This window comes from Corvus hawaiiensis, chromosome 9 (genome assembly GCF_020740725.1).
Source record: "Corvus hawaiiensis isolate bCorHaw1 chromosome 9, bCorHaw1.pri.cur, whole genome shotgun sequence".
NCBI classification, from domain to species: Eukaryota; Metazoa; Chordata; class Aves; order Passeriformes; family Corvidae; genus Corvus; species Corvus hawaiiensis.
The window spans coordinates 31,145,206-31,267,101 of NC_063221.1; the positions used below are offsets into that span (position 1 = coordinate 31,145,206).

At 44.4% G+C, this 121,896-nt stretch overlaps 4 protein-coding genes across 7 annotated transcripts; 3 read left to right on the forward strand and 1 right to left on the reverse strand.

The window, feature by feature from the left end:
- Window positions 1-56,919: 56,919 nt before the first annotated feature.
- On the forward strand, window positions 56,920-58,648 carry FOXD3 (forkhead box D3). The gene has a single exon (XM_048312896.1). It carries the CDS (start codon window positions 56,945-56,947, stop codon window positions 58,151-58,153), a length of 1,209 nt encoding a protein of 402 aa, XP_048168853.1. The 5' UTR covers window positions 56,920-56,944; the 3' UTR covers window positions 58,154-58,648.
- A 7,702-nt stretch (window positions 58,649-66,350) lies between these two features.
- On the forward strand, window positions 66,351-84,141 carry ALG6 (ALG6 alpha-1,3-glucosyltransferase). Of its 4 annotated transcripts, none has more exons than XM_048312303.1 (15): window positions 66,351-66,437; window positions 68,316-68,424; window positions 71,308-71,392; window positions 73,181-73,270; window positions 73,951-74,039; window positions 75,721-75,803; window positions 76,448-76,512; window positions 78,351-78,536; window positions 78,742-78,877; window positions 80,842-80,927; window positions 81,297-81,381; window positions 82,428-82,498; window positions 82,788-82,856; window positions 83,300-83,498; window positions 83,667-84,141. In XM_048312303.1, exons 2-15 carry the CDS (start codon window positions 68,343-68,345, stop codon window positions 83,859-83,861), a joined length of 1,521 nt encoding a protein of 506 aa, XP_048168260.1. In that variant the 5' UTR covers window positions 66,351-66,437; window positions 68,316-68,342; the 3' UTR covers window positions 83,862-84,141. The 4 variants fall into 4 exon arrangements, with proteins under 4 accessions (XP_048168260.1, XP_048168264.1, XP_048168263.1 ...); XM_048312307.1 differs by having other exon boundaries at window positions 83,692-83,811; XM_048312306.1 differs by having other exon boundaries at window positions 66,357-66,378.
- Window positions 84,142-87,106: 2,965 nt separating this feature from the next.
- On the reverse strand, window positions 87,107-106,046 carry LOC125329875 (integrin subunit beta 3 binding protein). Its single transcript, XM_048312309.1, has 8 exons — window positions 105,948-106,046; window positions 101,922-101,964; window positions 99,052-99,190; window positions 96,339-96,408; window positions 95,522-95,600; window positions 94,743-94,836; window positions 93,588-93,647; window positions 87,107-87,407 (listed from the first exon to the last, which is right to left on the reverse strand). Exons 1-8 carry the CDS (start codon window positions 105,950-105,952, stop codon window positions 87,295-87,297), a joined length of 603 nt encoding a protein of 200 aa, XP_048168266.1. The 5' UTR covers window positions 105,953-106,046; the 3' UTR covers window positions 87,107-87,294.
- Window positions 106,047-111,617: 5,571 nt separating this feature from the next.
- Window positions 111,618-121,652, forward strand: EFCAB7 (EF-hand calcium binding domain 7). Its single transcript, XM_048312308.1, is given in 9 exon segments — window positions 111,618-111,682; window positions 112,991-113,121; window positions 116,035-116,176; window positions 116,677-116,786; window positions 117,321-117,376; window positions 117,378-117,476; window positions 117,676-117,809; window positions 119,249-119,397; window positions 121,129-121,652. Coding segments are annotated over 8 exon segments (984 nt in total). The 5' UTR covers window positions 111,618-111,682; window positions 112,991-113,115; the 3' UTR covers window positions 121,417-121,652.
- The last annotated feature ends 244 nt before the right edge of the window (window positions 121,653-121,896 follow it).

The following is a 121,896-nucleotide window of genomic DNA, read 5'->3' on the forward strand; positions in this document are numbered from 1 at the left end:
GGTACAAGAGAAATAAACTCAAGTAGAACCTGAGTAAAACCAGACAGAATCAGGTGGGAAGTGGAGTTCAGCTGCTGCAGTCACCAGCACAGAGAGGGTCCTACGTGGACAAGTTTGGCTCCTCAGCCCAGAGCTCAGGTTGGACGTGGATCAGTGACAAACAGGGGCATCCAGAAGGAGGTCCAGCCGTGGGAAGAGACCATAATTGATTTGTCAGTGCACCCAGCTTAAGACAGGGAAGAAGCCAATGAAAATTAATGAATTAACTCAAATGACATTGCAGACTTTGATGGGAAGTATCCCCAGGAGAAAATGATGGAAGAAGTAGAGGAGTTTCAATACTAAATCAGACCAATGGTCCATCTAGTGCTAGATATAAAACCCCTATAACGGACAGTTATGCAATAAGACACCCATTGGGGATGCTCCTGATACCAGCTGATTTTACTCTGAACTGAGAGGGTTTATGTATTTCTTACTCGCCTAATGTATCCACAGATGTTCTTTTCTTCACACTATGGCCTAAACCTTTATTTTTGTCCTGTTTCTGCCTCACTGTCTAGTGACAGGGAACTCCATAACCTAATATATTGTATTTTTCAAAACATTACATCCAGGCAGTGGTTCCTTCCCTCGTTTGGGTACTGGGACAAAAGTTAACCCAGCCATGTCTCCTGCATTTCACACAACAAATAACATCAACCTTCTTGGTGAACTGAGCACAGAAACCACAGTTTGGCTCCTACAATATACGAGTTTTTCAAGCTTCCAACAGTATTTATTGCTCTTTTGGAGCTCTTTGATATTTCTGCTATATCTTTTTCAAAATGCAGCAACTAGAACTGACCAGAAGGTCAAAGACAAGAATAGCTCCCAGCATTGATAGAAAGTTGAGGATGATTCTCCATCCCCTTCTAGATATTTTTTGACCAATCTTAGGCAGTAAGCAAATATTTTTACTACAGCATGTCCACACTATTAATTAGGTCTTCTTTGTGAGCACTTTTTTCCATTAGATAAGAGAAGGCCGTCAGGTACTTTACAAAGAATAGTCTCTGACCCTAAAAGTTTAAAGGATGGAAGGGGCAGATTTCTTCATGGATGATCATCTTATGGAATGGGGAGATTCCTTTGCAATCATTTCAGCAATAAGGAAATGGGGTGTCTGCTTTACTAAATTATCTGTAATGCCATTCATCTCCTAGTTATAGACACTAAGACACTCATATGTTGATCATCTATAACGGAGCAGAAGTTTAAATTGTTAATTTGTTTAAGTGAGCATCATACAAATATCGTCCACAGCAAACAGAAAGGAGCGCTAGGGAGCTGATTGCCACATAAGGTCTCCAAAATTAATTAATGGTGGAAAGATTCTGTAAGGCACAGTAAGGGTCCTCTCATCTCTACACACACACATATTTTAGGGTCAAAGGGGACCGTCCTCTTGCATAACAATGGCCACAGGACCTCCCCACTGATTTCTCTAACAAGCATACCTTACTGTGTGAGCTGTAATCCATCTTTGAGGGAAATATTCAACCCCAACTCATGGATCATTTTTACAGTTTAATGAACTCAGACTTATCAGCAATGACAACAAACTCTAGCGGAAGGAGAAAAACAGAATCCCAACTACCCCGTGTGACCGAGATGCCACAAAAAGCACCTTGAAAGAAAAGACAGTGTTAGAAAATTAGACCCTATTTTTTAATCTTACAATTTAATCTTGTTGCTTCAAATCCTGATTTTAGCAAACTGAGTACTGTGACTTAGTACTTTCTTACTAAGTCATATTAAGAAAACATGAAGATGCTCTGAAATAATTCTAAGTCTGTAAATAACAGAAAAGTCAGTATCAGGATTTTCACTTTTCTTAAGCACTATGTCCTAGGGGCAGTACAGGAGCCCAGACACTTCACTCCAGTAAAGTTGAGTGTATTGCAGTAACTCTGGGTCCTCACAGTCTGTTACAGGGCTGGCTCTTAATACTTCATGTCTGCAAGATACACATACACTGACAGCATGTGACAAGAGAAAACAAGAAATTAATGCAGATAAGAATTTACATGTATCATTCCAGCTAAAGGTCATCACTAAAATCAATCTTGTATGGGAAGCAGATTTCCCATTACTGAAATATCCCTGGTATCTCGTGACTGCAAGATTGCTCAGTACATCTCTAGTAATAAGGTTAACTCTGGCCAGTATGACTTATCATATCAAGAGTTATATAAGAATTATGTTCAGAGAGCAAAAGGTGCTGGAATATGCAGAAGATGCTTCCTGCAGCAAGGAATATTAATTGGAGCTGGTGGAAAGGAGAGCAGGTGAAAGGAACTTGGAATGGCAGAGTCTCATCTGACAAAATCAGGTCTGTGGGTAGTGAAAAACAAGGGTGATTCAAAGACAGCATCTAGGTGTACAAGGCAGGGCAGATCCTGAGGGGATGGTGGGGAACAGAGTATGTAAATACTTACATTATTTTTAAGTGTAAATAAGTAATTTTGGGTCAAGACAGCAAGACAGAAACAAGGAAAAGGAGGCATAGAATAAAACTGAATTTCACAAGTATCAAATTATTTTCCAGAGGAGAAAAACCTTCTTAACATAAAGAAGGATGGACACAAACCCATCATTTTTCTGCATTGCTGTGTTCTGCCTGTAATTAAGGAAAAACAGTCTTGCAAAGACACAAAAAGATGAATCCTGCATTATATGGCAGTAAACAAGGAATGTGGGGGGAAAGAAAGATCTAAAAGTAGATCCTGTGTGCAACCACCAGGTGGTTGAGAAGTGTATGACATATGAGGAGCTTAGGAGATCAGCTGGCACAGGGGATGATTGAGTGGATGCCAGCAGGGAAGAGGCCACATGAAAGACCAAATCCAAGAAATTGGGTCTATGTATCCAAAGCTCTGGGTGACAGCTCTAAAGCAATGAGATAAATGAATCAGCTCTCAAGGCAGCAATGATGATGGATAAGGTGGGATAGGATCAGCTGCCAAAGGAGTGTGAAAAGGTTCTAGAAATATTCAGAAATGCATCATGGAGGGGAGGGGGGGAAAGGGTAGAGGAAGGAGTTGTTGGTTTCCTTGGAAGGTATTATGGAACACAGGAGAATGGATTTTATTTGCTGTCTCACCACTGATCTAGCTTTTTGGAGCTTACTAATGACTTTCAGAGCGTGGGAATGCTGGGAGAATATTGAGGGCTCCATCCCAGATGAGGTGCATTGCCTCTGGATATGTACATGCAGTTCTTGCAAGGTGCTGAGCTCCAAAACAGGCCAAACTTGGAAGCCTGAGTTACTTCATGGGCTGCAAGTGAGGCTGGGTGCCACTGAAACCCAGAGGAACTGAGCTGTGGAGGAGATGGCATGGAAGCCACTGTGTCAGCACTTCACTTAGCAGGTGTGTGGAGAGCAAGGAAGTTCAGTGTCTCTCAGGATGATGTTTCAAATGAGAGCAGAAGAAATTTGCTAGTTCCAGCTTCACAGGATCGGCTGGTTTATTTCAGAAGCACCTTCACCTTTGTGTGTGAGCTCAGAGCAACACAGTAAGAGGAGGTCCCAAATCATTCTGGCAGAGCAGTTCTGTTGAAGGTGTGGTGGTGATTTTGAAAGAGATTCTTTCCCACCAGCTTCTCAAGCACAGCTTGAAAGTAAACATGCAAATCCATCTCAGATCTGCAGAGTCCAGATCACTTGTGCTCTGAGCTTTCTTTCTAAATCAAAGGGCAATTGTTCAGGCTCTCTGCTGAGGGAGGATAAAATCCCTGGGTTTTTTTTTTTTCATAACAATGTCAGCCTTCCCTTCTGACTGAGGACTGCAGTTGTTTCAAAACTAAAATCAAATATTGCAGTCCCATTTGAAAACAATTATTCTGGGCCAAATCCCAGAAGGTGCTGAGTGCCTTCAACTCCCACTGCATTCATGAGGAACTAAATGTGCTCAATGCTGTGCATGGTCTTAGAGATTTTCCTAAAGTGTGGGAGCCAGATCCCCCATATCTTTTAACCTGAGGCACTGCTTACTCCTGCAAATAGAGCACAGCTTGACCCTGCAAGCCCTTAGCATGAAAGGTTGCACTTACTTCTGTGCCCAGTATCACTGACAATAATCTCTACCATCCATAATAAAGTTTTGCAGGACGAAGCCTTAAATAAAATTTATGTCACTGACCTACAACCAACAGCTGCAAGAAAAAAGTAAAACTGTGATGAAAATTCCCAGCCCATTAACGTGGATATTGCACTCCTTCAGCCTCAGACAAAAGCTGTATTAACTCTATCCTTCAAAATGATGCAGTCCAAACAGCTCATCCAGAGCCATTAAATATTGTGGTGGGTTCTCTGTACAACCTAAAGCCTCAAACTTTAAGCATTCTTCAAATATGATTCATTAAAATTGCATTTAAAAGACCATCAAGCAGGGTGAAATAATTCCCCTTTGCAGCCATGCAGAGGAACCGACAGATGTTTGCCAAACGCGAGTGCCTGGATTTCTGTCTTGCAAATGCCCACAGATTTACAAACAAATGACCAAAAGGGTGAGTTAAGGCAGTGAACAGCGGCTCACTATAACTTAAAGAGGAGAGAGACTTGGTCTGACCACAATGCCCCTGTTTGTGCAAGTGTCTGAGAGCAGCTCCAGAGAGGACTCAGGATTTACTCCCTGCATGTGGCACAGTGTAGAATGTGCCTGCATTTGTGTGTGTGAACCTGTCGTCTGTGAAATGGTTAAAACTTAAGGTTACCCATCCAAGGAGTAGAAAATGAAGGTTCTCAGTTTGATGGACAACAGCTCAGAGATCCCTGATGTCCCAAAATATTAGGTTTCTCTTCTAATAATGTTGGAAATATTGCCTACTGTCATGATTAATCTCAGCAGCATCTCCGGCTGATTGCAGGTGACGCAGTCACAGCGCAGTGCCTGTGTTGGTTTCCACACACCGTCAAATCTGCTACAAATGCAGGGGTGAAGGGGAAAGAACTGTGATACCAGGTATCCCAGTGGCTAATAGATTGTGACATGAAAGAAGGAAACCTTTATTTTAATTCAAAAAACAAAAGCCAAATAGCAAAACTTATGTACGTGCCTAACTTTTTTTTTCCTTCCTCGAGTGGAAAACATTCGCCTGCTAACAACTCTTGGCTGGCATCAAGGGAAAGTGGAGGTATTTGCAGATGTGGAGGAAGACATACAAAACATTTTTCAAATCAAAGGCTTGAATTATTGCACTGGGTTCATGAAGTTTCACAGGCATGTAGACACACCATTGTCTGCACCCTGGAACAAGCTGCCCTTTCTTCAGAAAGGAAAAACAACCCAATGTTTCTTACAATCCGATCTGTATGTATCAGGGAGCTATCTATATTTTGAAATTCTTTGCATTGTCTGTGGTAAGGGTGTGCTGTTTTGGCCCAACAATGGCAACATTGATTTTAGAATTTCAGAATTTTGGTGCATAGAACAAACTGTGAAACAAAACCGGCCTGCTCTCAATAGTACAACAACAGTGCTCTTATATAAACTTGCCTTTCCTCGCCATTTTACATACTCAAAGATCAATACTGTTCATTCAGCCAACATTATTAAAGCCATTTATCAGGGACTTTTTTCTCTTGTTGCTAATAAAAAGGATTTTGCCGACAAAGTTATGTCATCTTCCGCTCCCTCGGCAGCAGCGCAGATAATTGGCTTTGTTGTGTCCCCAACAATCGGGCCTTGTTTATGAACTTACATTTATTAAGTGAAAGTATTTGGAAACTGATGGTACATTGAAGTTTGGTTGCCATGGGCAATAATCATCCCAAAAAAGTCATGACCTCCCTGTTATGCAGCTAGTAACTAATTGAAATGATACAAATTACTCTGATTCTCTGTCTGCCAATTTAGAGGCTGCTCGTGGTCAAGGGTCAAACGAGCCCCTATTCATGAAGCCATGTTTGAAGTGGCTGCTGCCATCGCACGGGGTCGGTGCGGCCGCCGCGGCTCCACCAGACACCGCCCCACACCGGGAGGGGAGCGGTGCTCAGGGAACCCCACCACGGCCACCTTGGGCTGACACATCAAAAGCTTCTTCTCCCTGTCAGTCAGTCAGCGGTTGTTGCCAAGCAGGACATGGTTTGCTGGGTAGGAATAAGTGCTGTATTCATCCCCAAGGGCTACCTTGCACATTTAACTGACGCTGTGATGCCTCCTGAGGTACTGCCACTAAATCAAAGAATCGTTCTGCCTGCACTCAGCTCACCAGAAAAAACAAAGGCCTCCTTTTCTGTGAAACATCACAAGAGAAATTAAAATCCAATGAATTATCTGGGGTGTCATCCTTTAAAAACATTTACGGCAATTCAACTGTGTGTTAAAAGAATACAATATGTTTATCTCAGTGAATATGAGGACCTCAGCACAAAAAAATTAGTAGTATAATGAGATTTTTGTCCTATAGGAAATTCTTAGTGATTTCAGGGCATGTTGACCAAAGGCTTATTAAATATGTGCCAAAAGTACTGGTTTAGTGGGTGAGTATTTGCAATGCCACCAAAGAGATTTCTTTCTTTGTGTAAGCTCCTACAGCTTTAACATGTCTAAATGTATTAAAACTGTGAGACAAGAAACCATGTTACAGGGCCAGGCCACACTCCTTGGATAATGAAGATTAACATTTTCTCTGTTTCAACATTATTTGAAAGCTTTACCACATAGTTTGAGTCTGGTATGTTCCAACAAATCTTTTCATAAATATCAAATCTGTGCATCACCTACTAGGGAGAGATGTCATTCTAATGGCTCTGGTTTTCCGTTTTCTAACAAACGTTCTCTCTTCAGGAGGTACCAAAAATACTTAATACAGGCTTTCAGTCCTGTTTGGTACCTTTATCGATGAGGGGATCGAGTGGACCCTCAGTAAGTTCACAGAAGACACTAACTTGGGCCTGAGTGTTGATCTGCAGGAGGGTAGCACTACCTGTTCTTAATAATATACTTTTTTCCCACAGGCTCCCTAAAATTGGCATAGTTTAAAAATTGTTATCACTGATGTCTAGGATCTAAGTAGGTCCCTACAGGTGCAGGTATAAGGCAGAGTGAGACAGAAAACAGTAATCTGTTTCCTAAGAAAATTATGTCTTTTTTTCCTATCTACATCAATGTCTTCTCACGGCAAAATTCCTTCTTCTTGTCAGGTAACAAAAAATGAAAAACATTCCTTTTCAAATTAAATACATCACTTTGGAAGTGTTGTGTTTTAACAAGACACTGTCATGCTTAGGGGAAAGTGGGCACCTGTCATGAAAAATATTCATAGTAGAAAACCTCATTTTCCTTTAAACACAGAAAAAAATTGACCAGCCCTAATACAGAAGTCTTTCAGTGCCACTCCATGTCAGCACTGTCATTATATCTCCTATTGTGAAGACAGCCAAGAACATGTCTTTGGAAATTTATTCTGGGGCTGCCCTTGTGGCCTATTGATTGTGCTCCCTTCATGTGAGAGCCTCGTGTTGAAGGGGGGCTGGCAGCTGCTCGGAGGGGACGGAGCGGTCCCCATGTGCTGCCACACAAACCAGCCCGGCCATTTGAAGGTTTCCAAGAGTATTTTGATCTCATCTTCTACAAAACTTCCTGGGATGATGGGGGTGAAAGGTTTAAAGAGAGAAAAAAATCATTTTAAGAATTCAGAAAGGTACTGAGCACGATCCTTGGAAAGAGGATCTTCCAGGAAGCAGTACTGACAGAAGTTGTGGAATGATGTGAGGAAGGCACAGCACTTCTGATTCCCCTAAACTGGGGGGTTTAAGAGGAATATTTGGACCTGATTCTTCAGCCTACAGACTGCTGGAGTCATCTTCATTATTTAGTAACTGACTTGCAAAGAACAAATTATCTATTTCCTTACTTAAAAACCTCTTCTAACTCCTCACAGCTAATTTCTGTCCTTCAGGACAATAATTGCCCAGAGAAGCTGAGGCTTCCCCATCCCTGGAAGTGTCCCAGCCCAGTTTGGACATGGCTTGGAGCAACCTGGGATAGTGGAAGGTGTCCCTGCCCATGGCAGGGAGTGAAACATCATGGTCCCTTCCAACCCACACCACTCTGCGATTCTGTGATTTGGAAAATGGCAGTACTGGGTTTTTTTCCCCCACTAATACAGGTGTGGAGTGTCTCTCCATCCAATCCCTAGAGTGGAGTCATTTTTGATTTTCACCACCCTGAGAGGTGATTGGAGCCAGCCTGTCCATGCTATAAGGTAATCACAGGGGTAATGAAGAAACAGAGGCAGTTTTTCTTCATTGAACCTGCCATGAGTCAGCAGGAAAAGCCGGAGCAGATAGATTGCAGGGTTGGAAGCAGAACAGGATGTGTAAAAGACTCTCTCAAGCAAAACCTCATTCTGCTAAAGCTACTTGGTCCCACTAAAGTCAGTGAACTTGCACAGACAAAATCTAACCCCCAGTTTGGAAGGCAGCACTTGCTATTTAACAGTGGATTGGTTTCCAGCTCAAAGGCGGCGCACTCATTCCCATCCTGAAACCAGTGCACAGCAATAAGGGCGATTTTGGGGTCTATATCCTCACGGACACTGCCCAGGTGCTGTTCGTCCTGTATCTCCCCTGATGCCTCAGCTCTGCCAACAGCATCGCTAACTACTTGGTTATGCAATACACACATTAAACACTGCCCAAAAACGTTTTGGCACGAGGGAACTCATCAGCTCAAAAGAAGGGGCAGTGGTTTGTTGAGTCAATGAGGTGTTTTCTTCCCCAAGTCCAAATGCAGTGCTAGGTGTTTAATCTGCATTTTAAAAAAGCTGATAAACATGCATTTACACAATAAAACATAACCATCTGAAAGAGCCATCACAGCCAATTGTCGTTTGTGTCAACTAATTCCTTCCATTCCCACCCAAAAGGGCTAAGCTGAGTCCCCTTTGGAGACCTTACTTCCAATGACAACAATTCCCTTCCTCCCCAAGCCATCGTGCCCACACCATATGGGCAGCTTTCCTGGCCAGCTCACTCCCATCCCGATCAAACCTTCAGCCTTCCTCCTCTGAGGCACACAGGGGGGTGGGTGTACGGCCCCAAGGTAAAAAGCTCCTAAATTTAAGTGTGCTGAGAGCTTTTGCCATCACTGTTCTGCTCTGTAACTACTGTGGGTGGAGAGCTTTAAGGTGATTTTTTTATCTCGTGTTTTGGTTGAGAAACCTGAACTTCCTGAAGTGCCAGGAGTCTCAAATCTACTGGATTTTCTCCCATCTCTTCTACAGACAATATAAATCATTTAAAACACAAACCCGGGGGTTGTGCTTGCTGGCTCCTTGGTTTTTTTGGACTCCTATCATAAGAAAGAAGGTGATAAAATTCGAAGTACTATGGACCAGATTTTTCTGGACTGATATTAAACACTGCCTTACTTTCCAAAAAGCCCTTTGCAATCAATGAGTTGTTTATATTATAAGGTAAATCTCATCATGGATAAAGGCAATATGATTCTCGTGGTTATCTTTTTCCACATAAGCAGGTTGTCCACATATGACTTGAAATTTCAGTGAATAAAAACAACCAAAGTAGGTGAAAAAAAAAAAACCAGGAAAACTGTCATGAAGAAAATGAACATGTAGCTCTCCTCTGGAATACACCCTTTAATTTTGCAGGGCTATATTGCTGCTTTTCTTCCTCAAATCATTACCCTTTTAATAAGCAGCGTTGGCAATGAAATAACCAAAATTATAAAAGTTAAACAACTTCTAGGATTGTTCGAAGGCTAACAAACATGATTTTGGGTGATCAATAAAATACATGTACGTATTTTATATGTAGATATGTATATAGATATATACACCTATAGACATAATCAGCATACACACATATAGATATAGAAAGACATTTCCAGAACAATCTGCTCTTCTCCAGCAGTGGATTTTGGCACAACACAATCACTGCAATTCTAAAGGGAGCTCATTCTACCAATACTTGTACAGGTTTGACAGATTTTGGATTAGAAACCCTTCCTCAAGGAGAACTGGAAAGTGTCCCCAGCATTCCTGCCCTGGCATGCAATCCATGGGGCAAAGAGCCTGGGCAAGGCACGGATCCTTTCTGTCCCTTCCCAACTCCAGTGCATCAGCTGGGAATTATGGACTTCAGGTTCACCTTCAGATTGCTCCAGCCACCCACAAGGCCAATTCCTGATCCCAGCCCAAGGACAGGGAAGGTGACAGAAGACTGATTAATGTTTATATTCCTCAGCTTTTTGCTTTTCAAGAATTTTCCCTTTTTAAAATCTGTGTTTAGAAAGGCTTAAGATTGAGCACTAGTTCACAGAAGGTTACTTAAACTACCAGATACTGAGGTGAAATTAATTAATGCACTTGTCTAAAATTCAATGAGAACTGAAAACAGATACAAAATTAGAAAAATGGTATGAACTGATACCAAATCCCATATCTCAACAAATAACAATGGACTGTTTATGCTGCATTACTCTTTTCTAATCTCCACATATTACTATAATTATTAACTGCTAGTCCTAAAATCTATAGAGTTATCATTATTGTTATTATTATGAAACTCAATCTCATTTTCATGTCATAAAGATAAACCAAATCTCATTTCAATTAGTTGCAGCAGGAGGGAATGAACTTTAAACAGACATTTAATTTCTGAAAAAAAAATTAGGAAGTTCTTCATGGAAATGTTATGGCATTTTGAAACAGATTAATAGTTCAGTATGAACACATCCACCCTGCAGCTAAATGATGGCTGTACTGCGATCAGGAGACAGGTTAAATGAGCAAAATCAGTTGATACCACTGGTTTGGATCTAATCAAATAGTCTTCATTTTTATGACTTTTTAGCTACATTATTTTTTCATCCCATGTGTTCTCTGAATTGTTACTGGGGGTTAGCTGCTTTGGAATTGGGTTATATTTGGCTCTAATGTATCTGATTGGTAAAGAAGTCCAAGGAGCAAGGGGGTACAAGGCATTCTGGTTGCTGTCTGAATGGTTCCAATCACTCTGTCTCTGTGGAGCACATCCCTGGACACACCAGCCACCTCCAGCATATTTTATCATTGCTCCAGGGCAGGATGTAACACCAGGGCAGGCTGCCTCTCCAGCACGCCCAGCCTCAGCCCTTCTGAGCTTTTCCAGTTTTCCAGCGCTCAGCTGGTTAAGGGTTAGCCCATGAGGGTGCTCAGCGATGTTTGATCCACAAATCCATGGAATCATAGAATATTAAGGGATTGGGATAGACCTTAAATATCATCTAGTCCCAACCCCCCCTGCTATGAGCAGGGACACCTCTCACTAGACCAGGTTGCTCAAGGCCTTATCCAGCCTGGCCAGGGATGGGGAAAACACAACCTCCCTGGGCAACCTGTGTCTCACCACTCTCACAGTAAAAAATTTCCTTCTAATATCTAACCGAATTTTCCTCTTCTTCAATTTGTACCCTGTCACTACAGTTCCTGGTGAGAATCCCTCTCTGGCTTCCCAGTAGGTTCCCTTTGAGGCTGAAAGAGGGCACATCATGAAGGTGCACTTCTGGATCCATGCAGCTGGAAAAAGGGAATCGAATGCACTGATTTAACCCACAGCTATGGATGTGGCTCTCCAGAAAGGCTCAGCACCATTGCAGGCATTGCAATGGTGAGAGAAGCCCTCAAGCCTTGCAAAATCCTGGTCCTGGTGGCATTGCCAACTCCTATAGACCTCAGTGTCCTTTTTTATAGACGCTTTTGCAAAACTACAAAATTACTTAATTATCCATTGCCTGGCACTCACAAGTTTTAAGCTAGAAACTGAAAAAAAAAAAAAGACGTGTGAACAGACTGGGGATCTTCTCGCCTTGCTGCCTACTCTGGCCTCTGTCTTCCCCCCTTCCCCAGTTCCTCGATGAAGCCCCGCAGCAGCAGCAGCGCGGAGCAGGGTCCCTGCGCAGATTCCCTGCTCCATCCTCCCATGGAATATCCCCACCTCCTGGTTAGCGCCCAGAACACAGCTCCGGGCCGGGGGAGGCATCGCCCCACTCGCCGTTTACACGGTGGCGTTTTTACCCTCTTCTAAAGCGTGTTTAGGGTTCAGAAACATTAAATGTTTGATGCCAGGCCAACATTAAAACACAGAAATAAAAAGACACCCTGTAGATACGAGCTGAAATTCAGTTTCATGAAGTCCGTTCCATGAAGTTTCACTCTCTCCTTCCACTACCATCAGTTATTTGCTTCCCAGCACCCAGGCAGCAAAAGCAGGGATACACCCAGGAGACAAAAGCCGTGGCTGGCAGAGAGGGGCACCATCGAGCAGTATAGACCAGGACACAGAGCTGGTGAAAGGATTGGCCCAGCGAATGCAGGACTGGAAGAAACTAACAGGTGGGAAATGAGGGGGCGACTGATAAATGATGAGGAACTTTATTAGCTGAGATGATGAGGTTAAGAGAGAAACTGAGCTTAAATTAGAGGAGATTTCCATGTGAGGACAAAGAGCTGGGACAAAGCAGAGCTGGGAAGGAGGGAGTAGTGGATTAGAAGCAAGAAGTATTTGGGAGAGATTGATCCAAGAAGAAAACCGAAAGTAGAGAAGTGGTCAGGACTGGAATGAGAAAACTGGGGAGAAGACTGACCATAGTTTTAAACACGAGGGATTCCAGACTTCTTGAATTTCACAATTCCTCTACTCACAAGAAGAGTCTGCAAAATCCGGTGGCAAAGTGTGACTCATGTCCATGAACTCAAATTCCAAGTCACTGTGGTGAACCTAGAGGTACCAGCTCTTCAGACAAACAAGTTGTAGTTATACAGTGTTTCCTACAAGATTTTTCCAGTCAGACCCAGTTTGTCTGTTTAACAGCCCAGGAAATCACACAGATAAAATCAGCTTTAAAATCATCAACTCCAACATTCCCACTCAGGAATACCAGAATTAAGTTTGCATCAAACAACTCTAATTTAGCTCCATTTTATATAACAGCACAGCACTTAGAGATAACATAATTGAAATCATTATCTCCTTTTTTTTTTTTTTTTTTTTTTTTCCGCAGGACTCTCTCACTGCAATATCCTTTGAACGTAGGGTTGGGGGTTATTTTCCTGTAATATAAAATCAAGTGGCTTGTTTCTTTAAAGTAGATTAAAGCTGAATTATGGCTGTATAACATCATTTTAGGTCTCTGGTTTCTCAAGCAATACTCACAGAGTTGGCAGCAGAACTCTGTTGGCCAGACAACAGGATTTCCACTTGCCCTTCCTTTGGCTTGTATATATATTAATACAATAGATATTTAACAAAAATTAAGTTACAATAAAAATTAGCTACATAAATCCACCATATTATCTCTTTAAAAACTGCAGATATGATCTAAGAACAAAACATACAGCCTGGGTGACTTCTGTGATCACAAAGCAAAAATTACTCCAAATTTCTCTTTCTGCTTCATGCACTGATCACATCTCATGCAGCAGTAACCCATAAAGAGCTTGGAAAACTTATTTTAGAGAAGAATAAAAAGTAGTAGCCAGTTTGGCTAACAGCCAAATCACAGCATCCCCCATGCACCACTAAAATTTACTTTCAGAAAAAGGGAACTTGGCACTTTGTGAAAAAAATCAGGGTCTTCTTTGGACTTCTGCATCTGGGCATCCAAATTCCCTATCGATTTTCGTAACTCTGACCCACATCTCCTAACAGTCCTGCTGCAGTTATGAGCATCCCTTGTAACACTTAAAATGAATAAAGAGAAGTGATTTTCTGCAAGCTTTTGCTCCAACTCAGTGAGATAATAGCAAGTCTATAACTAAGGGAAATGTTTTTTTAGCAGATGAATCAGGTGGATCACCCAAGTAACTCAAAATCATCAAGGCTTATTTGTTTGCTGTAATTCCTAATTGTTTCTGGAATCAGTTGAGTGCCTTCCCTCAACAACAAGTTTGCCTTATTAAGCTTATCCATGCAAGAGAGAGAGGGATTCTTGACATGCTCTGGATTGCTTCTGCTTCCATCTGTGCTAAGCAGCAGTGAAGAAAGCTTTGCTGTGCTTACAAACCCCACAGCTGTAACACTCCCCAGTCACAACAGACCATGATTTACTGGAGTTGTTAACATAAAGTGGAAGAAGAAATTGTTATAGGCCTTGGAAACGACAGAAAGTTGCCATTTAGACCACACTCAAATCTCAGAGGAAATAGGATCCACTTGAGAACAACAAAATACTGTGGGATATGGTTCTCTGTCCACAGCCAGTTCATGTGCCAGAGAATGATTTCCCTTCATGAAAGGATTTGTTTTATACTTTAAAGGATCTTGGGCATATTATTGATGTTTTATGATACTGTTAATGGACTCTCCAGATCTGTATTCCTAATGATGATTTGACATTAGACAGCATTCTCTAAAAGAAGATATATTTGGGATTCCTGAGAAATACAGCCCCATACAGAGAGCAGGAATCAGCTATTCAGCAGCATACTGTGATACCACAATAGTGTCAGCTATTCCAAAGGGAAAGTGAAAAATGTGTTTCACAGAGACCTCAAAGAGAATGCAGGAAGAGTGAAAGTAATAATCCAGTGGCAGCCAAGACGCCAGGGCTATCTAAAACAGAAGCAAAAGGTAGTCCCCCAGGTTTTCAAGACCTTGTTTTCACACTTCAAGCTCTCACATGCCACCTGTACAGTGTTTATTTGCATAACTGCAGGACATCAGGGCATGAGAGCTACAGAAAGGAAGGTACTGACTACCCTGAGCCAGCAACATCCTTTCTCCAATCACAATCAGAGCTGCAGGTTGTCAGCTCTATCTGAAATGCTTTTTTATTAAGTTAAAAAAATATATTTTATACTAAGTAACTATTAACAATGTCTAGATTTCAATGACATTTCAGTAATTTCCTTCTGAAAAGTGATTCTGCCAATACCGAATGTTCACTGGATGTTGGGGGTTCTCAAGACAAAGGCTTAGATATAAAAACACTCAACCTAACAGCCCAATTTCTTTTTATGGAGTTTCAACTTCATGTGCATCCTTTGATGCTCTTCTTGAGCCTGTACTGGTTTTCCATACGAAGCTGAGGAGTCTTGGTGGGCCAGAGGAACCCCTCTCAAGGCAGAACTTCACCTTGAGCTGTGAGGTTTTGCTCTGGAAACCTTTGCCTTTTTTGCTGTGTGACAACAGAGTTTTGTGAGGCTGCAGAACCAAACAAAACGTTCTGAGCAGGGTCATAGCAAAAAACAATCCACGAATGGGAATGTTCTTGGCAGTCTTTTATTACTTCTCTGCAGTTCAGGGAGGGGGTTGCTATTAATATCTTTCGTCCTGATCTCTTTCCAGGCTGGTCTTCATATTTTTGACCTCCATTCTTTTTATTTTAGGGCCCTCTTCAGCAGTTTATAAATGTCACTATTTGTCATGTATAAATTCATTTTCAAAACGGGCTAAAACCTTCCAAATTTTCCCTGCTGCATTTCAGCAACCCTCCCAATTTTAGAACAACAAATACTTTGTTGCCTCTAATATTGCCTTCTCATAATTTCTAACAGAGTGCCTTACAGGACATGAGTTATCCCTTCACTTCAAGAACAGCCTGGCACATGGAATCCCAACACATTTGGGTTGGGATAAATACAGCCTTCAGGCAGCAGTGTATGAGCAGGATGAACACCAACCAGCCAGGCCCTGTGACATCCTGAGAGCAGGATATTTGCTCTGTGCTGTGCAGAAGGAAGGAGTAAGGATGCTGTTGGAAGGGTGACTTGGCACAGGACCATGCTGCTGCACTTCTCTGTTCCCACAACACCCACTGGAGATTGGGGCCCCCTTGGAGCAGCCAACACAACTGTCCAGGTAGCCACTGGTTAGTGCAGACCTGGCCAATGATTTGATTAGCCTAACAGTTTTAGTAGCAGGTTCTCTGAAGCAGGCTCTTCTGGCTGAGCTGGTTAATGACTCATTGCAGCAGCAGTTGTGCTCTCGGAGCTGAAGGCTGAGAGCTGAACCTGCCGAGGAAGCAGCGACCACAACCCAGACCTGCTCTGTTTGGAGCAGCCCTTCTGATCCTGAGATGACTTACACAGATTCACAGGAATTCAGATCCAGGGATTCTTAAAAACATCCCAATGCTTTGACCCAATGCCAAGAGATTCTAACACAAATTGCTGGCTGCAAGGTTAAGCTATATTAGAAGGACAAGCACGCACAATTAGTCATTCACACCTATTCTGGCTTGGGGAGGTTTATGCTGTATAGAAACCTCACAGGAAGATACTACACCTGTAACAACAGGAGGTTGGCGCAATGTACCTGCGCATGGATTTAAACTCACAGGGAATACTTAAGCATGGAGGATGGGAGGATAGAAGGCTAAGAGGAGGTTTTTCTTCAGACTATAATAACATTCTCAGTTTTCAGATATCCTTGGTTGTCTTTTGTGATCCTTTGGCTGGCTGAGAAATTCTGCTCCGTACCTTCAAGCTGCCCCTCACAAATACATCAATTGCTCCCTAAAAACTGGGCCCAACCTTCAAATTCTTAACTGTAGCGGGACTTTGCTCATGGACTTTAGGTTTGGAGCTACAGACAGTTTACAAGCTGATATTTGGTATCCAAACCCTTCATGGAAAAAAATAATACCATTATTGTAATTTATTTGCATTATAAAGCCATTAAAGGACATGGCGAGCAGAAAATTAAACATGTGAAGTGCTGATCACAGATGTAGCAAATCCCGTCTGTTCCCCAGAATATGTTGGCAAGACAAATTGCTGTCCTACAGTAATAGATATTTTAGTATCTCTTTGATTCAGTTTAAATTATATCTGAATCAGATTTAATGAAAGTTTCACAAAAATGCTGTGTGATTAAATGTCAATTGATTATTAAGAGTGTGTTTATCAGTGTGTGGTACTGCTGCAAAATTTAAAAGCATTCTTAATAGTCCTTTGGTATCTAATTATTCTATAATAACTCTTATTAAATTTAAATGAAATCAGCAGCTGAGATGCACAATTTAAACCAACTTCAGTTAAAAAAACCCCAGCCAAACTACTCCCCCGAAAAAATAAACAACACCAAATAAAATCTAAACCCAAATAATTTTGAATTAAAAGCTGTTCATTAAGATTTAAACTGAAATAAAATGATCTTAGTTGCTCAATTTTTACAGTTACACCTGCACGTTGCAGGTGCCTGATTCAGATGCCCTTTGGTGGGTAAGTCACTGTGTCCTGATTTTCTTCAAAAGTCACCTCTGATGGGTTATTTGTTGGCAATAAAGATATTAACTCGTTTCTTCAGCTTCATCTGAGGCTGGAAAACTCCACAGATGAAAAGGAGGCAGTGTTTAGCAGCTTCAGGAAAAGAATATTCACAGAATATTCTGAGCTGGAAGGAGCCCACAAGGATCTTGAGTCCAAGGCTGAAGTGAATGGCCCATACAGGGACTGATCCCACAACCTTGGCATTAGTGGCACCATGCTCAAACCAATTGAGATTATGCCCCATTTGATACATTATAATAAGCTCAGAAAGTCTTTTTCCATCTCTTCTTTTTCTTCCACCTACCTTCCCAATCTTTTCCTAGAGTCCTGCAAAAACAGGACAATCTGACACCCAGAAAAACGTTCATCTATTTATGTGTCTAGATTACCCACAGAAGTCTCTCTGAAGCAATCCTGGAGGGAAAAGTGCACTCAGAGTACACTCAGGTGATAGGGACCCTTCCACGAGCAGGGTCCAGTAACACAGTGCTGAGCAACAGGACCTCCCTCTACCCTTTGTCCTGTGCCAGCCAGGCTGGTGCTGCCACAACAGCACTCAACTCTTAGACACACCAAATCTTAAAACACGAGGCCACCCATAGCCAAATTCAGCATAAAATCCACTCAGTGCACAAACCCCAAGCAGAAGAGTGGCTGTGCAGCTCTCAGGTGAGAAATCGTTCCACCCAAATGGACCATGAACGTAAACACTGACTAACGAGAGCGGTACAGATTGGGCCATTAAAAGCAAGGCAGAGATGAATGGAAATGTCTGAGCAGCAACATAAAACAGACCAATTTCTGCCACTAAGTAGGAGTGGGAGTATAACAGTCCTTGTTATAGAGTTGCTGGCAGTGATGTTATTGTTAAGGCTGAAAAAGACCTGACATTCCAAATCTCTTTTCCCTTGTAAAACAGTAAGATTTGGAGCTTGATCCTTCACTTCAAAGGTGAAATACGGCATGGAGGAGAAGGAAAAAAAGCCTAATGGATTACAAATTTTTGACTGCAGCCCCAGACGAAGGCGAGATTTCAGTCCCACTGAAGTTCAGAGTTGGGGTCTTTTGCAGATTTGCCCCACCACAAAAAGCCAAGACAGAAATAACCAGACAATAATCCAATTACAGCAAAGATCAGAGCCAGGAAAATCCACATTTCATGAGAGAGGACAGGTGAGATGACAGCCAATTCCAGACAAAATGGAAAGGAGGTACAACCTAGCCCCAGGTAGGAACTGATGTCTGTAATCTCAAGACTGGAAATGGAAGCCTGGAAACTAGAGTAGAGCAGAAACTGACCTTTAGAAAACAAACATACACAAATACATCTATAAAGATCCTTGACTCCTAATTTTTTTTTGTTCTATACAGAAAAAAACTTGAGGAAAAGTGGGGACTGGTTTGGTTTTTTTCTTTCCTGTCTGACTTGATGAAGCTTAGGATTTATTTGTTATTTTATCCATCAACAAAAAGTTTTAATTCATCGATTCTGATTGTGAATTCCAAAAACATAATTCATGGCTTGGTTTAAGAATATTTTTTGGTTCCTAAAAATTCCTGGCTGATTCCACTGGGCTTCTCACAACTCAGATTGAGAACCACTCCAAGGGACGAGAGAGAAGAGCTGAGCAGACGATTTTGAAGTTTGAACATTTGTCTTTGTTACGATCAGAAATGAAACCTGAAATTTTCAATGAAGGAAAATTTGTACAACATGGGAAATAGTTTCAGTGCAAAATTGAAACAATAATTCTACCATGGCCTTTTAGAATTTGACCTTTTTATCTCTTAACAACATTCAAATATAATACAGAATTTGAATATTTGAAATGAAAAGTAATTTCAACATTTGAAATTTCCACTTTTTGCTCTGAAAATGTCAAACCAGGATATTTCAACTTTCTGGGAACTTTTTCCCCTCCCACTGTCATTTGAAAATGAGAACTTTCAGCTCGGGCTGCTCATTTATAGGAATCACCAGGACAACTGGCTGTCAGCAGAAAGGGGAAAGCTGATGGACTGCTCCATGATCAAGCTCAGCCATTAATTTCTTATTCCACTACCCAATACCATTTATTTTTGATAGGCTCTGGATACTCTAAAATATTTTTGTTATTCACATGATATTGCAAATATTTTAGGCTGAAAATTGTCTGTCACCTTTTTATGGGGGAGAAACAATGGTGATAACCTTTTCAACTGCTTTGACTAAATCCAGATTGGACTGTGAACCAGAAGTTCACAGTTACCAAGCCCTTCAGTTACCTTGATGCAAAACTGGAGTGAGAGAAATCAATTTATCCCCCACTCACAGATGTTTTGTCCAGTTCTGCACTAGAACTCTGAGATCCTACATTTGCACCTCAACCCAGCCATTCCTCATGGACAGCTGCTGGCCAGCCTCTAAATGGAGCTAATAATTCTACCTACATTTACAGATCATTTTGAGATGTCTGAGTGGAGAGAATTACAGAACGACTAAAAGTTATTATGTATCATGCATGTGTTTGCCCATAAATAATAAATTCCTGAAGCAGACCTAAGAAGTTCCCACTGTTGTCTACCTTTATAACAAATTCATAAGCAATAGCTCTGTACATGATTACTCACTCAGCTGTTCCATTTCCAATGATAGGTTTCCCTCTAGATCCATATACACCTCTCTCCTTATCTAAGTTGCATGGATTTTGTTATTTTTAATATTTCAGAATGGAAACACCCATTTGTGAAGCAAAAGTGTTTAAAAAAAACTGTTGTCTTGTTTGTTTCTAATTCTTTACACTATTTTTCCCCTAATGCTCCTTATTTAGAGCTCTTCCCCTGTTTACAGCCCAGGAAATTGCCAAACCTGATCAATATTTTTCCCTGATGGTCTGTCAGGATTGCCACAATCAAGTTGCCAGAGTCTGGTGGTGGTGGGTCTGTGGTGCCCATCCCCAGCTCTGGCCAGCTGAAATGGCTGCTCAGGCTAGTTTCCCTGTCTCTCTGCATCCTACCAGGGTTTTACACTAGAAATAAATTGTCACAGGGAGAATATTTAAATTCAGGAAACAAAATGTTCCCACTAATTCAATGTAGCCATCTCCTGCCTACTAAAAGTTATGAGTTATGTGTGAAGTAAAAAACCTCTCTGCTGCATGAGATAATGAGAAAACGGGGATTCTTTATTCATTGTACTTGTCCCTCTGCACATAACATTTGTATATCATGCCAGGACTAACCTGTGTCACTGCACTTATAGCCACAGACCAGACTAAATGCCTGCCCTTCACTGTTTTTACGTCATGATTCATATACTCTCCCTGCTCTTTCTGACTGCCTGCAATTACTTGTGACAAATGATTCTTCAGTGTACTGTCTGCTTTACCTTTTCAAAATGTTTCCATGGTTCACAGATAAGTCAGCTAGTGTACACTGTACTGTCTTGTGGGAAGTAAATCCCAGGACAAGCACAGGCACAGGTTCCACACCATTTTGCTGGCAGAACTGCAGACATCCGCCTCACTCAGCTGCAGCACAAGGAGCCTGGACCAGCCATGCCGGCAGGGCTGGAGCTCCTCCGCTACAGCACCGTGGAGATCCCAAAGGAACAGATTGTTCCCTACAGCTGGACTCTCCTAGGAACATGAATCCTTGCTCCACAAGGAGCTTGATGTCATCCAGAACAAAACATCTGGTCCAAAAAAATTGTTATTTTGATATCTGCCATGAAAGAACATCCCACTGAATGACCCCTGTTGGCCGGTTTGTTGAGCACATCTGTATCCAGATGTGAATTCTGCCTGAACTGAAACCTCTGAAAATCTGAGGGGGCTGATTCTGCCTTCAGCGGTAGCAGTATCAGGGCAGCTCCACTGACCTCAGGGGGTGTAAGTGCCAGGAGACCCAATCCATTGCCTCCTCCTGGCAGCAAAGACAGTTAACTCCCCTCTCAGCTGGATCTGCTCTTGTCCCCCTGCGCTGAAGGTGTTCGGAGTGAAGGCTGTGCCACTCCTGGCTGCTCAGACTGCCCACCTCCAACACACTCCCTGCCCACACGTGGTCCATAGCCTGCCTGCGCCTGTGCCCATCTGGCTGGGAGGCACTGAGCCTGTGCAGGGCGGTCGGGTCTTTGGGCAGGCACGGAGGGGTTACCTGGGCAGGCAGCAGAAGGCTGCCGGTAACATCTGCTCTGCAGGGACCGTCCCTGTGGGAGCCGTGCTGGTCACACCCCATCAGCCTGAGTGCGCCTGTTGATCGCCACGTGCCGAGGAAGGGGAGCAAAGCGGAGCAGGGCAGGAGGTGGCTGTTCCCGGGCAGTTGTGCCAGCCCCTGGGAGAAGCTTGTGGGATTCCATGCTGTCATCACAAAACCTGGCACTGAAAAGGATTACTCTTCTTGTGCTCCATTTACAGAATTTTCAGGGCTTCTTCTTGCAAAACAGATGCAAAACGCTGCCATCTGTTCATCGTGCCCGTGACTGTGCAGGATGAAGAATTTTTAAAAGTGGCTGTATGGGAAAGCTGTCGTCATCCAACCCAAAAGGAGACACAGGGCTGTACTGTGCAAGGGAAGGGCTGTTGCCATGGGGGTCTGATTTGTAGCACAGTCATTTTCAGTTCTGAAATATTCACTCACTCCCCGGCACCTTAACCAAATAAATTCAGTGAACCCCGGTAAGCACAGAGTTTATGGATGTGGCAGGTCCTGGAAGAGAGCAAGGATCCACTGCCTGGCCTCAGAATTACTTATACAGAGGGAAGAGAGACAAAACATAAAACACTCAGTAGCCGTGCTGATAGTGTATCAGGCTTGTGCCTGGGCACTGGACCCAAGCACCAGCCAGCCAGCAGCTCTGTGCTGTGATTGCTACATATGGTCAAACCTGGGTCATCTTCCCTTCACCGATTTTGTTGGCAAGATAACAACCAGCGTGGGCAGGTCCTCCCAGGTCCCAGATGCACCCTGAGTTGGCTGTTCAGATGTACCCAGCAGGGCCACCAAGCTCCACAGCCACATCTCCAAAATTGTGCCTCTGGCTGGAGAGGGAAAAAAGGAGCTTCTGTGGGACAAGAGCCCTACAGAGAGAATCCACGGCACAAAATGTGGGAAACTAAGGTTGTCCTAAATGTTTTCTGCTCTGGTCACTGGTATCCCTGCTCCTTGTTGCCCACGGTGAATGCCAGCTCAGGCAATTGCTGTGGTCACAGCTGACTGTGCTGCCTCCAACACAAATCCCAACCAGGGACAGAGGCACTGGCATGGCAATTCCACACAGGACACAGCACGGCTCAACTTATTTGTTTTTGTGGACAGGGACCCTGAACCCAGACACTGAATTGTCAAGTGCCTCTTAGAATGCAGAATGCCACGCTACAAAAAGGCAAAGGGAAAGCAATTCAGAGAGAAGAAAAGGATGGAAATATCTATCATTCAACAACACTGACAAAAAACAAACCCTGGCAGCAGGCTCCTATGCACTGCCTTGTTTATGCCAATGTTGGTTGCAGCTCCTGTTGGGATCAGAAGCACAACAAATTGTCTGTTTCCCTGAATCCAGTGGGCTCTGATAGCTACTGACCATGCTGACAGAGTCTATTGCCTGCATTTGAATGGGAACGATGGATAGGAGAAACAGCCACGCTTGAACACATACAAGATTGTTTTTATAAATCCAAGACTGTATTTACAAGTTCTAGCTTTTAAGGCCAGGGTATTTTATTTGCTTTGCTGGTTTTTTAATAGTGAAAAAGGAGGAGAGCAATCCATCTGCCTGAACTGGAAGCTTCTTATAAATAAACAGCAATAAAAAGCAACACTTGAAATTCATTTTGCCCACTTGTGTTTTGTCTGAGTCCCCCCCAGAATCTAAATCAACAAGAGATCAGACTGTAGTTTGTGAGCAAATTTCCTTCAACAGAAACAAACAAAAATAGACAAAGATACCCATCCTCCTCATACTTTATGCACAGTAATGCAAGTTATTTTCCACTCCATTTAGACTTTTCACCTTCCTTTCATTTACCCTGTTTTTTACAGTTCAATAAATATTTTTCCAAGCTCCACTTGCCAAACAAAAGAGTTTAGCTTCAGTGTTACTCCTCTGACAAATATCCTTATGGTGTTGCACATGTGAGCCATTGATAAACAAATTAAAATTCTGTCCCAGCTCAGAGCTCAGCTGGCCCATTTCATCTTGCGGTATGGGTTTGTAAAGGTCTGGGTGTCTGTCATCCTCCCCTAACCTTGTCTTTGTCAAAGGGATACAAAAGCCTGCACGCTCGGGGCCTTACGATACTGATTAGTGTGAGTGACAAAGTGGAGTAGCAAGTCCACTCAGCCCTTCATAATAAATCTATCAAAGAGTAATAGAATTCCATCAATTCTGCATCATCCCCGAGGGTCGCTGTGCTGGGATGGAGAGTGTGTTCCGCTGGGATTGTACAACTGTTATTATTCAATTACACTCTTTTCTTCCTAGTTAAAGACCATGATATCATTATCACTTAATGAATACATATAATTGGATCTGGACTCTATGTTTGGCTGATGAATACCACTCACTATTCATTCAGTCTCAGCTCATCTTCTGACCATTTATTATAGACTTTTGGCTGAAAACCATGATGACAAAGGGAATTTGAAATTAGCTGAGAATTCATTCAATGCTCAGTTAGACACAAAGGCAAAATACAATTCTGACGCGTAAATGAGGCTGAGACCACACAGAGAAGTTTTGCCTAAAAGTTAATAGCTGTTGATTTCTACACAAACACATGGAGGTAAGTGCAAAGATATTTTTTAAGACCGTCTCACAACTTTGCAAGCAAGCAGAGATTTCCTCCCTCTCTTCCCCAAACTGAAAAAAAAATAATTGTCTCAAAGGTAAATACTAGATCTTTTAAGTTGGTACTTTATTTCCCAACTTAGGCAAAATATTAGCTTTAAAGATGTCATCCGAGGCCATTATGAGCTTTAACTCAGCCCTGCTAAGCCAAACACCATTTTATGATTAAATAACATTTAAATCTGACAAAGCAAAAGTGCTTTCTATACAGTATATTTATTACACCTAATATCGAGACCATCATTAAGTTTCATCAAACAGTGTGCCCCCAAAGGAAACTGGCCCTCCTATTCATATTGTTGGGAGTAAATGTAGCATACCTCCTTTGGATCACTGGTGAACAGGCCACCTCATTAATCCTAGTTAGTAGATGCTGCTGGGCATGTGGAGCAGCCAAATCCAGATGCTACCCACAGAGCCTCTCCAGGCAGTTAGGGAATCACAGAGTACCACCTCAAGCCCTCCATACATCACTTCAAATTAAATTTACATTAAGTGCTACTCCATCAGAGCCGAGAGAAGCTGACATCTTTGGAAAATGCAGATGATAATCCATTAAATCCTATTATATACATGTCTTCTAATTTTACTTAAGCTCATGCATACCAAAGTGTGAGTTTGTGTTAAAAATTAAAGACCCTTTTACTAGAACAAAAGACTTTATGAACTGTTGACTTTGGGAGGGTTTATTACAGGATCAGGCTATTCTGTCAAGACAAGTAGACTTTTTTTTTCCTGTAAAATTTCTGGTTAATCATTTGTTCCTGGGATCTTTTTTCAAACACACAATGTGTCTTTGCTATTTCCATCTCCAACTCTTTGTTCTCCCAAATAGGAGCGCAGCCTCTTTAACTTAATCAAATGTTACGAATGAAACAGTGGGACACATATTGTCTCCTTTTGCAATTAAGAAAATATTTGCTGGCAGCTTCCAAACTGGCAACAGTAAGAAGATGCTATAAAATCATCACAGTGAAAAAGCTAAGGATTTAATTGCCCTATTACCACATATGTCAATCCCTTTATATTTTCATAGTCCTTAGTCACAGTTACTTTTACTTTGATGAATCTCTTCTAATTTCAGAGCAATGATCTTACTATTTTTGATTCAAGGTACCTAATTTTTTACATGTAACCACTGTATTTTATGTTTATGTTTCTGTCTGATTTACTTTCCTGCAAAAATTGAAAATAAACAGATTTCAGAGAAAGGCAATAATTATTTCAGATATTAGGCAAAGGTATTATAAAAAAACACATCAAGAAATAAAAGACACACATATGCATATACACGCACAATCAAATTAAAAGTTATTTATCTAACCTTTTAACATTTAATCAGAGTTTGGATTTCAAGCTTACATTGGCTTTAACTTTCAAACCAGTTCTTTCCGAGTGTTTGACTGTATGTTTCCTTTACAGAGCATGTAACACACACACACACACACACATATATATATATATACATCGATGTAATAAAAATATGTTAGCTTTTAAATATTGTCAGTCTTTGGCAATGGGAAAAGTGATGGGGCAGACTGTCATCTGGCAGAAATAAGTGTAGCACCATAAAATTCAAGTGAATTAATAAGCTGACTGAAGTTTTTCAATGGGATGTTTCTGATTTATGTCAGCTGAGGATGTTTCCCTACATTATTTTCCAGAAATATAGAACTAGCCTGGTTTACAGACTGGGTTGGTCCTTTTTTCTCAGTGCAGTGTGGACAATGCCTTTGTGAGCTGGTGGTACCTCATGGAGGACTCCAGGTGCTGCAGCAATTGACAGGGCAGCTCACTACAGCCACAGTCCAATATTGCAGTATTTTTAAAGTATTACAAATATAGGCTCTGAACAAGGCTCGTGGAGGATGGATAATAAAATGAACACACACAATTTAGAGGTGGTTCTCCAAAAAGGAGAGGCATTGGCTGCTCTCACAAACCTTTGCTCTCCAGTCAGTCTGAGGAGTGGGCCAGCAGTTGTACTGAGGCTGCCTTACCAAGTAGGACACATGACAAATAAAAAGTGATGTCACCAATAATTAAAACTGCAGAGTTTAGTTTAATCTTCTTGCACAGGGATTTATGGTTGTTACTCCCATTAAAACTAGTAGTATCTGCTTCCATAAATTCCCATTCAGCAGGTTTATAGCATTACCCAAATTATTGGTCTATAATATACTTACACCCTATGATTTCAGAAGATTCCTTTACCTCTGAACATCTCTAGCTCCAATTTGAATAAATCGTCCTATCAGGAAAATATCAAACAACATCTATCATTTCAATTTTCTTTTTTCATTTTTAACCAAGGGACAAAATTTCGGGGGGTTTTTTGCATCTGATGGGTCAAATTTTATTTTCAGAATCACAAGTAAATGGTAACTGAATTGGATGATCCAAAAACCAAAAATGACTTTAAGAATTAGGTTACACTTTAGAATTAATAGTGAAAGATGATGTTGAATTACATAAACACAGCAACATGCTGAATTTCCTATTAAAAGCTATGGAGAAAAATGCAGGATCATGCCCATCTTTTCATATTTTAGACTGCCTTTTCCAGGGACTAGAAAGGCATGAATGAGTAGCAAAGACAATCCCAGGCTCTACTATGGGACTCACAACCCATCTCCATTGCTGATATCCACCAGAACAGAGCAGAATAGAGACCCTTTCAGAGAGTTGCAGAATCTGGTATTTGAAATAGCTCAGAAAAAGCATCAGGCCTATCAAAAATAAAGCCATATATTAAAAAAATTATCAAGTTTTGAACAGTATCCATGAGGAATATTCTACTAAGGGAATGCCAAGTACAACCAAAACTTACCTTATGCTGCTGTCACTCCTGAACGTAGAAGAGGGGCTTCAAAACCAAAATGATGGTTCAAAGGACCCTTGGGGTAAGGGAATATTGCCACTGATGACAAACATCTCTGGCATAGCCCTGGTGACAGGTATGAATCTTGCCATTGCACAGAGTTCCCAAAACCCAAAAGAATTTTCAACCTGATTCTTCTGGGAATTACAGCCATTATCTGAGGGCTCAGTTAAACAACCCAAGGCTGGGCTGCCACAGTTTTCCACCTGGCCTGCAGGAGTTCCTTGTTCACAGCAGATGCAACGAAACACCATGTAATTTGGGCTAATACGGGCTGATTTTGGACCAAGTAAGTCACTTTCCATTTGCCACACGGCATGGATCTGCCTCGTGACTGTGTACAGCTGATGTTTGGGAAGTGTCCCTAAGTCAAGAATCCCAGCAGTGAAGGCTCAGGGCAGCTTGTGGTGGCCAAAGTGATCTCACATCACGATCTGTGGGGCAGGGAGCACCTTTCTGCTCTGCGCCTGTTTAGCACCCAGCAAAACAGCTCATGGCAGAAGCTCTTCCTCATGTCCTTTTAGTGTGCCACCAGTTTATACAACTGCCAACTCCTCCTCTTTCTGTGACCTCCAGAAGAGGAGCTGAATGTTGTTATTTACATGCAGCACCACTTGGAGATGGAGCCTCGCAGAGGTCCCAGAGCACCAGACATGGTCCGTACACACAAACAGCAAGAGGCAGCCCTTGCCCTCAATAACTTACAGTCCAAATAAACAAGACAGGCAGAAGGTCAGAGAGGAAACAGAGGCACAAAAGAAGTGATGTGATTCGCCTGCAGTCACCCAGTAGATGATTGGCAGAGTCAGGAATAGACTAATAGATCACTGAATCAATCCACTGGCTAAACATACTGCTTCTCATTATTTCTTGGGAGGCAAACCAGGAAGAATGATCTCACTCGGCTAAGAGCCATAATAAAAATAACAGCAGCACTGAGGGCAAGTTCAGAGCTTTCTACATGATGTGCTGCGGATCCGCTGGTGGAGAGGTTGCTCTCTCCACCACCATATTTTGAATTGTCTTCACGGCAGGAATGATGGAAGACAGAGGAATGGCTGACAGTACTGAATAAAACTCCATGTAAATTCCCCTTATGAACACCTGATAAGTATTTATATGGGCATAAAGGGTTATTTATTTCCCCGTCCCCATGAATGATTTACATGCTACTCTCCATTTTTATAACGCATTCACTCGGGCTTGAGCAGCAATGTACTCGGACTGGCTCTTTTTCCAAAGAAATGACTCGACACAGAACCGGAGCCAGGATGCTGGGTGGGGGTGGAAACACTTCCAGTGATTTTTTCTGTCTTTCACAGTAGCCGTTTTCCTCCCTCCTTTCCACTTTTGACCTTTTATTTTCCCCTCCTGTCAATGAGTTCCATCTTCCCTCAAGTCTCTGCAGTCTCCAAACTCCTTTGCTCATTCTGTAGGTAGAATAACCCTTTTTTATGTGACATCTTTTAAGGATGAGACTCAGGAAAGAGACTGCAGAAGTTTAAACTACAATCACTCAGTGAATGTGACTGCAGTGCTTGGGAGGTTCCTCTGGTTCTTTCGCTCTCATTCTAATTCAAGCTGTGCCAGGATCACCTCCAAGGGTTTTCCAACCTGAGGGGCTGGGTAGGATTTTTGAGAACTCTGCAGTTCCACACCAAGCTGAGCCTCAGAGTTTGAAAATCTAGGTCCAGTTTTGTGGTTTAAAAAGGGCAAAATCAAAGTTTGGACCAATTCCCAATACAGAGTTTACAGTTCAGCCAAATCTTAATATTTTTCCCTGAGTTCATTTCCTTCTCCCTGCCAAATGTGCATCTTAATAGTATGAAAAGTACTTAAATGGATGCAGTGAGAAATATTACAGATAGATTTTACATGGGACTTATAAGGCACTTGGCCTTCAAATTCCAGGCAGATGAGTGGGAGTTCAGCTTGAGGAAGCACATTTTTCTCCTGGATGCAGTCAAATGAAGCACCAAATACCTCACTTCCCTTAACACCAAATATAATGGATGCAATCCCACTCAACTGTATTTGATAGCTGGAAGGAACACGGTAAATAAGTTTACAATGTGTTAAACAAGGATTTATCACTTAAATTTCAAAGAAAAGCTTTTTAAAGAGTTCAAATGTATGAATTTGTGGCTCTGCAACTTATTCTCTGACCCTTCATGTTCAACCCCCAATATCTTAAGAAAATAGGACTACTTTGTCTTCATTAGAAATACTATTGGAATCATCCAGAATGGAGTTTGGTAACATTTTCTATTCCTTTATCTGTGTAGCAGTACTAAATTATTTCCATAAGCAAGAGAGTCACATTTGTAAAATGCATTCAGTTATTTAAAAAACAAGGAAATTAAAACATAGAGCTCCATATCAGATAGGAATCTGATAGGAATTGTGCACACTACCTGTGCCAGCTTTCCTCGGTCTGCCATTCAAACAGAGAGGAAGACATTGGGCTGAGCTCTGGAGCAAAAACAGCAGCACAATTCTGAGGTTGTGCACAACCTGAAAAAAGGAAAAGAGAATTAAGGTTTTGTTACATGGATCTCTCATTTTGCAAACTTTAGTCCAGGTTTCTGTGAAGTCAGAATAGCCCCAGAGGCTACTCCTGTTCATAGCAGCCTCTTCCATGGTTTTTAAAGTTATTCCACAGCCATGACTCTTCACCAAACTGACTGCAATAGCTTCCCACAGGTTAAAACCCTATGTGAGAGTTTGAAGTGGTGGACAGCAGTTGTTAGTCCTTATTACTTCTGTTTGTAGCTTTGTGCCACTTCTGAGGAGGTGAATCCCCCCTCACACCCCTCACTCTGCGGGACCCCACAGTCAGCTCCCCATGTTGGAATGTCAGAACATCTCCCAGCTCAGGGCAGTCATCTCCCTGAGGGCACCTCTACCAGTCATGGCACCAACCTCCACATCCAGCCAGGCTCCATGAGAAAGACATTAAACCATTTGAGAGCATCCAAAAGAGGGCAACAAAGATGGCGAAGGGCCGTGAGGGGAAGAATAGTGAGGAGAAGCTGAGGGCGTTTGGTCTCTTCAGCTGGAGAGCAGGAGACTGAGGGGAGACTCATTGCACTTACAGCTTCTCGTGAGGGGGAGACGGTGTGACCAGGGACGGGACATGAGGGAATAACCTGAAGTGGTGTCAGGGAGGTTTAAGTTGGACATTAGGAGAAGGTTCTTCTCCCAGAGGGTGGTCGGGAACTGAACAGGCTCCCCAGGGAATGGGCACAGCTCCAAGGCTGCCAGAGCTCCAGGAGCATTTGGACAGTGCTCTCAGGCACAGGGTGGGATTGTTGCGTTGTCTGTGAAGGGCCAGAAGATGGACTAGATGATCCTTGAGGGTCCCTTCCCACCCAGCAGATTCTGTGATTCTTTGATCCAGCCCTGCCCGACACAGGGTGGGCAAACCCACCTGGAACAGCCATGGCCGGTTGTCTCTTCACGAGCCCTCATGCACCCAACAGGGCACCTGCCTCTCCTCAGCTCTCCTCAGCTTCTTCAGGGCAGCCAGGCTGCGTGAGAATCACATTCTCCCGCGGGATTGCTCAGCAAAGACTCAGGGCAGCCTAAGAGTGCGTGTGAAGGAAGTGGTTTCCCGCCTCTCCGTTTTCCCGCCTCTCCGTTTTCCCACCTCCGCACTTTCCCGCCTCCCCACAGCCTCACAGCGTGAGGGACCTGGGGCTGCAGATGGTGAAGGGTTTATCCAGCAGCTACTCCTTCACTGGTTTCTTTGCCATCCCTACTCTGGGACCAGAGTTCCGGCAGGCAGGCAGTCACGATGTCCCACCTCCTCTGTGCCCACACCGTCTCCTCAGCGTTTAACCCCATTAAAATTCAGTGGATTCTCCACAGAGGGCCCGGGTTCAGCAGCGGCAGCAGCAATGCTCCAGGCTGCCCGGATCAGCTGCTCTGGTTCCGAGGTTGTTGGCAGCCACAATAAAGGGGCCAAACCCATGAGCAGTCCCGTGCTCTTCATTTCCCAATGGAGCAAGGCCGTGCAGGTCCATGGATTAGAACCCTAGAACCACAGAATATCCTGAGTTGGAAGGGATCCACAAGGATCATTGACCCCAACTCCTGACCCTGCACAGACACCCCAACAATCCCACCCGGTGCCTGAGAGTGTTGTCCAAACACTCCTTGAGCTCTGCAAGCCTTGGGGTTGTGCCCATTCCCTGGGGAGCCTGTTCCACTCTCTTGGGCAGAAACAGAGCTGTTTGTGTCACTGCAAAAAGCCATCAGTGATAATTTTGGTCTCGTTACCACCAGAATTTTCAAATTAAAAAAATTAAGAGGCTGCAAGCGGAAAAAATTGCAAATAGTCCCCCCTGTTGGTACAGGGAGTCTGTTGCGCTGCTGCTGCTGCTATGAGATTTTATTGTGAGCTTAATGTCAACAGCATCAATTACCATAACAAAAGTAAGGCCAGATTTCATGCTGGCAAAGTGAGTGACCTTCTCTGAAATCTTTCTCATCAGTACAACATCTCCACCTTCCCAGGGCTTCCCCAGTGTGTGTTTGGTCGGTCATCTTCCCTCAGTGACCCACTTTGACTAACATTTCCTCACAAAACAAAGAAGAAATTATCATAAACAAAGATTACATTTATTTTAACACTCAGCTTTTCATCAACATTTAACCTTTATGGGGAATCAAATTATTTTTCTCCATGACTAAGAAAAATCTAGTGATACATAATTAAAATAACAAAGACGAGGCCCGTTCTATACAAGTGTAATTATGTTCATGTGGTACCACTGTAATTGAAACACAGAAGATGTTTCAGTCTGTATTAAAAGAGAATTTCTTTCAGTGGGTTTCCTGAAGCTCATTAGATATTCCCTGGCCTATTCTCCTAAGTAATTAGATTTTAACAGGATTTTCAACAGATCAGAGCAATCTCTGTGGGTGCCAATAGGAGACTCTCCCTCTGGCCTTACCAGCAGGGCAGCATGGATAACATCCAGGCTGGGAGTTAATAGGACAATTACTGGCCTCTTTTAAATGAGTTACATTAATGCACTTAAGCTAAATGGCTCTGCATATGATTAAATATTAACATCTGCAAAATATGAAATCATGATATGCAATCAAGTTTTGTTGTTTTAATTTCCCAAATGCCGGATTTCAGTGGTGTATGTAAATGTGCACTGGATAGTGTATGTTAAACTTTCAAAACACAGATCAACTCTATTTGTGAATGGTTCTTCTGGAGCTACTAAGTTAAGCATCTTAAAATAGCACAAGGCAAGAGGAAATTATCGAAAATTATATAAAAACAAGAAAAAAAAAAAAACAACCTTCATATTGAATGCCTCCAAGTGAGCCAGGTCACAATTTCCAATGCAAACAATAAAATTCAAAATTTTATATTAAGTACCTCAATACCTAACAGTTACCCAGCAGGAAGGGGTAAAAGACATAGTTACAAAGGCTGAGGAAAAGGCTGAGGTACTCAATGGCTTCTTTGCCTCAGCTGTTCGTGGCAAGACCAGTAGTTCTCCAGACACCCAGCCCCCCTGTGTTGGAAGACAGGAACGAGGAGCAGAATGAAGCCCCCATAATCCAGGGCACACCTTCCACTATCCCAGGTTGCTCCAAGCCCCAATGTCCAGCCTGGCCTTGGACACTGCCAAGGATCCAGGGGCAGCCCCAGCTGCTCTGGGCACCCTGTGCCAGGGCCTGCCCACCCTCCCAGGGAACAATTCCTTCCCAATATCCCATCCAGCCCTGCCCTCTGGCACTGGGAAGCCATTCCCTGTGTCCTGTCCCTCCATGCCTTGTCCCCAGTCCCTCTCCAGCTCTCCTGGAGCCCCTTTACACTCTCAAAGAGGCTCTAAGGTCTCCCTGGAGCCTTCTCTTATCCAGGTGAGCACCCCTAGCTCTCCCAGCCTGGCTCCAGAGCAGAGGGGCTCCAGCCCTTGGAGCACCTTTGTGGTCTTCTCTGGACTCTCTCCAGCAGGTCCCAATCGCTCCTATGTTGGGGCCCCAAGAGCTGGAGTCAGTGCTCCAGGTGGGGTCTCACCAGAGCAGAGAGAGGGGAAGAACCACCTCCCTTGACCTGCTGATCACACTTCCTTTGATGCAGCCAAGGACATGGCTGGATTTCTGTCCTCCGGGACATTTGTTTGTTGTTCTGGATCTCTCATCCACTCACCAGACCCTGTGCCCTGTCTCTGCTAACCCTGACCTCTGCTTGCATGTCTGCTGCCTCAGTAAGTCCTTTCTGTAAGTTGACTCTGTCACCCCGATATTCTCCAGCCCTCTGCAACACTCTCACAAAATCATCTGACAGGAGAGGTAAACAGCTTTGATGTGGGCTGGAAACACACTCACTTTGCAACAAGAGGCTGGCCTGTGTACTGATGCTTCTACATTATTTCCCCAAATCCTTGCTGTGTAAAAGGATTTCTTTTTGTTGCTGAGAGTTTCTCCTGTCAAAACTTCTAGATATTCCTTGGATTTCAAGATTATCAGGTCTGAACAGCACAGAGGCACTTGACTGTTCCATCTTGGGCTCCAGAAGTTAATAATATCAGCAATATGGAGCACATTCTTCCCAAAGTACTCTACAAATATGAAATAATTACTCACTGTGAGTCCGCTGTATGGCAGAGAAATATTACTACTGTCTTTCAGCTGGGAAACTAGAGCAGAGGTTAAGACCCAAATCCTTCAATGTCTAAATCCCCATGAAGTCAAATGTAAGGATCTGTGAGGTCCAAAGGTAAGGATCTGAAGTCCAGTGCCCCAAAAATTGATATAGAGGTGGGATAAACATTAATTTCTGGGGTTTAGCTATGATTTCGGTCCAGCAAAAACTGTCTTGTGCTTGACCAAGTCCATGAAGTCTAAAGCAGGACTAACAGTGCAGTAGCAAACTCTCTTGTTTCCTTCCATGGCTCAAATTTACCCTTTGTCATAACTACCAAGCACGGTGTGATGGAACTTAATTTGGGGTGGTGCAGCGATGCCTTTAGATAATAGAAATGGCTTTTCCTGCTGGGTGGTGAGGGCTGACAGCAGCATTTTATCAGTTGCCTCAATTTGAAATAATTCAAAACTACTTATCTTTGGATAAAATACAGAATTTCCTCTTTCTTTGCCCAAATTCCCCAGACTTTGTGATCAGTTCCAGCCATGCCATGGTCACAGTCCATGCTTCCAAGAGAGGGAGCTCACCCCAGCTGCCTCGGGTGACAGCGCTGAGCTGTCACCATCTGCTCTCAGGAAACACTGCCATGAGAGCTGGCCATGCCATAGCAGCCTCCTCACAAATCTGATGGAGAGACACAAATGTTCACGTGGTGCAGCAGCTAATGGTGGCAGCCCTTGGAACCAAGATGGAAAATATTAGTGTAACAGCATGACGGGAATGGAAAACAAAAGAGAACAAGCAGGACAAAACAGAGACAAAAAATTGGAATATGAAACTCAGTAAACATGGAGATATTTTAGCCAATCATGCTATTATTAGCAACACGTAGGCTTGTGGTCACCCAGGAGTTAACCCAGAGGCAGGCTCCCATGAAAAGCATTATTATGATTCCATGAGAAGTGGGGCAGAGCAGTGCCTACAGTTCAGCTTTTCTGACACTCCCCATTGTATAAATCTGCCTTCAGTTGCCCGTACCTTTGCCAGCCTTTACCCATTTGAGATGAAATGTCCCATGATGACTGCCAATGGATTCTCTTGCTACATTTCAGAAGAGAAAAAAAGAAGGAATAAAAAAAAACAAAAGAGGGGATTCACATCTTTCTTCAAACAAGAACAAGTCAAAATATTTTCTTTTGCCCACATTAAAAAGAATCTCACAACAATCTCATTGAGAAGATCTCACTTCAGGATGGTTTGTACTTAAAATTTGGCTGGGAGACTTCCGTTGCCTTTGGGAATGAATTATTGACTCTGTCTGGATTTGGTGAAGTTTATAAAAAAATTAGAGGTTTCAGGGTTTGTCCACAACATCCTCCAAAGCCTCTGTCTTCTGTGCACAGAACACTTCTCCTCACAGCTCCCATCAACCAGGCAACCATGATCCCATTGGAGCAAGCCAAAGAAGAGCAGCCCACAGCTTTGGCACTTGAGCAGGCCTTCCCAGGCTCCCAGCTCTTCCTCACAACATCCTAGCAGCACAGACCATGGAAATGTAACCCTGCTGCAGAGGACACAAGAGCCAGACAGGCAGTAACGAGGCAAAGGCAGGAACCTGCATCCAGGAGGCAGATATCAGAGACTAGGATTGGGAGAGAAGGGGATTTTCAAGCGGGAAAAAAGGGACAACTGCAGCTAGAGAAGGCAAAGAGGAGCTTGGACACTCAGAAAGTATCAGAATGTGCACATATGTTCACATGGGCTTCAGGGGCAGCCACACACAGTTTGCCTCAGTGTGCTCTGCACAGAGGGGTTGTTTTCTCTAAGTTTGTACTTTTTTCTGGCAGCAGCTGGAATCTTGCGGTTGGAGACTGACTCTCTATTCAGGCATACGACAGAGACAAATTAAAGTGACCAGAATAGCCCTAAATCAGGCTTTTTCTAACTTTGGCATACTTGGATTGGCACTTCCCTCAAGTAATTTTTGGGTGCATTCATCTACCCTGTAAAGCTCAGTGCTTCTCCAGGCTCAGATCACCACAAGGTCTCACTCAGCAGAGCCCACATCCAGTAGGCATGGTGGGAGGGATGGGGTTTAGGCAGGAGAAAATACCAGCAGTGTTTACAAAGACACTGAAATTAAAAGGTTTTGCTAAAACAGAAAGAGTTTGGGGGTGAGGGGGTCACAAAAAAGCTCCCCATTTACACCTTGGGTCAGTACATTGGACCCAGCCCACCACATCTCTTCAGTTTGTCTCTAATTTCCAGATAGAAATATCTGACTCAGTGTTTTCCATCTTGGGGAAAAACTTGCCATGGGATGCAGTTCTTGAAGGGTCAACTCTCAAACCTGGGAGGGCGTTTGCTGTATCATACATTTGTACATTTGTGTCACCTACTGTGGGGCTCGGAGCTGTGCCACATCTGGATGTGGCAGGCGAAGGAAGAGGGTCCTTGCACCCTGGGGGCATCTCTTTGCCCCCCAAAGCCAGCTGTCATGAGGGAACACATCTGGGTGCACATCACAGCTTCCCAATAAATATTTCTGTGTTTCCTTTTGTGGTCTGGCCCAGCATGGCTTTTACAGTACTATCAGGGTGCTTTTATGAGATTCACCCCTTGCAATGGGAAGGTTTTTATTAGAAACACGCCTTCCTCTCTGTCATTTATGATAAATAATGTTTATTGATGTTCACTTCCTTCAGTGAAATAAAGTGTCAAACAGCACGTTGGTATTTGCCAATTTTCTTTTCACATTTCATGTTATGTGCTTTTTATGTTACATGCCTGATTAAAAATTTAAACATTGTCACCGTCAGTGCTAAAATACGTTGCCAGAGCATCTCTAATTATGCTTCCTTGTCTGCTCTGAGCGGGGACTGACATTTCTGGGTCAAGATCTGGTTGTTGATATGCAGCACGGGAGGTATCCGATAGCCACTTGCTGAAAAATAGCTCCTTCTCTCACACAATTATGGTGCACAATGCAGAGCAGGTACCCGGGGCAGGCTGCTCCTGCCATGCCAATTCCTGGCTCAGGAGGTGTTACCCACTCTCTGCACAGCATTTGGGATCGCACTTGATTAACCCAAAATAAAAAGTGCTAGAGAAGGAATTCCTCTCATGGAGCTGTGCCACCTGGGAAGGTGGGCAGGGGTCCCATCCTGCTCCTGGCACTGCCCTCGCTGAAGCCTCTCAGGACGGTGATGATGAGGGAGCTGAAGCCCAAACGTTGTCCATCATCCTGCAACACCATCCATAGGTGTTGGCTATGTGCTCAGGCTCCCAGCAGCAGGAGATGCCAAGAGTACCTGCTTTAGTAAGGTCATGGGAAGCATTATCCCCTCGCTGTTTGTGCACTTTCCTTCAGCAGATCGTTATTTTTTCAAGAGAAAGTGAAAATAAAAAGTCACCCTCAAGTTTTTCTCCCTCTATAGACACATCCAAACCAACAGACACACTCCTATTAGGTTAGGAAACATTTTGGAATGAGCTTTACAGCAAGAAATTTTTCACCATGCCACATGTGTTTGTATTTTTAGCAGTTTGTTTTATAAGTATATTTTCTGGCACAGGCAGGAACTAAGGCTGGTCTGCAAAAACCCACCTGAGTGTGGAGCAGGGCATCTGACAACACAGCTGACCTCCAGGAGGAGCCTTTGCACATATAAAAATGCCACCAGACCTATGCACTGGTGGAAATACGGCTATTAAAAAAAAAGCCCTTACAATATTTGCTACGTTTGTTTGCAATGATAACACATATCACATAGTTAAAACCAGCCAGGGTTTCCAAGACAGTCCATGTTCAGAAAACTCAGCTGTTCTCCTTGGGAGCTGATGGTTGATGAACAGTTATGAAATGCAGCCATGATTTATTGTGGATGTTCAAATTAGTTAAAAGGTGGTATTATATATGGCTCAATGTTTCATCAAGAGTGTCCTTATTTGACCCATTAAATGCACACTGAATGAAGACTGATATGTTCTAAGATATTGTAAAAATCCTTCCCTGTTGTTCCCAGAATTTTCTTGCATTGTTATTTGCTCTCAGAAATTACTGACATTTTCTCTTTGGAAAGGAGTAGTAAATAGGAAAAATCTGAAATGAGGCTCCAAACTTAGAAGTAGCCATTGAAATTCTAGAGGCTTTACTCAATTTCCCATCATTTTCTGAAAACAGTAGAACTATTTTTATATATCATTTTACGTATAACACTCTTAATTTCTGACCAGTATCTATGTGTGCCTGACTGGCCCAGAGGCATTAAAGAAAAAAAGGTGTCTGGCTAAAGGGAATTTGCAGAGTTTCAGGATTTAGCTCTGATGAACCCGGCTTTAAGTGCAAAGAAATCCCCCAATACCAGCAAAACAGAGTCAAATTTGTGGCCTTAAGAACAGAGAAATCCAAGTATACAAAGGGTTTCATCAACAGGAGCATAACACAGGTTGCATGGCATGGCTGGAAATGGAGCTGGGCACTGGCTGCCTCTGCAGCATCAGGCTCAAGGCATTTCTGGGAATCACGTCCAAGACCCTGAGATCCAGCTCTGAACTCAGAAACCTGTTATCACTAATGAGGACAGGAGTCATTTTGCAAGAGCTGTAATAAACATTTGTTCAAACAAAAAGAAAAGTGAGATTAGAAAACATGCAGTATGTCACGGCATTAACGGAAAACCTATTTGTGCCATCTATTTTGGAAAAATTATTGAAGAACAGTTCATCCATGTGAAAATATTAGCACTGTAATTCTGTCAAGGTCAGTGAGACCTAGAGGTTTGCTGAGAAATCACCTTCATTTCACCAGGTAAATAAAGAACTCGTTTTTCAAAGGAGCCTATTGAAGAAGGCACTCCATAGCAACAGTTAAATTATGAATACAGCACATATGTTCCATATCATATCATTTACAGCACACTTTAGCATAGACATAATGCTTAGTAACAAACTACAATACCATTCACAAAATGCATTTAAATAGCATAATTTAGTTCATTAAATTCAGTCATTTACAGTAAATCAAAATTATCACAGGAATTGAAGAGAGTACACAGTTGTTTGTTTGAATAGTTAAGCTAGGGAAGTCAATTCCTTTTTGAAGGTCAAGGACACAGTTGTTTCCATTTTCTGTTGTAAAAAAGATACAGCCTGTGTCATAAGATAGTTTAGTATCATCTGAATGTGATCAAGTCCTTTCCCCCCGCTTGTTCTGTGTTATATAACTGGCATGCCTAAAATATATCTAAGTCAAGAAAACACTTTATGTATAATGTTATCAAATTAGACTTCTTTTTCTTTTACGGGCTGAATGGATGTGATTCTGGGCTTTTAAAAGGATTTAGTCTTGCAAAACTGCAGCCTATTACTTGGAAGCAAAGAGGCATGTTTTCCCCTAGTCCAGCCATCAATTCCTTGGCCTGTGGAAATATTATTATAAAAGAAAAGTGGGTTTTTTGGAGCCTTTCTAAGTGATACATTCTGGCTTTTGCCATCAGAGGTGCGTTGTGTGTCTCTGTGTGTGTGGTTGCTGCCAAGGCAGTGGGTGCAGAAATGACTTTGCAGCACAGCCCAACTGCGCAGGGAGCTCAGGATGAACCACCAAATCCCCCTGGGAATTCCTGAGGTTTAAATTTCCTAATTTAAATTTCTAAAATTTCTTGGGCATCAGAGAGAGGAAGGTGAATTGAATGACTCCCTACATTTAAAAAATGTGCTCTGTTCTTCACTCTGAATTTGCCAAGCATCTTCTTGCCCTTCCCTGTTGTGTTCCCTGGTTGCTACAGGTTGAAAAGCCTGTGACAAAAGTTCTCTCTTCCTTGTTGAAGCTTCTGGGTTGTCATCAAGCCTTCCTAACCTGCTCTGAGTTTTGCTCAATAGAGGCATGCTTTTCTCTCCCTTTAAATAATTCCTGCCATCAGAATCACTTCCAGGAAGTGAGAGCCCTCTGCTAGGTCTTTTATCCCTTGCAAAATTTTAGATGCAATGGCGATGCCTCTGTTGCATCTATGAGAACGAAATGCCGACTCTTTTCTGACCACCTGGAGGGGAAAATGAGTAAGTTATGATTTCCCACCAATGGACTATCTAAGCACCTTAAAGTGCTAATTAATTGAGTCTCCTGTCACCCTGGTGAAAGAGGGGAGGGTTTTTGTTGGGTGTTTTATTAATGATTGCACAGTCTGTGTATAACTATGTGAGTTTAGCCATAACTGAGCTTTTTTTGGGTCTTGATGGCTGCCTGGCTGGAGCAGCACAAAGGATGGTCTCCACTTCCAACCCCATGTCTTTGTCAGAGCTGCCTTCTTCTCAACAGGACTTCACAGGAGGGCTGGGAATTGGGCAGTAGCAGCTGCACCTTAAACTGCCCCAGAGTGTTTATTTGGAGCTCTCCCTACTCGCACTCTCATAGAATACCATGGGATGCCCTCGGAGCAGCAGCTTCCACTTGGCAGACGAGGGCTGACCCTGCCCCGATGGAGCTCTGGGAAACACCCGGGGAGAGCCTGGGAATGGCGAGGCAAGCAGCCAGCTCCGGACAGGGAGGGACAATTAGGGCCCAAACAAGAATGAATTATGGTGCAAATTGCTCGTTGACACTGGTGCAAAACAAAAGAGAGAGAAGGAGAAAATGTTCTTAAGACAAATAACCTTCTCCTTCTTGCCGGGCACGGGGGAGGGAGGGAAATGCCGTGAGCAGGCACAAAGGACACAGATGGCAGCGCAAATCCTTTGTATCCCACACTGCCAGCACAGCTGTCTTGGGACTGCGAGGGAACCGACCTCTTACGGATTACCCTGGGCACTGAGGAAGCACCAAGAGGGCTCACTAGAGTAAAAGTGCCCAAGTTTTCAAAGGGCAGAGCTGTGAGCCAAGGGACAGTGCTGCAAAAATGTGTCTGGACACAGCTGGAGCCTTCTCTCTTTGTCAGAGTCCCAGAGCACTGTGAGGACCAGCCTTGCCAGTCTGGTGCCCAGGGAGGGGGGTACAAGGGGCCAGAGCTCCAGCGAGGAGGGATGGACTCTGGAGTCACTGAGGATCTTTCATAATGTTTTAGCTTTCCAACCAACATCTGGATGGCCAGGCTGTTATCAGGTTCTTACAGGCTGGGAAATTAAGCTTCAGACCTCTACAAAGGAGAATGCCCCATCCCTGGAAGTCTCCAAGTCCAGGTTGGACAGGGCTTAGAGCAACCTGGGATAGTGGAAGGTGTCCCTGCCCATGGCAGAGGGTGGAACAAGATGGGATTTAAGGTGCTTTCCAACTCAAACCATTCTGTGATCCTGGAATTCTTTGAAACCAACTCGGTGGAGAAAGGGAAGGAAATTAAGCCAGTGCAGGGATTTGTGGAGTTGATGTTTGTAATGGCTTTCACCACAGCAGGGCAGAGCTCAGCTGGGAAGATGCAAGACTTTTTCACATGCACAAAACCCATGGACACAACAGCAGGCTCCAGCTGGAGACAAGCACATACAAAAGGAGTTTCCAATATTTCCCACCTCCACCTGCACAGATACCAGACACTAAAGTCACTGGCAAAGACAGACACATTCCCTGTCTTAGCCTGTGCACTTACTTCAGGAAAACATGGGATATAACTCTTCAGAAAAAACGAAAGTGTTAACTCAGGACTAATTTTAGCCCTGATTTTGGTGCAAGAAAAGTTGGTTAAAGCCCACCTTCCCTGCTCTGGAGTATTTCCTATACAGCACTTTTCTGAAATAGATTTAAATGATTTCACAGAAAAGGCAGGATCTTTACTCGTTTTGTAGAAGTGGAAACTGAGGCACGAGGAGAAAGCAGTTACTTGTTCCTGGTGAGCTGCAGCCCAGGGGAACTCCAGCTTGCAGGCTTCAGCTAACTGGTCTGGAAATTGCACAAAATCATTAACTCATCCTTGAAAATGTTTCATGATAGATTGTAACTATTCAGTCTGTCATCTCCAGAGCCTGCCTCTCGCAGGAATTATAACTATGTACCTGAGGGCTGACACTATGGAATAGCAGAGGGATACATCACACCTGCTGCCAGGCGATCCTTAATGCGGCTGTGTTTGAGTGCTGCTGGCTGTTATTGGTACTGGTACTTCCACTGCTCTTACTTGAACACTACAGTGTTAATTTGGCACCAAAACTGCATTCAAGGCTTCACAGTGGGACTGGAAAGCAGCGAGCTCAGGAGGAAACTTCCAGCCTCACTTTGAGGTGATTTTAAATCTTTTCTCTCCCGTTCAGACACTATATTAAGGCTGCTGCATTGGACCAGAATTTTATCTTTCATTTCCACTTTTCTTCTTTGGATGGGCTTCAGCCAGGCTTTGAGAGGAGGGGGATCAGAGCCGAGCACTGACAAAGAGCCTTATTCACAAACCACCAGCAGCCCCATTTGCAGCTTCCCTTGGCACCCCGGAAGCAACTACGCTGTGATAGGAGAAACTTGGACATCAGACAAACTCCAGATGTCCCCTGCAGCGATTATTTCCGGATAACTCCATGTCTGCACTCCCAGGCACCGCGGTGTCTCTGACATGGACTTCCAGACTCCTCTCGTTGAGCTCAGAGACCTCAGGCAGAAGCTATCACGAGCCATCTGCCAGCACCACGCCGGCTAAGGTGTTATTATTTATTAAAAAGACTTTGCTTCCTTCCAAAAAACTGTCTCCGATGAAGTTAAGGACTCTGAGCCAACCTCACCAGTGTTTCTTGGTCTGTATCAGGTGGGATGTTGAGCTCTACTTGGGAGTTGAACACAAGAATGGATTGCATGTGCCTGGCACAGTAGAATATTACATGCCAGAGGCTGGGAAGGGCTTGGGAGCGACGAACAGCTGGTGAGTGCCCTTGCCCCCATAGCCATGCCCCTATAGAGTCCCTGTCAGTGCCCACATTACTGGGGACAGCCCAATCCCACCCTTCTTCAAGTCCCTTGTGGGAAGCACCCGGAAGGACCATCGCGGCCAAGGAACCTGTGTTTCCAAAGCTGACAATAATTTGCCATCACATGTGGCCAAAGGAGTTTCAGCCAGCCAGCACAGGGGTGGTTTTCAGCAGCTGGCAGCAAGTCCAGACCCCTGAAGAGAGGTGGCACCGGTGACAGTGAAATATTTCTAACACAGAGACCAACAGCAGCATGAGAAGAGGTCTCTGGGCCAAGGCAAGACCACCCAAATCCCAGCCTGCAACAAACACCACCACCTTCTCCTTGGAGAAGCATGGATACTTACCCAGGGTGGGGTATGTATAGTTAAGAGCTTTCAGCAACAGCTCAAGCTCCCCAAATCCTTACAGCAAGAGGAAACCTCTCTCCCATGGAAATTCAAGACACCAAAGGCAGGCTCACACTTTTAATTTCTCCCTGGTGGTGTTTTTCTTCCTCCCATGCACAGATGGAAACCCTGGAGCAGCTGGAGAAAGCAGCCAGGCGATGGGAAGTGAGGAGCCAAAGCAACGTAGGCACCACCGTGGTGGTGTCCCCACCAAAACGTGGGGACAAGGTGGCCGTGGGTGGCACAGGCAGCCCTGCTTGGGCAGGCACAGGTGGGCTGGCACAAAGCTCTCTGCTCTCAGCCTGCCACAAATCAGCACCCAAACAAATGTTTCATGCAGCAATAAACCTGTTGAAGGAATAAATTAACTGCACAGCAAGGTTATGCTTTGGGAATGGCTCCACCACGGCAAAAGGATCCACTGTACCCAGTGATTAGGTTTATATTACAATGTGGCTTTTAAGGCTCTCTGTGCTGAATAAAAATTTAGGCAATTAGTGCTCTTATTTCTTAGGAAGAACTGCTTGCTATCGTATATTAATACAGCTTTTGCTCAATTAAAATTGTTCGCAGTCAGCAAAAACAATTTCTGCACTGTAATGAAATAATGAAATAATTATATGCAAGGGAGGACTTCTGATCTTTTTAATTATTCTATTCTTCATTTTTAAAAGGGCTATTTCAAAACGCACTCTTATAATTGATTGCTATAAATCAGTCAGGAGCATTCTAAGGATCATAAATATTCTAACTTTTAAAAGACAAAGAAATGCTAAATATTCAATGAAATCCTCCAATATTCAGAAAATTTAATCTAGGGTAAAAGGATAGACTGCTCTTTTGAAAATAAAAAGTAAATTTGTTGTCCTGTGAAAAATGAAATATCTTGAATGTCAGTAACAGAAATGGAATTAACAAGAGATCTTTTTATTGTTTTTTAAGGTCATTAGGCTGTGAATTCTATAATTATGGAAATTGTCAGTCCAGTTCTGTGGAGTGTTTGCTCCCATCCATAAGGTATTGGAATGTTCAATCAGTCTCTCTCGTGGGAAAGTTAGGTCATAACTGTAAGTGTACCAGCAAAATTGAATTAAGCAAAGAGATTTCATTAGTATTTATAGCCAGAAGGCATCTGTAAAAGTACAGGGCAAAGAAGTTATGTGGAAGTCAAAGGAGAAAAAAAAATGGGTTTCTGGTGACAAAGGCGAATCTGAAAGAGAGATAAGTGTATAATGAATAAGAGCTATTGAGCGCTGCTCCAAGGAGGGAGTTGCAAAGATGTCAAATATTGATTTTCTTGTGTATGCCTTTGGACTACATATGTAATTGTTTGGATTTGCTGTCTTCATGATACAACAATATTTGTTGTTGAAGGTTAAAAAGCAGAGTGTGAAACAACCCAAAAAAGTCTGAAACGTGTTGGAGAATTATAATAATTCCACCAGCAGGATTGCAGGAGCAGAAGCTGTACCTCTGAGCAAATAAACACTTTTATGACAGGCAGTTGTGTATTGGGAGCGTCGCTCCTGGAGCTGCAGAAAGACACACCAAGTGCAGGGCCATGAAACCATATTGCATTTATTCATTGAAAATATACCATTTGCTTCTAATGAGTGTCTCCAACTTTTTATACCGTGAAAATATTCTGAGGTCTGGTTTAGATGTGCAGAGTGTTGCATGTGCTTTTGTACAGACAAATATAATCCTCATTTGTGAGTTGTTTACTGAGGAATGACACTGCCTCTCTGGGTCTTATTGCAGAACTGAGAATGTGTTTCCTGATGCTGATTAACATCTTAATGCAATAAACCTCTTGAACTGTTTTCATGCTAAAGAAACAGGTGCACAAATCACCTTTGGAATTATTCTCCTTTTTAATAGTGCTGACATGGAAATTCCTGATATTTCTGCACAAGAGGGATTTGTGACTGTTTGGAGTGACATTTTCTACATGTGATATTTACATTGGCATGCAAGCAATCAAATCTTTACTGGAGCTGGTGAGAACTTTTTCCTTGATTCCAGAGGGATGTGGATTTCCACAAGAGAGTCTCTTGGAGATCCTGGAGAACTAAAAGCAAAGGGTGTCCCTGGGAAGCTGGAGACAACCCAAATGTCAGAGCCCACCTACATTATTCAATCTCATTTTAGGTGCTCAGGCTGGGAAGCGGGGTCTTTATTTTCAGAACCTGACAGAGTCTGACAATCAGGTTATAACAAAGAATTCCCAGTGAGGAGCAGTTTGGAAAAAGCCCAAAACCCAGCTGTAAATAAGATCAAGTGAACCATGGCCCTGATGAATTTGGTGTCAGAACCCCCTTTGCGCCCTGTGGGGCTGCAAGTTCACCCTCACCTGTACAAGTTGGGAAGGAGAAAATCCTAAGGGACCAAGGGATATTTGCAGTTCTCCTTAACTTGTCTAAACATACAGCTCCCTTGAGGATGAAAACCACATCTTTTCGTAGTCCAGGAGTGTGACTTACTGGTTCCTTCCTCACTTCTGCTCACCTAAGGGTACCAAGGCGCCTCATCTTTCATCCAAGCCCTTGCTGCAGAGCTCTCCACAGTCACAGCAGCAGCTCTGCGTGCTGAAAGTGTGGGGTATCAGGAATTCGACTTCCTCCTGTGCAGTAAGGAAAGAAATCTGGAATGTTTTGGCTCAACTGTCTCTCATCTGGAGCAGTTTTAGTCTGCCCCTCACATGGTGTAATTCTATTTATTCCATTACACATAACCATCAGAGAGATGGGATTACAGCACAGAGAGATGAAGTGATTTTCCCAGGGCCATAGGAAAACCAGGAATTGGAGTCAACAACTCTGATATCCAAACCTATACAAACTTCTCCAGGCTATGCTGTAGTGTATTTCCCTAAATTCAACAAATCATCCATAAGAACTCATCTTGAGAACATCCCTTTCCTCCCTAGGAAACACTAAACACAAATTAAATGTACATTTGTCAATCATAGGTGAAAATACTTTCTAATAAGGCACGTTTAACACCAATTTCCTTGAAAATAACATTTCCAAACCTGCTAAACTGTATGAAAATGAAAAAAATGAAACTGCTTCATTTTGCGAACACTCCCAAGGGTGGAGGGCAGGACAGTGCCATCCCTTCTCCAGCCCCAAATCCTGCTACCTGCTCTGCCAGGGAGTGAAGGGGCTGGAAGTTTTTAGAGCCCTGCTGTCAGAGTACAATGTTGCCTAAGCAAGCATTAAGAGATTATGTAATAATAGGTGTGCTTACTGCAAATAAAAGGTTTCATTAATCAAGCCATACCGAGATAAACCTGTCAGTGGACAGAGGAAACTAGAAATCAAACGCTGTGAAAGTTCTGACAGATTGTTAAATAGAAACCCTTTAAAACTGAATTTAATTTACTGTGATATTACAGATATTTATGCATCAATAGGCAAGTGCAGATTGAGTTCGGAGGTCAGCTCTGGTGCTTGAAAAATAAACGCGCAGAATGAAACAGAAGGTGACAGTTACCTTTGTCAGAAATTACAGTTTATTAAACTAAATATGAAGCTCTCTCATCTGATTCATGTTAAACACCAAGGCATGGGGCTGAGGGGTGATTTACTGCAGTAGATTGGTGAGGGGATAATTATGGAAATGCTCCCCCTTTTTTTAAAGTTGGATCTATACACTTTAGCAGAAGAATCCAGGAACAAACATTGCAGCATAGAAGCACAGTCAGGTACCAAAGGGCAGCAAGCACAAAGACCTTTCGGCAAGATTATTCACAAATTATGCCATTAAAACACTGTTCTCCTCTCAGGCAGTGGGGCTTTTTACTTCTATATTAGCATTTATTTAATTAATTTCTCCTCTTGAATTTTTTTTAAGTTCTCCGTTTTCACATTCGTACCTTCCTCAGAATTGGGACACTCCTCTTCCTCCCTCTTCTTCCTCAGCTTCAGGAAATCAGATGAGCAATGTGGAAGAAATGTGAATTTAAGGATATTTCTGTCCAGGTGATTCTGCAGCGAGTTGCACAAAGTTGTTTTTGAAAGGAGGTGCCATTCACCTGGGCAAGAGTTGCAGCTCAGCCTGTTCCACGCCACTCTTTGAAGGAATAAAACCCCAGAGATGGGTCGCTGAAGTGTTGTGGGCAGATAGAAAATAAAACATCATTCCTGTTCCCAGCAATTATTAAATCCCATACAGACAGGCATCAATCTTTCCACCACTGGATCTACAACTAACATTAGTATTTAACTTAAACACAGTGGTTACGTTGCTTACGTGGTTTTATTTCAGATGACTGAAGGGAAAATTTGGACCTAATAATGATCCAGCTGAGCCAATAACAAGGCTGCTTGACCCTACCAAGCATGGAAAGAAGTCCTTGAGTAAAAGCAGTCCTTAGTGAAAATAAGTATGCCAGTGCTATATGAGATGAACTTATTTATCTGCCAGACTTACGTGAGATCATATCTAAATACACGACTCCAAAACATAGAAGTATATTACATTTCACACACATAAGAAACATGTAAATCATGCGGGACATGTTAGCTGTAGCTATGCTGGACATATGTCCTTCCCAGAATGACAGCCTGAAAAATCCTTACCGACTCAGGGGAAAACTCCTGCAAATAGTTACTGCAATGGAAGCAATGCCATGAGTGAAGTTGTTCAGGATCCGGCACAGCTTTGTGAGAAAATGCCCTTTTTTGCATGCATAAGGAGTGCAGGACTGGACCATTAGTTATTAGAAGACAAATTAATTAGTTAATAAAAGCCAAAGCAGCAGGATAGTGTGACAAAGTCTCAGCCATGAGTCTGCTCTGGTCATCCTCACTCCGTGAGCAGCGTTTGTTAGACACCCACCAGCCCCGTTTCCAGCAAGCCCCTGAAGCCACTCAGGAGCTGCCTTTAGGAACAGCTTCAATACAGGAATGACCATTGCTCCAGGTCGAGGTTCACTAAGAAATGAAAATAAAACGGTAAAATCTATCAGGAGGAAGGCAGGAAGGAAGATATTTCATATATATGAAGATGAAAATTTACCTTACAAATTTGAACAAGGCCTATCTGGAAAATGAAGCTCTAGTTCAGTGTTAGAATATTGTTAACCTGAAGCACATATTTAAGTCTCATTAATTTACATGGTTTAAATGCTATGCACCTTTAGGCACTGGAAGGGGCTCTAAAGTCTCCCTGGAGCCTTCCCTTCTCCAGATGAACATTCCCAGCTCTCCCAGCCTGGCTCTCAAGCAGAGGGGCTCCAGCCCTGGAGCACCTCCATGGACTCCTCTGGACTTTATCCTCCAGCTCCACATCCTGATGCTGGGACCCAGAGCTGGAGGCAGCTCTGCAGGTGGGGTCTCAGCACAGAGGAGTAGAGAGGGACAATCACCTTTGTCACAAGAACCATGAGAATGCACCCCAAGCAATGATCTCATCTGGATTTTGGGGAGGAAAGCCACAAATTGGAAAGTTTTAAATAAACCCAAGGAGCCAGAAGGAGCCCTCTCACACCTGTGGTGTGCAAGCCCTCAAAGTGAATGATCTGTGAGTGTCACGGAGCCTTTTGCACCAGGAAAAACGCAAGGAGCTGTAAAAATAAAAAGTAAAGAGGAGCCACAACGGGTGTGAGTTTCCAGCAGAGCTAAAAGATGCCCAAGTGGCTCCTGCCCATGGCCAAAGGCTGGGGCAGGGATCACTCCCCACCTCCAGGACCTGCTCCAAGCCCTGTGACAACATCCTGAACTCCTGCACCAGGGGCAGGCAGTCCCAAACTGGGAACAAGCCCAGCCCTGGGCAGGATTAAGACTTTTATCCCCAGGCAATACTCGCTGCTCCTTAGCAGAGAGCAGAGACAGACCTCCACGTTTTATTTATTTAGATGAGTTTACAAAGCAATTAAGACATTTTGGCAAATGCTGAGGTGCAGATTTCCTCCCTTATGATAGATCATTCCTGGTTTTTTTTTTCCCCCTGTCTCCTTCTGGACAGATAAATGTTTCATGGTCCCATAGACATATTTTCTCTCTGCCCAGTTGCTCAGAATCCATTTAAAAATGCCTGTTGAACTCTTCTATCATGGAATATTGTAACAAGAGCCCCTAAATAAGCTTTTTTTACAGACTGCAAATACTGCCTGACCAGCTCAACATGTTTCATCACCTCCTTAACTGGAATTCCTCTTGGAAATTTTTCTTACCTGAGCATAAGCAAGAAACCCAACAAAAAATAAAAATAACTGTGTGTTTTAAGGAAGAAATACTTCTTCTTCACATCCTCCCCTTTCAATTGGAAATACCACCCTTTAATGATTTTGGTCAAAGTTAAAACCCTCCCTGGTTTTATCTGTCCTGTCCAACACAGGAGCTAAGTTGCCAACGTGGGGTCTCAACATGGAAATGCTGGAAAAGTTCATCCAGGCTCTGCACTGCCTGTGATCCCTCAAAGAAGCTTCTGAAATCAGTAGGGTTTTACAACATGCCCTGGAAGGCATTAAAAGACTTTAATAAAATGTTTAATAAAATACCTCTATTAAGGTGAAGGATCTAAATGGAATTTGCAGAAATGCCCTGATGAATGAAGTTGATGAAGCTTTGTGGGGGAAGGAAGCTGCAGCTCTCCTGGAAATGTGCTGCCCCAAAAAATTAAAAATATGTAATTTTTGACTCAAAAAATAGATTTGGGGGGAAAAAAGAAGGATTTTTACTTCCTAAAGCTGGCACTTCTGTGTTTGTGGAGGTCACCAAGTTTTCATAGAAAAATTGTGATCATTTAATTCTGTGTTTGAAGGTGGAGGAGGAAAACATTGGGCTGGCACAGTCATGTGGCAGGTGAGGATGGCCCTTTGGTGACTCCCCATGCTCTGCCCTAAGCCAGGACTCACAGGGGCTCAGCAATGAATATTTTCTTTACCAAAAATACACAAGGAGTCCCCTAGAATATGTTACAGCACTCTCCAGATAAGGAGCTACCTGGTTTAGCAGGTGAAGAGGTGCTTGGGGAGTTTTTGATAGAGAGATTATGGACCTGATTACATTAATACCTAACATGGGTTTTAACCTGCATTTTGGGTAAAATTCACCGTTCTGCAGAAGGCCCATAAAAGGCCTGTGCACCACTTACGCTCCACCAAGGCCCCATTTGGACGGTGCACGTGGAGCTGGGGTGATGCATGGGCCCTGTGCCTCGGGATGGGCCCCATCCCTGATCCATCAATAATATTCCATGTGTTGGGGAAAAATATTAGCAGAGTAATTTTATTAACAACAGCCATAACTCACCGCTTGTCTTGCCGTGCTTAATAAAGGGAATCGAGGGTGTTGTACACGAGCCAGAGGAGCGGCTCACAAAACTATCCTGCTGAAAACAAACAAATGAAGCCCTGGGAAGCAGGAGAGCACGTGGAGGGGGAGCTGGCTCCCACCACTGTCCTGGCTGTGCTGAGGAATAAGATGAAATCGCGGATCAGCTCACGGATCTCACGATGTGGGAAATCTCACAGGAGTGTCAGTGAGTTAAGTGCGTGTTTGCTTCATGCTGCGAGGAGGACTGGGCCAGCCCATGGAGAGCTCCCAGCTTTCAGCAAAGGGATTTCCTCACAGCCCTGGAAATCCTCTTAGCGTCTTCATTTGAATCTCACTGGCCAGGGGAATAACTGAGAAAACAGCCCTGCTGTGTCCTCCTCACACCTCCTGCCTACCTGCGAAGTCGGTGTAAAAACACACAGGGACAGCGGTTTGAAAGGAGCTGCTGCTGCTGCCTCTCTGTGGATCCTCATTTTGAGTTGTGTCCTTTCTTTTCGTGCTGCATTCCCCCTTTTTGAGGCATGTCCCCATATTTGCTGCCAAACTGGCACCACTTGCACCATCCCTTTGGGCCACACAGAGGTGAAAGAAAAAATACTCTGTCGTGTCGATTTATTCAGACAAATAGGGGCATTTTCACATGAAATTCATCTTCCCTTCTGAGGCTATCCAGAGCTCCCTCTCCATCCATAAATGGAGGAACCCCCAGTTTTGAAGGAGCAAGGATGGCCTAAGCACATCCCTTCCCCGAGTGGCCATTCCCGGGGGATGAGCTGGGGGGTGTCTGTGTCTCGACCCGATATTGCTGCTGTGCATGGAGCAGGGCTGGGGGCTGCCCTGTGCAGCACCCCGGGAGCTGGGACAGGGTCACCTCTTCCCACCCATCCCTTCCCTCCATGAATTCAAATAAATCAAATTTAAAGGACTTTTTTGCCACTGATTTTTGTTCCTTTGTATTTATTACACCTCACGGTACAGGAGCTTCCTCCAGGGGCAGGGATGTGACAGGGTGTTTAGGGGATGAGTTTCAGCCATTTTTTGGAGATGGGTGGGGACATGAGCAGGGCCCTTCCAGGAATCAGCACTGCTGGATGCCAGGGCTGAGTGGGACTGAAGAGTGGGTGCAGGTGCTTGCAGCCAAAATTGGAGACAAATATCCATTTGTTTAGAGTGGGGATTTGCAAAATGAACATCTGAAGAACAAACGAATTTTGATTGAACGACTGCCAAATGTTTGGGTGTTTTTTGTTTTTTGTTTTTCAAATCAGGTCTCAGCTAACTTTGCAGCCCTCTTGCCCAAAAGGCGGCAGAGCTCCTCTGCTCACATAGCCCAATTTGCCTAACAATAATTCTGTATCTTAACTTATTTGATTAATTTTGCTCTCTCCCTGCTTTGTAAAGCACCCAGACCTCTATGCTGTACCAGGCTCCACTCCTCTGACCCTTTTAATTTTATTTAGTGGGTCCCAAGAGGATACATCATGGGGACACCTGAGCGCTGCTGCCTGTTTTTCCCAGCTCCCCGGGATGTTTTCCTGCCTGTGTCCAGCTCGGGGATGTCTCCCTGCGAGGCGAGCTGAGCCAGCACGGCTGGGTGCCCCTCCATCTGCACCCTGCCAGCTCCCCGGGGACGGGAGGCAGAGAAGAGGCAATGACCAGCGCCAAGACGCACCTACAGGAAAACGAACCCCAAATTCAAGGCGATTCGCGGTTCTACACAAACACGGCGTTTGGCTGGTGTTTAGATCCGGAGCCGGGAGAAGCTCCGGGTGAAACCGCAGGGGCGGTGGGAGGATGGACACGGTGCGGAGCTAAGCCGCTCCCCGGCCCCGACGGCGGGGGCTGCCCGGGGGAAGCATGTGAGGGCACGTAAATCCCCGCGTACGTACCCGCACATACAACCGCATCCCTCCGAGGGGCCGGACGGGGGGTTGGTGCCTCCCCCGCCCGCCCGCGGTCCCCCGGGGCCGGGCGGGGAGCGGGGCCGGGCCCGCGGGGCAGCCGCGGTACCTCGGCCCCTCTCGGAGGGGCGGGGAGGGGGGGCGTGTGTGTATTTGGGGGTGTCTCCCAAAGGGGAAAAGGCTGCAGAAAATGGAAAAATGTGCGCCTGGTGAAACCCAAGCTGAGCGGGAAAGGCAGCGCGCAAACAGCGCGGGGGGCCGCGGGCCAGCCGGGGGAGGCGCAGATTCCTCGGGGCGCGGCCCCCCGACCCTCCGGCAGCTCCGAGGGTGGGAGGGGGGATCCCCAAAGTTGCCTTCCCTGCGCGGCCGCGCACCTCGTACGGGGGAAAGTCCCGCGGCCGCGGATCGCCGGCCGCCCCCAGCTTGGGTTTCCCTAAAGGCGAACTGGGGCTAAATAATGGATCAATCTAAAATTAACCGGAGGAATGGAAATGCTCTAAAAATAAGCCAGCAGCTGCCGTGGTCGCAGCCCCCCGCTCCCGTGGGGAAGGGGGAGCGGGGCCGGCCGGAGGAGGGGGCGCGGGCAGAGCCGGGCGGGCTGCGCGGGGCTGCGCGGAGCGATGGCCGCGGCTCTCCGCGGGCGCGGGGCCGGGGAGCGGGGCCGCCGGCGCGGCGGGGGCCGCTCCGCACCTCGGCGTGGACGGAGCCCCCCAAAACTCCGCCGCCCGCCTGGCTGCCGGCTGCTGGCAAACCGGCGGGTTTTAATTTTTCTTTGTATTTCTCTATTTTTAAATCTTTTTATTTTTGCACGGAAGCGCCGAAAGCCTTTGGGGAAGCAGCGGGTCGCCTCCCCCGGCAGCAGCGCCCCGGCGGGGGGGGCGGCCCCGGGGGCTGCGGAGCGTGTGCGGGAGCCGCGGCGGCGGAGCTGCGGGGCAGCGCCGGGCACGGAGCCGGGCACGGAGCCGGGCACGGAGCCGGGCACGGAGCCGGCCCCGGGCCGCTGCGAGCCCCACCGCGCACACACACACACACACGCACTCACACTCGCACACACCTCCTCCTCTTTCCTCCTTTTTGATCCATGCAGCGATCCCATATCCTCCCGGCTTGTCTCTTTTATTCTTTTGTACTGAAGCGCGTTGTCCTGGCCAGCAGTGTGAACGGGGGCTTTGTAAAACGGGACAGATAAAAATGAGCAACATCATATTGTTTGACAGAATGATCCAAAATGATAAAATGCCTTCTCCGGAGGGGGTGAAAATGGTGAATTCCTAAAAAACAAGAGCGTCGCTTCTCTCCTCAGCCTCCCTGCGCTGCTCGCTGTAGCCTAAAGGGATCTGCCGCCTGCACCAGCCCGGATCACGTCCAGCCACTCTTTTCATTGGGAAGTCTCTTTTTTAAAGCCTTCATTTATTTATTTTTAAATAAATAAAGAAGGGGGGAAGCGGCTTCGGCTCGGGACCCCCTGTTCTCCTCGCGGCGAATGAAAAGCACAATTTTCGAGAGAAAGGCTCGTTTTGATTAAATCTGACATGCTGCTGATAACTCCATGCTAATGTGAAATAATTAACATAATAGCCATAATTAAAAGCACGCTAACAATGCCATAAATTTATCACACAATTTTACTAGCTTTCTGCCCCTAACTGCTCTCTCATCGTTAATTAAACGTGTTGCCTTTTACAGAATGGATGTTTATACATTTCCAATACAAATAAATCCGAAACCGTTTTGGAAACATGACCAATTTCGTTTTACACTGAGGTCTGCCGGGTTTACGGACGATTTATTACAATTAAAAAAAAAAAAAGAAGAAGAAGAAGAAAGAAAGAAAAAGAAAAAAAAAAGAAACCAAACACGTGCAAATGGAGGCCTAAAAATAGAGGGGGAAATTATATATATTTAATAAACTACATCTTTAGTGAAAAGCCCGGCTGAAGGGGGGGTCCAGGCCCCGCCGCTCGCCCCGCTTCGGCCCCAGCCCCGGTCGGGGGATGTCTGTGTGTCCCTGTCGTGTCCCCTCCCTTGGACGTGTTTATTTTATAGGGATTTCTCACCCGCAGCCCCTTTCCTGCGAGCCCCTTTACCCCCGCACGTCTGTACCGCACGACAATGCTGGTTTAATCCAGGTCAGGTCAACGATTTATATAACTCATTAGTGAAAGTAATAGGCTTAAGGAGCTGCAAGGGGACACCTTTGGTTTCTCCTTCCTTTAAAACGATTACAGAAGCAGAAATTGCCCCAGCCCTGTCTTTCCTCCACAATCCCCCCCACCGCCGAGGCTCAGCCTCCGGATTTATTTTTAACTCGCTTCGCAGCCAGGATCTTGCTTTCCCATATTAGAACCAAATTGAGTTGTAATTAATTTCTCCCTCTCTATCATAACTTACTCCATCCTCCCTTTTCCCGTTGCACTGCCGTGTCTCTATTTGACTCCGTATCGATCCAGACGATACAGTTTGTTTTTCTCCTGTTGCTAAATCTATCTGTCTATATGGGCACCCACTTTCTATTTCTGGCCATGTCATTATTGTGGGTTTCCACCTCCACAGGAGCTGCATTAATTGTTTTATCGCTTTGCAGTACGTAGCTCCTGCTCGCGCTCACCTTCAGCCCTTGAACTTCGATGGGCTCCGGGGCTCCTGGGCTATTTGGGGGAAACTTTCCTGATTTTTAGAAAAGCTTTTCTCCTCCCGGGTGAGCTCCTAAATACTTTCTAACGGGATGGGCTTCGAGATGCTGCCCTAAACTTCAGCAGATGAAGGCCTGGGAGCCGCCGCAGCGCCCGCGGAGGGGTGCGGAGAGGCGCGGAGCGGGGCCGCCCCGCTCAGCCGGCAGCCGTGAATGAACACGGGATTAGCACAATAGAGCCCTAATCGAGGGGAAACGTTTCTTTTCACGCTAAGCACCGTAATTAATAGTACGAATCAATTAATTTGACTTTTATTGTGCCTAAGAAAAGCGCAACAAATGGAACAGGGGGCTGCCGAGTTGGGGTTTTTCCTCCTTTTTGCCTGGGAGAGCCTTTGCGGTGCGCCAGGGGGACACGCAAGACGAGTGCGTGTGTGTGGGTGTGCCTGTGGGTATGTGACTCTGTGTGTGCGTGTGAGAGCGGGCGGTGCGCGGGTGCGGAGGTCACGGGCAGCGAAGATCCGCTGGGAGATGCGGAAAAACGGAGCGCAGAGGGAAAACGGCTCCGCGCCCCGCGGGAAGGTTCCCCCCATCCTCCCCGCGGGTCCCTCCGTGGGGCCGGGCCCGTCCCGGCAGGAGCGGCCCGGCAGAGGCTCTGCGACAGGCCGGGCCAGCGACCCTTTCCAGCTCCGGTGGATTTTGGGGGGAAGGATGGGAATTGCCTTCCTTAAACCAGCGCCGCTCATAGGAAATCGTTGGCTCCTGGGGCGTTTTCCTCATTTAATTGTATTTACCGAAATCGGACAACACGTGCGGGAAGTACAAGAGCAAAGGGCTCGGCAGGACGGATTAAAAAGCCAAACCGCGGGAGCCACCCGCGGCCGAGGGCCCAGGCGGGGGGTTCCGCACCGGGACAGGGGTGGGCGGCCGGGCCCCCTCCCGCCCCGCCGGGCGCCTTTCCCCGGGCCGGGGCTTACCTGGGGCCGCGGCAATACGGTCCTCACATTCACACACACTCCCTCATTTCCTACTTTTTCATATGCTAACGCCCGCAATGATTAAGTCGTTAACACCTCCGGAAAGAAAGGAAAAAAAAAAAAAAAGAGAAAAAGAAAAAAAAAAAGAAAAAAAAAAAAAGAAAAAAAAAGAAAAGGAAAAAAAAGCGGAAAAAAAAAGTAACCGGCTAAAAGGTTCTTTATTTATAGTTTCCCTTTGTTATTTTAAGTCATTTTTATTTCTCTCTGCAACTAACCTAATAGATTAATCGATAGCTATTCTCTGATCTTCCGTTCCCAGCTGATGCTGCTGCCGCTGGAAAAAAAAATTAAAAAAAAAAAAAAAAAAAAAAAAAAAAAAGAAGAAACCCAAGGAAAAGTGGTTTCAAAGCCCAAACTTGGTGCTTTTAAGCGCTCTCGCGGCGGCGCATCCGCTGAGCCTGCGCTGCCGAGCACCCGGAGAGCGGCGGCTCCAGGCCCGGCGCACCGAGAGCGGCGGCGGCGGCGAGCCCCGGTGCGGCAACTTTTCCGCGGGGGCCGGAGGGTGCCGGTGCCGTCGGGCCCCGTCGGGGCGGGCGGAGCGGAGCCGCCGCCGGTCTTTGTTGACAGTCCATGAAACAACTCGAGTTTTGCATGACTTCACAGCGGGGCGCCTGACGTCAGGCGGTCACGTGGAGCCGCCTCCGAGTATATCTTTAACGGGAAAGTAATCTATCAGGCAGTCGGGACCGCCGCGCTGCCAAAGTGGCGAGCGAGGCCCCGCGACCCCCGGCCTCCTGCCCCCGCCCCGCCCGGCCGCCGGCAGCTCCGTCCCCTCCCTCCGCCGAGGGGGGCAAAAAACAGCAGCCAAAAAAAAGCCAGATCAGAGGAGGAAAGAGGGAAGAGGAGGAAAAAAAAAAAAAAAAAAAGCCGGCGCGGAGGGCGGCGGAGCGGTGCGCGGCGCGGCCGCGGAGCGGAGCGGTGGAGCGGCGGCGGCCCGCGGAGCGGCCCCATGCGCGGCGCCCGCGGGCGCGCATCGAGGCGGGCGGGATCCGGCGGCGCCGCCTGAGCCCCGATGCCCGGCGGCGGGAGGTGACCGGGCGGCCAGGGCAGCCCCGCGGACGGGAGAGCAGCGGGCGCGGCCGCCCCATGCCCCGCGGGGACGGCGCCGCGGGGCGCAGCCGGGCCGCTCGGGTGTAGCCCCCGGGGCCGGTCGGAGGAGCGGCGGGAGCGGGGCGCGGGGGGAGCCCGGTGCGGGCGGGAGGCCCCGCCGCCGCCGCCGCGCCCCGTCCGCCGAGCGGGGATGACCCTGTCGGGCGGCGGCAGCGCCAGCGACATGTCCGGCCCCGCCGTCCCGGCGGCCGAGGATGTGGATATCGACGTGGTGGGCGAGGGCGACGACGGGCCGGGCAAGGACAGCGAGGGCGAGGCCGGCAGCCCCGCCGCCCTGCCGCGCCTGCCGCTGGACGAGGCGGCGGAGCTGGCGCTGCCCGCGGAGGCGGGCGCGGAGAGCGGCAGCAGCGGCAGCGGGAGCCCGGCCGGGGCGGCCCCCGGCGGCGCGGCCGAGGGCGGCAAGGGGGGCGGCGAGGAGGGGGCGAGCGGCGGCGGCGGCAGCGGGGCGGCGGGGCAGAGCAAGCCCAAGAGCAGCCTGGTGAAGCCGCCCTACTCGTACATCGCCCTCATCACCATGGCCATCCTGCAGAGCCCGCAGAAGAAGCTGACGCTCAGCGGCATCTGCGAGTTCATCAGCAACCGCTTCCCCTATTACCGGGAGAAGTTCCCCGCCTGGCAGAACAGCATCCGCCACAACCTCTCCCTCAACGACTGCTTCGTCAAGATCCCCCGGGAGCCCGGCAACCCGGGCAAGGGCAACTACTGGACGCTGGACCCGCAGTCCGAGGACATGTTCGACAACGGCAGCTTCCTCCGCCGCAGGAAGCGGTTCAAGCGGCACCAGCAGGAGCACCTGCGGGACCAGACGGCGCTGATGATGCAGGGCTTCGGCGCCTACGGCCTGGCCGGACCCTACGGCCGCCCCTACGGGCTGCACCCCGGTGCCTACACGCACCCCGCGGCGGCCGCGGCCGCGCTGCAGTACCCCTACATCCCCCCGGTGGGGCCCATGCTGCCGCCCGCCGTGCCGCTGCTGCCGTCCAGCGAGCTCAGCCGCAAAGCCTTCAACTCCCAGCTCAGCCCCAGCCTCCAGCTGCAGCTCAACAGCCTGGGCGCCGCAGGCTCCATCGTCAAGTCGGAGCCCAGCAGCCGCCCGTCCTTCAGCATCGAGAACATCATCGGCGTCCCTGCCGCCAGCTCGGCCGCCAGCGCGCAGACTTTCCTGCGGCCGCCGGTCACCGTGCAGTCGGCCCTCATGGCCCACCAGCCGCTGGCGCTGGCCAGGACCACCGCGGCCATCGCCCCCATCCTCAGCGTGCCTACCAACATCATCGCGGGGCAGTTCCTGCAGCCCGCAGCCCCCGCCGCCGCCGTGCAGGCCAAGTGGCCGGCGCAGTAGCCCCGGGCGGTAGCCCCGAGCAGCGCCCCGGGGAGCTCCGGCCGCCCCCTCGGGGCTCCGCGGCCGCCCGGACTCGGAGCAGCAGCGGGCACCGGCCGCCGCCACCGCCGCTTGTACATATTTGTATCAAAAATCACTGACGTTGCTTTCGGGGTTTTTATTTTTCTAAAGAGGCGAAATGACGGTCGCGATTAGGAGCTGCGAACTTTCACTTTTTTTGAAGGTTCCGGCGCTCCGAGCGGTTTTATCCGAAATAAACGAACAAACGAGAAAAAAAAAATTGTATAAAAAAGAAATAAGCGGGGGAAATTTTAAATATTAAACGAACGAACAGGGAAAGAAAGAGAGAGTTTTGGAGAGAAAAAAAAGGAGGAAAAACGCTGTCATTCTATTATAGAAGTCTGTTTATATATGAATGAATATATGTATTCTAAATGTTATCCCTTCGTGTTGTACACAACTTTGTAAATAAATTTTTAAAATGCTCTGCCCGTCTCTGTGTGAGCGGTGTCTTTGTGACCCCCGCCCGCAGGACGGGCTGCGCGGCCGCGGAGGCTGGAGACGGGCGCGGGGCGCGGCCACGGAGCGCCGGTTCTCCGATGCCGCGGAGGTTCGGGTTCCGCCGGTCGCGGTGCGGGTGGGTTTCCCACGGTGCCTCCCGCCGGTCCGGGGTGCGCCGTGCGCGGCCGCGCAGCGACAGCTCCCGGCCCTGCTCGTTCGTGGAGCGGCCGCCGCGGCGGGGCTGGCATCATCCCGATTCCTTCCAAATCCGACCTTCCTCGGCAGATCCGAGACTCCCGCGAGCGCGCCGTGATGTTTCCCTAAATATATTAATTTTTCTCGGCCTGACTTCGACTTCACATCCCGGCGCTGCGGCATTCCCGGCCGGAATAGGTATGCTTTGGGTCTGCGGTCGGGGCTAATTATAAGGGAAATTATCTAAAATAAAACCTGTTGGGTCGATTTAATCAATGTTTACTATTTATTTTAGAGGGAAAAATATATATATATGTTCAGGCCGTGGCCGTGCGGTGTCCGAGAGCGGATCTTTCGTTTAGATCAGGGAAATAATCGGGGTTAAAGCAGCGGTTCTTCCCGCGGGAAGGGACCGGCCTTTCCCAGCTAATTCCCAATAACTCAGCTTTAATGGCAGCTGCGAAAATTAGAAATAATAATATATATATATATGTATTTTCGGGGCTAAAATAAAGAGACAGTCAAAATAAAAAAAATTAATTAATATATAGCGTTATAATATTTAAAGCGGCGCGTCGGGGGGCTGAGCCTGGCGACATCTCGGTGTCTCCTGTGCACTGACAGTGTTTGGTGCTTTATTATCTTCCTCTTACGAAGTTGAATTTTTGTCACCTTGGAAAACCTTCGTGAATTTTGCTTTTCCGCCCAAAAAATTCGTTGTCTTTGTTAGGAAAATCGGCGGCGTAAAATGCAGGCGGGATGCGGGATGCGGCAGGCTCGGCTGCGGGAGGAGCTGAACCAGGCGCTTATTTCCCCTCCAACAACCCTCTGGCAGCCGTGGATTTAAAATAAATATATAAATAAAAGTGTCCTTGCTTTCCTGGTAAGCAGTAAATATTATTTCTTCCTAAGTAAATATTTATACCTCTGCATACATAGACTAAAATAAACCGAGCAGCCCCGGTGATGAGATCGTTTGAACTTTATAAATAAGGACTCGCTAATTATCTGCCAGGGACAGGGAGAACCTGGAGGGAGCGGGGACACGCGGGGCCCTCCACGGGCACCCACGGCCCCGCGGAACCCCGCGGAACGGAATGTGGCGGTGCGTGGTGGTGTCAGAGGAAGGAGTTGTTTCACAGTTGTGTCTGGCTAATCGGTTTTACACAAACAGCAAATGGTGGGTGATTCGTGCGATCGAGGGGGTTTCTATATTTAGCCGATCCCCTGGGAAAAAAGAAAGGAGCCTCTGCCCGGAGTCGCTGCGAGGCTCAAGAAGCTGCTGATCCAGGACTTCCAGAGGACACCGGATAACAGGGGCTCATTCCATTCCCCAGCCTTTGTTACTTATAAAATTACTCGCTCATATTTCCCCACATAGCAGCGATGCCTCGGCTCGGCATCTGCGCGCCGGCGGCGGCGGCACCGGCAACTTTCCTGCCCGCCGCCTCCCGCCGGGAACCGCTTCTCCCTCCGTAACCTTCGGCCTCTCTTTCTCTCCCCCGCTTTCCCCTCGATCGCCGAGGACAGCGGCCGGCAGGAGAAGCCTTTCCCGGGAAAGGGGCGGCAGCGGCTCCCGGGGCCGGGCAGCACCGGGAAGGCGCGGGGCTCGGGAAGGACCCCGGGATGAGCCCCCCATCCGGCCGCCACCTCCCCGCGGGAGCCGCCGGCTGCCCGCAGCCGCGGGACCGTGAGCGGCAGCGGGGCCGTGCGGGCAGGTGGGGGCTCCCGGTGGCGGCGGGGCTGCAGTGGCGCACCGGGGCCTGCGGGGGGCGCGGCAGCTCCCGCTGCACCCGCGGGGAACGGGCGCGCCCCCCCGGGGCCGGGAGCACCCCCGGGACCAGGAGCATCCCCGCAGAACCCGGATCCGGGAACACCCCCGGAGCATCCATGGGGACGGAGATCGCCCTCACGGCCCGCGGGGTCGGGAGCTCCTCCGAAGCCGGGAGCACCCCTGGGGCTGGGAGTCCCCCGGGAATCCGGGAGCAATTCGGGCGATCTGGAGCACCCCCGGTGCCCGCAACCGCCCGGGACGACACCGACCCGGGCGCGCTCTTGCAGCGGGCAGCACAACGGGGTGTTCCGGCGGGCCCCGCAAAGCTGCCGGCGGAGGTCGGGGCTCCAGGGGATGTCAGAAGTCGGTCTCCAAATAGGGGAGAGTTTGCAGCCGGGACAGGAGCGGCCTTCCCAGCACCCAGCGGAGGGGGCGCAGCCCCCAGAGCCGGACCGGGACCGGCGGACCGGGGACAGCCGGGAGCAGCAAATCCCGGCGTAGCTCCCTCCGCCACAGGCCACATCCAGACAACAGAAACTCTTTCCCTTGTTCTTTCTCTTGTTTTCCCTTCCACAAACTTGTCCGCCGCATATGGCAAAACTTGACACGGCCGGTGACAGATGCCCATTAGTGTAAGTCGTGTCACGTCGGTCCCTGGGGTGTGTTGGAAGTAACTAGATCCGAAACACCGGGAAAATGACCCTCCCGCAGCCTGGAGAGTTTACCCAGAACCACCACCCCCTGCACCCTCCCCGACCCCGCTCCTTATTTATTCCAATTACGGCCCCGCCGCTCCCTCCGCCCGGGGAAGGAATTTATAATAGGATCTGGCGATAGGATCTGACCCTAATCCTCTAAACCATCACGGTGGTTGAAAAAGGGACGAGATGGGGCTCATCAGGGCCGTTTCCTCGGCTGATGCGGGGCTCCCAGGGAACCCTCTCGTTTTCGCTGCGCTGCCGCGGGAGTTGCGCCCCCCTTTCCCCCCTCTCCGCGCTACCCGCTCCCAACGCCGCCTATTTATAGCATCACTGGTCTCTCGCGGGCACAGCGCGGGGCTGAAAGTTTCGGGCTAATGGGTGTTGAAAGGCTGCGGCGAGCGTTGGAAAAGGCAGGAAAAGACCTTTTGCGGTTATTTATAAATAACGTGTCTTTACCGCGCGTGGGTATTTATCTCAGTAAGCAGCCCCAGCGTTCGGGGTGTCCCCTCCGCCTGCCCCCAGCCGAGACCCGCGGGGCCGCAGCAGTGTCCCCGGAGGGGGGTAGCGCTCAGAGATCCCGCTCCGGAGCTGCGAGAGGGCAGAACTGAGGCCGGGTGTACCTGAGGGGACAGCGCCGGGAGCGCTCCGGGGGGGCCGGGGGAGCGATGTCCGTCGGAGACTTTTCCTCCTCGGTCTGTCGCACTGAGAGGTGGCCGGAGGAAATCAACCGCCGGCGACATCAGCCCCCTTTGGGACACGGGCAGCGTTTGAGGACGGCTCCGGCTTCCCCGGGGGTTACGGGCTCGGGTCGGCGCCGGCGGTACCGGGGGGATTTAACCCGCACCGGCCGCACCTCCAGCACTGCCCGAGCCGGCTCGGGGTCCGTGTCCTGGGCCAGACACAAAGGAAGGAGCGCAAACATTTCTGTTTGGGATGAGCCACCCCCCGTCCTTCGCGGGGCCCTCGGGAGTCTCCCACACGGGAAAGATACAGCAAGGATTTCTTTAGGGGAAAGTGGGGATTTTCCCTCACCCATGCGGGTGCGGGTCAGGGCCGCGGTTCCCGGGGGATGGGGGAATTCGATGGGATTTTGCCTCCCGGGGCACCTCGGGCAGTTCTGTGGTCGCTCCCTCGTGTCCGAGGCGCGCTCGGGGCCTGTCCCCGCCTGCTCCGGGGAGGCGGAAAAACAGCCTGGCCATTCCCAGGGGCATTTTATTGGCGTTGAAAGGCAGCGACTGAGGAATCACAGCGAGCTCCGCGCGCAAGTTACGCTGCCCATCCCCGCGGCTGCGGACAGTCTGGGCTCGGGCGTCCCCCGGGGCGGCGACTGATGCGCTTCAGCCTCCGCCCGGAGCCGGGAGCATCCGTGTCATCCATCCCCGCAGCCTCCCTTGGCACCGCCGCGCCTCTTCCCCGAGCCGGGAATCGCTGCAACTAGGCAAACACCCGCGATAGAGCTTTCTTGAGAGGCAACACTTCAATTCCGGGGACTTTCATTGAATTAACTGTGTTACCAGTCCTAAACCATTACGCGTTATGTACTTAAAAGATACAGAGCATAGGTATTACATCCACAGGAAGTATTTTAGTCAGTGAATGTTCAATGTAGCAGGTAGAGATGAACTTAGCACGTCTTCCAGACTGAACTGGGAACAGACTCTTCAGCCATAAAATGCACTTAACAGTCTATTTAATAGTGGCGAGGTCCTTGAAAATGCAATATCCATGCTAATCTTGCCTTTTTCTAAATCAGAAATGAAAAATAGGTCAGGAAGGTAGAACCTTCCCCTTCCATTTGAAATGTGACATTTAATCTATTTAAATAACTAAGTAAACTTTATTAATCCAGGATTTGGTAAGCAAGATGAGGAAGCAGGAACCGCGCGACTTTATTAAGACGGCAAAATGTGAGAGGGAGCGTCCTTGAACTCCAGGTGCAATAAAATCCTGGTTTTCTTGAGGTTCAGCAAAGTGGGAAAAGCCGGGACACACGAAAACCGCCCAACCTCTCCTCTCCAAGAAAGAATGGAATGTCTCGCTCTGCTTTACCCAGCACTCGGAGCATCCCCCGGGCTGGGATCCCTGGATCGGACAAGGCAAGCTCCGTGTCCCCCAGCGCCCAGAGAATCACAGGGAGTCAAGTCCCCGACCCTCCATAATTTCTAATTACTTTATTAAGTGCCAGTATTTCATGGGGAAAAATAAAAATAAATCCATCTCCCTGCGGGCTAAGGTAGTGGTTTCAGACACGTTTAATCTTGATTTTGCTCGGGAAAGGAGAATGCGAAAGAGCCGAGGCTCCTGAGGGTTCAGAGAGAGGCTCGCAGCGCCCGGCTCTGTGCCCGCTAAATCCCGGGAGATGTCCCGGTGGCGGGATAAAAGGTCAGACTGGGAATCTGCAATTGCAAACGTCTCCAGAGTTTGTTTCCCCGCTCGCTCCGGCACCACGGCTCCGCTCAGAAACGAAATCCTGGATGAGCTGGAACTTTTTACGGCCGCAGGCTCTTCCCCCCGCCCGCCCCAGGAAAGACTTTCTCATTATTCTGGCCGCATTTCAGTCCAAATTTATGGAATACCCGCGACGTATTTGCCTTGCCACCGCTCGGCTGACATCAAGCCAAAGAGCCGGGGTAGAGGAGAGGAGGCAGCGGAGCTCTAAAGCCTCCCGAGAACGCCAAGGGTTAAGAAAAGCCGTTTATCTGCTCATTATCGGCTTCTCTTTACTCCTGAGCACCAAAGCCCGCTCGTCTCCTACCCCGCGGTATCAATGTGTCCTGAATGCCTTTTCCAGTCATTGATCTGGTCAAAGTCACCGCAGAAATACAAGTGACAGAGACTCAATTCCAGGCGACGTGCCCGATGCGAGTATTTAGAAAGCATTCAATAAAAAAGCTTTCCCGGGGAGTGAATGATTTCACCTTGCAACAAAGAGCGCTCGGCTAATTGAAATAATGCACTTGAATGTGCGGCCGTGGGCTCCTGCTCGCCCATCCCGGCTCCAGCACCGAATTAGCAACAATCTCCAAGGTAAAACCCAAAAACTCCTTTTCTTTTTCTTTTTTTTTTTTTTTGTTTCGGTAGGAGCCCACAGGCAACGCGCACGGCCTTGGGGGTGGCTGAGCATCACAGTGCTCCCCGGCCTTGCTGCTTGGGGAATTCTGGGCATGGAAAATCCTGGAGGGGAGAGTAGAAGGAGAGGAGAGAGGGGCTGGGAGAGAGGTGCTGAAACAGGAATCTGCCCTGGTGATTCTCCCCCGGGGTTAGGCTGGGAATTCACTTTGCATCGCGTGTTTGCAGTGCCACAAACCAGCCCCAGCTGCCGTGGGTTCAGGAGGTGTAACTCTGTCTTCTAAGTTACTTTGTAATGGATGAATTTCTAGGATTATCCTTATTTTACAGACTTGTCATTTCCAGACATCCTGTCAAAAACCCTGAAATGGACTCACTCTACCTAGCAGAAATATGAATGACTGAGTATAACAAATTAGGCAAACTGTGAAAAATTCCATGGTCATAATCTGCTGTTTCCCACAGGATTATGGCTCCAAACACCTTGGCAAGCCAGCTCGGTGTGATTTTTTTACCTTTATCTGTTTAAGACAGCTTTCAGTCTCTTCACACCATCCCACATGAGGCAACACCACAAGAGACTGAAATTATGGCTGGTGTAAGAGGGACCAGGATGTCCAAAGAATTTGCACTCAAAAATGGTTGGGATAGTGGGAATCAGCATCCTGCATTGGAAAAACATCAAGGAAGAAAAGCCATCTCTGGTGTTACGCAGAACTATATTTATAGTGCTTATATATTTTAAAAATAATCTGCACATCTGAGAAAAATAATTTATCAATCACTTTGTTTTCCAGTAATGTCTGGTTACTTTAATGTTTCTGTTGTAAGTGATCAGACATTCGCTTTTTGCAGCAGTTGTGTTTAAATCCATCACAACTTTCAGCCCTGGGATTCCAGTCCAAGGAGAGCACTGCTACCAGCTCACCTGGCAGGTGTGGCCATGAGAACCTCAGTATCTGGTGTTAGCTTTAAGAATGATCAGTTTTCTATTCAGTTTCATGTCCTGACCTCAGTCAGGAGAAAAGGCCAGGTTGGATGGGGTTTGGAGCAACCTGGGATAGTGGAAGGTGTCCCTGCCCGTGGCAGGGGTGGAATGGGATGATCTTTGAGGTTTCTTTCAACCCAGACCATCCTGTGATTCTCTGATTGCTGTTATGCTCCGTACTTTGTCGAGACCTTCAAGAGAATGAAAGGGGGTGAGACTGAAAGGTTGTAAAAGTGAGGCCATCATGGAGAGGTTCTGGAGTCTTCCTCACTGGAGATACTCAAGGCTGTCTGGACACACCTGTGTGCCCTGTGCTCTGGGATGGCCCTGCCTGAGCAGGGAGCTGGCACCAGATGACCCCGCTGTGGTCCCTTCCAGCCTGACCTATCCTGGGATTCTGTGCTATCAGCTTTATGCACCAATAGCTTCCCAGATATTGTCTCAAAGTTGTAAAAGCTGAGGAGCTGCTTCCCAGCTACCTGGCATGGTAGATGAACATGAATCCCAGAATGGTTTGGGTGGGAAGGGACCTTAAAGCCCACCCAGTGCCACCCCTGCCATGGCCAGGGACACCTTCCACCGTCTCAGGATGCTCCAAGCCCCAATGTCCAGCCTGGCCTTGGGCACTGCCAGGGATCCAGGGGCAGCCCCAGCTGCTCTGGGCACCCTGTGCCAGGGCCTGCCCACCCTCCCAGGGAACAATTCCTTCCCGATATCCCATCTCTCCCTGCCCTCTGGCACTGGGAACCATTCCCCCTTCTCCTGTCACTTGTCCCCAGTCCCTCTCCATCTCTCCCGGAGCCCCTTTAGGCCCTGCACGGGGCTCTGAGGTCCCTCCGGAGCGCTCCCCTCTCCCGGAGCAGACCGCAGCTCTCCCCTCCCGGCCCCATCCATGGCGGAGCGTCCCTGAGGCGCTCCCGGCTCCCGCCCCGCGCACGCGCAGAGCCCGCCCGGAAGGCGCCGCGCAGGCGGAAGCGCGCGCGCCGGCCCGAGCCCGGTGAGAGCCCGCGGGCGGGACGGGCTGAGGGCGGCAGCGGGGCCGAGCGGCTGAGGGAGGTGAGGGCTGCTAGCGGGCTGTGGGGGCTGAGGACTCTGAGGGGTGAGGGAGCTGAGGGAGAGCGGGCTGAGGAGACTGAGGGGGCCGAGGAGGCTGAGGGAGAGCGGGCTGAGGGGCAGCAGGGTCCGCTGGTGGCCGGGGGCAGCCCGGCTGGGCTCGCAGCTCGGCCCCGGTGTGAGCCCCGCAGCGCCAGCCCGTCCTGGGGGCTCTGAGGAGGCCGGGGCAGAGCAGCCGGGTGAGCGAGGTATTGCGAGTGGGGGGTGATACGAGGAATAAAGGCATCTCCTGACAGGGATTAGAGGAACAGTAGAGTTATAGACAGGTATTGCTGCAACAAATTAAATTCTTCGTTCAGTGTGTGCGTTTTTCAGCTGCTGAAATGTGTGCTGACATCTCAGTTATATTCAGGGCCGTGCATCTATGGCTGAGTTCTGTCAGTCTCCCTGGGCCAGGAGTGGGTGGTTTGTATTGATGTTACTTATTTGAATCTTCATCGTAGGCAGTGTGGAAGGATAGTGGTTTTTTTGGAGTTTTTTTAGCTGTGATTTTCACCTCCTGCTTACAGGTGGGATCTTGAGAGACCATCAGGTGTTGCACGTCCAGAGGCAGAAGGTGAAAAGTTTGGGATTGACCAAACCAGCTTTATCATCCCCTAAAAATTATTCCTTGTCTAACATTGTTCCCCACACGATACCAAGAATTAAGAGTTCTGTGCTTTCTAATCTCATGAAAGCATGGCTTTTTGTTATAGGTAGTATGGGATAGTTATTAAAGGTGAAAAACAAGTAGGAAAGAATATTTTAAGAGGCACTTGTGAGAGCTGAGAAAGAGACTCAATATCCCAGAAAACAACTGTTATTCCAAACGTAGGGAATGGCAGAAGTAAACGAGGTGGGGGAGTCTGTAGGTGAGGCTGGTGTAATGTAATAATTAAGAAGGTATAATTAATTAATGTTGTGGCAAGATAGAAAAGAAGGACAGATGTATCTTTTATTTGGATAAAAGTGGCTCCCCTGTGACTCAGGCACAGGTGAAAACATGCAAATATCAGTGTTCACCTTTCTACCTATAGATGGAGATCTGCTGCCACAGATTTATGATATTAATTAACTTCTTTTTTCCCCTTGGCGGTGGTGTTGGATCATACCTTTGTGTGAATAGTAAATAAATACGGGTGGAACTGGAGTAGAATAACCTAAACATGCCTTAGGTGTTGCTTGTATGTTGCTAAAACTGCAGCTTGGTGCTTCTGTTGGGTGGGATTTTTATTTTTGGTCAGTTACAAGCGTATTAAAGTCACTTGAATTCAATATTGCCTTTTCTTTGAGGAAAGTCTGTGACAGTTGTACCCTTTAAGACTGGAGTAGTTTCTTCCTCACTTTTTTCCTAGTTCAGACTGAAATATTTTTGATTCTTTGGATCAAAGTTTGCATATTCTATAGTTAGCGGTTTGGTTTTTAATTTTTTTTTTTTTTTTTTTTTTTTTTTTTTTTTTTGCATAGAGCAACATAATAATTTTCCTGTTTCTCGATTTCTGAGTTTGATGCATGTGGCCTTCAATTTGACAGATTTGGCAATATTTCTTACTTGTAGTGGATCCTTAGTGTGGTGAAATAAGCTTGGTGGGACATCTGCTGCTTTTTTGGGGCAGAAGGATGGGGAATGTCTCCTGACACTAACTAACTTCTAAATAACTTCTGTTTTGTTTAACTGAGGAAACAAGTGGCATAACTTGGTGCTGGGACATTTACTCACTTTTTAAACCCCTGTGCTTGTTAATAATACAGTGAGTTATTAGTGTAGGAATTGCATAGCAGGAACGCCTGAGGGACAGAAGCCTGGATGGGGCTGTAGCAGTGTTCCTGGTGTGTTTGCAGGTCCCTGGTGTGTCCCAAAGCACAGCCATGGAGAAGTGGAGCCTGATGACAATCACGGTGTTGCTGGCACTCACCGTGCGCTGGGCTGTGTCCCTGGGGTCCTACTCAGGTAAGGCACCTGCACAGGCTGCAGCAGCCTCAGGGAGGGGGATTATGGGGCTGGTGATAAATGAAAAGAAATGTTATTTGTTGCTTAATTTTTTGCTTTTATTTATATAAAATCATAAATAGGAAGCAATGTGTTATTTCAACTGTTGTTATCTTTTAGTTCCTCTTGATTTCACCCAGGATTCCTTTTTCTTATTTTTTGAAGTGTGCAATGATTAACATGACTGTTTGGAGCAAAACACTGAAAAAAACCACCTTAACTTTTTTTTTTGGGTGATGCTGGGGATGGTCAGTTATATTTTAGGTTGACTATCTGGCTGTTTTCCCCTGTGCCTTTATTTGCAGAATATTGCAGTCTAATCGTACATTTTTTTAATATTATGCTTTAAATTCTGTAGCAGACATAACCTTAACTTATATTTAGCTAATCCTAGTGCTAATGAAGACAGTGTAGAGGTGACAAGGAGTGAACAATTACTCTGCTTGTAGGTGTACCTCCTTAAACTTGTTTACAGCAGGAGCCAGAGCTACATTCTGTTAATGGATGAGTTTTTCTCCTCCCTGTGTCAGAAGGCTTGCAAAGAATTAGCAAGTTCCTTTCCAAGCCTCCCAGTTCCATTCCTACACTTGGAATAAGCTTGCACAAGGCTTGGCCTCTGCAAATTTAAAAAAAGATAAAAAATGAGCCATTACTTTCAGTCCTCATCAGCCCAAGGAATCAGAACCTCAGTTAAATTCTACTCTGTTTTTTTGAGGCAATGGGGACCCTCATCCCCCGAGTAGCTGGAGCTGCTCAGGAGTATTCTGGTGATTTTAAACTGGGAATTCTGGGTTTCATTTACTTGAAGAATTTGCTTGAAGCTGAACTGCATTCCCAATTGTTTTGAGTTTGCTTTCTCAAAATGCCATTTCTGAGAGATCTGTAGGTAACTGAGGGTTTTACCCATCTCTAGGCATGAAACACCCTGTCTTTAGGCATACACTGAATTTCTCTTGCACTGCAAGAGGATTTATTTAGAATTCCGTTGCTAACTAGATTTTTGTAAGTTGATTTAATTTCAAACCAATCAAGATTGTGGAAGAGAGTCTAAAATAAAGCCTGAGCTAAAATAACAAGTTTTAAATCTTATTTCCTCCACAGTGCTCATATAACTGCTTTTGGAATAGGAAAAGCTGAATCTGATCCAGTCCAGCAAATTATTAAAGCTTAACTTCAAGCATTGGCTAGCTGTAAAAAGACAAACCCCAATGTTAGAGCTGTCAAACACATAAATCCATTTGGATTATTATTCTTCTTTTTGACTTCACGCAGACGTGATGAACTTTTAATTCCACCCTCATTTACTGTACGGTCTTGGATCTCAGTCTCATTCCCACCCTGTTCCTTGCCATCCAGCTTGCTTTTGGATCTGCCTCTGGAATTAAATGAAAAAGCAGGCAGCTCATACCTGGTTTTGAAAGGTTACCATTAGTGATGACCTAGTCTTGGAGAATTATTGAGGAAAAATTTGGTTTCATAGTTTAATGCATAATTTTTTTAGTGCACTGCCAAACTCCGGCTAAATACAGGTGTTGGAAGGAAGCTTCAAACCCTTAAAAAGCCTGCTTCCAGGTTAACAATAAAACTGAATAAGATCTCTACTTTTAAGGTATTTGTGACCCTTCTAAAATAAAATATTCCATTTTTATTAATTTTTAACTCAGTTTGCCTGTATATCTGATGCTTGCTGTAGATGGAAGCTAAATCTGCATTGTCATACTAACTGATCAGTCTGTATTTGGCTTTTTATCATCAAACCTTTGGATTAAAATCTCTTTTGATCATTCTGAAGACAATTAATTTTTTTTCATTCCTTTTTTCTCCTAGGGATTGAGAAATTGATAGACACACAAACACACACTCTAAAATTTGGCTAACATCTATTTTGTATTTCAATAATCAGGTGGCAGATTCTTTGTTCCACTGGATTTATAGCTACAGAATTGACACTGATAAAACTCCAGTGTTCCAGTGACCTCACTTACTTGGGAAACTTGAGGCTGAATGTGTCACAGAGTGGAGATAATGTGCTCTCTCTACCACCCAGGAAGAAATTAGCAGAGATAAGAGCTCCTTTCCACTTTCTGGGAATAAATTGCACGTTCCTGGGCTTGTGGGATTCCCACAAACATAGATCATGGGAAAAACTAGAGATGGCTTTCCTATATTTTAAAGACCCTCTTATATCTCTGTCTGGCTCATGTCAATATTTCACTGGGAGCACAATCAGTCCAGTTGCTGTTCTCAGTGATCAGGTTAATAGAAGTAAATAAACATCTGGGAAGATGCTCAGCATGCTGCCATTATCAGAGTTAGTCTTACATCGAGGGGAGTATTTGACATCTGAAATATTTGAATTGATAAAGCTTTGCTTTTCCATGAAAAGGGCAAATAATAGTATTATAATGATATTGATAGTAAGGTACCATGACATGGCTGAAACACAAGTGAGAATATTGACAATTACCACATACCAAGGGAGTGCAGCAGTTCCCACAAAATCACTGTAACATGTCCATTATGTGCATTTTCCTAGTTCAGGGAAAGTACCACATTTTTCATCTGCACTTGGAAATGATTTTTTTTGTCAGATGAGGAAGGAGTTCTTCACAGCAGAGTATCTTGATAAATGCTTATTGCAGAAATCTCCAGGAAGCCAAAAGAACACATAACTTTTTTTTTTCCCTCTGTTAGACTGCATGATGAGGTCTCTGTTTGCTCTCAATATAGAGGCATGGAGAATAAAATTGGTAATATGTTAATATGCAGTATATAACTGGAGGAAAGCAATCTCTGTCAAACAATTTTTAGTAATTTTCTAAATGCTGTGTCTTCTCCTTTTAGGGGCAGGAAAACCACCCATGTATGGAGACTACGAGGCTCAGAGGCACTGGCAAGAAATCACCTACAACTTACCCATCAGGCAGTGGTAGGTTGTGCTTACAAAGGGAGAATGGAAGGAAATCCTGGCTGTATTTTACACCTCTGAGCCCATTGTTCACACCCATGATCCATGAGATTTTTAGATGGGTGGGTGCCTGGAATCTAAATGTAAAGGTTTGGAGCTTCATTTGTACAGATCACTTAAAGCAGAAGGAAAATTATTCTAAATGTTTTATTTCTTTTTACATTATTGCTAATATTCCTTAGAGCTGGCACGAAACAGTAAAAATGTAGTCCATATATGTGCTACAACTCAAATTGGAATATATTGGAATTCCAGGTCATCTTCCAGCAAGGACAGAGGTGTTGTGTGTGGTGTAACTTCCCTGGCTGTCTGTTGGGGAACAGACTAATCTGACAAAATAGAGAATTAATTCACTTGTGTTCTGTAAATACACCTGAACTCTGCGGATGGCTCTGTGTAGTGACCTCAGACCATCCTGTAGTTCCTATATTATCATTTTTGTTCTCTTTTTTCTGGGATATCCAAACCCTGACTGTGCCAGAGGTGGGACGAGCGGTGTTACACAGTAATGGAGTTGGCAGCTTTGATCCACTCTGTTACTCTGAACTATATCTCCTTAAAATTAGGAGTTATAGCAGCCAATATTCCCAGGCATTCCCAGGGGCCAGATCAGACACTGTTGCAGGCTGAGTTTAGCTGCCACGTGGGCACCTTGGGCTTGTATTTGCTTTCTGGTTTTATAATTTATATAATATTTTATTTATAATTGAAGGGGTTTTTTGAGTTGGATCTGCTTTGGAAATTGATTCTCTAATACAGCAATGTCCTATTCAGTCTTGGGTGTTTGGAATAGCACATCTTGGCTGACATGCAAGGGATTGCATTCTAGAATTTAAATATTTCTGGTTTATATTATTCTTTACAGTCTTGACATTATTTGCTAAAGGCTACTTTAAGAACATCCCTTCTTATTCTCTGCTAATTAAAACTCTGAAAGCTTCCTTACTAAAAATTACTGAATATATAAGGATTGTTTTTCTTTTCTTATTGAAACTATGAGTTTATGGAAGGTAAAATGAAAAAAATAAACTCCCAAAACTGGCAAGTTCCCTGAAAGTTGCAAACTGTGACATTCTGCATGAGGAATCTGCACTGCCTTGGCAGGAGCAATCTTGAATTGTAGGATAAGAAGCAGAGATGCAACTCAAAGAAATATGATTTATCATCAGTTCAGAAGACACTTCAGGCAGCTCATAAAGAATTCAAGAAATATCATTTACTATAATAAATGTCAAAAATTGGCTGCATTTGAGGTGAGGAAGTGGAAAAGCCAAGAGCCTGCCCTGTGGCAGTGGGAGCAGCCAGTCAGTGTTTCACTGGGAGATGGAAAGGGGCTGGTCCTCACTGTTGGAACTTTTCCTTGCACAAACCCCTCTGTTGTCATTTGGGAGAGGTGACTTTGTTTTAACTGCTGCCACAGAAATCCTGGCACAACATAATCACAAACGGGAAAATCCTTTTCTTTCCTTTCACGTGCTCCACCTGGGTTTGGAGGTAGAACCAGGAGTTTCCCTCTCCACTGAAGTGAGCTTTAGCAGCTTTTTTTTGCAACCACAAATGTGTGAACTCTGAATCACTTTTACTGTTATTTTGTTGCTTGAGACTTATTTAATATGAAGTAAAAATAAGCGGATAAAGAAGTTGCCACCTTCTGTTTTGGATTTGGAATACATTTAATATTCAGCCTTTTCCTTGGGCCAAAACCAAGCTGGAAATGTAGTCTTTAAATTGAATTTTATTTTTTTCTAGGTACTTCAATACAAGTGATAACAACCTGCTGTACTGGGGCCTTGATTACCCACCTCTCACTGCCTATCACAGTTTTGTGTGTGCTTACATGTAAGTTCAGTGTTTTCAATCCCGTGTTACATTTTTCTTTCTGCCAGCTCTGTAAATTTAGATGTGACTTGGATATTCAGCTTTCCCTGGAAGCCACTGCTGGATCTGTGATGCCCAGGGAAAAGTGCTGTAGGAAAAGGGGGCATTGCCTGGGAAAGCTGTTGTGTGTGCAGAGCCCAAGTGACATTTGATGAGTGGATATCATGTAAATAGAATTCTGTTATTGGAATACTTTTTCCACAAGGGCTTTGCTGCTGTTGGAATGAGACTTATGGAATAAGAATGTAGGTTAAAGTGCACAGGCACAGCTATGTGGGGCATCTATGTGAACTGTAAATGGTTTATATTTAATACTTAAGCATGAAAGGTATTTACAATTGTTTTTTTTTAAAGTCCCTGGAACCAGACTGGAGGTGGTTATCTTGTCCTAATAAATATTGTATTCCATTTTTACTGTTTCCAAACGTTATTTTTTTTCAATTGTGAAACAGTCTATAGTGTAAACTGATCTAGTGGTGAGGAAAAGCTTTCATTGATCACTATTGCTCTCTGAAATATTTCTTCTCGTTCATCTTAATTCTTGGAATCTGCTCCTGTGCATGTCATCTTTATTGCTGCAAGGAGTGTAAAGGGAAATGAGAACTGTCTGCATTTTGATGTGTCTGTACTTTGTTTTACAGTGCAAAGTTAATAAATCCTGATTGGGTTGCTCTGCACACATCTCGGGGCTATGAGAGTCAGCCCCATAAGTTATTTATGCGTACAACAGGTAGGAAGATTATACTTCCTTGGGATCATCCTGCACATTTGTCTTGCTTACTAATTCAGCATGTTTAATATGCAGCTTCTCTGTCTTTACTGGTTTATTCTCAGTTTTTTAATTGGGTGGCTTTGCAGGTCCGTTTCTGAGCCAAATTCCTGCATTATTTCCTCTTCTGCCATCATTTGTGAAGCTGACAAATATAAAATATAGAAACAAGTTTTCAATCCAATTAATTAATTAAAAACTCTAAAACACAGCTACTCTTTGTAGCATAGACCCATTTTTTAATTTTGAAAATAATATTCTTGTTTTCCCTTCCATTCTGACAAAGACTCTTTTTATTTTTAGCTTCACTTGGTTTTTATTGTAATATTATTTCACATGTAGCCTGGCATTTACTGACTTAACAACCTCTGGAGGTGTCAGAGATCTTCATTAGGAGCTCAAAGGCAGAGATATTTGATATTATTACTGTGAGCAACAAAGTAATAATTTATTTTACTGCTTGTATTCTAAATTTGTCTTATACCATTTGATTGTTTTGAACTGCAAACAAATGCAGAAAAAGATTTGTACCATAATTTGGTAGCTGTAGCAGTAGGACAGCAAAGAATGTGGCCAATGAACTCTTGTTTCATGTTACTGTTTCTTTCATTTAAAATGTCTTTTGCTTTTTCTAACACAAAATGCTTTCTGATTGCAACAGCAGAATTTGTTATTCATCAATAGCTTTTCTGTACTTCACAAACCTCTCAGTCTGCTCTCTGGTAATTGATTGAATTGAAAAAAAAATAAAAATCACTAGAATTTAATTATCCTTGAAATGGTCTTTATTAATTTTGAAATCAAGTCACTTGACACAACACTGATGGATCTGGAGAGCTGATAAACACTTTTTAACAGGAGCCATTAGAAGAATGCATTAAAATAATTCAGGGTGGTCAATGGCAGCTTTATTTTAAGCATCAGTGTATTTGTTTTGCTAACACCTTGGGTATATTTGTTTAGTTGTGGCTTAAGCTGACAAAACAATTTATCCCTGGATAACTGAAATATTTAAACATATCCTTTCCCTCTTGGAACCACTGCACATTTGCTGAAAGTGGTTTGTAGAAATAATCTGAGTATTTTCTTGAGTTTTTAAGACAACACTCAAGAAGAATTCACCTGCTGAACATACCCTGGGCAGGGGAACCTGCTGGCTCTGTTTTCTTGTTCCCTCTCTTACAAATCCTTGCTGTAGGCAGGTGATCAGAGCCAAATCCCTGCTTTCAGTGTCTTTATCCCCATCACTGGTAATTCACACAGAGATTGGGATCATCTGGAGTTGCTTTATTGTGCCCCCAGCCTTCTCTGTCCTATCCCACAACCTGGGTCCAGTCAGGGCTGATTTCTTTGGGGCATTCCCGAATGCCTGCCCTGCTTTTGGCATGTGAGGAACTACAGTGTGACTGAGGCTGTGCCAGGAGCCAGGACAGCTGAACACGTGGAAGCAGCAGCTTTGGGACATCAGAAGTGAGCCTTAGAAACATTAACAAGATCAAATTCTGTAGACCTGTTTCTTTTTGTCCTTTGAAGTAGAACTGCCCAGTTTATTTCTGATATTTTGATGTTTATTTGCCTGTGTTTTTTCTTTGTCTCCTCCTTGTGGGAGGATTCTAATGGAAAATTAATCTTTATTTTTCAGTGTTTGTTGCTGATTTGCTGGTTTATATCCCTGCAGTTATTTTATATTGTTTTTCCTTGAAAGAAACATCTGCAAAAAAAAAGGCAAGTACCTGGTGTGTGTAAATTAAACAAAGAAAACACTGTTAGAACAGGGTAGAAATGTAACCCTAAGTTAATTAACACCTAGAATGCCCTGATGGCTCCCATGTAAAACTGATGACAATCACTATAGCTCATATTATAGGCTTTTCACTTAAAAAGATTCAAAAAGCCATTATTTTATCTCATAGCAATTATTTTAATGCTTTCAATAACAAGATGCTCTTAAGTTTAGTAGCCATGAACTTCTGAATGATGTTTTTCCTTGAATTTATTACTTGAATAGTAAAAAAATAATTTGTGGTGTGGCAGGAGGAGATGTGGGAACTGCTTTGTCTTGAACACTCCTTACAGTAGACTTTGGAATAATAAGTCTGATTTTTGGAGTGGTTTAAGATAGGTGTGGGTGATCTTTGAGCTATTGTAAAGGGCGGGCAATATTCAATATTTTCTCATTTATGGCAAATCTTTATCCTTTTTTATTTCTTCAAAATCTTACTGACAGATGATTACTTGTGGAGAATAAGATTGCTGCATACAGGATGCATCATGGAGGGACACATTTTGTCCTGGAGAAGTTCCTCTGTCCAATGCCTAGTTTGGGACTAATTCTTTTTCCTCTCTCTTTTTTCATCCTTTTTTTCCAGGTTTCCAGTGCTCTCTGCATCCTGCTTTATCCAGGCCTCATCCTTATTGACCATGGGCACTTCCAGTATCCTTGTTCTGCATGGAAATGAATTTCTGTTTATGGAATCACTGTTCCTTAGCACTTGATAGGGTTCTGCCCACCCCAAACAGAGATATCAAAGGAAGCTGTAAGTCTGAAACATATTGGAGATAAAAATTATTGATATTGGCACAAATCAATCCGAACATGAATATCATTCTTCCCATGCCTCCAGCTCATCTCCCTGTCAGTCACTTCCCTGCAGACAGCATCACTGGTGCTGTGACAGTAAGGAGAGTGATGGGTTGTGCTCCTGTGATTTGTGTGTGCAGAGGGAATCCCCTTAGATCTTCTTGGGATGGCAGAGCAGTGTCAGGTGGAGCTGTGTGAAATGTTCAGCTCTATAAAACCTCCCCTTCTGCCTCGGCTTCACAGCTCAGGGAGGTGAGTTCAGGGCTGACTGGTCCACATTGGTGGTGGACACCTTCTCAGGTGGGTCTGTGTTAGTAACAATTCTGGTTTTGTTCTGGTTTTGTACACAAACAGGCCAGTGCTGTCAGCTCACCCCGTGCTGGGGTGGTGGAGGTGTAGCAGCTGCTGTGGAGGCAGGGATTTACTGCAGATTTCTGTGCCAGCCCTGCCACTCTGATGTGACCAACGCCATCTGAGCAGCTCCAGCAATGCAGAGATTTGTTTACCCTGAGCTGCTGCACCTTTGCAAGATCAGGGCCTCTCAGTGTGAGTTTGCTGATGTGAAATCAATGAGGTGTCAAATGTACCTGGTGATGTGGAGTGGGAAATGTGAGTGGGCCGAGAGCTCCGTGGGCAGTCTGGATGTGTTGTCACAGCTACTTAGGCTGACAGAGGGAAAACAAAATATTGTGACATTTCTGACAATACAAGAAATGCAAGGGGATGGAGTGACAGGACAGGAGGGAGTGGCTTTCCACTGCCAGAGGATGGGTTTGGATTGGATATTAGGGAGAAATTCCTCCCTGTGAGGGTGGGCAGGCCCTGGCACAGGGTGCCCAGAGCAGCTGGGGCTGCCCCTGGATGCCGGGAAGTGTCCAAGGCCAGGTTGGAGCAGCCTGGGATGGTGGAAGGTGTCCCTGCCCATGGCAGGGGGTGGGACTGGATGGGCTTTAGGGTCCCTTCCAATTTAAACCATTCTGGGATTCTGTGTCTTACTGGTTTATCTAAGTTTTTCAAAAAACAAATAAACCCCAAAGCTAATACTTTGTTGCAATTTAATAGTAAGTGTAGCTTAGTCTCTTCTAAATCTCCTGAGCCTGGGAAGCTCTTTTCAAAGTCACAAGGCAGTAACCTTGTTTTTAGCAACTATTACTCATTGTTTGAGCAGAATTAGCAGCTCAGGGAACTGGTCATGGATGAGGGTGCCTTGTGAGTGTAAGAGAATCACAAACCCCTCAGAAGTCCTTGAACTAAATTATACATAATTTAAACACTGACATATTTGAATATTCTGCACATATCTTGTGGGAGCTGGAAGGGGAAGCCTGTGAGAGCTTTATCTTTAACCATGTAAACGCCAAGAAGAAAGTGTTGGTTGTTGCAGAGAACTGTCACTGCCACCAAAAGCTGGGTTGGCTGAATAGACATTACACGTGTAATTAACACACACAGAATTTGCCCTCGGTTTTGTCTGGGCAAGCTCTGAATCAAACCTTGGAAATACAGAAATTACACTTTCAATGGAAGTAAAATTTTTTATCTGTGGGGGCAACAGAGTCGCAACTGGCAGTGTGTCCTTAAAACTAACTTGGCAAAACTCATTTTATAAGCTATTTCTGCTTCCCCTCAGGGCATTAATTGCTGCCTTCCAGAAGTGAGACGTGTATCTTGTCCTTGACATAAAAAACCATATACAACTCAGTGAGCCTTGGCTTGGCCTTGTGGGCTGTCCTTTGTTTGTCCCGTGACTGGGACCTCCTGGGCTCTGTGGCGTTTTGCTTGGCCTTAAATTATAAGCAAATGGAGCTTTACCATTCCCTGCCCTTTTTTTGCTATTTACTTGGAAAGTGCTTCAAGAAGGGACTGAAAGGAAAGGGGTAAGTGGCTTTAAAGTGTTTTATCTTCCTCAGGAATCAGCCTGGCGTGGGGAATGGGATTGTCCTTGTGTGCATGTGGGCCCTCCTGAGTTCATTGTGTGCGAGATACCTGGTGTAACGTGTTCCTGTGCTGCACAGTGAGGATTGCTCTTGACTTCTGTCCAGCATTCCTGGATTTCTCTGGTGATGTGCTGTCCTGTTGCAGGCTGGTGCTGTTGGCTAAACTGGCAGGGACAGTGCTGTTGTCCTTCGCTGCCTGCTGGCTCCCGTTCGGCACCGACGTGGAACAAATCATGCAAGTACTCAGAAGACTCTTTCCCATTGACAGAGGCTTGTTTGAGGCATGCATGTTTTCTTCTCCCACCCACTGCCCTGTCCTGTATTCTTACATCCCTGGAGAAACCTTCAGCCTGACCTTTAGGATTTCATGGGGGAGACACGGCGCAGGGCGAGTAACTCGAGATGGCTTCTTCAGCAGTCGTTTCTTGCCAGTTATTTAATCCAGTGTTTAACCCCAGCTCAGCTGGCATCTTCCAGGATATTATACCAGTAGACAACACTTATCCCATCATCAAACCCATACTTCAATCCATACATTTTTCCATTGAAATAGATTCCATAGTAATTGACAGTGTCAGAAGATGTATAACCTTGACAGTCAACAGCCTCAGCCTCTGGGGTTCTGCTCCCCTCTTTTCAATGGGATTAATTATTTTTTTTAAATAATTTTTAAATGGTGTTTTAGATACAGCCTAGAACTTCCTTTTTTCCCCACCCTGTGCAGTTTCCACAGTGTTTTCCAAAAGTTTTAGGCCACTTCTGCTTTTGGTTTTGCTCAGGTTGTGGACACGCCTATGCTGAAGGTGCTGACCCTTAATCCAGTCCCTCAATTCCTCATTTACCGAATGGCAGTGCCACAGGAATTTGGGATAAAGGGTTCTCATCTCCCAAGTCACAGGGAGTTGTTGGTGTTTTAATTGGGGCACGAGTCAATATTACACTTTTTACACCAGATTCTCAACTTCAAGCTTAACCCAGAAAATGAAGCTTTGAATTTCCAGGTTGCCACAGGGATTAAAGCAAATTCTCACGTAGTTTGATTAATCTTAATTATTCTTTTAATCTTCTTTAGATGTAAATAATATCACAGCTGGCACTTATTTCTTCAAAAGTTAATGCTGATGTACCAAAGGCAGTGGAGGTGTTCTTAGTGTATTCTCTGCTAGTTTGTTTTAAAATCCCCAACAAACACCAAACAACCCCTCCAGAAAAGACACCCCCCCAAAAAAAACAATGACCCTTTTCCTTGAGAATGATTTGGAATTTATAAAGGAATCATTTTGCTCACCACACCTTTTATTCAGTACCAAGTTTAAAAATAAAATCTGTAAATGACAATAACCAATGAGTCCAGAAGAGCTGGAGGATTTTAGTCTAATATTAGCCCAAATATTTTCTGAGCTGCTCAGGGCAGTGACTTGCTGGATGCTGATGGAGATAAAATGAGAATTTGTCCACGTAAGCAGCGCTCAGTAACTTGGCCTGGGGTGTGACAGGTTCTGTGCAGTTCCCATTTGCAGCCCAGGGTGTGACAGCTCCCATTTGCAGCCCGGGAACACTTGCTGATGGCTGGAAAATCAGCCTGGCTGCGAGGAGGAGTCGCTGGTGCTGCCAGAGCTGTGTTCCCCGGAATCCCCGGCAGATTCCGGGCGCTGGCAGCAGGGACGGAGGGGGCTCAGTTGCTGGTGGGAGTCGCCTCCGTGGGGTTGTGTCTACACAGCTGTGCCCCCAGCAGCTGTCTGGGGATGAGTTTCACCAGCAGGAGAGCTGCAGTTACAAATTTAATTTTGAAAGTGATCCTAGCACAACTGCTAATGTCTTTAGAGTTCTTGATTTATTGGAGGTTAACTCTGTCAGTGCTAGCGAGCAGCGAGCACAGGCACGGGCAGGTATGACAGCACAGAGTGAGAAAGGATTCACACGTGCCAGGGTTTACTCAGGGACAGTGTCAGAGCCTTAATTCCACAAAATGTCTGGTCTCATGGGTTAAGTCATTGTCTCTTGTGCTGAAGAACTATTTCTCACTTACTTTAGAGCATGTTTTAATTGGGTCTCTTGAAACTTTCTGGTTTTGAAGAGCAGAATCATCTCCAGTACGTCTAAGAATGTGATGTACACTTGCAAGTGTTATTTGCACTCTCATGGTAGAAACCCAACAATCCTCACCTCCCAAGCCCCATTGTTCCCACAGACATGAGTGTAATTATATATAATTATCACTGATTACCTTTTTATTTCCTTCCAGGATAAAGTAGCCAATATTTGGTGCAGTCTAAGTGTCCTTATAAAGATAAAGAATGTAATATCCCCTCGAACTCAGCTGAAACTCAGGTAAGACATAACTGGAGTGCTTTAGGCAGTTTTTATCTGCACTGTTTTTTCCAAGAGGAGTAAATTTTCTCGAATTGCATTCTTTCCTATACTGTATATTTCTCCCAAGTGATGAAGGAGAAATATTAGGAATATATATGACTGAAAAATTCCATGCTTGTTTATATAGTGATTTCAGTTGCTTGATTAAAACTGAGTTAAAATTTGCAAAATCAAAGAATTCAACTATCTTTCAATGCTTTTAGAAGTCAGGGCTCCCAGTTCTGCTCCTTGACTCAGTGAAGAATTCGGGTCTGGCTCTGCAGAGTGAAGTGTTAATGGCTGTAGTCACTCACGTATTAAATCTGTTTTTCTTCCCCAATCCTTTAGTTTTGCTGTAACATTCCTGAGCCTGCTCCCTGCCTGTATCAAGCTCACTGTCCAGCCTTCCCTGCGAGGGTTTAAATTTGCCTTGGTGAGTGTTTGCTTTTCACTGCTCCCTGTTTGATATCCACCACAAGCACTGGAGTGCAACCAGCAGTGCCAACAGCAGTTGTGCAGGGCACAGAGGGTGGGAGCCATGAAATGCTGAAGGAATTGGTTAAAAAGGGTTTTGCTCCCACAAATCCAGGGCTCTGACCTGTCCTTTAAACCCACATTTGTTCCTTAAGTTCAGTTTTCTTTATTTAACCCCATATTTTTATTACCTTCCTCTGAAGAGCCTTTAGAAGATGCCACACACATTTAAACCTCAGATAGAATTGGGATTTCTCCTCTTTTTGTTTGGCTTCCAAAGTGCCAGTTTTTCTTCCTTCACTGGCTGCAAAATTCAATTAAAAAGTCCCCAAATGGACATTGTGAGCTCATTAGTGGTTTGAAAATATAATGATCCTATTTTCCAAAATGTTTGCCTTCTCTTAGTCACATCATTGAATTGAAGCACATTGCCATGACTTCCATGCAAAAACAGTTCTCCTTGAAATCAACATTATAGGGAGCTGGGTCCTAAGTTTCAGAGTTACAAACTAATTTCTCTTTTTAATTTTATCACAACATTGCCTAAAACTAATATCTATCCTAAGAACTGCTTGGTTTTACAGCCTGTTTTTGTTTGGTGGGGGAATGAAAAGACAATTTGTTTACTTTTTATATTGGCTGGTCACAGTGAGGAGCAAAATTTTGTGTCAAAAATGGGGGTAATTCTTACCATGAGTGGGATTTGCCAGTGCCTGTGTGTGGGAATGTTGTGATTCTCTGCTGGGAATGCTCTTGTCAGGGAAGTTGAGCAAGAGGGAGGCTCTGCCTGAGGGACTTTGTGACTAATTCTGGATAAACTTTCAAACAAGGTGGTTTTGGTACATGAGGGTGGTTCCAGGAGCTGCCCTGGAGGAAATGCAGCAGTTAATTAGAAAACTCAGCTCGTTTAGCTGCTGCCTGTCACAGAGCCTGTGCCAGCAGACACCACAGAGGGCTTTGCTTTGCAGTCACACGGACTGACACATCTCTGCTCTCCCTCCTAAGGTCAGCTGTGCCTTGTCATTTTTCCTGTTCTCCTTTCAAGTCCATGAAAAATCTATTCTTCTTGTGTCAGTGTAAGTAAATTGTTTTCCTGTGGGTATATTTTGATCTTTTCCTCATCTTCTTACTGCATGCTGTTTTCACTTAGAAATACATCAGCTTGTAACAACCCTGCACATTTGCTTTTCTAATGTAAATTTGTAAATGAAGGTGTGCAAGTACAGCCAGGCTGGTCTGTCCTTTCAGTGGTGGCTGTGGGGACAGTCACCAGCACTGCTGTTCCATGGGGATGTCCTACATGGACCTGGGAGTGCTGTTGGATATGGGAATATTTGATAACCCTTTTTCTTCTTTTCATCCCAGCCCAGTCTGCTTAATCATAAATGAAATCCCCTTTATGGCCACGTGGTTTCTACTTGTGTCAACTTTCAGGTGAGTCGGAAACTATTAACAGAGCTGGAGAGGGATTTTGGACAAGGGATGGACAGACAGGACACAGGGAACGGCTTCCCACTGCCAGAGGGCAGGGATGGATGGGATATCGGGAAAGAATTGTTCCCTGGGAGGGTGAGCAGGCCCTGGCACAGGGTGCCCAGAGCAGCTGGGGCTGCCCCTGGATCCCTGGCAGTGCCCAAGGCCAGGCTGGACATTGGGGCTTGGAGCAGCCTGGGACAGTGGGAGGTGTCCCTGCCCATGGCAGGGGGTGGAATGGATGGGCTTTAGGATCTCTTCCAACCCAAACCCGTCTGCAATTCCACGATAACCCTGTTCTTCCCTAGTTCTAGCAAGGATAAATATATTTACTGCTTTCCCCTCTTTTCTGCATTCTCTGAATCCCCCCTGGAACGCTGCTGGCCCTGGCTGATGCCACCCAGCCTGCTGCCCCTGCTGCTGAAGGACGGGCTGCTCCTGGCCTACGCCGTGACCACGCCCGCGTTCCTGGCCGTGTGCCTGGCCTCCTTCTCCATCCTGGAGAAGACCTCAGCAGAGGACCTGCAGCTCAAGGCCTTCTCCCTTTCCCTCAAGGGTTACGTGTCCTGGTTTAAGTCCTTTCCTAGGATTGTCAGGAGCCTGGTAAGCAAATTTTATTCCTTTACCTCTTACTTGCAGCTTTCCCCAGCGCTGAAGTACCCGTGGAGGGGGGCTGTCATTTCTTTGTGCCGTGTGGAACAGTGCAGAGCACCCAAGCAATGAAGTGACAGCTGACCTGTCTGAGGTGTTCCATCATTCCTTGTCTTCCAGTTCCTTCTGTCCATGTCCCTGATAGGAGTCCTGTCTGTCCTGAGTGCTGCAGTGCCTCCTCCCCAGAGCCTCCCAGATTTATTCCCCGTGGCCGTGGCCGTTGTTTCCTGCCTGCACTTCCTGCTGTTCTTGGTGTATTTTAACGTTGTGATGCTCTGGGACTCCAAGAATAGAGGGCAGAAGAAAATGAGTTAATGAAGCTGAAGCTCCAGGACTGAGTGTGCTCAGTGAGAGGTGCCAGCACTGCAGAGGAGCCTGTGTGTGATGGACACAACTGCTGGAACCCCAGGAAAGCCAGGAAACACCTTTTGCTTATTTAAACACAAAACAATCAAAGACTGTTCTAAAGGAGAAATATTTTGAAGAGCATTGGGAATGGGATTTGGTTTGTTTTCTCTGGAAGTGTCACACTTTTGTTACCATTTGTAAACCTAAAATGCCTAATAAAGGACCAAATTTTGAATTAATGCTAAAATACTGTATTAGCAAAAGTAGCATTAAGTTTTCTCCTTTCCCAGCATAAAAAGCATAAGGAAGTGCAGGGAAAGTAGAAACTCGTGCCTGGCAGCACTGAAGCTGTGGTGCTGAACTGCTTCATGACACAAACCTGGTTTGTGGCATCAGTCACTGTCTCCCTTTGCTGGGGGTCAGGCAGCTCTGATGTCTAAAGCTGCTGCAGCTCGCTCTCTAACAGGACTGAAAAGCCACAACTTTTGGTTCTACTGCAATAAAAGCTGAGGTGCTGCAGTGCAGTTTGAAAAGAAAATACCCAAACCCCTTATTAAATTGCACAGCAATTTGCAGATGTAAACTGAACTCAACTCTGCAATTTCTCCCTGGGCACAGCTCAGCCTCCAAAGCCAATAATTCAGAGAATACAAATTGATTGAGTAATTATAAACATAACAAAGCATGGAGGAAGAAAATAAATCATAAAGCAATTTAGGGTCATATAGTTTAATTAGGAGTCAGTCTATTCTTTTTTTCTGTATCTATATATAAATATAAGAAAGCCCCCCCCACCCCTTGTTTAAAGGCTTCCCCTGTCACATTCCAGGCTGTCACTGCCCTCAGCCTCAGTGTGTGAATCAGCTGTTCTGGGAACTTCCAGCTGGGCCACTTCTGAGCCCTGGCAATGGAGTCCCTCAAGCTCAGTGGATTTGTGCAGGTTTTCCAGGCTTATTTGTTGTGGAAAATGTACCCCCAGCCAACACTGCCCCCCTGGCAGCTCAGAGAGAATGGAAAAGGGGCTCTGGAGTAGGAACCAGCATGATATTGGGGGTGAGCACAGTTCAATTTCCCTGCACTGTAAGTTTGCTATGAAACAACAGAAGTTCCACCTTTTCACAAGTATTTAGGATTTTCTGTGGGTGACTCTTAACTGTGGCATGCAAGAGCTCTGCCCACAGCATGGCCTTTCTGGAAGTGTAGGCTGAGTGGCACGGATGGGTATCAGGACACAAAATAGGAATCTTTGTCTCCAGAGGCTGTGAAATCCCAAAACCACCGTGTTTCCCCCAAGGAACGGCTGCCTGAACCTTGTCAGCCCGAGGAAGGGCTGCATAACAGGAACATGAAGGTGGATGGAAGCAGAGGGAGCCCAGGGTCTCATTAGCCCAGCCGTGTCCAGCAGAGCCCAGGCCCATCCTTCCCCCGTACCCAAACATTAGTTTTGAGTGTATCCCTTTCCTTTGTCCTTGAGGTGGCCTCGGGGGGTGATAAAGTGAGAGTCACCCGATCCACCTTGTGTGGAACTGGAAATGGTTCTTAACAGCCCCAGCTGCTTCAGAGGCCAAAGCCTGCTACAGCAGGAGGTCAGAGACACAGCGAGTGCTCAATAGCTGGGTGTGGATGAGGGGCATGAGCAGCAGGAGCTCGGTGTAAACTCCCACTGCCTAAAACTGCCCAGTTTATAACTGCCCTGGGGTGAGCTCTGCTGTGACTCTGCTGTCCATCACCACCTGCGCTGTTGGTTCCTGTACACGTTTGATGCTGTTCTTCCAGGACTGCCCAGAACAGCTCAATTTACACCAGCACAGTCAGTTCCAGACTCAGATCAGTAATTATTTAATTTCCAGCTCCAGAGGTTACAGCCAGGTTAGAGAAACTCTGCCTGGTTCAGGTATCCTCAGCCTACAAAGCCAGGGCTGGGGCACCTTACACCCACAACAACCCCCAGCTCTGAAAGCCTGAGACACCAAGGGGAAAAATGAGAACAACTGACAATTCCCTCAAACAGCTCCTAACCTTCTTCCCAGTCTGACTGCACAGGCAGTGAAGCGCAAACCCATTTTTATTAATTAAAAACTCCTAAAGCCTGAGTGTGTGCATGTTCAGCCACACCCTGAACACATTTATCGTGCTGGTGCTCAGAGTTTTCTAGTTATAAAAACCAGTTTATTTGAGGATGGGACTTTGCAGTGGTAGAAAGGACATTCAAGTGTTTGTGTTTATGCTGGACTTTGATAAAAAAGTACAAATCATTTTACGGCACTTTTTCAGCCTACTTGCAAGGATTTGAGATGCAGGGGATTCACTCAGCTGGAGGGGTGAGTTTGAGGAGAAGGAAAGAGAAAAGCAGCTGGTTTCTATAAAACAGCTCTGCTCCTACAGCATTAAATGCCAAAATTAAACTCAAACGTTGACCTAAAAGCCAATGTTACCAGAGCCCCGTGTGTTACTGCTGGGTTGGAAGCTGAGGCCTTTTTATCCTGGGGCTGGGGTTGACTTTAGAGGAACCCTCGTGTGGATGACAAATCTCTCCCCAGCCATGGCAGCACCACCAGGGAAAGTGTTTGCAAACAACTAAAACGCATCCAGGGTTGGAATAATTAATTCCTTGCACTGCAGAGCTCCCTCCAGCCTTAGCGCCCAGGCAGTGCTGGAGAAGGCCCTCCAGAACCCCCAGTTTATTTCCACACAGCACCAACCCCACCGACACAGGGCTGCACAGCCACCCAGGGTGGATTATTTACATTGAGATTATCTGGTTGTGCACATTGTTAAGTTGAAATAGATGCCAGAAATGTTATCTGGACGTGCACCTGCCCGGCGCAGCGAGCACTCCCCAGCTGGGATTTGCTGGGGAGATTGGTTTACACTCAGTTCTTCGCTCCTTTTAAGTCCAGTCCAGCAGATGGAGAAGTTTGGGTTGATGTGGAATGCATTTTTCACATAATGCCTGTGGGGAGATGAGGAATGACTAAAATAAATAGCAATTAGACAGCAGGATCATCGTTCATGGGATCTGTTTGGGGTTATGGATCTGATGTGCAGTAAACACACATACAGCCTAAGGCAAGGAGGGCAGCAGCCCCTCTGCCCTGGGCTGCAGGAACATTTTGGGATGTTTTAAGGAACAAGGACAAGTAACCAAAGGAGGAACAAACTGGTGAGGAGAAATGCTGGAACAAGGACAAGTAGCCAAAGCAGCAACAATATGAGGAGAAACACCATAGGATGTTTTAGTGGGGGAGCAGAGTTTCTACAGTCACTTTGTCATGGAGCTCAACAAACCAGGAACAAATGCCTCGTGCAGAGAAATAACTGATTGCCCTTAGGCCCTTGCAGCCTGCAGGACATCCCAGAGCTCTCTGCACATGGTTTACAAGAAGGACCTTGGTCCTAGTCACTCTGGCAGTGCCCTGGTGCTGGGCAAGGCTGGGAGCAGGCCCAGGGGCTCCTTCCTTCTGTCCAGAAGTGAGTTCAGGAATGCAGCACTCCCGGCACTCTGGATGTGCCCTGTGAATGAGGAAACAACACAGAGATAAACAACAGTGGTGTGATGGCAGAATTTGTGCAAATCCTGCCTCAAACACGAGTTAAGTAAGTTGCTGTGGTGGTTAAAGAACCTGGCATCCCTTTTCCTTCAAACACGGTGTCTCAGCAGGGATTTCAGAGCTTGTCCTGGTCAGTGGCTGCACGTGTGTCACATCATCAGCAGGGATGGCAAAGCAGAACAGAATGTGCTCTGAGTATGAGAAGCTGGTGCTGCTTTTTGCTAACAGCAATAAAAGAATAAATAAGAATCCCCAAGGGCCACGTCAGCAGAACCCAATCAGGGATTGCACCAGAGGAACACCCATCCCTGGAGACACCCACACCTGAGTCCCAGCCAGGCAGGGGAGGGCCGGGTGGGGGTGAGCAGGTGGCTGAGACAAGCAAAGGAAAAGTGTGCAAGGGCAGAAAGGAACTCAGGGAATGAGAACATGTGGGAAAGGGTCTAGAAGCAGGTGCATGTGAGTGCCAACGCTGCCAAATGGTCCCCACAGCAGATGAGCAGCTCTGTCCCAGCACCCCGAGGGCTGGTGGCTCTGGGGTGTTTGGTTCCCCCACCACAGAGGGGTGAAGGGAGAATTCAGAGTTATACTGAACATACAAAGGGGGATTTCCAGCAGCTTGAGCCTCTCAGCTGCAGAGAAACCCAGCTGGGGAGGGCACCAAACCCCACAGCCATGGGGCTGCTGGGGCAGGGCCTCCTCATTTCTCCTCCCTTGGCACACTGTGATTCCATGGGGATCTCACACGGCCAGGATGTGACTCCACACCAGCACCTGGCCCTGGACTGGACAACGTTACCTGCAGCTGACCCAGACCAACCCCAGGTTCTGCCCTAAGCCAGGATTCACAAGGCTACTCCAGAAAAAGGAATCCAATCCGACTTGGCCTCAGGTACCACTCTTTAGCTTTATTCCTAATAAACATCATTAGTTTACACAAATTATCAACAAAAAAACCCCACAATTGCTCACAACAGGAAACTGTCCGATCTTGTATGGCAAATAACAGAAAAAAGATTTAATTCTTATTTAATTTTATACAAGCTGGTTTACTTATGCTAAATGCAATTCCTTTATGGTCTGATTTCCCTTTAAGCATGAATTGCAGCATTTGGACTGCAGGATGAGTAAAGAACCCAAACATGCCAAGACCACTCTGCTGAGCTCTGTCCTGCACTCTGAGCTCTCCTAAAAAACAGAAGCTGCCCAGATTCACAAAAAATATCACAGACTCAGCTTTGTTTTCCAAACAAAGAATCATGGAATGGTTTGGGTTGGAAGGGACCTTAAAGCCCACCCGGTGCCACCCCTGCCATGGCAGGGACACCTCCCACTGTCCCAGGCTGCTCCAAGCCCCAATGTCCAGCCTGGCCTTGGGCACTGCCAGGGATCCAGGGGCAGCCCCAGCTGCTCTGGGCACCCTGTGCCAGGGCCTGCCCACCCTCCCAGGGAACAATTCCTTCCCAATATCCCATCTAACCCTGACTCAGCTCTGAGAGAGCTGTTCTTAAAAGCCCCAACAAAACAGACACAAAAGCCCCAACAACTCTTCTCTCTCTCTGTAGTTTTACATGCAGAGCACCTGAGTAAGTTCAGCTCCATCAAACCAAAGAGAACATTCAGGGAACTCCTGGATGAGGATGGCTGTGAGCGGAGCAGCTGGAAAAGGGATCAGGGGAGGGGACCAGAAGGTGCCTGGGCTCTTGCAGAAGGGGTGGCTGGTGCAGGCCCAGCCTGCTTCTCTCCTCAGCTCCAGTTTTAGGACTCCCAGGGTCAACAGTGTCTGGAGTCCCCCCAAACCTGCTCCAGAGGGTTGGCACAGCCATCCCTGCCCTTGGACACGGCCTCTTCCAGCCCTGGCCCATACAGGCACTAAAAGAGCTGAATGTTCCCAAGTTTCCTTTCCCCTCCAAGTTCCCCCACCATCTTCTCCCAACTTTGACTGCTCTAAAACATTTCCAGATCTAAAAAGCTGAGAGAAAAAAAATGTTCACCTGTCGGGTGATATAAAACCAATCTTCTACTAAATGTGCCAGAATAATTTTTCTCCACCTCAACCACAGTTAAAACCTTCAGTCTATTCATTACTGTCTTTTTATAGTATTTTTATTTAATAAAACCTATTAAGACTACCATACAAATCTCTTTACTTATGCTTTTATCTTTTAACTGATCAATTTTTATATTGCTGACATCCCTTCTTCACCATTTGCTCATTTAAAAATTCATAGTATATGAGCTATGTCTCTGGAGAAAACGTCTATAAAATTTGTTACAGCTGGCAAATGTGTATGAGTCAGTGATAGCACATGACTAAATGCTTCACAGAAAATAAAATTTGTTTCTGTAGTAAGCAGAACTGTTTAAATGTTATTTATTTTTATGTTTCAAAGAAAATATATTGTGAAGTGCTGCATTGATTTAATACGCAGCAATGTCTGTGTACACGCTGTACCGGGGAAATTTATGAAACCTTTGCACAACTCCTTTAATTGAATTTTCCAAATCTCTCACCACACACAAATAATCAATATCTTCTGCAGAGAAAACCAGTCAGAATTATTACAGTCTTTCTTTTCAATTTTGTTGTCATCAGCACATACAGAGCACCTGGATATTTGTAATGTCTGGATAGCAAGTTATTTACACCTCTTAAACATATAATTGCTACTAAGTGAGTCCAAACTAATGTTTCTTTTCTTTTTTATTTAAAATAATTATATTCATGGGAGAAAGCAGTATTTATTCTCATGTAGGAGTTGCTACATGTTGGAAGAACTACAATTCTTTTGAATTTTTCATTAAGCTTAATACTCTAAACTAGATCCACCAGAATTAAAAATTAATAGCTGTTGCATCTCTAAGAAGGTACGTAGGAAAATAGAGTGTAAAAACAAGGGTGAAATTGCAGAATAAATGGGGCTGACACCTAAATGTACAATGCAGGTTGACAGTTCTCTGTGTACTCGTCTGGGGCCTCCAGTCATATGTCTCATGTGCATTTCTGTATCTGCCACTGCAGTTAATGGCTTAATATTTCATCTACATAGCACAGGCTGTTCAATCACTGCAGAGCCTTGGAGCTGCCCCTTTCCTTCCTTCCATCCCCAAAACTCCTCATGCTGCTGGACCCAGACCCAGAGACTCCTCCAGTCTCCAGCAGTTGTAAAATACAGGTGTGGGTACAATCCAACAGCCCCAAATCCTGCAGGGAAGGAGCAGTGGAAAGCTCACCCAGCTCCTGGAGCTGTCAGTGGGCAGGATTCCTCACCTGTGCTGGGAAAAGCAGGCTGGGGGTACTGGGCTGAGTGGGATCTGTTCCCTCTCCTCCACTGGGAGGGACTCCCATGCTCCCAAACTAAAACCAACCCACGTGCACAGAATGAGGAGCCATCAATTCCGGTTCAGCCTGAGCAACAACAGCTTTTCATCCCCAGGACAAAAACGGGGGCAAAGCACACTCCTCTGGGGCAATCCCCACTCGGTGAGGAACTGAGATCAGCCCTGCCCCAGGTGTGATGGTAGGGAAGGCTCAGGAGCACAAACAGGGATATTCTTCCTCAGGGAAGGGCAGATGAACAAGGCCAGATCCCTCCAGCATTAAAATTTCTGCTCAGCCAGTTCCCAGATTTTTCCCAGCAAAGGGATAATGACATTTCTTCCCTGCAATGAAATACAAAGTTGGGCTGAGGAAAATAAATGTGGTTTTTAGGTTAGGGTTTTACAATTGGAACAATCCACTGCTGTGCATCCCTTTTTCCTCAGATCTCCAAGCAGGAGGAAGGAAAGGTGGGACAGACACCCAGGTAGATCTAAAGGTCAACAAATTTGTTTTACTTTATTTGAGAAAGATGTGAAAATAATCACAGCAATCACCAGGGCCAAGTGATTTAGTCTTAGGACACCCAAATTCCAAATTCAAGCTGACACAAAATGGGATAAATGGTGGTATTCTGTATTTTTACCTTTTTACCTGGTTTGACAAGGAGCTCTGATTATTGAGGTGTTTATATTTTGCAGTGGCTGTGAAATGGCATTTATGTTCTACCATAAATGCAGCCTTCAAAACTGGACTGGCAGGTGGAAACTCAGGAGTTTTGGTCCCTCATCTCTCCAGCTTTGCTTTCATCAGTGATTTCAAGTGGCACAGAATAAAATCCATCCACTTAACCCTGACCCAGTCTCTTGGAAAGCCACCACTGCTGTCCCAAGAGCACAAACCTGGCACTTGTATTAACCCCACAGTGGAAGTTGGGAATGAACAGAACTCAGTGAGGATCAGATTTGCCCATGGGCTTGGCAGGATGAACAGCCCCACAGAAGTGTTTTTTATTTCATCACAGCCTGGAAAGAGTCTTCCTCAACACTGCAAGTATTTGATCTCTGGAACACTCACAGCCAGCAGGTAGCCATGACTATGGTTTGTGTCAGGGTTTTGGGGAAACAAAGTATTCCTGTCCTTTGTAACAATCCGCTGGAGCAGCTTCCCCTTTTAGAACCTTCACTCCTGGAATCTCCAAACCCACGAAATTTTCCTTTCAAATATGCATCCCCCAACCTACACATCCATTCCCAGCACACAGAAAGCACATTTTGGACTCCCAGACACCGGCTCGATTCATCTCTTGGCAGTTGTTTTACAATTTGCTTACTTTCTATTCAAAAACATTTTGTTTACTGTAAATTCGAGTCATGGCCAAACAATGATGCCCTTTTTTCCATGCTGATCACCCAAAATGATAAACTGAGCTCTGCACAACGCTGCCCATTGAGCCAGGAATGTTTTGTATGAAGTTGTTTTAAGAGGAGGTTGTTTATGTAAAGTAAATAAATTTCATGCCTCACCATGTGATGACAATGTGACATTCCATCTGCACCAAGCCACAGAACAGTCAAAGTTTGAAGCCCAGCCATAACTAATTAAAAATAATCATGAAAAACCTACATCTGAAACTAAAAGGCAAAGTAAAACATCTCCAGATGCTTCTCTTTGATCACAAACTTCTCTGCCTCTCCTGCTACTGCGTTTTCAAGACTGCAAAATTGAATTTATTCTTTGTGAAAGCCAAACTGACATTGGAACTTCATCAAAATCGGTCAGCTTAAACTCAGAATTCTCTTTTCCACCCTACCTTCACAAGATATTTCTCATCTAAGCAGCCTGGCTGTGTGTTGGGTGTTAGGGGCTGGTCCCTGGAGCAAAGATGGAACTCTAAACGTGTACTGGTGAGCAGCACAGAGCAGAGCACAAAGGAAGCAGCGACTGTTCCAGTCTGTGCCAGCCCAGCGTTCCCATCCTGCCAGGCAGGAGCAGGGATTGCTGCAGCAGGAGGACACAGGGAGCTGTAAATCACAAACTGCACACTGCACAAATCAGCCCAATTCCTTCCAAAGTGCTGTCACTCCTTTTCATTTTCAGCTAATCTGCTGCAGCCCAGCAAATCTAAGCTTGATCAATTTTCTGTCCTTTAAGAGAATTCCCCACAGCAGAGATGCCACCACTGCTCCTGATTCTGCGTTTACTCTGCTCCAAGATAGAAAGTGTGAAGATAACAGAAATATCAGACTATCCCTGGGGAAGGGTTGTTGATTTTACTGTGTGTGAGGGAATTAAACAATCCTCTGTGTGTCCCCTTCCGTCCTGCCAAGGCACTGAAGCAGCTGTGGATGAAATGCCACCAGCTTCAAATATTTTCACAGCACTGGTTATGAAGAAACCTCAGAGCTGGGATTTCACAGCCCCCTGGAGTGGGTGAAATACCCCACAAAATAGACAAAGTGAAAAAGGTTTTGCTGCAAGGTTGTGATACTGAAAACACAGTGGGAGGGAGGAGGATGAGGAAGAACAAGGCTAATTGGGACACATAAAAAGTAGAGAAAGTCTTCTGGACCATGCCACAAGTGCAAGGCCATGAATGATTCCTTCTCCGTGCACAGTTTCACAGGGAAATACCCAATACAATCAAAATAGCAGCAAATATTCAATTTATATTTGCATAGTATTTCGAAGAAACACATTTGATTATCATCATTTTCATATCCTAAAGGTTACCCAACTTATTTTAAGTGAAAAGAACTAAAAAGAAATCAAGCAAAAGGAATCAAAACATCTGTTACACAGGCGTTATGGAGAGTTTCTTACCTCGGGCAGGGACTTCTCCATGGTTTGCTTTCAACAGCTGCAGTTTTTCTGCTTGACTCACTAGTGAAGAAATAAATCCAAAATCAACAAATGTTGCCCCAGAGCTTTCAAAGAAAATAATACCTCTGCTGCCTCCTTCACTTCCGAAGTATTTCAAGGAAAAAAACTCTCTTGCCTATGTAACTGTGCCCATAAAAATTAACAAAAATTTTCAAAATTCAGATAATTCTGACAACTATTGCTTCCAAGCCTCATCCCACATTTTGCTGCCTTTTTTTTTTCTTGTAGTGCTGACATGGTTCCTAATTCAAACATGGGGGAAAAGATGCTTCTTTCCCAAGGATCTGAGGGAAAGAGTGGACACAGGAGTGTCAGCAAGAGGTCTGAGCTGCCCTTTGGGCTGTCTGTCCCACCCCGATGGAAACCCAGACTATTCCCAGGTAACCTCATCCTGTCTAAGAAAGGATCTGGCACTACAGTGGGAACAGTGCAGCGCACACACATGCAAAAGGAAAATGGAATGAGCTTTGGAATACAAGTCAGGGAAGAACTGGTAATTTAAACAACAGCATTTGATGCATGAATTCCACTGTTTGGCAAGAAAAACTCTAGTACCTGGGGCTTTAGTGTCCACCTGTTTCCAACTACAGAAAGCAGCAGTCCAGGCACTTCAGGTTTGCTTTCTGGGATCCTTTGGAAAAGTATTCCAGATGCCCCAGCTGTGAAGTGCCCATATCCCAACACAACAAGCATCTGGAATGTCCATCATTTCAAGACACATGAATAGCGATTTTTAAAGCCTGGAAATTTATATTCAGCCTAATCCTACTGACAGGCAAACAAACAAACCAACTTCCTCGGAAGGGGAGAAGAAAGGCCAAGCAATCCAAGTGCAAACGTTTAGCCTAATCCTCACCTAACTACCCACTAAGTATCTAACTATTTACCGACTATTTCCATAAGAAAAGGTGTTGCTTTTCCAGGTTTTCCCTCCCCAGTGTGCCTGGCTTTTATGTCCCTGGTTGGATGCACAGGGACACCTGAGGTGCATTTTTCCTGAGCCAAACATGAGTCCTGGGGAGTACCAGAGGGAACGGCTGGAGTGATCCTTGGTAAACGTTCTAAAGGGATAAATGGACTGAACCCCTTCCTCACCCAGCGCTTGGGTTTTCTGCAGCTCAGCACTCAGGATACAAGACGAGTGTGAGACTCCGATGATATTTTCCAGCTCTCTACTGCCCTCCAAAGCCTGGAAAACAACAATTAAAATCATTGTTAACTCCCATTCCCGATACCTACTCCATGTTTACAACATACCAAAACCAATTCGGAAATTGTTCATAAGTTCTAAATGCTGCCTTTTCTAAATAAACATTTCAATTAAAACATTTTCAATTAGTATCAGCTTTTTTTTTTTTTTGTAAATCGTGTCCACATAAAATAAATCAACGCAGCTCTCTGAGTACACTGAATTATTTCTCAGCTGTTGATGTACAATTTAGTCAGGAAACAAAATGGGAATAAAACAGGGCAGTGATTTGCATTTTAACATGTATTGGACTATTAAATAATGATACATTAGTGGTAAATTAAATGGTACAATCACTTCAACACAAAGGGATCTTTAATCTTCAAAGAAAAATCTATGCAGTTAATTCACATTTCAAGTTATAAATAATAATGAGAACTACTTCATACAGTTTTATTTGTGTACAAATTAAAAACAGAGGACCTGGAAAAGCAATTCTTCTAGTTTAAAAAAAAGTTTTGAGGTTTTTTGCATTTTCTGGATTTCCAAGTCAAATTTGCCTGGTTTCAAGTCTTTCATTTGCTTCCCTGCCCCTTAAAACTCAAATGTTGCATATAAAATCTTAATTTTGCTTTCAAACCCTATATTAGAAGTAGTTTAAAAAACAAATCAGTGTAAACCAGACCTTCAGGCTTGTCAGATTTGCTCTTATTTTCAGGACTCTGGGCAAGGAACTTCTCACTTGGGACTGCAGCTCCAGGAACCTGTGTAAAAAAGGAAAACAGTTCCAATTATCCATGTCCCCACTCACTGAAAATCCATGTTTGCAATGTTCCCCAGAGTTTCTTCCCTTTGAAATGGGGATGGATCCAGCTCAGCTGGGAGGATTTATATCAGTGTTTTGAACAATGTATTTTCCAACTGTAAAATTAAGTGCATGGAAGTGCACATGAATATGAAATGCAGGTGTTGGTTTATACGTGTTTTTATTTGAATGTCACTGCTGGTCTCCTGCAAACCTTTTTAAAACATTCTGAATTATTGAATGCAAACATTTCCATGTCAATGAGGCCTCTAATTACTCCAATTGTTCTGTAATTCCGGGTTCCTGTCACTAAGAAATGAGGCTGGATGTGTTGACCAAGGGATTTACTGAGCCACAAAAAAACCCTCAAATTAATCAATTTACAGTTTCACACCGATATAATGTTAATATTTTATTTTTCACTGTTTAAATGCCATCCAAACAATTCTGTCCAGCTCCATCAATTGGAAGACACTGTCCTAGCCTGAAGGAATTTCAGCCTAACGGTGTGGGATCCATTAGAGGGAAAAACATCTGGAAACAAACTGTGAGTTCAAGTGCAATAATGCAAAGGAAGAGCTACAACTTCAACCATAATATTTAGTTGAATAAATGTCACAATTATTGCCTGGTGGTGAAAAAGAGATGCAACCACAGCCCTGCACCCATAACAAACTTGAGAATTGAATCCACTTACACATCATGCTCTGTTTGAGGCTGCCCTCTCCTGGATAATCTGCTCTTGGAATTGCTCTGCTCGTTCCCATCTTCTCAGAGGGACACAAGGAAGAAGAGACACAATAAAGATAAAAATAAGATTCGAAGTATTTGAAGCACCTGAAGAAGATGTTAGTGCTGAACGATCTTTTAGGAAGAGGAAAAACCCCAAAGCTCACTTGGAAAGCAGGACTTGGATTGAACCACACTAAATTATTTATAATTAACACTTCTGGAATTTGACCTCTCCTCAATTCCTGGAAACTCTGGGATTACAGCATTAACAACTGGAAGTTAGAATCATCCTGGCAGATATTTACTGTGCTCTTCTCAGGAGCTTTTTATCCTATTAACTGCCTAAATACAGCAGATTAACATGGAGCATTATCCTAAAAATGCTGGAATGACTGAGCAATGAAACTCCCATTTCCCTTTATAAAACCTGCCTGGCCCCAAGTCCATTTCATAAACAACCACAAAGATACTGGAAATTGCTTCCAAAGGCTCCAAATGTGCTCTAGTGACAATATAATATTCCAGCTTGGCATATGACGGATGGGGCAGGATAAATGTGACCTCTGACCACAAAAGACTTCCTGAATTTACATGACTTAGACAATTCCCACAGGAATCAGATCAGAACAAAACCAGATTAAAATTTTATCTTGCCTATCAATACTTGTTCCAGCAATAAAAAAGTCACATATGACTATCAGAAATGATTTAATTGTGGCTGAAGTTGAAGACATCACAAAACGTGGAGATTTTGTAAATTCGCCTTTAAGTGAAAGATCTGGAATTTACCACGGATTTAACAAGTGTACAGATCCCAGACAGACCCTGCGGAATGAGGTGCTTTCCACACTTCAGTGTAATAAATCTCCTTCCTGCCATCAGACTAAAAAAGAGAGACCACACTCAGCATTAAACACTTTGATTTCTTCTTGTTAGATCTAAATTATTACATACAAGTCTCAGCACTCAAGGATAAATTAACTTTTAATTTTAATATTTTGTAAAACATTTAGAAACACTTCAGAATGACAAAGTGCTATAAAAGTTTAAGCTTTAATACAGCAGCTAAAAGTTAAGACCCTCAAAGATTTCATTTAAAATCTAAGTAGTCAATAGAACTTGGACTTAAATCAATCATCAATTATCAAACAGGTCATACTTTTAGACCAGCACTGTGCTTTTAGAAGGAGAACAGAAATTGTGGGTTTAAATGGACAACCTGGAACCTGGGATTGAATAATTACACACCACCATTTTGTAGCTAGCTATATGGACACAGGAAATAAAGAGATGGTTAGAGTTATATTAATGAATAATTATCCATCAGCTGTGATGAATAATTCCACCCATCCACAGTGATCACGTGATCAGCCATGGAAATGTGGTCTGGGAATACTCTGAAAATACCTTTATCTCTGTAGAAAAAGAGTAGATAAATTTACAGGCCAAAGACCTAAGTTCCCTAACAGAGTCAGAATGCTGCTCACTGGAAGAGTTCCTTTCCACAGCAAGAAGGAAGTTGGAACCCAGTGGGGTTGAATTCCAAGAAGCAAATTGAACTGGCAGGGAGGAACAGCTGCCCTGGGGAGAAGTGGAATCAGCAGAGAACTTGGTGGGGAAGTTATGGATGCTCCCAGTGCTCATCAAAACCTGGGATGTGTTAAAGGTGTTTGACAAACAGGGAATGAGGACACAGAGCCAGGTCCAAATGAAGACTGGCAGCAGGATAAAGAATTAGGATAAAATGTAAAATCCCGGAGGGAAGCTCCACTTTTGCAGATCCGTCAGGAGAAGACTTGGTGCAGTAGCTAAAATCTGCAGACACCCAGATAAATTTCCAACAGTGGTTGTTTCACCTTGCTCAGAGTATTTTTACTCATCATAGTTCATTAAGTTGGTGAGGCCTCAATTACTGCACATAAATTCCAAGATCTCTGGGGCACAAAAAGCTCTGTAACCCAAAAAGAACCAGTGACTGAAAATGAAAACCAGACAAATTCAAAATCAGACAGGGGATTTTTTCTTAATAACTCAAGTAATTGAACAAGGAATTTGCTAGGGAAGGGATGCATTTTTTAAATTACTATTATTTAAATAATTTGTAGTCTTCAAATCAGGACTTAACCATCTTTTTTAGGAGTTGTACTGCAAGGAAATAAAAGTTCTATAGGGGAAGGTGACCAAAGATCCCTTTGTATTCTTCTTTCTAAAATAAAAAAGTTACACCAGGTGACCTGAGGGTTACTTAACACTTAAAGAGGCCACAACCACAATTTTTTTTTATACAGCCATAAAAGCAGGTCAGTCTACTGAAAATCTGCCTCTTGAGCAATCAGTTTGCATCAAAAATTGTGACTCTGTAACTAAGTGGATGTCTATCTTAAAGTGAACTGGAAATAATATAATTATTATAATCACACAAATGTGCATTTTCTGAGAGCTGACGACATTCAGTGTTATGTTAATTAAAAATTGCCTCACTCAGTTGTTTCATAAACAGCCCCAAGATTTACTCTGAAAAAATTCAAGCTTTAAAACCCAACATCAGCTTTTCCAGAAGAGATGAAAATTCTTCGAGAGGAAAAATGTATCAAATATAACAGATGAGAGAGAAGTCACTAAATCCAGCCAATAAGCAGGAAAATGTTGCAGTAAGAAAGATGGAACGTTCTGCTTACCCTCTGCTGGGGGTTTCCTGGGAATTTGTGCACTGTGGCTCATGGGAGAGGAAAAGGGACTCATCTGGCGCGTGCCTGTGGTCGGGGAGTAGGAGCTCAGATTGCTCCTTTTGGCCTTCTGAGGGGTTGCATCAGGTGGCTGAAATGGAGCAAAATATAAAAAAATCCAGATGAATATTGACAAAACCTCTCTGGACTTTTACTACCTGGCAAGACTTTCCTAAGTAATTCCTGACCTTATGTGTTCCCATTATGGAAAGCCCATGTTAAATGTCGTGGTGGGGGTGACTTTGTGCTCGTCAAGCTTCTATCACTCGCCCTGCTCAATAAGATTAGTTTGACTCTAAAAAGTAAAAAATCCCTTCAAACACTTTGTCTCTCAGTTTCCATAAAGAAAAACTATGTGTTTTCCAGGGATTTAGGTATTCTGGCATGATCATCTGGATGGTTGGGGGTTTTTTTAAGGAGCCAAACCCTGGTATTATTTTCCTTCCAGTAATGAGAATTTAAGACACAAATATTTTTATATTTTAATTGTATCAAAAGTTATTTCTAACCATTTTTTAAACAAATGTTAATTAAAAAAATCCAAAGTAAGTCCCTTAAATCCAAATTTTGTCTCTGGTTCAGGTTTCAATATGTCTAATGATACAAGAGGAGTTATTTAATGACGTTAAAGGATTTGTGCAGAGAAGTTTTCAGAAGAACAAGTCTGCAATGCTGGAATACGAACCGAGATTATCTGGGACATGCTCCAGCATGGATACTGAATTGCAAGGATGAGAAACTGGGATTTCAGTGCTCTACTCATGTACAGAAATAAAAAAAAGCGGCCCAAAACTTTACTACCCACCAGTGCTAGTGCTGGTCACCAGTAGTGGGACTTCCACCAGATTTTAAAGGATTTCATTTGCTGCCCACTTGCCTCTGCCTGAGTTTTAGTCTCAAATAACCTAAATAATTTCACACCACTCATTTCTACTCTTGGTGCAGTCTATCAGTATTTCAACTACACCTGATGGAAATCCTCAGCCTGTCTTGCCACATTCAAGCAGGTTGAAGAAATGTTTCCAGTCATCTTTAAATGAAGTATTAATTGAAGTATCAATGCCAGTGTAGGGATTTATACATCATCCCATTTCCTCTTCAACAGGGAGCATCTCCAAACATTTCAGGTTATTTTTCCTGCTTGAACAGCAGTCACCTCACCCATTTCTGGATATGGATAAGGTGATTTTAAACAATTACCTGGAGAAAATTCCTGCAGCACTTACAACAACAATGTTTATTTGTCAATTTTTCTCTTCCAGGAAGAAGAGTTTTACTCCAGTTATGCAATTTTTTTTAACAATACCATGCTAACATTCCAAAAATCTAAAAATACTCATTCCTGATCTGGTTAGTTCATGAATATTTTGATCCATGGAATGAGGGACTCTTGATAAACAGGGAAGGAATGATAGAAACAGCAAAGACGAAACAGACACTCCACCCCAACCGTGTGTGTTTACTACTTTCTGTTCCTTCTTACCTTCTATAAAGTTATTTAATTTAAATCTTTGACATGTATCTATTAGAGACATCGTGTGAACTAAAAATGAGTGTAAAGCCACATCACTGAGCCTCCACTAAAAGTTTCTATCATTCAAATGGGCTTTTCAGCAACTTTTTGCAGCACAAGAACCTGACTGCAGGTAAGCATCGAGTAACTGTTTTTATCTCATGGGAAGGAACGGCTTTAGGGCAGGAAAAGCATTCCATGGAATTTCAGCTGGACCACTCATCTACAAAAATGTTACTACAGCCCAAGAAACAGATGCAAAATTATAGTCACAGCTGCATTCTGAGCAGAACAAGTTGGGTAATGGTACACTAAGCTGCTAATTAAACTGCTAATGATTTTTTTTTTTTAGTGCCACTGCAGTATTTTGCCATCTCTGTTTAAATTTCAAAAAAATAAGTATCTAGAAAATTTTGAAATGGCAAATTTCTACCTTGCTTAATACCAGCGAGGCCTCCAAATACACGCTGCATATTAAAAAACCCTCTTCAAAATCACACAGGCAGGGAGATTTATTGGGAGCTCGTTTGCTGGCCAGCTCTTGCTCTTTGTACTTTTCCAAAATTTTCCTTCCTTTCCACCCTGCCATCCTCCCAAGCTCCTGTGCACTGCTGGCTGCAGCAACACCCACTGTGGAGAGATAATAAACTGACATATGTCACGACATGCTGGCGGCTGGGAGGATGCTGGAGCTGCATTTACAAAAAATAATAGCAACAGTACAATTTTATTTTTATTGTGATAACTGCGGTGAAATTTATGGCAGCGTTAGTAGTTTATTGATTCATTATGCCGGATTAGCTGAGGGAGGTAATTACAGCCCTGACATGAAAATGCCTTTAATGTTTGCATTTCAATTTTGCAGTTTATAATATGCAGATTACAGCATTATCATAATTCCATATTGTCACATGTACAATTCCATGGCAGAACATTTGCTTCCCAGGATAATGGAGCTAATTTTTAATAAATGATTTCAGCAAGGATCTTAACTCATTCAGCTCTTGGGTAAATAGTGATGGCAATAACAATATGCACATTTTTCAAGTGATTCATGCAGATGTACATTACTTAACGCCAGGCAGCTCTGTGACAAATGAAATACAATAAATTTTACACTAATATTTGCAGCAGTAATTTTGTGCTTTAAGATTTGCCCAGACAACATCCAATCTGTAACAATTTAAAGGCAGCTAAAATGAAATAGATTGTTTATATCCACATTTATTTTTGCACACAGATATAGATACACACACATACATATATATTTATACAGCCCAAATGGCTCCATACACCAAAAAATACTTACGTTATCTTTTTTAACAGAGTCCAAATTTAATGCTCTCTTAACCCTGCAAGAGAAAAATATGGACAGGTTTTATGGTCATCTAGGCACAAAGATTTCTGTTAGTAAGGTCTATAATTGATAATGTTAAAGACAGTTTCTTTTTTGGTTTCACATTTACACAGGAAAACTGATGGCATCCAAAGCAAATCCATTCCCTGTACCACGAATGTTGCTTGTTTAGAAGGATAAAGTGTTTGCCTAAGAAAATCTGATTCTCCATTTTATACCAGAGATAAAATCAAGGCACTGAAGTGAAATCATGCTGTGTATTTATCTTTTTCTTCATAAAACTATAAACAACAAAACCCCCCACAAAAGCATTTTCATTTACATACCTTCTGAGCAAGGCTTGAAATTATTTTGCCTTTAGTAGAAATAATGTTTAAGACATTTAAGACAGGTACAGCCAAGGTGAAAAAAGTAGTTTTGCCCATCATTTTAGCTCTTAACATGATTCAGTGCTACCAGACTATGACTTAACTGGGGAACAGATGCTCTATGTCTTTACAGGTCCCCAAACCATAAGAAACTCTTTGCTTCCCTTCTTCCCTCTCCTGATTCAGGAACATGCCAAGCTCTCTCTGCAAAATCTGCTCCTCTGAACTGGATGCCCAGCTGTTAATGGCAACACTGGAAGAGGAAAGCTGAATATTTATAATACTTTATATGGTACAGCTGTCTTCTAAAGAGCAGTCATCAACATTTTATTGAATGCAGGCTAAATGCTCCAAGGAAAGAAAGGTCAACATAAATTAAGACTATTTTTCCCAGAGACAACTGAAACTTTTAAGCACGTTCCTAAATCTTAACAATAGTTTAAAGCATGATATAAAACGATGAGAAAAAAAAAATCTTTGTAAGAACAGTCCCCAAGAAACATATATATTACATTGAATTAAACAAGGTTTGGAATATACATCATATTTCAAGAACTTAGTTCAGTTTTCATCTCGGAGAAAGAATGTTTTGCCTTGTAAGGAATTTAGATGACCTCATTCCAAACACATCCTTTTAAAATTTATGTTGCTATTCCAAAACTGTAAATTAAAGGATTGGGAAAATAGAATGGAAACACATCTTTGATATGTAACTCAGCCAAGGGTCTTACATGAAAACTGTTTTACAGCTATCTCTATTACAAAATAGAGAAAAGAAATATCCTATCTTAAGAAAGCCAAGTAAACAGGTAACATTTAAATTAAAAATGCCTCTGAAATTCTGGCCAAAGGGCAGCCAAAGCTGTAACAGTTTGATGGAATTCTTTACAATGTATTTCTTTTTTAAAGAGAACCCCATATTGCTCAAGGAATCCTGACTCCATTACACATTCCAGCTCATGGCAGCAGAGAAATATTCCATTTATTAATGCATCCACACTGGAAGGATGCTCTGGGGGCCAATGCATTTGCATGTTACACTAAGGCATGTTCTGATGGAAGTTTTTATGACAGACTTCAAAAGAAGCTGAAAGCCAAAGGAAAGCAGGATCGGGAGTTGGCACAGCTGTAGGATGAAATAAATGAGAAACTACATGAAAATCCCACTAAGTTATAAACACAGAACATTTCTTAGGGGGAAAGTTGTGCACTGATCAAAGCTACGTTCTTCAAAGTCTGTCAAATATTGTGTACAGCAACAGAGCAGCACACTGCCCAAATTTCTCTCTGCAAGCACCCTGAACTATGGGAACAGAGATGGAGCCTCATTCCATGCACCTCAACGTTGGAAAGCGCTGGAATGTTGTATTGGAAGACACAATTTTAGCTTTATTTAGAAGGTCAACCTTGCCTCGTGTCACCCAACAGCCCGGCTTGCTTGGGGGCTTGTTTTTAAAGATTGTCTTTCCAATGCCATGATGTGAGAAGTTAAATCAGAATTATTTAAAATTTATGCTCTAAGTCTACACACAGACCCTGGCTTGGATCCCTGAAACCAAGTTTATCCTGACACCTCACATGAAAACCCTGTTGGCCAAATTGTTGTCTCTCAGATCTTCCAAAAGAGGAGTGTGGCAAAAAAACATGTCCAAAGAAAAGTATTTCAGGAAACAACATGAAGAGCACCACTTTTAGTTTGGTCTATTTTTTTTTTATATGGCTCACTTTGACTGTGGTGTAGAACCAAATGCCAGAGTGGAACAAGAAAAGGAGACAGAAAGATGAGGCACATGTGGTGAGAGTATTTAACCAGAGTTTCCTACCCCTGAATTAGCCTGACAAGGCTTAATTTATTTTCTTAACCATGCAGAGTATGATGGCACATGTTTACAGCCAGATGTGCAACCTGCAGTGATTATTTTGTGCCCAATATTTATCGGGTTAAAGAACTTTCTTTATTGATCTCCAGAAGCCCACGATGAGCAGAGATACACAAGAGCAGCACCAGACTTACATGACTTAATTAATTACTTACTGCCTGATACGTTGCAAAATATAGGAGAAAAATGAGCAGGATTTATTCCCATTGGAGACAATATGAAGAGATACAGCCTGATGGAAAATGGGCACCAGGGGTGTCATGCCCTCATCTCCACAGGCCTGTAATTCCTTCCCACATCTGAGTGTGTGTGTGAATCTATAATTTAGTTGCTGTTGTAATTGTAGTAAATCCTGTTGAATCACTTTAGAAGTATTAAATCAGGCAGTGATTAAGTGCTGCTAAACTCTTTTGCACTGGATCTTTTGTATCCACCTCATTGTCCCCTTGACCGTTTTGCATCCCTGGTCTCCCTGTAAATCATTCTAAATTGATTTTGATCCCATTTTCCTGTGTATGCTCCATCTGTGTAGTAAGCAATAGAGTGAACCTTGCCATCAAACTCTGTTGAAGTCACTCTTTCCCAAATTCATATCAAAACCTGCTTTTTTTGTCAATCCCTTCAGTGGTGGCCAAGGGAGGGGTCAGAGGATGGACCAGGCTCTGCCTGGTGGTGCCCAGCAATGGGACAAGATGCAATGGGCAGAAACTGATGCCCAGGAAGTTCCACCTGGATATGAGGATGAAATTCTCTCCTGAGCAGTGACAGAGCACTGGAACAGATTGTCCAGAGATGGTGCGGAGTCTCCCTCACTGGAGATATTCCAGAACTGCCTGGATGAAATCCTGTGCCATGTGCAGGGGATGACCCTGCTTGAGAAGGCTGGACTGGATGACCCACTGTGGTCCCTTCCAAGCTGAACCACCCTGTGATCCTTCTTCTTGCCCCTCTCCACACAGCCCCACAGGTGTTATCCATGGGATGTACAGAGATACAGACTCACAGAATAACTGGGGTTGGAAGGGATCTCCAGAGATCATCCAGTCCAAAGCCCCTTGCCAAGGCAGGGTCACCCGGAGCAGGTGGCACAGGCTTTGGAATGTCTCCAGAGACGGAGACTCCGCGCCCTCCCTGGGCAGCTGTTCCACAGCTCTGCCACCCTCAGTGTTCAGAAGTTGTTCTTGATGTCGAGGTGGAATTCGTTGTGTTTTAGTTTACAGCCATTGATCCTTGTCCTGTCGCTGGGCACCTCTGAACAGAATCGCCCCCGCTCCCTCAGAAATGCAGAATACAGAGAGGATCACCCACAGCAGCACCGCCCACCCAGCCGCGCCCGCAGCGCTGCCCCAGGAACCACCATGGCGAGCATTTCCCGGTCTCTGTTTTCATTTGGAAACAAATCCCGCCCCCTCGCTGGCCGCTCCTCCCCTCCCCGGGCCGACTCTGGGCTCGCTTTTCCCCTCACGGAACGCGCTCGGGAGCCGCAGCCCGCCGGGAGAAGCGCTCCCCTCACGGCGTCCCGCCGAGCCCGCGGGAACCGACCCGCTGCCGTGAGGGGAGGGGTGGGAGAGGAGAAGAGAGGGGAGAGAGAGGAGAAGAGAAGGAAGAGAAGAGGGGAAGGAAAGAGAACAGAGGAGGAAGAAGAGGAGAGAGGGGAGAGAGAGAAGAGGAAGGGGAGAGAGAGCGGACGGAGAGGGAGAGCAGCGCTGCGCCGCCCCCCAGACACCTACGACATCCCGGAGCCGTTCCCGCCGCCTCCCGTTCAGAGCTCCCGCCGTGCGCCCGCCAAACGCCGCCGGCTGGAAACGGCGCCGAGGGCGGGCCGGGCCGGGGCGGGGCCGGGGAGGCCGGCGGGGCCGAGAGCGGTGTCGGTGTGCGCTCGTCGGATCCCGCTGGGCGCGGTAGGAGCCGGGCCGGAGCCGGGGGGGTTTCGGGCGGCGGGTTCAGGGCGGCCAAACGCGCCTCAGGAGTCCGTCAGGGATCGCCGAGCAGGGCTGAGGGAGGGCTGATTCCCCTCAGGGCTGGGGGAAGGGGGTTGTAATTTTTTTTTTTTTTTTTTTTTTTTTTTTTTTTTTTTTTTTTACGGTGGGTGGCAAATTTATCCCTTGAAGCTCCGTGCAGCCAGCGGGGAGGGAGGTGATGAGATCCATGTGGGGACAAGTTTCCTCGTTTGAGGTGAACGAGGTCGGAGCAGGGCGAAGCTTCCCTTAGCGAATGTGGGTTGTGTGTGGATGAGGCTCGGGCATGAAGGTCAGTGTTGGCACGGAGGGTCTGCCTTTGGGCATCAGGAGGAGTTTCTTCACAGAAAGGGTGATTAGACATTGGAAGGGGCTGCCCAGGGAGGACATCCCTGGAGGTGTCCAAGGAAGGACTGGACGTGGCACTGAGTGCTCTGGGCTGAGAGTACGACACTGGTTCGGTTTGGAAGGGACCTTAAAACTCATCCAGTTCCACGGGCGGGGACACCTTCCACTATCCCAGGCTGCTCCAAGCCCCATCTGGACACTGCCAGGGATGCAGGGGCAGCCACAGCTTCTCTGGGCACCCTGTGCCAGGGCCTGCCCACCCTCCCAGGGAACAATTCCTTCCCAGTCTCTAATCTAAACCTACTCTGTCCCTGTTTGGAAGCCTGAGCCGGATTGCTGCCCTCTGTCTATTTTTCTAAAGTGTCATTTCTCCAGTAAAATGTGCCAGCCTAAGCCATGGGGCTGCTGGCAGTGCTGTCACTGAGCCATTGCTCACTGGATTTCCCAGCGATGGATTGGCAGCACCTCCTGGCCCACATAAGAAATCTCTCAGTAATGGGAAGCCCAAGGAGTACAAACAAGAGTTCACGTTTTATAAACTGGTTAGTGGAAAATGAACATTTCTTCTTCTCCTCCTTGCCTTTACCCTCAGTTGCATTCGGTGTGTGTAACACTGGTGCTTAATTATAGTGACACCCGTTTGCAGGAGCCAGACTCTGTCAGGGGGTCCCTGTGGGGTCCTTCTGGTACCTGTGCAATATTGAAGTGTCAGGGTGTTACAAATTGGGTGCTTCATCCTTGATAAGCGATTATTATCTGCCTTCCCCAAGTGTGAAAGACCTGTATAACTCAACAAGGTGCCAGTGCTTGAGGCCTCCTGAGTAAAAATGCAATGAGTCCTGAAGGGGACCCTGGGCCGGCGTTGTCTTGTTGCTGAACCTGAGATATTCCATTTGTTATACTGGAATATATTTCCTGAAGTCAGCACTGGGTAAAATAATACAAGAGGCTGTTAAAGCAAGAGCACAACAGGATTTAGTGTCCCTCTGTGATGGCCTTCTAAAAACCTTAATCACCCCTGGTAGAAGCAGAAAGCTGCTGTCAGAGTTTGCTGACCATTGGTGAGCAAACAGCATTAGTTACTTCCCTGAGTTGTTTTAATAATTGAGAAAAAGATGAGTTTCTGGTTTTTTCCATTCATTTATTACTGTATGGGCCTTGAACTGAAAAGGCCTGAGTTGCTCAGAGTTTTAGGCACACTTATTTTTAACGTTTTATGCACATTTATTTCTATTATTTATATTTAGGTAACTCTTAGAAATAGAATTCTGTGCTTAACTTGGCATTTTTGAAGATTAAGGGATTCAATTTTGACTAATTTTATTCTTATCCATATGTTTTGTTGAGTTGTAAAAAGAGAAAATATGGATGGCAAGGCCTTGTTTCACAGATAACGTGAAAATGTGTTTTTATGCTTTCAGAATTCAAGACTGTATAATTTTTATATTATATAATAATTGTAGTATCTAATGTCTGAAACTAAATAAAATACAGTGAAATTAAACTTTTTACTGCCAATGAAGGATAAACTGTGAATCATAAGTAGAGCTCAAGCTCATTTCTGTTTGTGGATCTCGTGGTCCTTACCTACAAGTGTAGATAATTATTATTGCCATCCCAGATTGAGAGGATAGAAAGGATATGACGTAGATATTTGGATAATTGGGGCTAGTCTGTGTTTCAGAGGATAAACAGAGTAATTATTAAGAGAGTTCCAAATTCTAACTGGAATTGTATCCCTCACAGGATAGCCAGCATTCCCGGGAATCAGAAAGCTACACACTCGGAAAATTCCCAAGGGAAGAAGTCCCAGCATGCAGAAGAAGACATTTTTTACGTGAACTGCAGAGCAGCTTACCTGAGTGTCTTAAAAAGCAGCTTAGAAAATATTAAATCCAAGGAACAACTCAGTTCAGGTAACGATTGGATCTTTTCCCCTTGAACTCTTACATGGGATGATTACAGTGAGAGTATCCCAGTGCAGGAACTCAGTAAGTGGTTTAAGGAATTGAGAGTAGTTTTGGATGCCTGCTGGAAGTGGGAATAGCAGACAGAGTTTTTTTTCTGTAAATCACCAGTATGAAGGGTCTCAGTTCAGTTTAGAGTGGGCCATTGCCCTGGCACAGAAAATCACCACAACTGGTGTTCCATAAGAATTCTTACTCCTTATCTCATCTCCTGCTGAATGACACTTCCATAGACTGGAATCCAAAGTTCTCATTTTTCATCCAGACTGTATTTGTGTATAAGTGGTGGTGTTGTCAGCAGTACCATAGGAAAAAAATACCTCTGACTGCTTCAGCTGCACTAAAGAAGGGTGCTGGTAGATACTGAAAGCTGTGGGACTTTGCTTTAAAAACTTCAGGAATTTCCAAGGGGAGTGAGAAAAATTCACCTGAAAAATGGAAGTTGGTTTCTTAATAATATATCTTAGTGACCAGGTAAGATAAGGAAGGAGTAAGATAAGACTGAGTAATAAATACATCCTGTTTCAGTTTTGAAAGAGGTTTCACTCCCCCAGAAAAAATTTCTCAAGCAAATACCATTTCAAATTTGCAGCTTCTTGGAGTTGTAGGATTGTGTGCTCTGTTTGGGTGGTGGTTTTTCTTAGAGCATTTTTGTTCTTTATGAAAAGGTTTTTCATGGAAACCACCACTGTAAAAGCTGAGTGCACTTCTCTGTTGCACTGATTGTAGCTTCTTTCCCTACATGAGAACATGGAATTCTACCCATTAGCAAGGACATTCCTACAGCTTGTGACTTGGTGCTCTCCAGGCTTTGTCAGCTGCAATAAAAGGGCCTTGATGACATCCTAATGATAGTTTGGGATAATCTGGATTTTAACAGAGGGGTGGTGTGAACAAATGTCATCTCTTTAATAAATGCTTTGGCTTTCATCTCTATCCATATGCCGCTTGGCTACACAGCAAGTGTTTGGGCAATTTGCTTTCAAGGTCATCTTAGAGAGGGCAGTTAGTTATTTAGACTCCCAGTCATTTCAGAGACACACAAGAATTTATTTTAGAATTTGTAATCGTTGAGAGTTAGAGACCTATATTTCATCTGAAGTCAATTTTAGCATTTCTCAAACGAGTGGTGCCAACGTTTAAGCATCTCTTGCTTCATCAAGTTTGGCTGATATTCTAAACTAAAGTCTCACTGAGAGATTGGCCCTGTGAGATTTTATTTGTAGGAGTTTTGCTTATCCACAAATAATAGCTTCACTTCCTGTCTGTTGTAATATTAGTGAAGTGATTTAGCAGAATCAGACCATAGAGAAATCTAAATAAAAGGTGTGCAGTCTGATTGAACTTTCACAAATACAAGCTGGGAGGCACGTAGGGAATGGCAAGTGCTGATCTCCCTGGAGATACAAAAATACAGGATTGTATATTGGAAGGATATCTGTTAAATCTAGTCATGTATTGACATTCCAAGGACCTCTGCTATCCATGGAAACAAACCCAGAGAGTCACAGCCCTTCCATGGCTGCCCTTGACACTGAAATCCCCAAAGCATTGCTCCATGCCCAGGCGTGGCTTGGATAAAGATGTGAGCCCTGCTCTGTTCTCCTGGCTCCTGCAGCAGAGGTGACAGGGCACAGATCTTTATTTAGTGCTTGGCCTTGAGGCAGGGATGAACAACAAAGGTGCCTGGTTTGTTTGTTTGGTTTGCTGCTGACACAGTTCCCACTGAGCGTTGTAACGATGCCACCGCCTCCTTTCACAGATGCTCCTGAGCAGTTCCCAGCACAGGCTTGGTCACTGCTCAGCTGGCTCAAAATCAAATGCCAGCCCAGGTAGAGATGGAGGATCTCCTGTGCTTCCCTAAGATACTTGATTATTTGGGAAGACATAAAAACATCCCTCTAATTTCAGATAGAATGTAATTTGAATTTAATTTCCATTTAATGTAATACCTTCATCACACTAAAAACTGGTGAAAGGATGTTTTCAGTAAAGACCTTGAAGAGGCAAATAGATGCAGCAAAATCATTTTGGAGAATGCCAGGTGTAACATCCATGGCACTGGTTGCATGTGTGGCATTGGCTGCCTGGTGGTGTCATTTTTCCTTTAAAATTCATGTTGTATAATTTGAATTGATGCGTTCAAATGTACAGGTGTGACACAAAATATTGTCTCAGATAAATTCTATTCTAGATCTGAGTTTTTGGCAAAGGAAGTGCAAAGATGATGTTGATCTTCATAGAAATAGGATCCAATAATGTGCAGGTTTAAAAAGAATATGTTCTTGATATTAAGACACTGGATTTTGGCTGAATTTTACACTTGAGGCTGTCTGAGTTCATGGATATTTTGGTTAAGATCATAACCAAAACTGTCCTTCAGACCCACTTTTCTGTTGGAGTGATTTGGCTTTAAAAAAATCTGAACATGGAAAGTGACTCAAAGATGTTTGGAGAAAACTCCTTTCCTAGCAGCTGGAATATATATTTAATATTGTGTTTTGTTGTGCAGTACTTCAGCAGGCTGGAAGAAATCCTTCTCAGAAGACCATTAATAAATACTGGACTTCACAAACAACTTCACTGAATTTTGATGATTTTTGTGCTATTTTAAAAAAAGAAAAGCCAGCTACAAAAAATGAACTGCTCGAAGCATTTGGAAAAATAGACAGAGATAAAGCTGGATATATTTTCCATGATGAACTTTATAAAATTCTTACAACAGTAAGTATCACTAGGAACTTAATTATCCATCTTTAATTAGTAGAGATTTTGGAAATTACATGGTAAAACAAGATAAACAAGAATGACTGAGAGCTGGGATTCCCCATTTTATGGAAGTTTTTTGTGGTGGGTTTCCAGAAGACAGCACAGAATTACATAAACTGATACAATTTATCTCTTCAGTGTTTAGTAGCATTGTAAGGACATAATTTCTAATGGTTTTGACCTCTGTTTTCATGATTCAAATGAAAATCCATTGAAATCTATTGCAAGATAAGTTTTCCTGAAAGAATATTAAAAGACTCTTTGTTTGTTTATTAAATTTCACTGTGGGTGACCAGGATTCTTGATTAGGAACCCAAACTGAGCTGGTTTTTTCTTGCAGAGAGGTGCTAAAATGACCTGGAAGTGACCAGCATTACTAAACAAGCTGCTTTTAACTGCAGTGGCAAACTTGACTACAACAAGGTAAGGCCTAGAGTGAAATTTGTTCTAGTGTTATTGACAATACGAGTGGTAGTGATGATCTTACCCCAGGATTCTAAATTTGGACTGAAAAAACAGCCCACAAAAATTTGTACATAAATACAGTTTCACTGGAGGAAAACTGGTAAGAATCCTATGTTTAAAATCAGTCTTCAAATATCTAGAAAGAAAGAGTTGAAAGTCACACTTAGTATTTATTCAATATTTGGTCCTCCTTGTTGAATCATGGCTGCATTTTACTGTGATACTTGAGTGGTTGTTCTTATTAATGAAAATTTAAATTAATGCTGGTCTTGAAGAGAAAATTCTGCTGCCCCATCCTTTCCTTTTCTAATGCTACATTTTACTCCTTCAAACCATGAGAAAAAGAACCTGGTAGGGGAAATACTCTTTTTTTATCTCAAGTTGTGTGAGCTGTAGCTGAGCACAGTGAGCAGTGCTGCAAGGCTGCAAGGGACAGGCTGGAAGTTGACCCTCGATTGAGGCAGCAGCAGTTTGGGAATGAAACTGAAAATTCCTCTGAAGGGATCCCAGTGCTGGTGTCCAAAGCATCCCCGAGGATCTCCAGGAAAAGCCATCACAAACTGGCTAATGGTGTTTCTATTTCTTCTATTTGATTTTTTTTTTCTGTTGGAGATGAAGCTCTGGCTCAATGAGCAGTTGAGGTTTTGATAATTTTTCTCAGATTAGTGAGGATTTTAGTGATGAATATAATCTCTACTGTGGCAATCCCATCAATGTGTCAGTAAAATATGTTCAAATGGCTGCATCTATGAAGCTCTCACATTCCTAAGGGTGGATTTTGTTGATTGTCATGTGACACAGTCCAAAGGGAAGAGAGGAGGTGAATGCTCAGATATTGCAACATAGGCAAGTTATTTATTTCCTTCCCAGATCAGACATGAAACCTTAAACATTTATCAATGAACTGTGTGTTTGTTTCAGTTCTTGAGGCTGCTTTTCAAGCACAATCAATAGGAGAGTTTAAGGTCCTTGCTGAAGTGACAAAGCTGCTTCCAAACCTTCCCAAACTGGAAAAAGTCCATGGAGAACAGAGTGCAGAGGCACCAAGTCTGAAATACTAGGATGTAGTTTGTGCTGTTCCAAGTTGCTTCAAATCTGGGCAATACCAAAGAGGAGCAAAAGTGACACAAGAGTGCTGAAGGGAAGTTCTCTGATTGAGTTCTTGTCATCCAGTTTTCTTTGTGCTTCTAAATGCGAGGTTTATGATAAATAGCACTAGGAGAGGGTTGTAATAATGTAATTGTAATTAAATATCTCTGCTTGTAGGTGACAGCAGAGCTCCTTCAAGACCTTCATCAGCTCAAAGTGGCAAAGCTTCCAGCTCCACCACTGTCACTGTGGGTGCCAGCAGCAGCAGCAGGAACACAAAGCTAATTATTGAGCCTGACACAATGAAGGTATCACACTGAAATGATGGTGTTTTCCTCTAGGCACCTGTGTTATTGCATTTTAAATAAGCTAAAAATCAGAGAAAAATGGTGTCTTATGTTTTATTAATAGTTTGTCAAGGGCAGCTATAAACTACTGAGAGCTTTCCTGATAGGTGTTATTATGAACATTTTTATATACTGTTGGTTTTGCTGACAACAAGTTATTGGAAATAATTTTTCAGGTGTGAAGGTTTCATAGAACAAAATGTGTTTTTTATAAATGAAACCACTGTTGGAGAAAACATGTAATGACTTCTTGAGAAATTTGAAATTTAATAATTTATTAGGTTGGTGAGAACTTTAAATGCTTAAGTAGTCTGAAAGATTGTGTATCATAAACCTGTGCATGAAAGGTAATTGGAAATAAATAACAGATCTGTGAGCATATTCAGTTTCTTGGGCATTGCTTGGTAAATACATGCTGTAACCTGAAAATATTGATTTTTAGTTAGACTAATATGTCCTATCAGTATTTTCTTTTAAATAAATCACTCATTCAATATAAATTCCTGGGGGAGAGAGACACCAAAGTCACTTTGCTAAGTCAATATTTGTAGAGTGTTAATATTGATCTTTTTCCCTTTGTTTTCCCTTTCTTGACTGGACCTTTCCTAGTTTTCTTTCAACAGAAAATAATAGCTGTAGAAATAGAAAACATTAACTGGAAACTGCTGGGATCCATTAAAAATGTGCACCTGGAGACTCCTGTATAAAAGGGAACAAATGGTTCTGACCACACAGTGTAAGTGCTGCTGGAAAACAGAACTGATTGTCCTCAGGAGCTACATTTTTGTTTCAAATAACAACTCTGGGTTTGTTATTGAACTCTGAAGTCCTTTATGTCTTCCCCATTGCTGTACAGTGACATTTGTTCTATATTAAAATTTCAAAACATCATCTCCCAGGGATTTTTGGCAGTCTGTTTAGGTATCTGGACCTCGATGCAATTTAACCTGCAATCTCACCTTGTTCAAACATGATGTGGAGGGTATAAAACCAGCACACACTTACCCAAGATCGGATTCTTTTTCCTTTGTATAAGCCAGTAAGAACTGACTGAAAAAAAAAGCAGCTGCAGATATTGATTAGTATTGATTGGCATCATCCAAAAACTGAAATCAATCAATAAAACATGGGAAGGTGTAAGTAGAGCTATTAATTTTTTAAAAACTTTATTTTGTACAATGCAAGCTCTGCCAGAGTCAGTGAATAAATGCCCAGGGATTCATTTATGGTGTGAATCAGAATCCAGCACCCAAAAGTTCTTCTTATTCATCTTATATCCAAGAATTTTTTTTTTTTTTTTTTTTGCTGTTCACCTGTCTTTTTGTACAAGTAAGAAAATACTGCCCTCAGGATGTTGGAGCAACACCAACTTTACATTTCTGACAGAGGAAAATGGTGGAAGTCAGAACATGGTTAATGTCTAAATTAAAAAAACCCTTAGAAAATTCCTCTCAATCATTGCTTTTTGTTAGGAATTATGCATTAATATGTGGATAATTTCAATAAGAACTTAAATTTCAGTGTCAGTGGCCAGCAGCAGGTAGTGCCTCACATTTCTTTCCAGTTAACATTTCTAACACAAACGTTTCCCACTTTGGCTCTTTTTTGACAACTTCTGTTCTGCTTTGAAGTGACAGAGGAAAATCCAGCCAGGAAATCCTCTTTTAGCTTCCCAATTTTACATACCTGTTTGGAATTTGGTAATTTAGGACTTCTAGCACCACCTTATGCTCTCTGCAAGAATAACAGGGTTTGATTTCCTAAAACATGGGTAAGGTTTTTGTCCAACAGTTTTGGCAGGTATTAAGCTTGCAGCAAACAACCAGTTATTTCCGGTGTGTCAAATTTTAAGAAAAAACCTCCATTTTTAAACCTCCTTTTAGCTGAAGTCAGGAGTCCTGGGAGTATTGGAATAAACAGTTTAGGAGTAGTAGTGGAAATGACCCAACAGGCTGAAGTCCATGTTGGAATTCTGTTGCTGACTTATGTTGACCCCCCTGTTAATCCCAGCTCCCATTATCCATTTTTTGACTGACACAACCCCAGCTGTTGCTCCATATTTAACCCTCACCATTAAGTCCCAGGAATGTTTTGTCTCTGTTCACTTCTTTCCTAATTATTTTTTATGATTGGTCCCCTTTTTCCTTGTCCTGTCACTACAAAGAGGAGTATAAAATTATTGGATGGATTTGTTAATGAGGTTTATTCTGCTCCATAAAAGGTGACCAGGAGCTGCTGATCTCTGGCTCCATGGTCCAGAAGTAGCTGCACTTCCATAAGGATTATCCCTAAAACCTTCTCCAGCAGGTTGTACCCACAAGGAAAAGATTCTGGGAGATTATAGAAGGGGAGGGACTTGGATAGCAGTGTCTGCCAGGGACTGGACATCTCACTTGATTTTAAATAACTTAATAAATCTTTGTCTTTTCCACAGCCAAGTTACTTTGAAAGTCTTCTAGAACTTCTTTAGCAAAATCTTAAGTTTTAAAAAAAATCCAAACCTTCAAAGAACAGCAGAAAGGGAGTTGCAAAGTAGATAATATTTATGTTTAAATTAGTCCATGCTGCCAGCTGTTTGCAAATATAATTATCAGAATCTTCGTGGCAATTCCAATTTAATTTTCAACTATTGGAGCATTGGGGTAATCTGTGTTTTTCAGGCATTTTCACAAGTGAAGCAATGTTACTTTCCAAAAATTGACTACAAGAAGGACTATTTGGGGTTTTGTTTTTAATAAAAGTATATTGATGCTGTATGTTGTGGTGCATTTTATGCAGGGTTTATTAAATAATCAAATTAATTCATATTTCAGAGAAGGCACTTTGATCTTCATCCAAAATGAAAACAACACCTAATATTTGCTTGGTTTCCAGGAATGGCAATGTGTACAATCCAAAGGATGCTTCTACCTGAAAGAAAATGGGGAAATCATCAGTCACAAGTACAGGCTGCACTTACCCCAAAGATCTGCAGTTTGTATCACCATCAAACCTTTAAATATTCCCCAGGCAGAAGGTTAGTGTGTTTCTATTTCATTTTCCTCTTCAAAAGAGGTGGTGGCTTGGTGATTTACCACGGGGCTTCATCCAGTTGCTACATTGGAATGATTTTTTTCCCCAAGTAGATTATTTCCTTTTTAATCCCATAAAACGGGAGCCTTTAGACCCCAAAGTTATTTTAAAGTCAGCTGGGCTGGCTTTTTTGAAACAAATTTTTGTGTTGTGTAGCCATTCCTTGGCATTCTTGACCCTTAATGGTAGAACTATTTTATCAATAGTTCTTAATGATAAAATTATTAACAGTAATCATTATCTTTGAGACAATCACAAGGCTTGGAACAATTTATCTGCTTGGCCTAAACAGGAAGGAAATCCCAATAGCATAGAATAGATTCTTTTTTCCCATTTTTCAACAGCAGACATCAATAAATACCATGGGAATACCTATTTTGACACGCAAATAAAAAGAGTTTTGTGTCATTATTAAGCATTTTTGGGGGATATTTTTCCTTTTAGGAAAATCTTGTCGCTGGTTGTCAGTGGATACAGATTTGTTTATTCTGAAGGAAAATGAACCCCAAGAGAATCTACAGCTTGTGAGCTTTACTGAACTCCAACACAAAGAGGTTAGAGATTTTTGGTGTATTTCTGTTTTAATTGTTATTTTTTCATGTGTGTGTTAATGCTGGGGGTGTGAATTCCATGTGTTTGGAAAGAATTCCAGCTGTGCCCAGTATTGCTGAGTTGCTGGGTATATTTACAGCTAGTCTGTAGAAACTCAGTTGTATTTCTTCACCTTCAAACACAACATTTCCAAGGCAAAATTTGTTTACATTTCCTTTTATTTTCTTTCTCCTTGCCATTTGAACTTCATAGTGCACAGAATATTCTTATTCTGTGGCAGAAATAAGGCAGCACAAACTTATTGTCCCCTTCTCCCCTCTTCTCTCTCCTGCATGTTTTTCTAAATTTCATTCTAAGAGATTCACTATTTCTTAGCCTTCAAATGGCATCACACAGCCAATTTTGTTTTAAGGAGAGAACCCAGCATTGCCAGTGTTTTCAAGTAATTCATCTGGTCTATATGAATATTACTGGCAACAAAGAACAGCATCATTTGAGAAGTTGTTCCAAACTTTTCTGTGTTCCTTTAAGAGCAGATGTTTGGATGGAGAGGGGAGCTTGGATCTGGGGTTTACTGGCTGCTCCCTTTCACAGGGAGGAAGGCTGAGGAAGGTAAAAACCCAAATTCCTGGAGAAGCCAAACTGGTGTGGAGAGATGAAGATGGAGAGCTGGCTCTCGCCAAAGAATTCTGGTGAGTTTTATTCCCAAACATGATAACCTCTATAAAAATCTCTTTTCTAGCTATAATGTGGCTTTTTGAATCTGGATGTTCCTAAAGTACTATTTGTAGAGAATATTCTCAAATAGACTGAACAGTTCTTGGCAATATTGTGAGCCAGTAAAAGGAAATGGAAGCCTTTGGAAATAGTTTGGCCTTTTTCATCCCTCAGAGCTGCTTTGTTGGATATATTTGAAACAACTGATTTGGATGGGAATGGCCTCCTGAGTCTGGAGGAATACAACTTCTTTGAGCTGAGGACTAGTGGGGAGAAGTGTGATCAGGAAGCCTGGGCTGTGTGTAAGGGTAAGTTCATTACTGTAGTAATTAGGCCTAAAACTAATTAAGACTATCAGTTAACTTTCCAGCTGGATAGAACTGGGTATTCTGTAGCCTATTCCAAGAACATGTGTAGATATTGTTCTCTTCCTCCTTTCTTTTTCTTTTTTTCCAGTCTCCTGTCCTTTACTTTGCTTCGTTCTGGTGTGTGTGGCACTAACCTCCTGCTGAGAGAATTCTTCCCCTTCCTAATTGTTCTGTAGCTGCCAAAACCTACAGGGTTTGTAATCCTGGATCATATGGGGAAGGAAACTGTCACAGGTATTTGTTGAATCGATCTCCTTTGTGCAGATTGGGCTGGTGGTGCTTTTTTATCTCACAAAGTGTGGAGAGGGACATTTAATTAGTGTGCATCTGGTGCTATAAAATGGCATCCAGGGTTTAGGTGGGTTGCCAGTGTCTCATTGTACAATACATGTCAGGTTTGACATCATTCCTTTGGAGGTTGTGGCATGTTGGCCAAAATACTTTGGATCTGTCAAGCCCTATTAATATTACTTCTGAGGTATCAGAATTTTTCCTAACTTATGGAAAACTCCTACAAAAATACATTTCTATAACTGAATTTCCCCTCTGTTTCATCCCTGCATGTGCTTTTCCACACTTGATGGCTTTGTCAGGGTGATGCCTCTGATCTCCACACAAGTAGGAGGGGTGGAAATGTGTGAATAAATAAGAGAGGGAAGAGGAGAAAGCTAGGGAATGTTTCACCAGGTCATCAATCAGTGGAAGGGTTCACATGAATATCATCAGACACCAAAGTTCAAGCCATTTATTACAGCATTTGTAGCCTTGGATAGATTTATTAAATTGGTAATCCCTTTTTAATAATATATAGTAAAGATTTAGCATTGTTATGAAGATGAGAAAACCATTTTTAAAAGTCCCTGACACGAGGACATTTCAATTATGTGTTTGCTGCCATTAGAGTGGTGGATCTATGATATTCTCTCTAGAGAGGGGTGTTAGGATTACTGGAATTGTATTGCTTTTTAGGAACTAAGTAAATCACTTCTGTATCAAGGACCTGAAGCATTTAAAGGTGCTGTCTCCAGCTGATTTTCATTTCCCATTCCTACAATACCCCATTCTGCAAAGCTTAGCCCCAAACTTTTAGAAAAAGAAATCAAGATGAACTCTTTGTGTTTTGAAATCTCCCCCTTTTCTGGGTTATCCACGGGGCCAGCTGTTTGTAGGCATTATCCCAAATCCACAGGGAAGCTCTGCAAACAGGGTATGTCTGGTCATGGAGATTCTTTCCCAAATGATATTGGCCACCCCGAGGCTGCAAGCTGGCTCCATCTTTTAGACCTTGTTAACAGGAGTGGGATTTTTGCCTTTGGAAGGATAAAGGTGTTTGCAGAGAGAAGAGACTTTGAAGTGCTCTTTCTATTCCTTTGAAACAGAGAATTTTGAGATGAAGAGAAATGAACTAACAAGACAAGGATTGATGGATTTGAATCTCATGGAAGCCAACGACCGGGATGGGGATCCTCGGGACCTTTGGGTCACTTTGTTGTCCCTGGGCTACAACAAAGCCTTAGAAATGGCAGAGGTAGGAGAGTCACAGAGCAAAAATCACTGCACATTTTTCTGCTGCACTCTTTGTGTCTGCCACAGACTGATTGCAGGAGGGCAGGGATCCACTGCCACTGTCATTCTCCTCATTCTTAAGATGGCACTTGGATCCTTGAAAGAGGGAATTTTCCTTTGCTTTAGAGAAAGGCAGGATTTTGTGGGGCTGTAGAGGAAGGAATGTTGGATTCTATCTGTTGGAAGAATCCATGCACTCTGCTGGTGGGGAGTGATAGGAAGATAAGGATGGTAAACCGTGACTGTCAGCAAATGTAGAAAATACAGGAGTTTTTCTCCTTAAAAAAGTCACTTTTGTGGCCCTAACCACAACAGAAGTGGATAAAGATAATTTTTTTCCACATGATTTAAAATTCCTAGTTTCCAGACAGAACTATTTCAGTTATTGTTGCCTTTCACAACAGTGTCTGAAGGTGTTGAACATGAAATTTTAATGCTTCATTAAAGTTTTTGGGTTTGGGTCACACACTGTTTACTTTACAGGACCAGGGATTATTTCTCCGATGTTTCTGTGCACTTACAGATTTTATTTTATTATCTTCTTTATTTTTATAGAAATAATATTACTTCTGATGTTAATAGGTCTCTCTAAGGAAAGAGGATGTCATTAATGAAGAGAAAAAAATTAAAGCATTAAATATGCAGATCATTAAATAATTTAATTCCTAGGAAAAGCTGATTTTTAGGATCACAGTGTGATAATGGTATTTAACTTTGTTAAACGGGTCAGTGTAGTCACTATATAAAATATAGGAAGACCTAAAAATAGTCAGTATGGGAGATATCAGTTGTCTGTCAGTGAAAATCTTGGGATGGTGGTGAGGGATTTAAGGATGAGCAGTTTGCCTTTTCCTCCGAGCTGCTGCGGTTGGCAGAGCCCCTGCAAGGCTGTTTTTCTGCATTTCAGCCGCAAGAGAGAGCCCTGCTCCAAGAAAGAGCATTTTGGGGAGGTTTTTCTCCAGTTAGGAATTGCAGGAAGGTGTGTTGTGCTTTATTGCAGCTGTAGGTTCTGGCTCCAGCCTTTGCTTTCCAAAGGACAGCACAGCTCTCCAAACGCTTCAGTAATTAAACTAAAAATCTCCAGCTGTTAACTTGTGTCTCTCACTTGCCTCTTTAATTCCTTGATTTCAAATAATTGAAGATTGATGTTTTGGGAGCACTGAGAGAGAGCTTGAGAAATCATTTCTGCTGGATTCCAACAGCTTTAGAAAGGAGCTGAGGTGCTGTGGCGGAGTCTAAGAAAATGCAAACTCCAGGTTGTTACACCAGGAATAAAATGTAGCCAAGATACTCCCAGAGTGCTCAATGCAACATTGCAGAGGTGTTAAATCTGTGTGAAGTGGCACAAACAGCAACAGTGTGACAGGTAGAGGAGAAAGGTTTCTTTCAGCCACTGGAATACATTCATATTTCATCCTAATTCCTGGCCATTTTGCTGTCCAAGGAAGGGTTTGCTGTGTTGACCTGCATGTCAGGTGTACTGTAAATGGCATAAAAATGCCAGTTGTCCTGAGCTTTCATTTGGTGTAAGAGACTGCCACAGCTCTCAGGTTTGGAATATTTAATATTCAAGGAAATATTTCTATCTGGGTAATTCTAGTTTAGATAAGAAAATACTTAGGAGCTGTGGGGGAAAATCTGAGGGGAAAAACTACAGCTGCAGTGATGCTAAAACTCCTATTCTCCCTTGCAGGCGTGGCCCTTTGTCATTGACGTGTACAGAGAGGTGCAAAGGCAGAATGAAAGCCTTTCTCTGGAGGCAGGGGGCTCCCAGCTGAGCAGGGCTGTCTGCAGGTCTGTGGTTAATAAAGGAGAGGCCACAGTGCTGGATGGCTCTGAGAACATCATCATCCACACTTACAAATCAGGCAGCAGGATCAGCTCTGTGATTGAAAAGAAGGGATGGCCTGGGACTTCCATAAGGTACTTTGTGTTTATGTCTGTTGTTATTGTTCCTTCTCCTTCCTTGGGTCATAGTTGAGAATTACTTCTCCTGAAATCAGGGTTTTTGTGTCTGTTTCATTAAAAAACCTTCCTGATGTGCTTGTGCTCCTTGGGACTTCAAAAGAGCCTGGATCAGTGTTCCTGGAAGGGACAGATTGTTATACTGAGGCAAGCAGTTCTAAGTACCATATGAAATGAGGTGACTAAAGCCAGAGGGTTTCTTTAGCAAATGCAAACCACTGGATTTTAACAAATTTTGATGTGTTTGCCTTGTTTTGGAGTGCTTAAGGGATGCTTGGTTTGTGGGGTTTCTCTGTAATTGCAAGTATCAGTTCCCTGGTGGTTACCACAGTGTAGTTGAGTAAAAGTCTCTGAAAATCCTCTTTCTTCGTAGTGAATATGAAGTGACTGGAAGTTCGCTGTCCTTCAAAGAGAAGGATGGACAACTTCATTCCTGGTGAGAAAGTGCCCTGCAGAACAGGAACAGCACATGGAAACTTGTTGCTGCAACTGTGGG

What these genes read in the sequence shown, in the direction of transcription:
- FOXD3 (XM_048312896.1), top strand. Translation starts at nt 56,945, where the DNA reads ATGACCCTGTCGGGCGGCGGCAGCGCCAGCGACATGTCCGGCCCCGCC.
- ALG6 (XM_048312303.1), top strand. Translation starts at nt 68,343, where the DNA reads ATGGAGAAGTGGAGCCTGATGACAATCACGGTGTTGCTGGCACTCACC. An exon ending in ATTGACCATGGGCACTTCCA is followed by an intron (nt 76,513 to 78,350) that starts GTATCCTTGTTC and finishes ATAAAAAACCAT; the next exon opens with ATACAACTCAGTGAGCCTTG. An exon ending in CTACTTGTGTCAACTTTCAG is followed by an intron (nt 82,857 to 83,299) that starts GTGAGTCGGAAA and finishes GATGCCACCCAG; the next exon opens with CCTGCTGCCCCTGCTGCTGA.
- LOC125329875 (XM_048312309.1), bottom strand. An exon ending in ACTCTGTTAAAAAAGATAAC is followed by an intron (nt 99,191 to 101,921) that starts GTAAGTATTTTT and finishes GCTCCATTTCAG; the next exon opens with CCACCTGATGCAACCCCTCA. An exon ending in GCAGAAAACCCAAGCGCTGG is followed by an intron (nt 93,648 to 94,742) that starts GTGAGGAAGGGG and finishes TTTCTTCACTAG; the next exon opens with TGAGTCAAGCAGAAAAACTG.